Source organism: Salvelinus fontinalis, chromosome 41 (assembly GCF_029448725.1).
Source record: "Salvelinus fontinalis isolate EN_2023a chromosome 41, ASM2944872v1, whole genome shotgun sequence".
NCBI classification, from domain to species: Eukaryota; Metazoa; Chordata; class Actinopteri; order Salmoniformes; family Salmonidae; genus Salvelinus; species Salvelinus fontinalis.
Window position 1 is genome coordinate 18,320,975 of NC_074705.1, and position 142,775 is coordinate 18,463,749.

The window sequence follows — 142,775 nt, forward strand, 5'->3', positions numbered from 1 at the left end:
ACTCCTGAGAGAAAAGGCATGAGAAAAGGCATGTACAGGTTGCTGGCTCGGACTCAGGTCTCACTGTAGAAGTGGTGAAGAACCATACTGATACATTTTCGCCATTGCTTCAGCCGGTTGGGGGATGGGGGGGGCCTGAGGTTCACACTGTTCTTGGTCAAATGATCCCTTCCATGCATCTCGACACCATCTGTGGTGACCTTCACCATAACCTTGAGAGTGGACAGACCAGTTTAGGGCATTTCTAACTCAGGAAATCCAGACAAATGATTTACTGTATGACAAATTATTATTTCTACCGGATTCAAGAAATCCAGACTTCTAAAACAAATGTCAAAGAGAATAACACGCAGTTGAACCCCCCCCCCCCCCCCCCCCCCCCCCCAAATTGTCTTATACTCCCCTATCATCTTGGCGATCTCACTGCAGAGTTACAGGTCAGGGAATCAGAGGGCTACTTCGTTACTTTCACTGGTCTCCATAATCTGCTTCCTTCAACTAGGACTCCCTTCTTCCCAATAGGAAGACCTTCTCAATCTCCTACTTATACAAACGGATCACTCTCAAACAACATTCTGCTTTTCCCCCTATTGCAAGGTTTAAAACAAAATCAAACATGATAACTTTCTCCATATTGGAAGGCAATGTTTTCATTTTAGTATACCTTCAAACAGTTATATTTTTTATTACCAATCTCTGTTGGATATTGTGGTGGATGAATCAGAATTAGTTGTGTAACATAGATAATTAAGATGTCTTATCTGCATAATATGCTTATGTGATATACTTGTTATTAGAATGTATCCCTTTGGACTCTGGTGTTGGCAGTTGCACTTCTTCCCTCAGCTGGGGCTCAGTCACTTGGGGCCCAGAGAGGGGAGAGGTCAGACTTGTCTTTTACATGTCTCTGGTGCTATGCAGAATATCAGAAAGGGAAGAGGACAGGATGGAACATTGTGTTCATATGTGAATGTGTCTTTACCTATTCTTAAACCATGTGAAGGGATGGCGTGATTAATGGGGAACCAATTACTTGTCTCCACAATGTCTGTGTGCAAGTCACTCCCTCCTTTGGCATTGGGGGAGGTGTATGGCAGTGTATGGAACCATTGTATGTCCTCTCTGATGTTGCACTTATCCTGGGATAGTATAAGACCTAGATACTCACTCCCCTCAGTGAGCTTGTCCGGGAGAGGGGTCAAGAAGGGGTTTTACTTGAGATGGGAGTATCTAGAGTTGACAATTGAGTTATGCCATTGGATGGGCTAATGTTTCTGTTCTATACCGTACCAGGGTGAGACGGTTCCAGTTTGGAGTAGGAGGGCCAGGCACTGGTCTGTCTGTACAATGAAAACTGTTGACATAGCAGATGCTGTCTGCTATGTATTATAGATATCTTTCACACAAATCTTAACCTTGTGACCATTCTATGTATCTGTTGTTTGTCATGTAGGTTGAGAGGGGTGTATCTTGGCTATAAAAGATCTTTGTACTTTTGTGTTGTCGCTCTCAAAGGTTCATTCGAAATAGGGAATCGTTGAAAGTCATTGCTATTGCAAAGCTCTTATTATTAAATATGTAGTTTAAGTATAACTCTGACTGGTGTGTGAAGTTGGTTTCTCCTCATTTGGTAATATAGAAATTAACCACCACAATATTCACTTTCTGCTTCAATATTTATTAAATGTAATGCTTTGGAGGGATCAATATGTATTAACTGGGTTGGCACTGTCTACCAGTCCCCAGTAGATGTCGCACTCCGTCCATAATAAGTCTGGCACCTGAGACAGCAGAGAAACAGATGCCGTCTCCGTTTTGCCTACTCACGAATTGGTTGAGAACTTCATAATTTGGGATATCAACAAAAACTCCATCGGGAGTACAATAAATGGTAGCTTTTTAAGCTTAGTTAAAAGAAAATAATGTTTAACATTCATTAGTTATATTCAACAGGGTATGGCGTTTATTTCAAAATGCATTACCAGGGTGGAGGAAATCTTCTAAGCATTTATAGTTTTATTGGTTAGAGGTAAGTCAAGTCTCGTACAATGCTTTAACCTTATCATACCTCAAATAATCCATAAAGGAACCACTCTGAACATTTCTCAGAATTACTTTTTACACCACTTATGTACGTCTACGTTTGGGTGTGCAAGTTGTATATTATTATTCTTTTTCCATTCTTACTTCATAAGATCATCATAACAACCCATTATCCTCAATATTATGTTACTTTAACTCTAGTAACGCATTATACATTAGTGTTACATCACAAATTCCTCCTTTAGACTAGTGTTCTATTCATACAGGGGTTTAGACATTTACACTAGTTGTTCTATTTAACAGCATGTTCTGAAATAGTTCTCTGTTCTTTCATATCTCCATACATAATAATATGTACAGTTGAAGTCGGAAGTTAACATACACCTTAGCCAAGTACATTTCAACTCAGTTTTTCACAGTTCCTGACATTTAATCAGAGTAAAAATTCCCTGACTTAGGTCAGTTAGGATCACCACTTTATTTTAAGAATTTGAAATGTCAGAATAATTGTAGAGAGAATGATTTATTTCAGCTTTTATTTCTTTCATCACATTCCCAGTGGGTCAGAAGTTTACATACACACAATTAGTATTTGGTAGCATTGCCTTTAAATTGTTTAACTTGGGTCAAATGTTTCAGGTAGCCTTCCACAAGCTTCCCACAATAAGTTGGGTGAATTTTGGTCCATACCTCCTGACAGAGCTGGTGTAACTGAGTCAGGTTTGTAGGCCTCCTTGCTCGCACACACTTTTTCAGTTCTGCCCACACATTTTCTATAAGATTGAGGTCAGGGCTTTGTGATGGCCACTCCAATACCTTGACTTTGCTGTCCTTAAGCCCTTTTGCCACAACTTTGGAAGTATGCTTGGGGTCATTGTCCATTTGGAAGACCCATTTGTGACCAAGCTTTAACTTCCTGACTGATGTCTTGAGATGTTGCTTCAATATATCCACATTATTTTCCTGCCTCATGATGCCATCTATTTTGTGAAGTGCACCAGTCCCTCCTGCAGCAAAGCACCCCCACAACATGATGCTGCAACCGCCGTGCTTCACGGTTGGGATGGTGTTCTTCGGCTTGCAAGCCTCACCCTTTTTCCTCCAAACATAACAATGGTCATCATGGCCAAACAGTTCTATTTTTGTTTCATCAGAACAGAAGACATTTCTCCAAAAAGTATGTCTGGCTTTTTTTATGGCGGTTGTGGAGCAGTGGCTTCTTGCTGAGCGGCCTTTTAGGTTATGTCGATATAGGACTCGTTTTACTGTGGATATGGATACTTGTGTACCTGTTTCCTCCAGCATCTTCACAAGGTCCTTTGCTGTTGTTCTAGGATTGATTTTCACTTTTTGCACCAAATTACGTTAATCTCTCGGAGACAGAACGCGTCTCCTTCCTAAGTGGTATGACGGCTGCATGGTCCCATGGTGTTCTGCTCTACCCCCGCAAGCGTCACAGCACTCGTCTGAAGTTGGTACTGCCGACCTGCCAACTTCTGTCTGTAGCCTCCGAACATTTTGGGCCACACACGTATGACCTCTCTTTGGAAGGGTGAGACTCTCATGAACATGTCGGTAGAGATGCCCACAATCCTCACAAGACTCGTCGGAAGGTAGCCCGGGTACCAGTAAAAACATTTTGGGGAAGTACTGTACTTTCGGAAAGTATTCAGACCCTTTTACTTTTTCAACATTTGGTTACGTTACAGCCTTATGCAACAAAAAAATATCTTCATCAATTGACACACAATACCCCATAATGACAAAACACCGTTTATTAGACATTTTTGCAAATGTATAAAAAAATAAAAAATAACTCCCATTCTTCTCTGCAGATCCTCTCAAGCTCTGCCAAGTCGGAAGGGGAGCGTCGCTGCACAGCTATTTCCAGGTCTCTCCAGAGATGGGTTCAAGTCTGGGCTCTGGCTGGGCCACTCAAGGACATTCACAGACAAAGACAGTTCTGCGCTGTCTTGGCTGTGCTTACGGTTGTTGTCCTGTTGAAAGGGTAACATTCGCTCCAGTCTGAGGTCTTGATCGCTCTGGAGCAGGTTTTCATCAAGGATCTCTCTGTACTTTGCTCTGTTCATCTTTCCCTCAATCCTGACAAGTCTCCAGCCCCTGGAAAATCCCCACAGCATGATGCTACCACCACCTCCCCACTGAAGGGATGGTGCCTGGTTTCCTACAGACTTGACACTTGGCATTCAGGCCAAAGAGTTCAATTTTGGTTTCATCAGATGAAAGAATCTTGTTTCTCATGGTTTGAGAGTCCTTTAGGTGCCTTTTGGCAAACTCCAAGCGGGCTGTCATGTGCCTTTTACTGAGGAGTGGCTTCCGACTGGTCACTCTACCATAAAGACCTGATTGGTGGAGTGCTGCAGAGATGATTGTCCTTCTGGAAGGTTCTCCCATCTCCACAGAGGAACTCTGGAGCTCTGTCAGAGTGACCATCAGGATCTTGGTCACCTCCCTGACCAAGGCCCTTCTCCCCCGATTTCTCAGTTTGGCCGGGCGGCCGGCTCTAAGAAGAGTCTTGGTGGTTCCAAACTTCTTCCATTTAAGAATGATGGAGGCCACTGTTTCATTGCAACAGAAATGTTTTGGTACCCTTCCCCAGATCTGTGCCTCGACACAATCCTGTCTTGGAGCTCTACGGACAATTCCTTCAACCTCGTTGCTTGAGTTTTGCTCTGACATGCACTGTCAACTGTGGGACCTTATATAGACAAGTGTGTGCCTTGTCAAATCATGTCCAATCAATTGAATTTACCACAGGTGGACCCCCTTTTGCCCTCAGAACAGCCTCAATTCGTCAGGGCATGGACTTTACAAGGTGTTGAATGCGTTCCACAGAAATGCTGGTGCATGTTGACTCTAATGATTACCACATTTGTGGATGTCCTTTGGGTGGTGGACCATTTTTGATACACATGGGAAACTGTTGAGCGTTAAAAAAAACAGCAGCGTTGCAGTTCTTGACACAAACTGGGGCGCCTGCTACCATACCATGTTCAAATGCACATACATCTTTTGTCTTGCGCATTCAGCCTCTGAATGGCACACATCCACAATCCATGTCTCAATTGTCTAAAGGTTTAAAAGTCCTTATTTAACCTGTCTCCTCCCCTTCATATACACTGATTTGAAGTGGATTTAACAAGTGACATCAGTAAGGGATCAAAACTTTCTCCTTGTCAGTCTATGTCATGGAAAGAACAGATGTTTGTGATCTTTTGTATACTCAGTATATGACAGGCACTAATTTGCAATATAGCCTGTGTCGTTAGCTTCGCTTTTATAACATATAAGGCTTAAGCAGACAGACAAGAAGAAGCACAGTGTGACCGCAGAGAAGATGCTGAGACAGACAGCACAAGAGGGAGGCAAATGAAATGACTAGAGCAGAGACACAGTTATAGTGATGAGTTAGTTGTATCTCCAGTGGTGTTCTTACATATTGTATTTGTTTTAAACATGAGCTGGTTAAAATAGGAGGGACATGTCGTGCCAGTCACTGGAATAGAAATGGTTGATAAATGCTGAACTGTACTGCCAATGTTATTTGTCAACACCTCTGCCTGTGACTATGTAAGGTGTGTGGGTATGGGGTGTGTGTATGGCTTGTGGCCCACCTGGGGATGGAGATTGTGAGTTGGCTGGTGTGGATAAAATGCCAGGGCAGAATTCTTGTCCCAGTCCGCTCCTGTGTGTGTGTGTGTTCGTGCTGGGAGAAGCTCTGCGTTTGGTGTTCATGTAGGCACTCTGGGAAGACTCCACTCTCTTTAGTCTCAGTTGGTAGAGCATGATGCTTGCAACCCCAGGACTGTGGGTTCTATTCCCGTTGGGGCCACCCACACCAAAAATGTATGTGTGTGTGTGTGTGTGTGTGTGTGTGTGTATAGCTGTAGTGTGCAGGAGATCAGTAAATCTCTCCGCTCCCCTCAAAACAAACTATAGCACACTACATTTCCAATGAAGATACTTGTATGATATGAAGTGTCTCTGGAAAATTCTTGCACAGAAAAATCATGACAAACAGGAAATGTTGGCCTACACAGTGACCACAACGAGATGTATGGTGATACGATTCGATGTAATACTCCCCTGTCTCTGTGATCATACCAGAGTTTTCCTGACTGTCTGTCACAGGAGACAGTCACATAGCAACAGAGAAACCTGGGTGGGTCCCTGCGAGTTCTACCAGAAGCAGTGAAATATGATATGGAGAAAATCAAACATGAGTAATGCGATACGAGGTTCCAACCCCAAAAAAGGTCACACACCGGTAGAGCGCGGAAACTTCTGATGAAGTTCAGAGTGCACTGCCACAGAGTGCGGATATTTTTTACTCAAGAGTCTGTGCAGTCAGTCACCCAGCTAGATGTGCAGCAGAGAGAGTTGCTTACAGTCGACAAGGGCCAGATTGTTGTTCACAGTGAAGTGACAGGGAAGGATGTTATGAGACGCACGCTGTCATCGTGTGACAAGCATGTGTTGAATGTTTAGGTAGAGCAGAGCAGTCACTGTCTCGTTCGGTTTGGCATACAGTGTATCATTACATTTACCCTGATTGTTGTGCACTGCAAAGGGATATCAGGGGAGCTTCAGTTTCACGACAAAACTGAGAACTTTCAAGATGAACGTTTACTGTATACCCACGATCCTCCTCTCCCTCTGCCTCTCCAGTGCTGCAAACATGATAAGCTCCCACAACTGTAACGGTAAGATCTGAGCCTGTTTAGTAGGGTGCAATGTTATAGAATGTTCATAGAGTATTGTGTAGAACAGATGTAAATGTCAGTCAGGTAGAATAAGAAATCGTTTCAGCTCTAATTACATTTCTGTCTGAATGTTTCACCATTGGACTTTGTCATTAACGTTCATCTATATTCTCAGTATCAACAAATGTCACATCAGGCATGATCCATAGCACTACCAGAACATTCTGATAACTAGAACAAAAGCCAAAGGTTGCCCAATCAAAGGGTTGCAGATTATTCAAGATTGCAATGTTCACCAAGCTGCATGGTTTTATCAGGTGGGGATGCTAGTTGGTGGTTTGGATCTCTCCAACACATTACTCAAACTACTGTAGTTAAACCCCAATTACAGATGTGGATATGCTTTAACATCTAGACTACAGCTATATTATGAATAGAATAAGCAGGTCTATGTACAGTTGAAGTCGGAAGTTAGGTGCTTAGGAAAGTTAAGTGCTTAGGAAAGAGACGCGTTCTGTCTCCTAGAGGTAAACGTACCGTGGTGCGAAAAGTGCAAATCAATCCCAAAACAGCACAGGACCTTGTGAAGATGCTGGAGGAAACCAGTACAAAAGTATCTATATCCACAGTAAAACGAGTCTTGGTCGACATAACTTGAAAGGACGCTCAGCAAGGAAGAAGCCACTGCTCCAAAACCGCCATAAAAAAGCCAGACTACGGTTTGCAACTGCACATAGGGACAAAGATTGTACTTTTTGGAGAAATGTCCTCTGGTCTGATGAAACAAAAATAGAACTGTTTGGCCATAATGACCATCGTTATCTTTGGAGGAAAAAGGGGGAGGATTGCTAATATTATTCTGACATTTCACATTCTTAAAATAAAGAGGTGATCCTAACTGACCTAAGACAGGGAATTTTTACTAAGATTAAATGTCAGGAAATGTGAAAAACTGAGTTTAAATGTATTTGGCTAAGGTGTATGTAAACTTCTGAATCAACTGTAAGTAATGCATTGAATTGGCTGTTTCCTAATTTTGATAGGACTTTGCAGAAATGAATAGGCAGGGGTGACAGGGATGAAACTAAGTGACTCACGTTTTCTATTCCACACAGTTCTGAGACTGCCTCTCTCCACCACTTTATGAAAGCTCTCTCGCGGAACATGTTCAATGTGTGGGTTAAAATACAAGGAAATTACAAATAATGAAATATGAATAATCCAGATTTGGGGCTAGGTACAATATGAGTAAGTGAAAGCAATCTGAATTGTTTGAATCCCCTTGAGATTGCTGCTTGTCACTTCATTGTTTGCTAGAGATGTCAGGTTTTCAGTTGTGATATTAACTTGTAGTTGGGATTTACATTTGGTTGTGAATTCAACATGAAATCGCCCCCCCCAAAAAAGATAGGTTGAAAAAAAATACTCTTATGCTCAGCAACACATTCAACGTCAACACATAGATTATATATAATCGAATCATTTTTTTTTTACCTTTTATTAAGCTAGGCAAGTCAGTTAAGAACAAATTCCTATTTACAGTGACGGCCTACCAGAAGGCAAAAGGCCTCCTGGGGGATGGGGGCTGGGATTAAAAATATATATTTTTATTTAAGTATAGGACGAAACACACATCACGACAAGAGAGACACCACAACGCTACATAACGAGAGACCTAAGAAAACAACACAGCATGGCAGCAACACATGAAACACATCATGGTAGCAACACAACAACATGGGAACAATACAACATAGCAGCAGAACAACATGGTAGCAGCACAACAACATGGTACAGTACAAAAATTATTGGTCACAGACAACAGCACAAAGGGCAAGAAGGTAGAGACAACAATACATCACCCGAAGCAGACACAACTGTCAGTAAGAGTGTCCATGATTGAGTCTTTGAATGAAGAGATGGAGATAAAATGGTCCAGTTTGACTGTTTGTTGCAGCTCGATCCAGTTGATAGCTGCAGCGAACTGAAAAGACGAGCGACCCAGGGATGTGTGTGCTTTGGGGACCTTTAACAGAATGTGACTGGCAGAACGGGTGTTGTATGTGGAGGATGAGGGCTGCAGTAGATATCCCAGGTAGGGGGGAGTGAGGCCTAAGAGGGTTTTATAAATAAGCATCAACCAGTGGGTCTTGCGACAGGTATACAGAGATAACCAGTTTACAGAGGAGTATAGAGATGTGTCCTATAAGAAGCATTGGTGGCAAATCTGATGGCCGAATGGTAAAGAACATCTAGCTGCTCGAGAGCACCCTCAACTGCCGATCGATCTATAAATTACGTCTCCGTAATCTAGCATGGGTAGGATAGTCATCTGAATCAGGGTTAGCTTGACAGCTGTAGTGAAAGAGGAGTGATTACGATAGAGGAAACCAAGTCTAGATTTAACCTTAGCCTGCAGCCTTGATATCTGCTGAGAGAAGGACAGTGTACCATCTAGCCATACTCCCAAGTACTTGTATGAGTTGACTACCTCAAGCTCTTAACCCTCAGAGATAGTAATCACACCGGTGGGGAGAGGGGCATTCTTCTTACCAAACCACATGACCTTTGTTTTGTTCAGAACAAGGTTAAGGGCAGAGAAAGCTTGTTGGACACTAAGAAAGCTTTGTTGAAGAGCGTTTAACACAAAATCCAAGGAGGGGCCAGCTGAGTATAAGACTGTATCATCTGCATATAAATGGATGAGAGAGCCTCCTACTACTTGAGCTATGTTGTTGATGTAAATTGAGAAGAGCGTGGGGCCTAGGATCGAGCCTCGGGGTGCTCCCTTGGTGACAGGCAGTGGCTAAGACACTTTATACACTGCACTCTTTGAGAGAGGTAGTTAGCAAACCAGGCCAAAGACCAATACTCCTTAGCCGGCCCACAAGAATGGAATGGTCTTTGGCCAAGTCAATAAAAATAGCAGCACAATATTGCTTAAAATCAAGGGCAATTGTGACATGATTTAGGACCTTTAAGGTTGCAGTGACACATCCATAACCTGTGCGGAAACCAGATTGCATACCCGCGAGAATATTATAGACATCAAGAAAGCCAGTTAATTGATTATTGACAAGTTTCCAACACTTTTGATAAACAGGGCAAAATAGAAATTGGCCTATAACAGTTAGGATCAGCTTGATCTCACCCTTTAAATAAAGGACGCACCGTGGCTGCCTTTCAAGCAATGGGAACCTCCCCAGAGAGGAGAGAGAGGTTAAAAGGTCGGAGATAGGCTTGGCGATGATGGGGGCAGCAACCTTAAAGAATAAAGGATCTAAACCATCTGAACCAGATGTTTTTTTAGGGTCAAGTTTAAGGATCTCCTTTAGCACCTCAGACTCAGTGACCGCCTGCAGGGAGAAACTTTGTAGCGGGGCAGGGGAAAAAGATGGAGGAGCTTCGGGGATAGTCACATTAGAAGGGGTGGGAGATGAGGAAGTGTTGGATGAGCAAGGGGGCATGGCAGAGTCAAATAGGAATCCTGACTTAATGAAGTGGTGATTAAAGAGCTCATCCATGTGCTCCTTTTCAGTAACAACCACACCATCAACATTATGGAACATTATTTAACCGTTTTCCCAAACTTCTTGGGGTTAGACCCACAGAGAGAGAACTGCTCCTTAAAGTAACTAACGTTGGCCTTCCGGATAGCCTGAGCGCGCTTATTTCTCATTTGTCTGAACGAGAGCCAGTCAGCCTGAGTATGCGTGCGCCGAACGATTTGCCAAAGAGAATTCTTGAGGTGGAGTACCTCAGATCACAGTCGAACCAGGGGCGGAACCTGTTTTTAATTCTCATTTTCTTTATGGGTGCGTATTTGTTAACGATACCACTGAAAATATCAAAAAAGAAGGTCCAATTGTCTTCGAGCTGATTCTATACCATTTTACAGAGGCAAGATCATGAAGGAAGGCTTGCTCATTAAAGTTTTTTAGCAAGCGTCTATGACAAGTCAGGACAGGTCGTTTCACTGAACAGCCATTACGAACACAGGCTGTAAAACAGTGATCTCTAAGGTCATTACAGAAAACACCAGACTGATACCTATCAGGATTATTTGTGAGGATAACATCAAGGGGAGTAGCCTTTTCTGGATGTTTGGAGTCATACCTTGTGGGATTGGTAATAATCTGAGAGATTTAGGGAGTACCATTGCTTTAGGACTTGGTCAGGTGGTTTAAGCATGTCCCAGTTTAGATCACCTAGCAGGACAAATTCAGACTTGGTGTAAGGGGCCAGGAGAGAGTTTAGGGCAGTTAGGGTACAGGCCGGTGCTGATGGAGGACGATAGCATCCAGCAACAAGTCAACAAAGAGTTATTTTAAAGTTTAATACTTAAAACCAGCAAATCAAATTGTTTGGGGACAGACTTGGTGGAGACAATCAAGCACCGTAGTTGTTCCTTGGTAAAGATTGCCACTCCACCACCTTTGGAAGATCTGTCTTATAGAAGATTTGTCTTCTAGAAAGGTTAACATCAGTGTTCCAAACACTCTTAACGACGTCTCAGTAATGACCAACACATCTGGATTGGAGCTGTGAACCCACACTTTCAATTGATACATTTTAGGTAATAAGCTTCTAGTGTTAACGTGCAGAAAACCCAGGCTTTTACGAGAGCAGAAATCAGTGAAGCAGATAGAGCACAAATCAGAATTGAGGCTATCAACAGTAGATGGGCCAGGATGTGCATGCACATCTACAGATATAATCAGCAGTAATACAATCAGGTCACGGCAGAGGACAGGGAGAGCTCTGCAGTGTTGATTTATAACAGTTGAATGTGCATTAGATGGCAACAAGATCATATTGTATAGCAATTTCCTTAGGTAACATAAATACAAAGCCGGCGAGAGGTGATTAGAATAGGATGGGAGGCCAAGAGTCCGTGTAACCAATAGAGAGTCAGAGTCCCGAGTGTGGGAACAAACAGGACACGCACAACTGACTGCCTCTATTTGACTTTTGACCTTCCCTCACCAGACAAGCTCAGAACGTTCAATGTGGTCCGTGTGTCTGTCAACGGCACTGCATCCGTCAGATGCCCCAACCTGACAGGCAAGGACAAGGAGGAGATGAGATTCCACCTTTACCTGGGCTTGGTCGAGGTTGGCAACCACACTCACGACAATGCTCACAACCACAACTCCACAGAGACCGTGAGTCCTGTTGGGAAGGGTCTGGGGCTGAGGGTGAACAATCAGGACCATACGGTCAGTTTTGTCCTCTCTGGAATGACCACAGAGCACGCTGGAGTCTACACCTGTGAGGGGCACCCCATGTACCCACCTCCCATTGAGAAAGTACCAGACGAGCCTCAGACCTTGGTCCTGGTTGAAGGTATGTTTACTTCAAAAGGAACTGATCTATACAAGCACACACAAATACACACGGGTGCGCACAGGCATGCACAAAATTCTATATATTGATTTACAGAAATAGATACACTTGAGTGTACAAAACATTAGGAACACCTGCTATTCCATGACATAGACTGACCAGGTGAATGGTATGATCCCATATTAATGTCACTTGTTAAATCCACTTCAATCAGTGTAGACGAAGGGGAGGAGACAGGTTAAAGAAGGATATTTGTGCTTTGAGACATTTAAAACATGGATTGTGTATTTGTGCCATTCAGAGGGTAAATGGGCAAGGCAAAAGATTTAAGTGCCTTTGAACGGAGTATGGTAGTAGGTTCCAGGTGCACCGGTTTGAGTGTGTCAAGAACTTCAACGCTGCTGGGTTTTTCACGCTCAACAGTTTTCTATGTGTATCAAGAATGGTCCACCACCCAAAGGACATCCAGCCAACTTGATTCAACTGTGGGAAACATTGGAATCATCATGGACCAGCATCCCTGTAGCACGTTTGACACCTTGTAGAGTACATACGGTGACGAATTGAGGCTGTTCTGCGGGGAAAAGCGCGTGTAACTCAACATTAGGAAGGTGCTCCTAATGTTTTGTACACACACAGTATATTCTAATGATCTATTTACACTTAAAAAGCCAAACTGGCCAGTTTGCTGAACCTATACAAGCCTACTTCTGGACTGAAATGTATTTTCAATGTAAAAACGAAGTTACTCCAGGAGTAGGCTTAATCTGGATCCGGAAAACTGCCCCATAAAGCTTAAAACTCACATATCTATCTCTCTCTTTCATTGGTTGGTCAGCTCTCCAGTGCCAGGCAAGGAATACTGTAGGATGTGTCGGCTCTGGAGATGATGGTGTCCCTGCTTGGGCATGGGTGCTGGGGTTCTGGGTCACCACCATCTATGGCCTGGTTGTCACGGTCATCGCCTTTGCCATCCGGGTGAGTGACATCTTGCTTCCTTTCCTCAGAGAGGGTAACTTGTCTTACATCCATGAGATGCTGCCTCCTGTGATGAAAACATTTAAGCAAGCCTTGGCATAATTTCAATGCACAATTAACTATTTAGTCCATTGAGAGGTATATACCTGTCTATTTAAGGAAAGATGACCTTGATTAACTCCTTAGTCATAGCTGCCTACTCCTGATGGCTTGTTTTTCAAATCATACTGTATGAGCAAAAAATATGTAGCTTCATCTGGAATGCTAAACCGGACAAGATAAAACGTGCTTATCTATATAATGAATATGAACTGGGTGGGCTGAGATGATTAAATATAAAAGCACTTAATTAACCTCTTAAAGCTTTACCTATACAAAAGTTTTACTTAGACCCAAAATGGTTCTCAAGTAGAATAAAGTAAAGCACATCCGTGGTTTAAAAATGGCCTTAATTAATTAATTGAAACCTTGTTCAAAGTATCTCTTTTTCAAATAAGCAATGCAGAGCTGTTTACAATTTCGATTTCATCCCCCAGAAAAGATAGAACAAATATTACAACACATTGTTGAACTCGAATGTACTGGTTGATAAAAATACCTGTATTTTGAGGACCAGGATGTTGACAACTGTGCCATACACATTGCAAAATAGCTGGGAAAAGAATTTTGATGTACCAATTCCATGGCACAGGGTATATATATATATATATATATATATATATATATATATATATATATATATATATATATATATATTAGTACCAGTCAAAAGTTTGGACCTACCTACTCATTCCAGGGTTTTTTTTCTTAGTAAAAAGTATGGTCTACATTGTAGAATAATAGTGAAGACATCAAAACTATGAAATAACACATGGAATCATGTAGTAACCCAAAAAATAGTGTTAAATATATTTTATATTTGCCTTGATGACAGCTTTACACACACTTTGCATTCTCTGAACCAGCTTCACATGAGGTAGTCACCTGGAATGCATTTCAATTAACAGTTGTGCCTGAATTTCTTTCTTTTTTAATGCGTTTGAGGCAATCAGTTGTGTTGTGACAAGGTAGGGGTGGTATACAGCAAATAGCCTTATTTGGTAGAAGACCAAGTCCATATTACGGCAAGAACAGCTCAAATAAGCAAAGAGAAACGACAGTCCTTCATTACTTTAAGACATGAAGGTCAGTCAATCCAGAAAATGTCAAGAACTTTGAAAGTTTCTTCAAGTGCGTGCAGTCGCAAAAACCATCAAGCGCTTATGATGAAACTGTCTCTCATGAGGACCACCACAGAAAAGGAAGACCCAGGAAGACCCAAGACCCCAAGTAACAGACACATCTCAACATTAACTGTTCAGAGGAGACTGCGTGAATCAGGCCTTCATGGTCGAATTGCTGCAAAGAAAAAACTACTAAAGGGCACCAATAAGAAGAAGAGACTTGCTTGGGCCAAGAAACACCATCAATGGACATTAGACTGGTGGAAATCTGTCCTTTGGTCTGATGAGTCCAAATTTTTAATTTTTGGTTTCAACCGCCGTGTCTTTGTGAGACGCAGAGTAGGTGAACGGATGATCTCCGCATGTATGGTTCCCACCATGAAGCATGGAGGAGGTGTGAGGGTGCTTTGTTGGTGACACTGTCTGATTTATTTACAATTCAAGGCACACTTAACCTGCATGTCTACCACAGCATTCTGCAGCTATACACCATCCCAGCTGGTTTGTGCTTAGTGACAATGACACCTCCAGGCTGTGTAAGGGCTATTTGACCAAGAAGGAGAGTGATGGAGTGCTGCATCAGTTGACCTGGCTTCCACAAATCACCCGACCTCAAACCAATTGAGATGGTTTGGGATGAGTTGGACCGCAGAGTTAAGGAAAAGCAGCAAACAAGTACTCAGCATATGTGGGAACTCCTTCAAGACTGTTGGAAAAGCATTCCTCATGAAGCTGTTTGAGAGAATGTCAAGAGAATGCAAAGCTGTCATAAAGTCAAAGGGTAGCTACTTTGAAGAATATAAAATATATTATGATTTGTTGAATTTTTTGAGGTTATGTGTTATTTCATAGTTTTGATGTCTTCACTATTATTGTACAATGTAGAAAATGGTATAACTGAAGAAAAACCCTTCAATGAATAGGTGTCCAAACTTTTGACTGGTACTGTATATAAAACGACGAGTTGATAAATAAAATGATGCAAGATTCAACATTTCATGCATTTCGTGCATTTCAGACCTCTTAAGGATCGGACCCTTTTTTTCAATTTTCGCCCAAAATGACATAGCCAAATCTAACCACCTGTATGTAGCTCAGGAACTGAAGCAAGGATATGCATATTCTTGATACCATTTGAAAGGAAACACTTTGAAGTTTGTGGAAATGTGAAGTTTGTGGAAATGTGAAACTAATGTAAGAGAATATAACACATTAGATCTGGTCAAAGATAATACATCATCTTTGAAATGCAAGAGAAAGGCCATTATCTGACTTTGGACTCTTAGCACAATTTAAATTTTGGCCACTAGATGGCAGCATTGTATGCGCAAAGTTTCAGACTGATTCAATGAACCATTGCATTTCTGTTCAAAATGTTGTATCAAGTCTGCCCAAGTGTGCCTAATCGGTCAGTATATACACATTTTCAAGTACATAACTGTGCACTCTCCTCCAACAATAGCATGGTATGTTTTCATTGTAATAGCTTCTGTAAATTGGACAGTGCAGTTAACTGAACAATAATCTAAGATTTCGGCCCATATAAGATATGTCTATGTCCTGGGAAATGTTCTTGTTACTTACAACGTCATGCTAATCACATTAGCGGACGTTAGCTCAACCGTCCCGAGGGTGGGACACCGATCCTGTAGATCGTTAAGAGGTTTTAAAATGATTGTACAGAATTCTTGCCAACAACAAAATGTTGAATATTTGGGGCATACAACCATCGCAGCTCTGCAGATTTTGATGTGAGGATACAGAATCAATAGATAATTTGTGCTGGTATTTCCCTCAAGTAGACGGTTTCATAACAATCTAAAATTGACCCTAGAAATAGCATTGTCGGGAGATTGAGAGACCTGGTCAGTCATTTACTAATACTCTTAGTAAAAGTATTTATCTTCAACTTGCAATCTATGGATTCTATTCGATAGATTCAAAATTGCATGTTAAACATCATAGCATAGTTGAAAGATATCTTGCGAAGAAATACGACGAGGGTGGCAAGCTGAGATAGGTGGGATGAGCTGAGGGAAATTGAGGGTTGGGATGTGGAACTGGAGACAAGTGGGAGTGAAGTTGCTGGGATGACGGTCAAAGATAAAAGTAAAAAATAAAGTCAAAATAAGCAAATAATACAAGTTTAAATGACACAAAAAGTCAAATAAAGTCAAATAATGCAATATAGTATATGTATTTAAAACATAAATGATGCATGGAGACAGTTGTATACAACTACAGCTGCATACATATACACAGCTCACCCTACTCACTCTCCACCTCTTTCTGTGAATTTGATCCTCAGCTCAGACTGAGGAGAGTGGAGTGTTCCCAGAGCGACTACATGAGTACCAAACCCAGAGCTCCACTCGGGTGGCCCAGGAAGAAGCAGGGGGTCCAGCATCCAATCCGAATGGGACGATACTGATCACGGTCAACCTCAGATCAGTCATTCTCAGACAAAAGCTACACGAGAGTTGAGCCTTTATTGGCCCTTGAGAGCTGACTTCGGAAACCCACCAAGTTCTTTATGTAAACCAGTTCTTCAAGTCACATGGTGTACATCTAAATTGTACAACTGATTGTGTGTAAATAAAGATTGAGTTATCTTATAAGTGTTGATCAAATAATTATAGTCTGATGTAATATGATCTTCTGGGAAACTATTGAGAATGGAGTCTTGAAGTTGTGGGCAGCATACCCCCAACAACAACAAATAATACAAAATTAATGTTCATCACTCATATCCCCATGCATACTGTAGTCAACGCGCACACACAAACACACACACAGACAGGTTAAGCTTACAGACACAGGGACACCCTCAGTGATGTGTAGTGCGCGTGTGGCGTAGCTAGAGGAAGACCCTAGTGAATGGGTCTTACATGAAACAGTGGTTTCCAAATACGAGGAGACTAAAACCACATACTCTTTCTCTGAGAGCCACTGTGATTGTCATGTATGGGTCAAAATAAGGGACTGTCCTAGATTGAAACTGACACACTGAATTACAAATCCCTGCTTGTGTTTTCGGACATGACCTTGATGTAAGGTACATCGCTCTATTTTCACTAAGGAGCACGCTTAACTTGTGTAACTCGGCGGATAAGGAAACAATAGGAAAGAAACTGCTGCAATGACTAAAAAAACAAAAACACCCAGCATCATTTCCTGTTTAAGGTTCCCTTGGAGGTTGTTTTTTTGTGCCATTGTGCACTTTAGTATGCACAAGAGGCACCGCTCCTTGATGTTGCACACCTTGCAGTTTCTATGTAGTTAGGGTAAACACACTGCAGTAGACTACGAGGGCTGTACAGGTTTCATGTCACAATGTAATAGTGACTATGTTCCAAATGGAAACCTTTTCTCTTTATAGTGCACTACTTTTGCCCAGGGTGTGCACTATAGGGAATAGGGTGCCATTTGGAACGTATGCCGCATAAAGGTCTGATGTTAACACAAGCGTAGGAGATTTGTATATGTTTTGTTCTATGAGATCATATTAGTCAGTTATCATGAACTTCATGAATTATAAAGCCTTGTGTGCTGTATGTGTTTTTTTAAATAACATAAATGCTTCAAAATGACCAAGATTATCATAGAACAAAACGTATAAGATCTCCTAAGCCTGTGTTTACCACAGACCTTATTTTTCAGCATTTACCCAAAAACTCAGTACATTTTCCCATAGGCTTTGTCCAACGAACCATGAATGAGTTTGTGCCTACAAAAAAAAATACAAAAAAAACCTGACAATAATATTGCTTTCAATGCCGGACGCCCAATTGCTAAAGTGTTGCAGGACCGTTACGATGATCATGAAAGGATCACCCACAGGGCTTCAGCCATGATATGACTGACAGTCACGTGTGAGTGTGTGTTTGCTCTGGGGGGGAAATTCTGGGTTTGGTGTTCATGTAGTCACTCTGGGAAGACTCCCCTCTTTAGTCTGAGTTGACTATCATTTACAGACAAATGTAATAATGAATCATGTCCTGTGGGGCCCAGTCGGTAGAGCATGATGTTTTGTATGTATGCATGACTGTAAGTCTCTTTGAATAAAAGGGTCTGCTAAATGGCACATATTTGATTATTATTTTATAAAGATGTAAATGTAGAGAGTGGCTAGGGTGAGCTACAGGAGGTGTGTGTGTGGGGGTAAAGTCTACACCTGTCGTATTCGGCGCATGTGACAAATCAAATTTGATTTGACTTGTGTATGTTTGCCTATAGCTGCAGTGAGATTTAAAGTAGACCAGTAAATCTCTCTCTTCCCCCCAAACAAACTATAGGCCTCTCAATTTCTAATTAAGCTATCTGTATGATGTGAAGTGACTCTGGATAATGATGCTCACTGGAAAGTTTACTCAAAAATATCATGAAAAACAGGAAATGTTGGCCTACACATTCGCCACAACGTGGTGAATGGTTATACGATTTGGCGCATTACACGTCTGTGATAATATAAGTGCAACATTATGTTAGTTTACCTGACTGACTGTTGCAGGAGACAGTCACATAACCACAGACCAAGTGCGATGGTCGTCACTGACAGGTGCTAGGTAGACCTATGTAGCAACCGCGTGAGGAGTAACTCTGCCTGAGACTCAAACACTTGCATTATGCTCTAGCTTAGCAGGCTAACACAGTCTTGTGGGCAAGACGCAGGTTCGAACCCCGGTCACTCACATTGGTGCCGTGGCCCAGGTGGGTCTCTGCGAGTTCTACCAGAAGCAGTGAAATATGATATGGAGCGAGTCCATATAACAGTCCCGAGATAAGAGGGGGAAATCAAACATATGACTAATGCGATACGAGGTTCCAAGCCCTAACACACAGAGAAATATCCCATTTGAAGGGCATCTAAAGTCACACACCGGTTGAGGGCAGAAACTTTGTGAAGTTCAGAGTGCACTGCCAACAGAGTGAGGATGTTTTTTACTCAAGAGTCTGTGCAGTCAGTCACCCTGCTAGATGTGCAGCAGAGAGAGTTGCTTACAGTCGACGAGGGCCAGATTGTTGTTCACAGTGAAGTGACAGGGAAGGATGTTATGAGACGCACGCTACCATCGTGTGACGAGCATGTGTTGTTTATTTAGGTAGAGCAGAGCAGTCACTGTCTCGTTCGGTTTGGCATACAGTGTATCATTACATTTACCCTGATTGTTGTGCACTGCAAAGGGATAGCAGGGGAGCTTCAGTTTCACGACAAAACTGAGAACTTTCAAGATGAACGTTTACTGGATACCCACGATCCTCCTCTCCCTCTCCAGTGCTGCCAACGTGATAAGCTCCCACTACTGTAACGGTAAGATCTGAGCCTGTTTAAAAGCTCACGCTCTATAATAGTTATGACTGAAAACACGATGCATAATGTACTATCTATCCAGGTGTAATGTATAACAAATTACTTTATTATTGCTGTGTAACTACTGTGAAAAAAGTGGCATGTATGTAAAATGTACATGTAACAACAAAATAAAAAGCTGGGGGGGATATGGGCCAAAAATGTAAACCTATAACAGATCTGGGTCAGTCCAGGATGGCGCAACGTTTGTAGAAAAGGGAATCGTTTCAGCTCTAAACTATTACATTTCTGTCTGAATGTTTCACCATTGGACTTTGTCATTAACGTTCATCTATATTCTCAGTTTCAACAAATGTCACCTCAGGCATGATCCATAGCACTACCAGAACATTCTGATAACAAGAACAAAAGGTTGCCCAATCAAAGGGTTGCAGATCATTCAAGATTTCAATGCTCACCAAGCTGCATGGTTTTATCAGGTGGGGATGCTAGTTGCAGTGGTTTGGATCTCTCCAACACATTACTCAAACTACTGCAGTTAAACCCCAATTACAGATGTGTATATGCTTTAACATCTAGACTGCAGCTATATTATGAATAGAATAAGCAGGTTTATATAATGCATTGAAGTTGTTGTTTCCTCATTCTGATAGGACTTGCAGAAAGGAAACGGCAGGGGTGGGGGTGATAACGATTCAACTAAGTGACTCACATGTTCTAGTCCACACAGTTACGGGACTGCGTCTCTTTTTGAAATCTCAGGCCACAACAGTTGTTTTGGAGCATGTTCAATGTGTGGGTTAAAATACTGTGAAACGATGCATACGAATAGTCCAAATTTGAGAGGGTAAAAAGGCTAGGTAAGCCTCAGAAGCCATTTCCTGTGTGTGTGCGTGTGTGTGTGTGTGTGTGTGTGTGTGTGTGTGTGTGTGTGTGTGTGTGTGTGTGTGTGTGTGTGTGTGTGTGTGTGTGTGTGTGAAAGAGTGCACTGCACATGTGATGGAAGAATGCGCAGTGTATGCAGAGGGTTGCAATTCCACTGAATTGGGGATAGTTTAACCAAAATATGCCACAAGACCTAGAATTGCCTTATGTGTATCCCACACAAAAAGTTTCACTGTTATAAGCTAACTTTTTGGAAGAATTTAAGCAAAATGCCAGGGCTTAACTTCCCATGGACAATTTCCAGAAAAATACCAGAAATATACCGGAAAGTTTCCGACCCTCTGCAACCCTAGTGTGTGCACACACGTTTTACTATACTTGTGAGTACCAAAAGTCCTCAAAAATTCAGATAATTCCTCACTTGTATAAAAGCTATTTTAGGCTTAGGGGTTAGGTTCAGGGTTTGGGTTAGAATTAAGATTAGGTTTAGAATTAGGGTTAGGGTTTGGAGTCAGGAGTTAAGGTTATGGAAAATAGGATTTTGAATGGGAATCAATTGTTAGTCCCCCAAAAGTCCTCACAAGTATAGAAATACAGTGGCTTGCATAAGTATTCACCCCCTTGGCATTTTTCCTATTTTGTTGCCTTACAACCTGGAATTATTATATTTTTTTTTTGGGGGGGGGGGGGGGTTGTATCATTCGATTTACACAACATGCAACACACTTTGAAGATGCAAAATATGTTTTATTGTGAAGCAAACAAGAAATAAGACAAAAGAACTGAAAACTTGAGCGTGCACTACTCACCCCTCCAAAGTCAATACTTTGTAAAGCCACTTTTTGCAGCAATTACAGCTGCACGTCTCTTGGGGTATGTCTTTATAGGCTTTGCACATCTAGCCACTGGGATTTTTGCCCATTCTTCAAGGCAAAACTGCTCCAGCTCCTTGAAGTTGGATGGCTTCCACTGGTGTACAGCGATCTTTAAGTCATACCACAGATTCTCAATTGGATTGAGGTCTGGGCTTTGACTAGGCCATTCCAAGACATTTAAATGCTTCCCCTTAAACCACTTGAGTGTTGCTTTAGCAGTATGCTCAGGGTCATTGTCCTGCTGGAAGGTGAACCTCAGTCCCAGTCTCAAATCTCTGGATGACTGAAACAGGTTTCCCTCAAGAATTTCCCTGTATTTTGCACCATCAATCATTCCTTCAATTCTGATCAGTTTCCCAGTCCCTGCCGATGAAAAACATCCCCACAGCATGATGCTGCCACCACCATGCTTCACTGTGGGGATGGTGTTCTCGGGGTGATGAGAGGTGTTGGGTTTGCGGCAGACATAGCGTTTTCCTTGATGGCCAAAAAGATAGTGTCAGTCTCATCTGACCAGAGTACCTTATACCATATGTTTGGAGAGTCTCCCACATGCCTTTTGGCAAACACCATACGTGTTTGCTTATTTTGTCTATAAGCAATGGCTTTTTTCTGGCCACTCTACTATAAAGCCCAGCTCTGTGGAGTGTACGGCTTAAAGTGATCCTATGGACAGATACTCCAGTCTCCGCTGTGGAGCTTTGTAGCTCCTTCAGGGTTATCTTTGGTCTCTTTGTTGCCTCTCTGATTAATGCCCTCCTTGCCTGGTCCGTGAGTTTTGGTGGGCGGCCCTCTCTTGGCAGGTTTGTTGTGGTGCCATGTTCTTTCAATTTTTAATAATTTATTTAATGTTGCTCCGTGGGATGTTCAAAGTTTCAGATATTTTTCTATAACCCAACCCTGATCTGTACTTCCCCGAGCTCCTTGGTCTTCATGGTGCCGCTTGCTTGGTGGTGCCCCTTGCTTAGTGGTGTTGCAGACACTGGGTCCTTTCAGAGCAGGTGTATATATACTCAGATCATGTGACACAGATCATGTGACAGATTGCAAACAGGTGGACTTCATTTAACGAATTATGTGACTTTTGAAGGTAATTGGTTGCAGCAGATCTTATTTAGGAGCTTCATAGCAAAGGGGGTGAATACATATGCACGCACCACTTTTCTGTTTTGAATTTTTTGAATTTGTTGAAACAAGTAATTTTTGTTCATTTCACTTCACCAATTTGGACTATTTTGTGTATGTCCATTACATGAAATCCAAGTAAAAATCAATTTAAATTACAAATTGTAATGCAACAAAATAGGAAAAACGCCAAGGGGGATGAATACTTTTGCAAGGTACTGTACATAGCTGTTTATGTGTGTGTGTTCAAGATCAAAGAGACAAAAAAATTGGCAAAGGACAGGAGTGGAACGTTAGCTAAAAAGACTTGTAACCAGAGTAGGTTTCTACTAGCCTGGTCCCAGATCTGTTGACAATGACTCAAATGCTGTCATTGTCAAGCTGAAAAGTCTGGTCTCACAGTAATCTGTTTGGCATGACAATTCCATAAGGACTTGGCAAGAGAGCTGAAACAGACTGGCACCAAGGCTAGGTTTACACCTCATTGCACTCACCAAATCTTGCTGTGTCAGATCATTGATTTCTTCAAGGAAAGAAAGAGGGAAGTATTAAAACAGGGCCCTTGTCTACTTCCCTTTGATATAATGCGCACAACTGACTGCCTCTGTTTGACTTTTGACCTTCCCTCACCAGACAAGCTCAGAACGTTCTATGTGGTCCATGTGTCTGTCAACGGCATTGCATCGGTCAGATGCCCCAACCTGACAGGCAAGGACAAGGAGGAGATGAGATTCCACCTTTACCTGGGCTTGGTCGAGGTTGGCAACCACACTCACGACAGTGCTCACAACCACAACTCCACAGAGACCGTGAGTCCTGTTGGGAAGGGTCTGGGGCTGAGGGTGAACAATCAGGACCATACGGTCAGTTTTGTCCTCTCTGGAATGACCACGGAGCGCGCTGGAGTCTATACCTGTGAGGGGCACCCCATGTACCCACCTCCCATTGAGAAAGTACCAGACGAGCCTCAGACCTTGGTCCTGGTTGAAGGTATGTTTACTTCAAAATAAACTGATCTATACAAGCACACACAAATACACACGGGTGCGCACATGCAAGCACAGTGGTTCAAAATGCTATATCTTGATTTACAGGAATATACACTGAGTGTACAAAACATTAGGAACACCTGCTCTTTCCATGACAAAGACTGATCAGATAAATCCAGGTGAAAGCTATGATCCCTTATTGATGTCACCTGTGAAATCCACATCAATCAGTGTAGATAAAGGGGAGGAGATAGGTTAAAGAAGGACTTGAGATATTGATTGTGTATATTTGCCATTCAGAGGGTGAATGGGCAAGACAAAGATGCAAGTGCCTTTGAATGGAGTATGGTAGCAGGTGCAAGGCACACCGGTTTGAGTGTGTCAAGAACTGCAACGCTGCTGCGTTTTTCATGCTCAACAGTTTCCTGCGTGTATGAAGAATGGTCCACCATCCAAATGTCATTCAATTAACTTGACACAACTGTGAGAAGGCTGTTCTGAGGGCAAAAGGGTTTGCAACTCACTATTAGGAAGTAGGAGGGTGTTCCTAATGTTTTGTGTACTCAGTGTATATTCCGATGTACTTGTGCTTAAAGGCCAAACGGGCCAGTTTACTGGACCTAGATATGTCTATTTCTTTTACTTAAAATGCACTTTCAGTGGTAAAACTAAAGTACCCCAGGAGTAGGCTTAATCTGGATCTGTAAAACTATTCCTTGAAGTTTAAAACTCACATCTCTCGCTCTCTGATTGGTTGGTCAGCATACCAGTGCCAGGCAGGAAAGACTGTGGGATGTGTAGAACCTAGAGTGCATGGTGTCCCTGTTTGGGCATGGGTGCTGGGGTTCTGGGTCACCACCATCTATGGCCTGGTTGTCACGGTCATCGCCTTTGTCATCTGGGTGAGCGACATCTTGCTTCCTTTCATCAAAGAGAGGGTAACTTGTCTTACATCCATGAGTTGCTGTGATGAAAACATATAAGTAATCTCTCAAGCCTTGGCATAAATTCAATGCACAATTAACTATTTAGTCTAACAATGCAATATAGTATTCAGTACCAGTCAAAAGTTGAGACACATCCACTAATCAAAGTTTTTTAAAACTATTTTCAACATTGTAGAATAATAGTGAAAACATTAAAACTATGAAATAACACATATGGAATCATGTAGTAACCAAAATAAGTGTTAAACAAATCAAAATATGTTATATTTGAGATTCTTCAAAGTAGCCACCCTTTGCCTTGATGACAGCTTTACACACTCTTGGCATTCTCTCAACCAGCTTCACCTGGAATGTTTTTACAAAAGTCTTGAAGGAGTTTCCACATAGGCTGAGCACTTGTTAGCTGCTTTTCCTTCACTCTACGGTCCAACTCATCCCAAACCATCTCAATTGGGATAAGGTTGGGTGATTGTGGAGGCCAGGTCATCTGATGCAGCCCTCCATCACTCTCCTCGGTCAAATAGCCCTTACACAGCCTGGAGGTGTTTTGGGTCATTGTCCTGTTGAAAAACAAATGATAGTGGGACTAAGTGCAAACCAGATGGGATGGCGTATCGCTGCACAATCCTGTGGTAGCCATGCTGGTTAAGTGTGCCTCGAATTCTAAATAAATCATTGACAGTGTCACCAACAAAGGACCCTCACACCACCTCCTCCATGCTTCACAATGGGAACCACACATGCGGAGATCATCCGTTCACCTACTCTATATCTCACAAAGACACCGCGGTTGGGTGTCTAATGTCCATTGCTCGTGTTTCTTGGCCCAAACAAGTCCCTTCTTATTATTGGTGTCCTTTAGTAGTGGTTTCTTTGCAGCAATTCAACCATGAAGGCCTGATTCACACAGTCTCCTCTGAACAGATGTTGAGATGTGTCTGTTACTTGAACTCTGTGAAGCATTTTTTTGGGCTGCAATCTGAAGTGCAGTTAACTCTAATGAACTTACCCGCTGCAGCAGAGGTAACTCTGGGTCTTCCTTTTCTGTGGTGGTCCTCATGAGAGCCAGTTTCATCATAGCGCTTGATGGTTTTTGCGACTACACTTGAAGAAACTTTCAAAGTTCTTGACATTTTCCGTATTGACTGACCTTCATGTCTTAAAGTAATGATGGACTGTCATTTTGCTTTGCTTTTTTGAGCTGTTCTTGCCATAATATGGACTTGGTCTTTTAACAAATAGGGCTATCTTCTGTATACCACCCCTACCTTGTCACAACACAACTGAGTGGCTCAAATGCATTAAGGAAAGAAATTCCACAAAATAACTTTTAACAAGGCACACCTGTTAATTGAAATGCATTCCAGGTGACTACTGCATGAAGCTGGTTGAGAGAATGCCAAGCATGTGCAAAGCTGTCATCAAGTCAAAGGGTGGCTACTTGAAGAATCTTCAATATAAATATATAATAAGATTTATTTAACACTTTTTTGTTTAGTACATGATTCCATATGTGTTATTTCATAGTTTGTACAATAATAGTGAAGACATAAATGTAGAAAATAAAGAAAAACAATTGAACGAGTAGGTGTGTCCAAACTTTTGACTGGTACTTTATGTATTTAAAACATAAATGATGCATGGAGACAGTTGTATACAACTACAGCTGCATACATATACACAGCTCACCCTACTCACTCTCCACCTCTTTCTGTGAATTTGATCCTCAGCTCAGACTGAGGAGAGTGGAGTGTTCCCAGAGCGACTACATGAACACCAAACCCAAAGCTCCACTCAGGGGACCCAGGAAGAAGCACGGGGTCCAGCATCCAATCCGAATGGGACGATACTGATCAGTCATCCTCAGATCAGTCATTCTCAGACAAAAGCTACACGAGAGTTGAGCCTTTATTGGCCATTGAGAGCTGACTGGAGAAACAGACCAAGTTCTTGATGTAAATACGAAAGCTAGCTCTTCAAATGACGAGGTGTACATCTAAATTGTACATCTGATTGCGTGCAAATAAAGATTTGAGTTATCTTATAAATGTTGATCAAATAATTATAGTCTGATTTAATATGATCTTCTGGGAAACTATTGAGAATGGAGTCTTAGTTGTGGGCATTATACTATATAAAACAATATCGCCTTGCATACTGATCGAACGCCCACGCCCACACACACGAATGGGTTAAGCGTACAGACACAGGGATATCATATCTGATTTGTAGTGGGTAAGTAGTGAAGAGGAAGACCCTAGCTCTGTGGTGAATGGGTCTCACAGGAAACAGCGGTTTCCGAATATGAGGGGACTGAACCACATTTTCACTCTCTGAGAGGCACTGATTGTCATGTACAGTTTATGTATCAAAATAAGGGACTGCCTTACATTGAAACTGGCACACGGAATTACAAATCCCTACTTGTCCTTTTAATGGACTAATTCTTTGTTACTGTACTTAAGTAGTTTTCTTTTTATCTAATCAAGCTGGTGCTTCAAATCGAGCATTCCCAAGCTACAGGCCTCTCTCAACTGTTTCAGTGTATTGCAATATTTTAGTTTTAACCATTGTTTACAGATTTTTATAGAACAACTTACAACTCGTCATTTAACTCAGCCACAAGGAAATGTTGAAATACAAAAAAACTGCTGTAATGACTAAAACAAAAAAAACCACACCTAGCATAATTTCCTGTCTGCTGTTTCCTTGGAGGCTTGTGTTTTGTGCCATTGTGCACGAGAGTATGCATAAGAGGGACTGCACCTTGATGTTGTGCACCTTGCAGTTTCTATGTAGTTAGGGCAAACGCATTAAACCAGCAGACTATGAGGGCTGTACAGGTTTCATGTCACAATGAAACAGTAGCTACATCCCAAATGGAAACCTTTTCTCTTTATAGTGCACTACTTTTACATTATACATTACCTATACTGTATGTATTCCTGCATTCGTGAAGGATTCAGACCCCTTGACTTTTTCCAAATGTTGGTACATTACAGCCTTATTCTAAAATTGATTAAATTGTTTTTTTCTCCTCATCAATCTACACCACAATACCTTGTACCTGAGTTTAGACATTTTTGCAAATGTATAAAAAAATAAACTGAAAATCAAATCAAATCCAATTGTATTTGACACATACACGTGTTTTGCAGATGTTATTGCGAGTGTAGCGAAATGCTTGTGTTTCTAGCTAACAGTGCAGTAATATCTATCAATTTCACAACAATACAAACAAATCTAAAGTAAAGGAATGGAATTAAGAATATATAAATATTTGGGTGAGCAATGTCAGAGCAGAATAGACTAAGATACAGTATAATAGGATAGAATACAGTATATACATATGAGATGAGTAATGCAAAATATGTAAACATTATTAAAGAGATTAGTGTTCTATTATTAAAGTGGCCAGTGATTCCATGTCTATGATGGCTAACAGTATTCTTTTTTTTATTTTTATTTTTTATTTTTTATCCCCTTTTCTCCCCAATTTTCGTGGTATCCAATCGCTAGTAATTACTATCTTGTCTCATCGCTACAACTCCCGTACGGGCTCGGGAGAGACGAAGGTCGAAAGTCATGCGTCCTCCGAAGCACAACCCAACCAAGCCGCACTGCTTCTTTAACACAGCGCGCCTCCAACCCGGAAGCCAGCCGCACCAATGTGTCGGAGGAAACACCGTGCACCTGGCCCCCTTGGTTAGCACGCACTGCGCCCAGCCCGCCACAGGAGTCGCTGGAGCGCGATGAGACAAGGAAATCCCTACCGGCCAAACCCTCCCTTACCCAGACGACGCTAGCCCAATTGTGCGTCGCCCCACGGACCTCCCGGTCGCGGCCGGCTGCGACAGAGCCTGGGGGCGAACCCAGAGACTCTGGTGGCGCAGTTAGCACTGCGATGCAGTGCTCTAGACCACTGCGCCACCCGGGAGGCCCCCGCTAACAGTATTCTAACAATATTTAACTCTCTGATGGTGTCACGTTCCTGACCGGTTTTCTGTTATTTTGTATGTGTTTGACGGTCAGGGCGTGAGTTTGGGTGGGTAGTCTATGTTGTGTGTTTCTATGTTTGTTAAGGGTGACCTGATATGGCTCTCAATTAGAGGCAGGTGGTTTTCATTTCCTCTGATTGAGAGCCATATTAAGGTAGGTGTTTTCACACTGTTTGTTTGTGGGTGGTTGTCTCCTGTGTCTGTGTCTATGTAAGTTGCGCCACACGGGACTGTTTTCGGTTTGTTTGTTCGGTTTATGTAGTCTGTTCCTGTTTCATGCGTTCTTCGTGTCATAAGTTCTTATGTTCAGGTGCGTCTACGTCGTTTGTTGTTTTGTAGTTTGTTAAAGTGTTTTCGTGTTTTTTCGTCTTGAATTTAATAAATCATGTCATCTCAAGAAGCTGCATTTTGGTTCAAGCCTTGCTCCTCCTCAAATCCGTTACAGATGGCCTTGAGATAGAAGCTGTTTTTCAGTCTCTCGGTCCCACATGGCACTGACATCCCATGCTGGATGATAGCGGTGTGCCCGGTGATGCGTTGGGCAGACCCTACCACCCTCTCGAGAGCCCTGCGGTTGCGGGTGGTGCAGTTGCCGTACCAGGGGGTGATACAGCTCGACAAGATGCTCTCAATTGTGCATCTGTAAAAGTTTGTGAGGGTTTTAGGTGCCAAGTCAAATTTCTTCAGCCTTCTGAGGTTGAAGAGGGGCTGTTGCGCCTTCTTCACCACACTGTCTGTGTGGGTGGACCATTTCAGTTTGTCAGTGATGTGTACGACGAGAACTTGAAGCTTTCCACCTTCTCCACTGCAGTCCTGTTGATGTGGATAGGGGGGTGCTCCCTCTGCTGTTTCCTGAAGTCCACAATCAGCTCCTTTCTTTTGTTGACGTTGGGTGTGAGATCATTTTCCTGGCACCACACTCCCAAGACCTCACCTCCTCCCTGTTAAGCTGTCTCGTCATTGTTGGATATCAGGCCTACTACCGTTTGTGTCGTTTGCAAACTTGATGATTGAGTAGGAGATGTGCGTGGCCACGCAGTCATGGGTGAACAGGGAATACAGGAGGGGGCTGAGCACACATCCTTGTGAGACCCCAGTGTTGAGAATCAACAAAGTGGTGTTTTTTCCTGCCTTCACAGCCTGGGGGGGGGGGGGGGGGGGGGGCTCATCATGCAGTCCAGGACCCAGTTGCACAGGGCAGGGTTCAGACCCAGGGCCTCAAGCTTAATGATGATCTTGGAGGGTACTATGGTGTTGAATGCTGAGCTTCAGTCAATGAACAGCATTCTTACATAGGTATTCTTGTTGTCCAGATGGGATAGGGCAGTGTGCAGTGCGATGGCATCGTCTGTGGATCTATTGGGGCGGTAAGCAAATTGAAGTGGGTCTAGTGTGTCAGGTAAGGTAGAGGTGATATGATCCTTGACTAGTCTCTCAAATCACTTCATGATGGCAGAAGTGAGTGCTACGGGGTGATCGTCATTTAGTTCAGTTACCTTTGTTTTCTTGGGGAAGGAACAATGGTGAACATCTTAAAGCATGTGGGGACAGTAGACTGGGATAGGGAGAGATTGAATATGTCCGTAAACACTCTAGCCAGCTTGTCTGCACATGCTCTGAGGAAGCGGCTAGGGATGCCATCAGTTTGGGCCGGCAGCCTTGCGAGGGTTAACACACTGTTGTGGAAATTCTTACACAGGGACACTAAGTCAATTTTAAATTAATCATTGTTTATTGTCAGTGCACTGAAGAGGTTCCAACCAGCTCACTGCACCATACTAAACATGTTAACCAGGAGCTCTTCCTGGGCATACCCAGCAGTTGTCTTATATTCGGCTATACATAGACAAGTTATATTTGCATGATTTAGCAGAATTAATTAATCATTACCGTTTTGTTTCATAACATGTGACAGACCAATACCTCACGAGGCTTCTCCTCTCTAAGCTGAGACCTTGAAACAAAATGGAGTCATGATCAGATTTGCGGAAAGGAGGGGAGGGTGGGTCTTGAAGGCATCCCAGAAGTTGGAGTAGCAGTGGTTGAGTGTTTTAGCAGCGCGAGTACTAAAGTCAAGTCAATGTGCTGATAGAACTTCTGTAGCATTTTCTCAAATTTGCTTTATTAAAATCCCCAGCTACAATAAATGCGGCCTCAGGATATGTGGTTTCCAGTTTGCATAAAGTCCAGTGACGTTCTTTGAAGGACATTGCGGTATCGGCTTGAGGGGGGATATATACACAGCTGTGACTTTAACCAAAGAGAATTCTCTTGGGAGATAATACTGTCGGCATTTGATTGTGAGGTATTCTAGGTCGGGTGAACAAAAGGACTTGAGTTCTTGTATGTTATCACAATCACACCATGAGTCGTTAATAATGAAATATACACCCCCGCCCTTCTTCTTCCCGGAGAGATATTTATTCCCTGCGTGATGAACTGAGAACCCAACTGGCTGGACGGACTCAGACAGTATATCCCGAGAGAGCTATGTTTCCGTGAAACAGAGTATGTTACAATCCTTGATGTCTCCCTGGAAAGAAATCCTCACCCTGAGCTCGTCAACTTTATTATCCAGAGACTGAATTTCAGAAAGTAATATACTTGAAAGTTGGTCTAGAAGACCACGCCGAGTACCTCTCCTCCACCGGCTGTGTTTTGGATCAGCCTCTGGAATCAGTTCAATTGCCCTGGGGGATACGAACAAAGCATCCAATTCAGGAAAGTTGTAATGCTGGTGGTTCTGGTGAGTTACCGCCACTCTGATATCCAATAGTTCTTCCCGGCTGTGTGTAATAACACAACAAAAAATCTGGGCTAATTGTGTAAGAAATAACACAAAACACTAAATACTGAAAAGTCTCTTAAGAGCTAGAAGCACAGCAGCCCTCTGTCAGTGCCATTTTCATCAGTATTTTTACATAAGTATTCAGACCCTTTACTCAGTACTTTGTTAAAGCACCTTAGGCAGCGATTACAGCCTCGTGTCTTCTTGGGTATGATGCTTCAAGGTTGGCACACCTGCATTTGGAGAGTTTCTCCCATTCTTCTCTGCAGATCCTCTCAAGCACTGTCAGATTTGATGGGGAGCGTTGCTGCACAGCTATTTTCAGGTCTCTCCAGAGATGTTCGATCAAGTCCGGGATCTTGCTGGGCCACTCAAGGAGTCAGAGACTTGTCCCGAAGCCACTCCTGCATTGTCTTGGCTGTGTGCTTAGGGTCGTTGTCCTGTTGGAAGGTGAAGCTTCACCCCAGTCTGAGGTCCTGAGTGCTCTGGAGTAGGTTTTCATCAAGGATCTCTCTGTACTGTGCTCCGTTCATTCTCCCCTCTACTCTCCCAGTCCCTGCCGCTGAAAAACATCCCCACAGCATGATGCTGCCACCATGCTTCACCGTAGGGATGGTGGCAGGTTTCCTCCAGACGTGACACCTGACATTCAGGTCAAAGAGTTCAAACTTGGTTTCATCAGACCAGAAACAATTGTTTCTCATGGTCAGAGTTCTTTAGGTGCCTTTTGGCAAACTCAGAGTAGGCTATCATGTGCCTTTTACTGAGGTGTGGCTTCCATCTGGGCAAACTACCATAAAGGTCTGACTGGTGAAGCTCTGCAGAGATGGTTGTAATTCTGGAAGGTTCTCCCATCTCCACAGAGGAACTCTGGAGCTCTGTCAGAGTACAGAGTAACCATTGGATTCTTGGTCACCTACCTGACCAAGGCCCTTCTTCCCGATTGCTCAGTTTGGCCGGGCGGCCAGCTCTAGGAAGTCTTGGTGGTTCCAAACTTCTTCCATTTAAGAATGATGGAGGCCACTGTGTTCTTGGCGACCTTAAATGCTGCAGACATTTTTTGGTACCCTTCCCCAGATCTGTGCCTCGACACAATCCGGTCTCTGAGCTCTAATTTCGAAAAACCCATTTTCTCTGTCATTATGGGGTATTGTGTGTAGATTAATGAGGAAAATGTTTTATTTAATCCATTTTAGAGTAAGGCTGTAACGTAATTTCGGGGGGAAAAGTCAAGGGGTCTGAACACTTTCCCAATGCACTGTAGAGAATAGGGTATGATTTGGGACGCATTCTATACATCTCATCCATTTTTGTCAGCAAGTCTACATATGCACAATAGCAAATTAATAAAGGAAAATAGTAACCAGTTATGTGACAAACATTGTGAAAACCTTTGACAGTTTCTCCAATAAATTACACGCATTTTTAAAAACAGAAATTTTAGTAGATTCCTGTTTTTATTACATTTTATTTTAGTTACAGGCATGAATATAGACCACTTAGTTATCACATCATTTCCCAACTCTACTAAATGACATGCCAATAATTTGAACAGTTTCACTCTTGGTAAGGCCACCAATTCATCACATCAGTATTGTTCTCAAGTGCAAACATATTCTATATGACTAGTGCCCTGGTTTGTTTATCATGTCACATGACCTGGATTTTGACCGTTATTTTAAGCCTTTTTCAAAAATGAGAATTAGACCAAAAATGTATTTTAGAATAACGTAAAAAAACGTGGAAAAGGTTAAGGGGTCTGAATACACTGTACGTATATATGCACAGCACCAGTCAAAAGTTTGGGCACACCTACTCATTCATAAAAATAAAATAAATAAATAAATAAAAACAATTTTCTACATTGTACAATAATAGTGAATATTTCAAAACTATGAAATAACACATATGGAATCATGTACTAACCCCAATGTTAAATAAATAATTTTAGTTTCGTCAAAGTAACCACCCTTCGCCTTGATGACAGCTGTGCACACTATTGGCATTCTTTCAACAATCTTTATGACATAGTCACCTGGAATGCATTTCAATTAACAGGTGTGCCTTGTTAAAAGTTATTTTGTGGAATTTCTTTCCTTCTTAATGCATTTGAGCCAATCAGTTGTGTTGTGACAAGGTAAGGGTGGTATACAGAAGATAGCCCTATTTGGTACATACCACCCTGCATACCACTGCTGGCTTGCTTCTGAAGCTAAGCAGGGTTGGTCCTGGTCAGTCCCTGGATGGGAGACCAGATGCTGCTGGAAGTGGTGTTGGAGGGCCAGTAGGAGGCACTCTTTCCTCTGGTCTAAACAATATCCCAATGCCCCAGGGCAGTGATTGGGGACACTGTCCTGTATAGGGTGCCGTCTTTCGGATTGGACGTTAAACGGGTGTCCTGACTCTCTGAGGTCATTAAAGATCCCATGGCACTTATCGCAAGAGTAGGGGTGTTAACCCCGGTGTCCTGGCTAAATTCCCAATCTGGCCCTCAAACCATCATGGTCACCTAATAATCCCCAGTTTACAATTGGCTCATTCATCCCCCTCCTCTCCCCTGTAACTATTCCCCAGGTCGTTGCTGCAAATGAGAACGTGTTCTCAGTCAACTTACCTGGTAAAATAACGGTAAAATAAATAAAATAAAATTGGTAGAAGACCAAATCCATATTACGGCAAGAACAGCTCAAATAAGCAAAGAGAAACGACAGTCCTTCATTACTTTAAGACATGAAGGTCAGTCAATACGGAAAATGTCAAGTACTTTGAAAGTTTCTTCAAGTGTAGTCGCAAAAACCATCAAGTGCTATGATGAAACTGGCTCTCATGAGGACCGCCACAGGAAAGAAAGACCCAGAGTTACCTCTGCTGCAGAGTTCATTGGAGTTAACTGCACTTCACATTGCAGCCCAACTAAATGCTTCACAGAGTTCAAGCAACAGACACATCTCAACATTAACTATTCCAAGGAGACTGAGTGAATCAGGCCTTCATGGTTGAATTGTTACAAAGAATCCACTACTAAAAGACACCAATTAGAAGAGACTTGGTTGGGCCAAGAAACACAAGCAATGAACATTAGACTGGTGGAAATCTGTCCTTTTGTCTGATGAGTTCAAATTTGAGATTTTTGGGTTGCAACTGCCGTGTCTTTGTGAGACGCAGAGTAGGTGAACGGATGATCTCTGCATGTATGGTTCCCACCATGAAGATTGGAGACGGTGTGATGGTGCTTTGCTGGTGACAAGGTCTGTGATTTATTTAGAATTCAAGGCATACTTAACCTGCATGGCTACCACAGCATTCTGCAGCGATACACCATCCCATCTGGTTTTCCATTGGAAAAACAAATGATAGTTCCTCTAACAGGACAATGACCCAAAACACACCTCCAGGATGTTTAAGGGCCATTTGACCAAGAAGGAAAGTGACCGAGTGCTGCATAAGATGATCTGGCCTCCACAATCCAATTGAGATTGCTTGGGATGAGTTGAGCCGCATAGTGAAGGAAAAACAGCCAACAATTACTCAGCATATGTGGGAACTCCTTCAAGACTGTTGGAAAAGCATTCCTCATGAAGCTGGTTGAGAGAATGCCAAGAGTGTTCAAAGCTGTCATCAAGCCTAAGGGTGACTACTTTGAAGAATCTAAAATATATTTTGATTTGTTTAACACTTTTTTTGGTTACTACATGATTCCATGTGTTATTTCATAGTTTATGACTTCACTATTATTCTACAATGTAGAAAACAGTAAAAATAAAGAAAAACCCTTGAATTAGTAGGCGTGTCCCACTCAAAACACAGGGGGATGTGTGTTTCTGATATACACACAGACATGAAAACAACTTACACACACACACCCTCTGTGTTAGCATCGGTTTTTGATACTATCACTCAGCGTGATATCTGCCCAGCAATTATGCGTGTCAGTTAACACTGTGACGCTGTAATGGAGGTGACATGTAGGTTTGAACAGCTGTATGCGGTGCAGTAGCATTTTTTTTGGTTACTACATGATTCCATATGTGTTATTTCATAGTTTTGATGTCTTCGCTAATATTCCACAATGTAAAAAAGAAGGCTGAAATGAGTAGGTGTCCAAACTTTTGACTGGTACTGTGTATAGTGGATGACTGTTTCTATCATTTTATTTTCAGCATAAGTGACAGTCATGATTATAAACCCTTTCTTTGTTATAACATCAGTTCCCATAACCACCTCTCCTCAACACATTTCAATGACATGGCATCAATCTGAACAATTTCAGGCCCAATCCCAAATCAACCACTAGACACTCACCCTATGCACGTGAGATGTAAGAGGATTTAACGGGTATAAGCAATTCATTCCAACTGGCCCTCTGGTAGGCTAGGTTGAAGTTTCACCATATTGCTTAAACCCATCAAATCATATCCGATCTCCACAAGTGCACAGGGTGTAGGGTCCATTTAGGATTGGGCCTCACTTTGGGCAAGGCCACAGAGTCATCTCAAGTGACGTATTCTAAATGAGACACACAAACCCAGAAGAAACATGGCTCTGTCTCAATAGTCGACAGTAGCTTCTTCTCCTCGTCTCCTTTCCTTCCTCTGGTCAGGCTGGTCAGTTCCCTCAGTGCAGATGAAGGAGAGGAGGCGTAGACTATTTAGGAATAACCCATGAGAGGTAATAAGATGCTTAAAGTTATGTTACTTAACTTTAAGTTACTTCAACAGGATTGAACTTACTTAAACATAAACATTGACGCTCCGACACAGATTCCTTCAAAAATATGAGGAGCAATGACACAGATGGGAGTTTGTTCCCATTTACTTTCTAGTTAAATAGTGAGACATCACGCAGAGAACTGTATAGTCCAGACACTCAGAGATATTTTCGATAACAGTCTTCATGTAGTCAATTCAGTATACCAGCAGTTCCTGTGCAACGAATGACAGGACCAGACCGTGACCAGACTGACCACAGAACCAGGTCGGGGTTCTCTTGACTGAATGTCCCCGCTCTCTCCATGTCCGTCAGTCTGTCATCTGTTCGACGTTAGCAGGTCTCTCCTGTTCTGGAAAGATCCGTGTTTTGAGGAGCTCTGTTCTCTCCTCTTCGGACAGATTGTCCAGCTCGTGCTCCAACACCTAGGAATGGAGAGGAGGGACGGGAAATAACGTACTTAGAAATGAGGGATGGGTAAAAGTGGGGATACCTAGTAGGGGGTCTTGAAGTCGAGTCAAGTTCAAGATGGGCTCTGCAACATTTGTCTTATTTTAGTGTATTACAATGTCTCTCAAATACACAAAGTTAAGACTCATAAATAACAATGCTAAACATGGCTCACATTTCACCTTATCAAAATAGGATGGTACAGAGTTCAAGTTCATCATCTCAGAAGGAAATGTGTTTGTTAACAAAGAGAGACAGTTAAGACACAATCACATTAGCGAGAGCTTAAAACAAGAGCCTAGGCTACGACATTGGGGTGCAAGACTCACCACGACTGGGGTGTATCCTAGGACCGTCAAATGACGCATCTTGATAGCCAGGTTGCCACGGGGATGGGAGGTACCATAACAGAAAGAGGACGGGGGTGCGCAGAACACTGCAATTCTACATCAGGAGGAGAGAATACAAGACTAGTTTGATCCTAATTTGGATAACATTGATGTGACTGAAACAGTAATTGAATGAGTCTGAATGGGAGAGACCACACCCTAAGCTCTAATTCAGATGAACTGAATCATATAATCCTGTAAATTTAACAGATAGTAATTGTTTTTCCACCACATTAGTTAGTAACCTTTGACTGTGCTCAGGTGGAGGAGACTCGCCCTCAGATGGTGCCCTCCATCCTGTGGCTTCTTGTAGAGGTTTGGGTTGGGTTATCACACCATCTGTAATACAACCCAGACACAACTCGTAATATGACATCCTTTTATCAACAGAGACAAGAACTCGCTAAAATAAAGCACAAGCACTATTGAGCATTGGTGAAGAAATAATTGGGACACACATCTTATGCTGACAAGTTCAAATACATTACCTAACTCAACACATACGTAAAAGCTGCACGACTGTCTTGTCCCACATAATAAATACACAACATAATGACCCCAAACAGTGAGGTAGCCAGGTCCCAGATCTGTTTGTGCTGTACAGCCAACTTCTATGGTCATTGTAATGCCAAACAACCATACGAGTTAGCTATCCAGCGTTTCCCAAACCCGGTCCTGACCCACACCCCCAGGTGCACGTTTTAGTTTATGCCCTAGCACTACACAGCTGATTCCAATAATCAAAGTGTGATGAGTTTATTTGAATCAGCTGTGTAGTGCTAGGGAAAAAACCAAAGCATGCACCCAGGGGGGGTCCCAGGACCAAGTTTGGGAAACCATGAGCTATACAACACAAACAGATCTGGGACCAGGCAATGTTCCGCCTAAGCTCTAAGCTCGGACAGAAGAAATAGCAGCCCACGCAGAAAAGCACGAGATTTACATTTCTTTCCCCTTAATGAACACTATCAACGTTTCGCTCTACTGTAGGAATTGTGCTCGAATCAACATAATATTTTCTAATCAAATCTAATTGAATTTGTCACATGCGCCAAATACAACAGATGTAGACCTTACTGTGAAATGCTTACTTACAAGCCCTTAACCAACAATGCAGTTCAAGAAATAGAGTTAAGAAAATATTTACAAAATAAAATGTAGTCAAAAATAAAATAAAAAGTAACACAAAATAACAATAACGAGGCTATATACGGGGGTACCGAGTCAATGTGCAGGGGTACAGTTTAGTTGAGGTAATTTGTACATGTAGGTTGGGTAAAATGACTATTCATAGATAATAAACGGGGGGCAATGTAAGTAGTCCAGGTGGCCATTTGATTAATTGTTCAGCAGTCTTATGGCTTGGGGGGGGGGGGGGGGGGTAGAAGCAATATTAGCCACTTCAATGTAACATACCGAAACAAAATGAACTATGCAAGACTTAGTTTTGCTTCGAACTGTGCAAGAGATTTTCTTGTAGGCAAAGCACATTGGAGTAGGATTCTATTTCATTGACAGCCACGACTCAGGCCCGTACTCTACACAGACTGGTGCGCCATAACCAATCAGAGCTGCAGTCGGCCTATATGCAAATAGCCATTGTCATATATGGATCTGTGCCATTCACTTTGAACTGGACTGTGTTTACAGCATGAGCGTTAGCGAGTAGATGCGCTTGTTTTGAGATCAAAGCGAGAGTTGCATGTAGCCACCTGTGCACATTTGTTCATATTCTTTGCTAGTTAGTGAGTTATTAGCCCAGTTATAGCTAATTTCTCGGCAACAAATGGGGAAGTTGTTGCTTCCTACAAGAGCACAAAATGTGTGCATTTCTAGCCATCTTTGAAAAGCGAGTTAGGTAAAGAGTTTTTTTTGTCTTAAAGGGACAGTGTTGTAGCCAATAGGCAAAGGGTAGCATCATTGTCTGTAATAATGGTATAGGAATAATAATGCATTTTATTTTAAAAAGTGGTTTCTTGCACCAAACAACAACATTCAGTCACCTTGTCTGAAGGACAAGTGGATAAACAGGTTAATGTCAAGCCCTGCATGTTTTTTCCCCAAAAGGCTCATGGAATGTAGGCCTACATTGAACACCACACATTGGCTGCTACTGTAGGCTGAATGATAGAACAGCTATTTCCATATTAAAACGTTTTGGGATGCATTTTTCTCCATTGTTTTTGGCCACTCTGATAGGCCTACATTACGATCAAATAGCCATAGTAGTCTACTTGGCCACTTAAAAAACTAACTTAAAGCAGGTACAGCCTCAGTAAAGGCGTGCCGAAGGTTACACAGAATTTTCACAACGTTCAAGTTTGCACTCAGCAGAACTGAAATTTGCTCACTGCCTAAAATTTTTTGAGGGAACATTGGGACCAAGCTAGTGAGGTCCTATTTACCTATGAAGTATAGGTCTTCAACCATCACACCCTCCTGTAGCAGCCCTTCCTGGGCGATGCTCTGCAGGGTCATAGACAGCCCTGGGTTAATGGACAGGTCGTTAGGGGCTGGAGAGCCCAGAGCCTCGGGAGGGACGGTCAGGGGCTTAGGGAGAGAAGGTCGGTCCAGCCTGAGACACAGGTCCACCATCTGCAGCTTTTTTTCCATCACCTTCTGCAGCCGACCACCTGTATGGACATGGAGGACAAGGGGTCAGCTGGTTGGATAGGTTTAAGTAAGATGGTAATCGCATCCTCTTGCCTTCTTATTGGCTGGGTAGAAATATTGCTTGCACCCATTTCACTTCCTACAGGAGCATCTAATGGGTAGGGGCTAGCAGTTCGATTTGGAATTCAGCATATCTGTATTATAATAATGATGTATAAGTGTTTTATTCCAAAATCAAATGATTTGAAAAATCGAATCAGTATCTTTATTTAGGCTGACAGTGTCTGACCTCTGGCACTGATCTCCTTCAGTGTCTCCTGCTGCAGCAGCTGTTCCAGTGGGGCGGCGGGAAAGTGGCCCAGCAGACACAGGCAGTAGACCACCTTCAGCAGCTCGGAGGCAGCCATCTTGGGAAGGTAGGACACCACCACGTGGGTCATGCCCTCCAGGAACCTATGGCCAGGGAGAAACCAGTTAGGTAAAGAGAAACATATAGAGTTAGGTTGCATTCAGCGGGATATGGTGGTAATCTGTATTATGTGACTCTTCTGTGGCTGCTTTGAATATTGATTGACAACCCATCTCCATTTACAAATACAGCTGTAGCTGTGCACACTGCAAAAGTGCTATATAGCAGGGAGCAGAGATTACTGTAGGTTCCTTCAAAATGTAATGCGGTAACTACTGATCTGTAAGTAAATGAATAAGTGAGAGACCCTACTGCTTCAACTTGCACCAACCTCGACGAATCAGTAAATACTGTAACTTAAGGTTTGGGAGAATGGAAGCATGCATTTAAGGTATTCAAACAGGGTCTAGGCCTCTAAGTTCAGTTAGCCATTCTTTAACTTCGCATATTAAGGTAATGCAATGCAGAGAAGGGGGGGAGGGGGAGAGGGTATGGCAAGTTAGAGACCATAGAAATAAAAATGTCAACAATGTCATTCTATTTCTATGGTACATTATATTTCTATGGTGGAGACTCACGGCTCTCTGTAGCCCTGTAGGTTGTGGTTTAGGGACGAGTAGGTCTTCAGAACACTGAGGACGTCATTGAGCCCCAGGGCGTCCGGGTTCTTAGTCACTCTCTCTGCGAAGGCGTCCAACATGGCCGTGGGGCAGAACGCTAGATCCGCAAACGCAGACAGGAAGAGAATCAACTGGAACCGACAGAACACGTTAGAGGAGAGGAGTAAAGTTCCGATTTCAAACACAGGCTCTTATGGATCAATATCACCACTGAACAGTATGCTAGGTGCTAGATCAAAGGCCGGTTTATCAGAAACAGTGCACCCATGCTGCATAAATCTATGTGACTGTATTAGGGTTGGGCGATGTCAATCTATTCCCCATCGTGATTATGCACTCATAAAACATTGTGCTATACGATGGTATCACCCCCTACTGGCCAACCACCTGCATAATTATAAACTGATTCGCATTTTTCCTATTCCATATTAGACCTAGGCTACTATGCGTTTAAGGTAGGTTGCACATAGCTAGAATAATATGAAAATAGGCCTATGCCACTTAGGCTACACATTGTTCTCTTTCACAAGCTTTCCTCAGCTTTCTTTAGATTTCTAACTACATTTTCCAATCTTGGTATTTTTGGCACAATTTCACTTCTTGTGGCCCGAAATATAATTTGGCATTCAAAATAAAGTTGTGATTGAGAATAGCACAGACTACGACTTAAATAATTGTTCACATTTAAAAAGAAGAAACTTTAGGACAAACACGTTATTAGAATATTTGGGAAAAACTTTTCATAACTTTAATTGGTCTTAGTGCTTTTATGATATTTCATTTAGTAGGATTGGACTTGACAGTTTGGTTCACAATGGGAAGAAGGGATTTTTTCTCTCCTAACGTTGCATGTATGCATTATTTCTGTTATATAATGCTTTGATCAACTAGGTTTTGTTCAAATTTCTCATTAAATGTTTACATCTTGCTATTGTTTGTTCGCTCTCATTATTACCGTAGGCCTACCATATTTGTAGGTTATTCAAAAACAACTAACAACTTTCTGAGATGATCTAACAGAGTTGAAGGCTAATTTTTTTGATCATGAAATAGAGCAGCTGGAGAATTCATTGTCGAGAGAAAAAAATGTGAACATATTTTCTGAAAGAACATTTTGCGCCGCTTTGGTGAAACTTAGCAATATCCATCGTCCTCGTGCATTCGGTAAATATAACATGAATTGAAATAGGCTACAGCAAATAAGAATATAGGCAATATTACTCTAAATAATGTGGCTAAGGGGGTAAGCAGTATAGTATTAGTATATATAGTGTAGTATGGTAAATTATAGTATACATTAGTATGGTAAATTATAGCATAGTATACAGTAGTATGGTATATTATAGTGTACAGTAGTATGGTATAGTATAGGTCACCTGTTTGTTGTTCCACATGGCGATGCTGGAGGCCACGTAGTCAGAGATGGCGGTGAACAGGGCCACGTCTCTGGAGTGCAGCTCCTTATAGGCCCTCAGCACATTCACCAGGCGGTGGAAGGGGACGCCGTGGACGTGCTCTGTGATGCAGGAGGGAGGAAGGAAAGAGTACAGTAATCTATCACATATAAAACAGTTGCACCATTAGTTGAGAATGATGAGCCGACACTGATAAAATAACTGATCCTGTGAAACAAACACATGAAGCAGAGTACAGTGGCTTACGTCCACTGGTTTCCGGTCAGTCAAGTCTGGCATATAGGATGTGTCTCACCTGCAATCTTTTTGCTGCAGACGGCCAACAGTGGCTTGGAACAGAAGCCCATAGAGGCCAGAGTAGTGATCATATACTGGGAGTTCGGAAGAGTGAACTGGTTTGCCAATGACAGGGCCTTTCTCTGGATGGAGGGACGGCAAGAGAAACATTGTTATTACTGGTCAGGGACCATATTCACAATCTCAGAGTAAGGCTGCTGATCTAGGAGTTTTAGGGCTGAACCCATTTCGTCGACCTACTATTTTTTTTTAGTCGGGCAGTTGCACAATTTATAAAATAAATGCTGCAGTAGCTGTTTTCAAAGTATTTCCGCCATTTTGTTTAATAGCTGGTAAATGAATCGCACCAAGTCTAAGAACTACGAATCCTATATAGCCTATTTCACCTCTCGCTGCAACACTGCCTGGCTGGGCTGTGCGCACTTGAAGAGCTGAGCGAAAGATTCATTTTTAGAAGAGCTGCGCACAGGCATAAAAGTCTACTGAAGTGAGACTTTGTCCTTGTGTTTCTTGGCTAGTTACATTGTTTTATTCACATGCTAGGTTGTTTTTCCAATGTTTGAGTTTCAACTGCTGAGGAAGAGAAGACAATTCTTCTACTATTCATGCACAATCTCACAGCAGGCACAAACATGTCTGGAGTCGCACCACCGACGTAACACCGTGAAAATGTTTGTCTCAGCTGTGATATCTTGGTTAAAAGAATCAGATCACAAAATGTTTAATTAATAATTAATTTAATACAACATTACGTCTTACTAGTAATACGTGCATTGTTTTAGAAACATTACAAAGCACGCTCATCCATTTTTTGTGTTTTGTTGGTGTAATTTTAGCAGAAAAAATATATTTTGTCTGGTAAAAAAAGTCAGTGCTTGATATTTTTTTAAATATCTACCCGCCACAGTGGCTTGTCTCCTGGTAGCGCCTCCATGCTCTGGACACTACGCTGACAGACACAGCGAACCTTGCCACAGCTCACATTGATGTGCCATCCTGGATGAGCTGCACTACCTGAGCCACTTGTGTGGGTTGTAGACTCCGTCTCATGCTACCACTAGAGTGAAAGCACCGCCAGCATTCAAAAGTGACCAAAACATCAGCCAGGAAGCATAGGAACTGAGAAGTGGTCTGTGGTCACCACCTGCAGAAACACTCCTTCATTGGGGGTGTCTTGCTAATTGCCTATAATTTCCACCTTTTGTCTATTCCATTTGCACAACAGCATGTGAAATTTATTGTCAATCAGTGTTGCTTCCTAAGTGGACAGTTTGATTTCACAGAAGTGTGATTGACTTGGAGTTACATTGTGTTGTTTAAGTGTTCCCTTTATTTTTTTGAGCAGTGCATATAGTTTGCCACAAGGTACCACAGGGTACAAGGCTCGCTAAACTGTGATTTAACTCAATGGCTCAACGGATGAGCCCTAACACACCTCCAGTTTTTTCTTGATGTCCACCGGGGTATCCCGGCCCATGTGGCGCATCAAGGTCTGCAGGGACATGACGTTCTGGATGCTCGGCAGTAGAGCCTCGATCATTAGCCTAGAAAACAATACACACACGGTCATACACTGTACTGTACTAGAGAAATACACTGGACCTGGGGGAGTTAAATAGGAAAAGGCACTAGTCATTTTTGAAGAATTACTGCCGCTGTTAAAACAGATGTCACTGGAACCCACCTGACTCCCTCCTTCAGTGCGTCCCCATTGGGGCTGCTCTCCAGGTGCTCCAGACAGGAAGCCAGCACTGACAGGGACTTCTCATCAAACTCATTGAGGTTCTCCTGTGGGGACAAAGCATGGCATTACACCATCATATAGGAAAGCTGCCCAGTGTGCATTTTTAAATATTGAGAGAGAGTTACAGCGCTACTCTTGGTGGGTGCCAGTCTGTGACTGACAGGCTGGCAACCGGGCTAAGTCAGGACTCCAAAATAAATATAAAAATGTAAAAAATGAATTCCGCCAGACAGATGATAAACACTTGCATGCTGAACAGCGCTAACATGACTCAAGTATCTGATTGGTGGCCTGGCTTGTAACACACTAACAACCTGTCTCCGATTGGTTACCTGGCAGACTCGGAGGAGGGTCTGGACCACGCGGCTGCGCTGCGACACGCCCAGCTTGACTGTGGCCAGCAGGCTGTAGGCTAGGTCCTCGCTGCGCATGTGCCGCGCGTCCTGCATGGTCCTCTGGAGGAGCTCCTCGAAGCCAGCGTGCTCGAACATAATGCGCAGTTCGTAGCGTCGCTGCTCCTCCGACATCTTCTTGGTGGACTCCCAGCAGCGCGTCAGGCAGTTGCTCACCCGCCGGTGTGTGGCTGTGTACTGGCCGGCCAAGTCGAGCACATCCGAGGGGGAACCGCACTCCCTCAGCTGGTCATAAAACGGCACCCTTTTGGCTGGCTGGTCAGGGGATGTCCGACTTTGTGAAGGCCAGGTTTCAGAGCTCTGAGTCTGTATGGAGTTGCCTTGCTTTCTTTCCACCACGTCCTGCCCATATGTTTTACCCTGAGAGTAATACCTCACGTTGTATATAGTTAGTCCAGCCAACGGTCTATGACTTGGTCCTGTGCTCCAGATAGGAGACAGTCCTCTGTCAAAGCTCTCTATCATCATCTGAGGGCCACGGTGTTGCCATGGACGTCGGTGGTTGCATATCCGCAGGGCCCACCTGAGCAGCACCTCTGCTGTAAGGGCTGTCATTGTGTTGTTTTGTTGCACAGATACCAGTCCACTGGGTAGTGGTTTAAAAATGCAATATGGAAGATATCTGAAATTATATAACACGATACATACAGTCAATGAGTGTTTCGTACAGCAACACCTTTGAGTCATCAAAGTATCCTCTTGAACAGCTAACGTTAACGTTACTAGAACAAAAGGGAAAGCCAAATAACACAGCGTGGAATTGCACATGTGACATTACTAAGTCATTCACCTTAGATAAGTTTAACACTGTGCTTAGTCTTTCCTTAGCTAAATAGACTGATACTCGAGTCAACTCTGCATCTAAACGCGTGTCTCCACTATCTGAAAACAATAAAATGTTGTTTGTAAGACAATCATTACTTCCCATTGTGAAAATTGCAATGTGATGTAAATTGGTCACAAGGCCAACAAGCGCATGATGCTAGGGGACACTAGCTAGCTAACGTCGCGTCAAACATTAGCCAGCTAACTATAGTATCGTCAGCCAACTCGCTAAATGACAAGTTGCGCTAGCTAACTCACTCACGTTAGAATTTCCATACATTAAACATACATAACGACATGTCATCATATTTGAATATAAACGAATTTACCCTGACCTTATCTATGTTGTCCAATCCATTTCACATGCCAGTTGTCTGTGTGTGCAGCCATAATGGGTCCTTCGTCATCCATTACAAAACGACGTTACATCATGTTAAGTTTTAGTTCTTTGATATTTTAAATATTTTTATCCATAATTTGTTTGGAATATTATAGTGAATATGTATTGAATTTTCATATCATATTTAATTACACAATTCAAAAAATATTCAGCTAAACGTAGCGACTTTCGTATAAATCTGTTTCCTAACGGACACAGTTATAATACACCCCTGGTTTCCTAGCAACAACTGACATCCGGCAAACAAACATGGCAAAATTTGTACTTGCTGGTAAGACTTGTTTAAGTTAGGTTGTATTAGCTATGTAGACATAAATGTCTGACTTACCTAAATGGGAAGAGCTTATGACCTGCTGGTAATGACATTCCATACATGACAACTTGTTTTTCTCTCAGGCAAGGCAAATTGCCCGTACTTTGCCAAAGCTGAACTTCTTGCAGATTTACTGCAAAGATCTCTGCCAAAGTTCAGCATCCACACGCTCTGCATGCACCCCGATGAGTGGCAGGTAGATGCATTTATTACATTCAGTCAATTCTATTTTCATATGGTCTCTTTACTTTGTCAGTGTGTAGCCTAAACTAGAGATATTCTGTCCAGACAATCTGTGTCACCCTCTCTTTCCACCTCCCAGCAATGGCTGGAAACCACTTGCAAGGAAAATGGCTGGCAGCATGAGCATTCCCCCATGATATGGAGGGAACTGATCAACCGTGGGGGTAAAGGAATGCTTCTAGGGGGCTTCAGCGACTTCCTAGAACATGTACAGGTAATGTTACTACATCACCCTTATTCAAAGATAACAATCAGTATTATTTAAAGTATTACTTTGTTGATAATTCTACAATCAGTTGATTCAGCAAGAATAGAAACATCCTGATCAAATCATGTCATAGTGCTGCTTGTTTTCCAGGCTTACTATGGCATCACCTCAGATATGACGACGGAACTGATGATGAAGATTGCAACAGAGAACCTGCTGACACGGGAGCTGTGCATGAAGGAGGAGGTGTACCATCAGAGCCTCATCAAGCCAATGCACATATGGATCAGCAGGTACGTAGGGTAGCTAGCTGCGTCTCAATGTGAGGCAGGGCTGTGATCAATTCCCTTTCAATTGAGTCAATTCAGGAAGGAAAATGACATTTCTATTGCAATTGAAAATATGAAGTAAAAATATTGAAAATGTTTACGCTCAAATATGTTTCTTGTACAGAAGTTATAGGCAGCGAAGCATCCTAATCTACCAGACCAGTTTGTGCTGTCTTGCCAACTCCTATGGCTTTAGGCCTACATCACAAACAGATTTAACCCACTGTTCCCCTCCTTTGCTACCCTGCAGTGCTCTTAACCCGACCTGCTACATCCTGATCCCCCAGCTGTTTGCCCCTGGGGTATTCCGGGACGCCCCAACCATCAGCCTCCACCTGTTGGATGTGGGGGCCATCGAGGAGGACCTGCAGGGGGTCAGGATGGAGACAGAGGACCTGGCTCTCCCACAGCTCCATAAAGTCACTGTCTACACAGAGCTGGACCAGGCCTTCCAACAAGCACACTTCATCATCCTCCTGGATGACAGTTGGCCTGAGTGTGGAGGGGAGGACGAGGAAGAAATCAAGGTGTGTAGTTCGAATGGCTCGGTGGGTTAGTTAGAGCACGGTGCAAGCAACCACAGGGTTGTGGGTTGGATTATTGTATCATCCACTCCACGTACGCTGAACATGTGTCAGTGTTGACAATTCTGTAAGTTGCTCTGGATAAAAACATCTAAATGACCATATTATTATTTTTAAGGTGAGGAATGTGGCGGAGCGTTACCAACAGTATGGGCGCCTTATCAACAAAAGGGCGCACAAGAACGTGGCGGTGATTGTGGCTGGGAACTCCTTGGTCAACCTGAAGTGCTCCCTTCTGCTAGAGAACGCTCCCTCGGTTGACAGCGGACGCTTTGTCGGCGTGGCAACTCAACTGGAGTACGAAGCCAGAGCCCACATTGCACAGAAGCTATCTGTGAAGACTGCAGGTAACAAATGAAAATTGTACATTTACATTCATTTTGCTCTTATACAGAGCGACTGAATCAGTGCATTCAACTAAAGTAGACAACAACATATCCCAGTCATTCTAAGTGAAACTTTCCTCAAATCAACTTTTAGCGCAATCATTTTTTACCATTATATACCATTATATATGTATCTATAAAATGGATAAACATTTTCACCTTAAATTGGAAAAAACCCTCAAACCTTCAAGTGATTCTTCTTTATTGTCTCCGTCAGATGTGACAGATGTCATCGTTTGGGGCAACATCAGCGGCAGTTCCCATGTTGACCTGCAGAGGGCGAAGGTTTTCCAATACGAAGGGGCCATCTGGGGACCATCAGATTTTTCTCAGCCAGTCCTAAAGATGATATATGACAGGTAACTTCACTGTTTGCTAAGACATTATTGCCAAATGATGTTTATCAATGAATCTGTACCGTTCCTGCAGTCCAGATCTGTTTGTGCTGTGTAGCCGACTCCTATGGTCATTGTCATGCCAAAATGTCCTTCGGATTTGGCAAGACAGCACAGTCAGATCTGGGACGAAGCTACTGTTCCTGTGCTATTTCATACCTAAATTCAACTACCATAAAATACCAAAATACCACTGTTTTGATAATATACCTCCCTGTCATCAGTGCTCTAGTTCTAACACACACATAGTACACCCAAACTTTGAATACTTTTTTTTTTCTCAAAGGAAATGGCTACAGACTGACTTCCTGAATTTGGTCAGTTCCCAACGTGCCACTGTAGCCTCCAAGTCCCAGAGGACCACAGCCATATCAGCCACTAATGGGATCATTGCAGTTCTAAAGGCCTGGAACTGCAACTCTTCTGCTAAGGAGGTCCTCTCCTTAGGCATACTCAGCACAGGTTGGGTCAAAAGTCAATATAGTAACAGTTGCAGATAGGAGGGAATAATACTAGTCTGGTCCCAGATCTGTTTGTGCAGACTTGCCAACTCCTAGAGTCATTGACATGACTTGGCTATAGAAAGACTTTATCATTAAGCCTGATCCCAGATCTGTTTGTGCTGTAACATTAGCATTGACAACAGCCATAGGATTTGGCTATTAAAGCATCTAAAGATCTGGGACCAGGCTATGTAGTCATTTTTATATATTGTATCAGCATTTTATATAATGTGTTCCAGCATAAGTTTCAATGTCACATGCACAAGTAGAGTGAAATGCCTTTCTTGCAAGCTCTAACCCCAACAATGCAGTAATCAATAACAATGTAATACTAAAAATAGCATAAGGTATAACAAAAACAAACAATAAATAAAAATAACACAAAGAAGTAAGCATACTAAATAAGTGCTGCCTATGAAGCCTATATTCATAAAGTGTCTCAGAGTATGAGTGTCTAAAAGGTCAAACTGATCCTAGATCGGCACTCCTTCTCTAAGACACTTTATGAATAAAGGCCCTGATATCTGCCTTCTCTTGGCCTCTCTGCAGGACAGTACAACCTCCCAGCTGGTGTAGTCTTCTCAATGCCAGTGAGCTTCCAGGATGGTAGATGGTCCGTGTTGTCTGATGTCATCATTGGTGATGAGATGAGGGCCAAACTGCAGATTGCTGCAGACCAACTCAGGGAGGTGAGTATAGTAACTAGGACACGGGTACAGCAATCACATCTCATAGCTTAGTATTCTTCTGTGCCAGTGTTTTTAGATTATTTTCCAGGACCTCTAAGATTTCAATTGAAAACAATTGTGGGGGGACCTGATCTGTACCTCATTCCTTTGGATTCATTGATTTTTCATTAACCTTTTATTGCAAAGTAATGTTCCATTTGTGTTTCTATTTTGTTTACACTATCCATAGGAGAAAGAGCTTGCATCAAGGACAAGAAAAGACACTGCATGAATTTACACTACTTTCTGAAGAGCTTTCTGTCAGTTGTTATATGTTTGTTCAAAATAAACAAAAATGGTCTTTATACTTTTTGATAAAGACATCTGACATTCAGTTGCATATTAAAGGTTGAATGTATTTGGTGACTAAACAAATAGTGATGACCTCAATGAATATCATCATCACTGGACTTCTGGTTGCCCCTCTCCCCACTGCATCCTTCCCCTTCAACTTATTGTTTGAGCTATGAAGTTATTTTTACGTAGTTCATGCCATTATCAGATTCCATGTCTGTAAGCCTTATGTAACTGGTGGGGTGTGAATCCAAAAATCAAAGGCTGGAACTCCAAGGTTTTAGTGAGGAATGTTTGCAGAGTTGCATGTCTCGTTTTCAAGAGGCTCTTGTCTTCATTCATACCAGCCAAGTGTTCATGTCAGTACTGTAACAGCACTGGGCTGGCTAGCTCACCATTTGTTCACACTGACACCCTCCTAGTGCTTTTGACTTTTGAGTCAAATATGCAAATGCCTGTGGTGAGTTGCAGGTCTAACATATGGCGTGCATTTCCTCTGCGGCAGGCTGTCTGTCTGACAAGGGTCCAAGTGTCCATGGGTTAGAGCAACGGTGTGTATAAAACCTGGATCACTGACGGTGTGCTATATTGAAGCCACCGCGCAGCCATCTAGCTACTCCTCCCATATAAAAAAATATTTGGAAGCTATATAAATGCATTTATAAATGACTGCATTTGGTTTTTTTTTTACAATTATTATATTAGGCACCTTAATGCTTTTAAATGATATATGTGCTAAACATAACAAAAAATGACAGCTTTTGAGGAGGGGGGGGGGGTCCTAATGTTACTGTCCCCACTACAACAAAAAATAATAGGTGGTAAATAAAAGTAATTTTGTCCTTAACATTTAATTGAAATACTGTATAATTCCATTCATTTCTATGGAAGACTGCCTACTGGGGAGGGCCTATTTGGCTGACCTGTGGCTTCAAAGCCTCTCAATTGCCAATATATAGCATCAGCAATAAAGGATATGTACTCTGACAGATGCTCAGTGGGCTATTCTTTAATTCCCAAACATCAAAACACATAAGAGGCTATAGGCAGCAAAGTGTCATCCACAGAGCAGTGCCCCTTAAGCAGTGGGATAGTGCCTTGCACAAGGGCCCAACACCAGGTTTGGGCTGTTTTCTGGTGAAGCAGCAGTTTCACATTGGGGTCAAAAAGGAATGGCTTCACACATATGTTGTGTGTAGGCTACATGCAATTCTATTTATATCATGATCCATAGGTAAACACTGCATGTAATAACATATTTTTAAATAGAACATATTGTATATATCTATCCATCCACCGCTATCAACTGGCTGCATGTAAAAAAAAAAAAAATTTCGTTGACTGGCTGGCGGCCGTCTGTCTTTGACTGTGCTAGGGTTATAAGGACCATGAAAAAAACAAAAAAAATGATATATATATATATATACATACACACACACACACACACACACACACACCCAAGCATTTATTGCTTTGTATGATAATGATGTAATTTTGATTTAGCCAATGGAATGCATGCAAAGACAAATTCCTCACGTGAGCTGAAGCTATCTTTTCCCTCTCTTTCAACGGCTCGCTCGACTATAGACGCTTAGAAAAAGGCGCGTAGTAAAGATTACAGTTATTGTCAGCTGTTTAAAAGTGATCTTTATTAATTTTCACGTCAACTCGATTTTAACATGAGGGAGATTGTTCATCTGCAGGCCGGTCAATGTGGAAATCAGATCGGTGCCAAGGTAAGGCCACTTTTTTATTCAAAAGTATTGCAAACGCAGTTGCATTTTTCAAAGTAACTAACGTTAACGTTCGTGTCGCTAGCCTGCTCATAAGTTAAGTCCAAACTAAAGTATTTGCAATGTGTTAGTTATCTAGCTAACGCTAGCTTTGGTTATCTGAAATGTGTGGTTGATATGAAGAGTAAAATTTGGTCAATTGTCGATGGCTGCTCGGCGCCTAACTTTAGCTTGCTAGCTATAATGCTATGAGTAACTTTTACCCGCCAACGTGCCACTAACCACTCCATCATACTTTTGCAGTTTTGGGAGGTTATCAGTGACGAGCATGGAATAGACCCAACTGGCACTTACCATGGAGATAGCGATCTGCAGCTTGAGAGAATCAATGTGTACTACAATGAGGCAACAGGTAACTAAATGGAAAGGATCCTCTATATACATAGGTAGCTAACTAAATTGTGACATTTTGAATAAATATAAAACATTAAAGCTGCGAGTTGAAGTGATTTTAAAGTGTATTTGCGCTGGTAGTAGTGTCAAGTATTCAAAAAATTATGCTGTGTTCTCTTTAACTAACACATTGTCACACTGTGTGATGTTTACAAATTAAAATATTGATATCAACCTGTCCAGATTGTAGGATATGCTTCTGTAGTCACATTCTGCAATTGGCTTGCAATCCACTGCAGCAGTTTATTTTATATTTTGATCTGGGCATGTTCCAGCAGCTCGAGCCTCTGTTTATGCTCCAGTGAAGTGAGTTAAGAAAAACTAAGTTTGCATCTTAGAAATAGTTTTCACATAAACCTTATGTCCAAACTCAGATTAAGCTGAATTCAGAATAAAATGGGCTTGATTTCAGACCTTTCATGTAAAAAAGGTTAGGGAAATCGTTCTTGCACAGCATGTAGGCTGAATGTTTAAATTGAACTATTATATTAATCTAACTATTCACAATAATTGTATTATTGTGTGCATACTCAGTGCCAACCGTGTTCCTGTTAGTCAGTCACCAGGATCGGCTCATAACACCAGCCACACACACACTACATGATAAAGACCCCAAAATTCAGACACTGCTAGAACTTTGTCAGACCGCGTGAAGCGGTACTTAAAATCGTCAGACCTAGACCCTGTCACACTGAATGAGCCAAGACATCCGACAATCGTTTATGACCTAAGAATTTGCCCACGATGTGGACGTTTTCTCTAGGATGTAAAGATAGTGGCATAAGACTGCTAAAATCGTTGTCTGCAAAGTTCTTAACCAGATTCCCAGATTTAACATAACCATAATATCGAAGTAAACTTGGAGTCACGCAACATGGTGTGTGGTCTCCGACTCAGAGAAACAATGCCGTTTTAGGCTACAGATGAGATCTTGATGCTCCTTTCCAATAAAGAGGGTCTAATTCTGGTGACCTGATGACTGCTGTTTGACAAATACAAATATTCTCACTCTTATCCATAAATCTCATCATGTAGACTAGCCTACCCGCACTGTATTCGCAAGCTGTTGCTGTTGGCTAGAGTGCATGTACCAAGACCAGAGTAGGAACATTTGCTATTTAATGCAACAGTTTGACAAAACTATCGGTAGAGTTGAAAATGCGATGGAAACACATTGAACTATTAAAAAAAAAAAAAAAAAACTTGGTATATGAAAACTTAAGTGAAAAAGTACATGTTTTTGTGCACTGTTATCACAGTTTTTATCCTCAACAAGTCAGTTGTGGAAACTTACCACTGGTGGGAAAATGCGCATATTTTCTTAATGCAGATTTGACAATATTCGCATGAAAATCTGTCACAATAATGTGCTGACCCATAATGTGCATGTTAATTTATTTCAGGTGGCAAGTATGTTCCTCGTGCCATTCTAGTTGATCTGGAGCCTGGCACGATGGACTCTGTCCGCTCTGGACCATTTGGCCAAATTTTCAGACCGGACAACTTTGTCTTTGGTGAGCAAATGCTTTGAAATTGCAAATTCATTTCACCTTACCATAGTAATATGTCTAGCCTACATCTCATTGCTTACTTTTTGTTGTTTTAAGGACAGAGTGGTGCAGGTAACAACTGGGCAAAGGGCCATTACACTGAGGGAGCAGAGCTGGTCGACTCTGTCCTGGATGTGGTGAGAAAGGAAGCAGAGAGCTGCGACTGTCTTCAGGGTTTCCAGCTCACCCACTCCCTTGGAGGCGGCACGGGCTCTGGCATGGGCACCCTGTTGATTAGCAAGATCCGTGAGGAGTACCCTGACCGCATCATGAACACCTTCAGTGTGGTGCCCTCCCCCAAAGTGTCAGACACCGTGGTGGAGCCCTACAACGCCACCCTGTCTGTGCATCAGCTAGTAGAGAACACTGACGAGACTTACTGCATCGACAACGAGGCCTTGTATGACATCTGCTTTCGCACCCTGAAGCTGACGACTCCCACTTACGGGGACCTCAACCACCTGGTGTCAGCCACCATGAGTGGTGTCACCACCTGCCTGCGCTTCCCCGGCCAGCTCAACGCCGACCTACGTAAGCTAGCTGTCAACATGGTCCCATTCCCCCGCCTGCATTTCTTCATGCCAGGCTTTGCCCCCCTCACCAGCAGAGGTAGCCAGCAGTACAGAGCGCTGACGGTGCCCGAACTCACCCAGCAGATGTTCGATGCCAAGAACATGATGGCCGCCTGCGACCCCCGCCACGGCCGTTACCTCACCGTGGCCGCCATCTTCCGTGGCCGCATGTCCATGAAGGAGGTGGACGAGCAGATGCTGAACGTGCAGAACAAGAACAGCAGCTACTTCGTCGAATGGATCCCCAACAATGTCAAGACCGCAGTCTGCGACATCCCACCCCGCGGCCTCAAGATGGCCGCTACCTTCATCGGGAACAGCACGGCCATCCAGGAGCTGTTTAAGCGCATCTCTGAGCAGTTCACAGCCATGTTCCGCCGCAAGGCCTTCCTGCACTGGTACACCGGAGAGGGCATGGACGAGATGGAGTTCACCGAGGCCGAGAGTAACATGAACGACCTGGTGTCTGAGTACCAGCAGTACCAGGATGCCACCGCCGAGGAGGAGGGCGAGTTTGAAGAGGAGGGAGAGGAGGATATGGGTTAGATGGATAAAAGCGATTCAAATCAATTTCAACTGCATTCCATCCCTTGTTTCAGTTCGTTCTTTTATTCTCTTTCACTGCACAAAGAGCTGCTGTCAGTGTTTAACCTCTTGAAATTGCAATAAATGTTATCAGAATTTTCAAAACTGGTTTGTGTTCCTTTGTAGATGTAAAAGATCAAATTGATGAGTAGTTTCTGAAAAACAGGAGACATTTCTTTACAATAGTACATTTCTTGTTAAGTGCCTTTATAGATCAAGAAGCAGTAAAAGCATAAGCAAACATTTCTATAACACATTTGTTAATATCTTTTTATAGTTCGTTACAGTGGGATTATAGTAAAACAAATGACCTTTTAAATGAAATCACACTAAATTGCCAATGAGTGTTATAGAAATTCTATTTAAGCTGCAACATACCAATTGCATGCTTGCTACAAGTCCAAGGTCTTGCTCCCTCCAAGTTGCATTGTTAATGCTTGGTTTTCACATGCAATGTTAAATTGCTCTCATTTTGAGGGAAACTTTTTACAGAAGTGCTTGGAAGGCATTGGCCAGGAAAAAGGTTGGTCTATATTACAATACAGTGCACAGGGACAACTTGGGTTGGGGAACTTTAGGCTAGACATTGGTGGACACCATTTTCTACCTCACATTAATTTGCATCTACGTGCAACAGTATCTTCCATTGCACAAACTAAAGTACATCCCACTCCTGAGATTCAGATCAGATAGGCACACTCGCAATAAAGCTGTCCCTAGTTAAGTTGGGGGTTGAGCTGAATTCCCACTAGTAACCAATTTATGAAATGGAAGAATTCCCATCATTGTTACATAGGACCTAGGTAACATACCTTTTTGACAGATAACGCAATGCATGTATTCCTATTACTTTCAATCGTTTGTCATAGCGAATGGCAGTTGTATGTGGGATTGCCATGACAAAACCTGCATTATGAACCTTCTTTAGACGTTAGGTACCTAGTCTCTAGACAGACTGGTTGCCTCCCACAGTGTTACAAATGTTTTGCCCTAGGTCTGGGATTTTCAAGAGTATTAAGTACCCAGAACATTTAAGTTGTACACATATTACACAATTGGTGGTGGTGAAGTAGCACGTGCATTCATTTACAAACATTACAGAATACAACTAACAAAATATAGACCGTTGAGATGTTGACGATGAGCAATTGAAAAGGTTGTCAGCATACCACAGTAAGTATGTTTTGTATGGGTAAAGAAATATTTTTTACCATCACCTGGTTTGAGGATTTAAAAAAATACACACTAAAATTCAAAGATCTATTGTAAATTATTGTTTGTGAGATTTCACAATTTCGCTGAGTGTTGAACTTACTTGAGGGGCTTGCTGGTCATTAAATTGCCTTCAATAAAACTCCCAAACATACGTATTTGTGCCTACAATGTCCAATACACCCTAAATTTCAAAGACCTATTATTGTGAATCTGAAATGTCATTTTAATAGATGGTTAAAATAGATGGCATAAATCCTTTGTGTATGGCTAATAACTACAGTACTAAGTTTTGTTTGGGAGACTTCACAATTGAGTGCTGAACTTACTTGAGGGGTTGCTGGTTAATAAACTGCCTTCAATAAAACTCCCAAATGTACGTATTTGTGCCTACATGACGAAAACGTGTGATTTGCTAAAGATCTAAATCCATTGCAGATTGTAGAATCGACTTGGGTTACTGACCATAGAGAATCTTTATTACTTTCAAATTCCCATATGACGACAATAGATTTCCATTAAACTGACCATTAAATAAAATAATTTATCATATATATTAATATAATCAAAAACAAAAACCTTATCTTTCTCTCAAAGAATCCATCTACATATAATCTGTTAATCATTTCCTTCAAGGGTGGGTGTAGAACCCTATAGGCTGGTCCCATTGCAGATTGTGCTGTAATATACCCAACTCCATTTGGCATTACAACATACAGCACAAACATATCTGGGACGAAGCTCCACCAAACCTTTCTCCTGCCACCCAAACATATTACTAGTAGCTCCCAAAACTCAGATGGCTTGTTCCCTTGGTTAAACGCAATAAAAGCCTGTCAAACACAGGTGCCATCAAGCCCAAGCAACAAGTTTGATCCCAAATGGCACCCTATTCCAGCTATAGTGCACTACTTTTGACCAGAGCCCTATGGGCCCTGGTAAAAAAGTAGGGCACTATAAAGGGAATAGGGTGCTATTTGGACTTATCCACAGTGATCGTGTGAAGGCAGAATCAACCACAGTGATCTCAATCACTAACCAACTGCCACTAACCACAGACACTTTGATAAGTGTACATATATATCTGTATAATGTATATCTACATAAAACAAAAACAGTAGGGTATGAGCGGTGATGAGGACGCTAGAAGGATTCCGGTTGGTGCGTCGGAGATGGGGGTGTGTCTGCGGGAGTGGCCACTCCCACTACCCCCTGTCCATCAGGACTGAGAAGACCCTCGTCCATCTGCTCCAGTTCACTTTGGTCCAGAAGCTCAAAGTCCTCGTCCTCGGTCGGTACAAACATGTCGTCCGGCATCTCCTCGGCACTCCTCTCAGACTCCGCAGCGACCACATCCTGGTCCTTTTCTGCCTCCTCTGTCTCGGCGACAGGGGCGGGGGGGCTTTCCAGGGCGCTGGGTGGCATGTCGGTGGGCAGGAAATCTGCGATGGATGGGCCCTTGCTTGCCTCGGTGCGTTGCAGGGCCGACAGAGTGTTCTGCACCACGGTGGAGATTGCCGTGTTCACGATCTCCTCACTCAGGGCCTCCAGTGACTGCCTCGGGGCCTGAGATTCCCCTTCCCCCCCATGCACCACCACCTCCGCTCTCCCAGCACCCAGCAGTGGTCCCTGGTCCCCACCTGGCGGCCGTCCATGTCCGTTGAAGTGTGTGTTGACAAAGTGGAGCGGGGAGGCCAGGTGCTGGACGAGGAGGCTGGCGGGGCTCATGGGCTCCCCCTCTGAGGGCTCTCTTCCCCCAGCCGCGGCCCCATCCCCTTGGCCCTGACCGGGGCCACGCAATGGGAAGTGGAGGAGGCTGTGCTCGATGGGGAACTCGTCAATCGAGGGGAATTCAGGTAGGTCCCTTAGGAAGGCCTCCTCTGGGTCACTGTGCACACTCTGCTGGTCCAGGTCTAAACAGTCACAGGAGAGAGAGAGGATGGGGTTAAAGGTAGTCAGCAATGCGTGAAGTAAATCGCAATATTGGGTTGACTTCGAAGAATGTGAATCGCAAGGCTGAACTTCTCTGCCGTTCTGGTCCAGCAGCTGTCACATTGCAGCAGCTTAAAGCTCGCCTGCACATGGCAAGATATTTTTTGCGTGTGAATATCTACAATATCCTGAGTAGCCGTTTAATATCCAGTGAAAATGTAATTCTGATATATAGTGAATGAGGAAGGAGTCAACAGCATACAGTTGAAGTCGGAAGTTAACATGCACTTTAGCCAAGTACATTTAAACTCAGTTTCACAATTCCTGACATTTAATCCTAGTAAAAAATCCCTGTCTTAGGTCAGTTAGAATCACCACTTCATTTTAAGAATGTGAAACGTCAGAATAATAGTAGAGAAAATTATTTACATTCAATTAGTATTTGGTAGCATTGCCTTTAAATTGTTTAACTTGGGTCAAACGTTTTGGGTAGCCTTCCACAAGCTTCCCACAATAAGTTGGGTGAATTTTGGCCCATTCCTCCTGACAGAGCTGGTGTAACTGAGTCAGGTTTGTAGGCCTCCTTGCTCGCACACACTTTTTTAGTAATGCCCACAAATTTCCTATGGGATTGAGGTCAGGGCTTTGTGATGGCCACTCCAATACATTGACTTTGTTGTCCTTAAGACATTTTTACACAATTTTGGAAGTATGCTTGGGGTCATTGTCCATTTGGAAGACCCATTTGCAACCAAGCTTTAACTTCCTGACTGATTTCTTGAGATGTTGCTTCAATATATCCAGATAATTTTCCTACCTCATGATGCCATCTATTTTGTGAAGTGCACCAGTCCCTCCTGCAGCAAAGCACCCCCACAACATGATGCTGCCACCCCAGTGCTTAGAGGCACTGAGTTTGAAGATAGGCCATGAAATTAATCCACAGGTACACCTCCAATTGACTCAAATTATGTCAATCAGCCTATCAGAAGCTTCTAAAGCCATGACATAATCCAAGCTGTTTAAAGGCACAGTCAATTTAGCACATGTAAACTTCTGACCCACTGGAATTGTGATATATAATATATCATATATAATATATATAATAATTATTAGTGAAATAATCTGTCTGTAAACAATTGTTGGATAAATTACTTGTGTCATGCACAAAGTAGATGTCCTAACCGACTTGCCAAAACTATAGTTTGTTAACAAGAAATGTGTGGAGTGGTTAAAAAACGAGTTTTAATGACTCCAACCTAAGTGTATGTAAACTTCCGACTTCAACTGTACGTCTAACATCGGGTTATATGCTAGGGACGGGCATTTGAAATGATTTCACGATTAGAATAATATTTTTTTTCTTCAGATAGTCTAAATACATGTTTTAAAGAGCATTATTTTTTAAACTTCAAATGGAGACCTGCTTGCGTAACTTGAGAGCCGGTGCACTGCGCTCTGCTTGGAAGGGTGGGGGAGGGGCGATAGGGGAGCAGGGTGTGTGTGACAGTCTGTGTGGGGCACGGAGGAGGGAGAGAAAGTTGGCAAACCGACACACGCTTAGTTAGTCAAACTTGTTGCTGCCATAGGTTATCTATCATACCATCTGCTAGTGTCCGTCTTGACTGCATCTAATCTTTGTAAAGAAACTAGCTACAGTAGCCAGCTAAATTAGCCAGCTAACTAGCTAAAATAGCAAGGCTAATTGAGGCATCCTTGTGTACAACACCTCCATTCATATGAAACAACAGCCTACCAGTTGGTTGATCATTGTAACCCAATTCAATTTTGCATTGAATAGAAATCTCCCACTTCATTTGCTACACATGGGGCCTCTGACTGTGGTGCCGCTTTGATTGACCGACAATAACACGCTAGGCGAGTATTTTTTAATGAGGCAAAACATTTTTGCTTCGGTTTACACTAATGAATACACACCATTCCTTTTCTTTTGAATCCAAGTTGCACAGGACAGATACTTTGGAGGAAGGGCCTGCTGTGCTTTGGTACCTACCTTCACAGACGTCTGTGAGCTGTGGGGTGGTAGCTCTGGATACGGAAAAACCCCCACTCTCCAAAATGGATGCTTCCTCGTCAGACAGTTCCGAGTCAGTGATGGCCATTGCCAGGGCTGTGGTCTTTGCATCCACCTGACCAATGACATGGTACAATTGAATGACAACACCATTGTTCTTTAGTGAAAGGCTCTCGACAGAACCCATTCTAGAGCCCAATTAGGTCATTACAAAGTCAAGCCATAATATTTTCTTATCCTCTCAATTGTGAGGATATGTCAACAATCAAACATGAATTAAACCACATTTTGTAAAAAACTAAAACAAATATTTAGCCTTTCATTGAGGGGAATATCTTGGTTGAGTACAAATAATCTCTCATTCCTCCTGAAGTGTGCGCTTGTTCTATTCCAGACATATGTAAAAGCATTGGATTTAAAGGTATGGGCTAGAGGGAGTTTCCATTAACGTTCATTTCCTTTCAAATCCATAAGGGGAAGTGAACATTTGCATATTGCTGGGGAGAAAGGAAAGATTATCGGCATGCAACACTTGTCTAATTTAGAATCAGCCAAACCATTGAATCAGCAAAATGATTTGACAAGTCTCATGGAATCTAGGCTGAATGATAGAACAGCTATTTCCATGTTAAAATGTCATTTTCTCCATTGCTTTTGATGGTAGGCCACTCTGGTAAGACTATATTATGATAAAATAGCCATAGTAATGTACTTGGCCAACTGTTAAAAAACTAATTTAAAGCGGGTACAGCCTCAGTGTTCACAGTAAATGCGCACTGGAAGTTGCACAGAATTTTCACAACATTCAAGTTTGCGCTCAGTAGACCAGAAATTTGCTCAGTGACAACATTTTTTGAGGGAACATTGCCCCCAACCCTAATTCTAACCTTAATAGCCTTTTTCCCCTTGTGGGGGCTGACAAAATGTCCCCAGTTGGTCCAATTTTTGTTCTGGTCCCCACAAGTATAGGTAAATATGTCCACACAAACAACACACGGTTCTAGTGCCCTGGTGCAAGATGGCAGACAATGTGGTGCTTACCAGGGGGGCAAAGCAGGACAGCTCCTCCTCGCTCTCGCTCTCTGTCTCAGCCCTGGGCTCATCCCCTTCCTCCACCTCCTTCTTCACCTCTGCAACACACGCACACGCACTTGAATTTAAGACATTTAAAAATGTCACTTGGCGTACAATTTAATACAAATCGAGGTCTGCGCGCGCCACACCAGCTAATTTACTTCTCCAGAAATAAGCCCATGTCAGCAACAGTCGTATTTTTAGGACTGTCTCTTTCAAAGGTGGCTCATTATCAGGCAGGTGTGCCATTTCAACAACGAGCCTGACGAATGTAGTAGTTTAGTGGCTACTGGCTAGACTAGGTGACTGAAGCATGGGGTTGCCCATCTGCATTTGTTAGGCTATCCCAATGGACTAATCATCAACTAAGTTTCCAGAATTTTGGCTTCGATTTCAATACCAGCTTAGTACATTGATACTCAAACCCATAACGATGAAAAAAAATGCCTTAAAAAGGATCAAATTTACAGCACTGTTACTATATAAAAACATGGTAAACCAGAGCTAGGCCACGGGGCGTGCAGGCTTTTGATCCAGCACTGCTCAAACACACCCGAGTCAGCTTAACAAGGTCGATTTGTAGAATCTGGTTTGTTAGAGTGGGGCTGGAACAAATGTCTACACACACAGTAGCTCTTCTGGGGGTATTATGCTATAACAGACTACAACCAAAAAGGTGAAGAAAATAACTCCCTCATTAAATGAATCAGGTATCCAATGGTTATACTTGGTTATGTGCAATTTTTCAAAATAGGATCCAGAATTATTTGATATTTTTGTCTCTTTAGAGGTGAATTTTCCTGTATATTTGTTGTGCATATTGGCCTAGGTGATAGACTATGCTACATCATTTACCAACTGAGGAAGTGGGAACTCAAAACACATTAGCGAGATTGCTAAATCTAAATATGATATTGTTTCTTTAGCCACGCAATTTATCTAACAGTAAATGTAATGTCCTACAAAAACCGTTTCATTGGTAGCCTACTTGATGCAGTCATCGCAAATGGTGCGCTCCGCTCCGTTGGTGAATCATCTCAATTACAACCTGCGTTTGTAAAGTGTTTTTTTCCCCCTTTATATTGACAGTTCCAAAATAAGTGTTACTCAAATAAAGCTGAGACTCTTTTAACAACAGTAACAGTAGTTGTTTGAAAAACTGTCTTTCACGCAATTATATTTCTAAATGTTGCTCAACTTTCAGTATGCTTGCGCTTTTCAGAATACATCTCTCCCTTCCCCTTGTGTGCAAAGAGGGGAGTGAGAGCCAGCAGCGAAACAGGGACAGAACAGATACTTTCATTGCAGGAAGCAGGTTAATCAAATGATGGTTTTAGACCCCCCCCCAAATAAAATAAAATAAATATATATTTAAATCAGCAGGCCATTTGTGTAGCCTAATCACCGAAACATAAGCAAAAGCTTCGGTAAGAGGAGGGCGTCTAATTTTCGGTTTATCGTCCCAGCTCTAGTTAGTGTCGTCTATCAAATGGCATAGGCTACCTTGCTCTCTCTGGCAACGACGCGACTCAGAGGATCACGTATGAATAGGTCTTGAAAGAGTATTACTTGACGCTCAATTGTGTTTGTTTTTCCCGCGGTGGCAACAATTAAGCAGCTGCACAATATAACGGAAACACTGTAGTCATCTCTGTTGCATTTAAGACCTTTGAAAGCACAATTTAAGACCGTTAAGGATCCGTGGAAACCCCAATCCTTACATGTCTGAAAATAAATTTGCTCCAGCTGCCACACTAGTGGCACAAACCGGGAGGAGAACGATTTCCCAGTGTTGGGTTCTGAGAATAGGAAATATACTTATTCATTCCACTGATGGAGTGCTGAGGTTTAAAGGGTCTACACCAGAAGTTAATGGTTATAGGAGGAAGGTATATAGTGTGTGCAATTAAGCTTGGAATGTGTTGAGTGCAGGGATCAATTACATGTGGCAAGCATTGATAAGGGGAGAGAGGCATGGATTGGTGAATGGTGTTAGAGGTCCGGTCACCTTAAAGGGAGAAATAAAAGTTCATGGCCTGTATCACTAGTGTCATGCCTAGCAGTAAAGAGTTGTTTGTACAGATGTGTAGGAGGAGACTCCGCCTATGGGGAACGGTTAAATATCAGTGCTTGTGTGAAAATGTTTTTGTCTGAATGCAGCTATATTGACCCTCTGGGCAGAATAAACTAGGTTAAGCTTTCATCATGTCTGTTGAGTGTTTTACTCTGAGAATTAGAACCTAACACCAGGCAACCCTGACGTTCAGTGTTCACAGCCAAAGACGTGACCTGGTGACGTGAATGGCGGCAGGGCAAACACACATGCACCATCAAACACACACACAAACAGTGTAAACTCACTCCTCTTATCGTGCTTGTGGTGCTGCGTGTCTCCCTTCATGCTGTAGTCCAGTTTCATCAGGATGGGCTCCAGGCCCGTGTACATCCGCTGGATCAGCTCGTGGTACACCACCAGAGGCCACACCAACACACTCAGCGCTGGGCACAGGACAAAAAACAACCCCAACATGGCACTTAAATGGCTTTTGACTCACCATGGCAAGTGCAGCATCCGAAATGGCACCCTTTTGCCTACATAGTGCACTACGTTTGATCAGAGCCCATAGAGTTCTGGTCAAAAGTAGTGCACTATATAGGGAATAGGGTGCCATTTGGAATGCAGACAATCTTTAGTTTAACCAGAGAAAGGGATATACTTCAGGGTCGTATTCATTAGTGAACACCGTAGCAAAACATTTCGCAACGGAAACCATTTACTCCAAACGCTACAACGTTGCAATTTCTGGCTACTGTGTGCAGTATTGACTACGACCCTGGAATAGTGAGCGTCACAAATGGCCAAATCACAATACATTTCTAGGTTGGGGAATGGCAACACTATAAATGGTGATATGATGGTTGCATTTAGAAGTTATTGGCAATAACTTTGGTTGGCAGTTGTTGTGCAGTAGCACTGCTTTTCTTACAGACAATCACACCCATTGGCATACTGGTTGGTTGGTTGCCTTTGTGAAAAACAAGGGAAAAGGATTGAAAATGCAAGGCAGCTCACCGATGATATAGGATATCATGATTCCTGGTACGTAGTGTCCCACCACGGCGAGCACAGAACAACCAGAGCACATCATGGCACAGAACTGGAGGGAGAAAAGAGGCACTTAACAGTATGGTAATTTAGCAGCTGCTTTAATACACTTCAACCTACAGATACCAGCTGACATAATCAGTATATGTGGCCAACGTGGAAAACGAACCCACAACCCTGATGTTGAAGGCAATGAGCTCTAACCCACTGAGCCGCCATCAAACCCAACATACCTTTCCGTGGTTCTGCCTTTTGTACTGCATCATCTCCTGGACGTAGAGGCAGCAGTAGAGGTAGCTCTCCACCAGGTGGAAACTGAGCTCTGGAATGCTGAGAAGCCGGGGTTGCATATTCATGGTCTCTCTGCAGTCAGAGAAAGAGTCCGTGGGATGAACAAATGAACACAAGCAGTACTAAGCCAGACCTAAAAAGCTTCAAGTGTCTCAGAGTAGGACTGCTTATAATAATAGATAGGGTGAGCCTGATCCTAGATCAGCTCTTCTACTACTCTTTATAAATATGTGCCCTGGTGCTATTGACAGGTACAGAGCACCAAACAAGTAGGGAAAACGCCTGAATAATCACATGAGTCACTAGAACAGTAAAGTGCTTGAAGGTGTTATAGGAGCAGGGTGGAGTAGGATGTGTTTAAAGGCCCGGTACAGTCAAAAATCGTGATTTTCCTCTGTTTTATATACACATTTCCACACTATGAGGTTGGAATAATATTGTGAAATTGTGCAAATGATGATAATGCCCTTTTAGTGTAAGAGCCATTTGAAAAGACTGGCTGAAATTTCAGCCTGTTTTGGTGGGATGGAGTTTCGGCCTTCAATGGTGACATCTCCATGCAGTAACTGAATGAATAAACCAATAAGAAAAAGTTCCAAACCTCTCTGCCAACAACAACTAATGTTACATTTCCCCTCCCCACTCAGACCACTCCCAGACAGTCCTAGCTAAATTCTTGTTGATGAATTGCTCTTTGCTAAGAAGCTATTTGTTTATTTTTGTACTATTTCAATTGAAAAACAATCACATTAAGGTACTTAATTGTTACCCAGAAATGATTTGACACAAATTAAAAACAGCTGCATTGGACCTTTAATTGAGTCAAGATGTGTACCTTTCCATTGGGTTAGCCTCAGGATACTGAACTGTAGTGGAGAGAGTAGACAGGAGAGATTTTTTTTCTTCATCTAAGTCCAACATCATCAACAATACATTTTAGACCTCATAGAATAGGCTTGGTAATCAAAGTCATCAGAACAATGACATGTAAAAATCAAATCCAAATCCACAAAATTCAACAATCTTATTAAAGTGTGACCTATACTAGCATTTCAGACTTCACACTGACCCCCGGGGTCAGGGGTGGGTGTGGCATGAGTAATGCATGTATGCACCTACTATGAACTTACTTACCGGTTGTAAGAGGTATTTTATGCTTCCATCTCTCCAGCTGCATGAGCCCTAGAATGGAAAGGCTCAGGAGGAAGAGAGGACGCAGGGACGTCGAAGACAGAAGCCTGTAAAACACACATGAAAACAACCCATGCCATTTTAAAATGTTCCTAGCTATTTACTAACGTTAAGTAGCTAGCCACTAGAGTGAATAGGCTGTCAGCTACCCCCCCGTCCTGGTTCAGGACATTACATGAAACAGAACGGTCAACTTGGCCATGTTCAGTTGTCAAAACGTTGCAGATATACATGCCATGAATACAGCCATCATGATTCCTTGGTCTACATGTCGGAGAGGCATGTTTGTTCTACATTTTCACAATTCTATCTGAACGCTCCAAAAAGTATTGTTAGCAAGGTAGGTAGATTTGACGGCTGTCAACTAGGTACTGTTATTTCAAAGACAGCTAACTTGTAGCTAATGTATGGTATTTGGCTAAACGTTATTAATTTAATTGATACTAGTAGGGTACATTTTGGCATACCAAACTACCAATTGACGGCGTTAAATAGCCACCTAGCTAGCGTCACTATCGTCCAAGGGATTATCGATGTCTCGCTGTCATTCAATCTAGCTGCACTACAGCAAGTATCTAGCTAGCGTTACTACTACCAAGCTAAAACAACAGTAGCTACAGTGCATCTTCCTATTCAGTGCAACATAACTGATTACATGAGTGATTCTTACTAAGGATTTAGCATTACCAGAACAAGGTGTTCAGCGTGAGCGCAACAAAGATGCTGTAGAGCGGCCTTTCCCAAACGAGCAGCCTCTGCACCCATAACAGCAAAGGCTCATATTGCGATAGCCAGCCCTGGAGACGCTCTCGCAGTTGCACAAGCTCAGGGTTCCCATCCCCGCATACTGGCTCTGATCCTCCGGCAGGGAACAGGTCCTCGAGGACGGAAGAGGAAGAAACAGAGGGGCGTCTAGCCTCCTCTCCGCTCGCCATTTTTTCCCCCACTTTGTTATGTTGTTTTGGTGATCACGGGGTATGGATAGGCGCATAGATCCACGCAGGCCCGTCATAGATAACAAAAAAAAAAAGTAGGAACCGATGTTACTGGTCGTCACTAGTTACCACAGCCACAAAGTCATAAACCCCGCCCATTTCTACAATTGCTCTTCTTAAAATTAGATTTTAACCCCAACTCCAACCACACTGATAATCTTATGCCTAACCTTAAATTAAGACCAACATGAAAAATGTGGTTTTCATCAATCCTTACTATACAGCCATTTTTGACTTTGTAGCTGTGCTGTCTAGTGGAAACACAGTTTACTGGCTCAGCATGTCACGTGCTTCCTTGTTTACTGCCCTCTTGGTCTTGCGAAAACAATAGCTGTTTACTGACATCTGCTGGATAAATTGGATACTACTATCCATTGTTACGTAAAATGCAATTTATATTTCTATCTCCACTTGTTACCCTGAAAAGCTTACATAAAACAGTGAAATCCATTGTGCAAGTCCATTATAAAAAAACAAGTAAAATTGATTTGAACATGTTTAATAAAGCACAAATTCAGTGCAACACAAAGTAACACAAACTTACATCATCAATTTGATAAAATGCAACTAAGGACAATTGTGTTTTATTGAACTCAACTGATACAGTTGATTGTTGCGGATCTCTCTACAGCAGTACGATGACATTTTGAAAACGGTCTCCCTTTTCATCCACTTCACATTGTTCTCTAGTGATCTCAGTTTGATTTGCTTGAAATCTCTGGAAAATAATAAACAACAGTGGAGATGCAATATGATCAAAGATTGGAATGATTATAACCAAAGCATATGATTTAAAAAAGGCTGTGCGCATTATATCAGCATAAATGTAGATAATAAGCTCCATACAGATCCTTGCCATTGACACGAACCAATCTGAGAGATGCAAATGTACAACAACATGGTTGCATCCCAAATGGCACCCTATTACCTATATATAGTGCACTACTGACCTGAGATAGACTAGTGTCCTGTCCAGGGGCTGTACTTGTCCATCAAGCTGCCTCATGCTACGCTACAGAAACAGGAGATAGGCTCATGCTCCTATGAGCCGTTCCGGCTTGCACAAGCCAAGATATTTTTTTACTTTTCACCTGAGCCCTATGGACAATGGTCAAAGTAGTACACTACACTATACGGAATAGGGTGCCATGTGGCACGCAGATCAAATTGGATATCATCAAATCTTTATGCAGATATATCACCACATTCCTCGAGTGCCATACTGTAACTTAGCCTTTTAGCTGCAGCTAGTCCATAGAATGTCAACCACAAAGGCTTGGAATCTTCAAGATTCCAGTCCTTCTGAAAATCATTGGATTTATCCGGCGCCCCATGCATCAGGGAACGATAGGCCAGCGGTCGTCATCATCACCCTTTGTGTGTGAGTGAGTGCATGTGAGTGGTGTGCACACTTGCATGTTGGTGCTTCGGGGTTGATATGTGGCAGAAGCTCAGAGAAACAGGGGGCAACGTATAGCAGCAGCAGCTGTTGTAGGGGGGTCAAAGAAGCGTGTCTGACAGCCAGTCAGTGAGCTGGGGGGATCGGGGAGAGGAGAGAAAAAAGAGTGTACCTACCTGGGCCAGGGAGGTGGGGCAAGAAGCGGTGGAAGATGTAGGTAGGGCAAGGGGGCCTGACTCCCACAGGTGCTAAGAGGCTAAAAGGGCGTCATTACCTGCCGGGGTTAACACCATGGCCTGGAGCAGGTCGGAGAGAGAGATGATCCCCCTGCACACATCCTCTTTGTCCACCAGGACCAGCCGATGGACCTGAGGGGAAAGGATTGGGACAGGATGAGGAGTGGAAGGGGAGAGGAGAGGATGGAGAGAGCAATGGGGCAGGATGGGGACAGGATGAGGAGTGGAAGGGGAGAGGAGAGGATGGAGAGAGGATGGAGGGCACGATTGGGAGAGGATGGGAACAGGATGAGGACAGTAATGGGGAGAGGATGAAGAGTGGATGGGGTAGAATGGGGAGAAAATTGGTGCAGAATGGGGAGAGGATGGTGCAGGGTGGGAGTGTGTGGTGGGAAATGGTTGACCGTGGTTACACAACAAGAGCGTACCGGTAATTAAGTAGAGTAGAGCAGAGCAGCAACAGAGGGCTAATACCTATACAGTCTACAGCTAATACATTGAAATACATACAAATACTAGTGGCCTAATGTCACAAACCTTCATAACTCTATTTATATTTCATTGTGTGGGCTAATAGAGCGAAATGTCACAGCATGTCATAGCCCATTACTTTTATGTATTTTTAAAACAAACTCATAGGTGGAGTGGAGAGGCAGGGCCACTGTGACAGAGGACATGACCTGGGTCATATTTAGTAGAGCACACCGTAGCAAAAATAACAAGTGTTTCTAATTGGACCCGTTCAGGTAGTCCCTCCCTGTTGCAGCCTGTTTTCTTCCATTTGGTGCCTTATGGACACAACCCTGGGGGGAGCAGAGTGGGACACTAACCTCAGCCTTAATGATGCGATCGATGATGGCCTCCAGGGTCTCGTCGGGGAGGCACTTGATGACGCCCTCGACGAAACAGCAGCGCCGTCGGATGGCCTCCTCCATGGACATGTTCAGGTTGTTGTATGTCTTCTGGGCGGCCAGGTTCTGTCTCCGAGAAGAAGAGACGAGGAGAGGAGCGGCGAGAACAATTCAAAATGTACACAATGCACCAACAAAGACACAAAGGACTTTATTTTGTATAGTTTTCAGGCGAATTAAACTGTAAAGGGCAGTTTTGGGGTACTTACAATCACATCGAATCTGGAGTAGAGAGCCACCACCTTGCCTTGGTGTAGAAAGGACAGTGAGATACATAGCCTACCTACATCTTACAAGTCAAACTTTATTTTGAAGGGCACCTACATAAGGACATACACATATACTGTACGAGACAGTGTTCGACTTTGAACTAGAGATGAGGTTAACCCACCTTGCTCGTTTACTACGGGCAGTGCGGAGACCCTCCTCTCTACAAACACAGACAGGGCATCGTAGACTGAGGCCGTCTGCTGGACCGTGGCAATGTTCCGGAATGTCCCGATCCCAACGTCCTGGATCGTCTTCTGCATGAAGCAGGGTTTTGGGACTGTCTCTTTCTGTGTGGAGTACTTTAAAAAAAAGAAAAAGGAACACAAGGAATGTAAAAGCAACACATACAGTTCACAACACCACTGTTTGAAGTGGATGCCCAAATGATATGAGCAAAAACACACAGACATCTCCAAGCCATGTTGTCTTACAAATATATGGAGAAACTTGAGGATTCGCTTGTGTGTGAGAATGTGTAAGACATTTCCGGACACGGGATCGATAACCGGCAATCTGTGGATCTTATACCTCAGTAGGGAATAGATGGCGTCGAAGAGGCTGCAAAGGAGAGGAGGGGAGACTGAGTAGGCCAATAGTCACTGTGTCTAACCCTGGAGAGCACCACCAACATCCACACCTGGGTCATGTTGCAAAAACGTTTTGCTACAGTGTGCCCTAATGAACACAACCTAGAACACTGCCTGTAATTGACTGAATCCCAGCCTCAATTTCCTTAGTCTGTCACTCGTTAAAAAAGTTATCAGCAACAGTAACAACTCAGACAAAGCCAGGTCACAGGAGTTGGTTTGACTGAGAGCTGCGTAGCTTCACCTGGCGTCTGGAGTGATGCTGTGAAGACAGTGGTTGGAGTATTGCAGGTACACATCTGCAGACAGAGAGAAATAAACGGAAGGGAAAGTTACAGGAAGACATGTACGTATATACCATAGACAAAGAACACTGTATCATTTGCCTTCTCTAGTTTTTGACTTGAATGAATCACCTCGCCATGTTCCAATTTGATGCCTCTCCAGCTCATTCATTTGAACCTGTGGGAGGGGGGAAACACATTAGACAACTTATATTATGAATGATGTCTGTGTCATTCACACAATCATGATCTTGTCTCCGTTGAACATGCTTTTTAGTCCAGGACAAGGCTTAAAGGGATAGTCCACCCATATTACAAAAAGGGTTTCCTTACCCTGTAAGCAATTTATGGACAAGGTAAGACAGCAATCCATGCTTTGGTTTTGTTTACCTGGCCACTGTCACCGAAGGCTAACATTTAAGAATTTTTGTCAAAAAATCAATGCAGGTCAATATCCCCGTTATTAGCATTTTGCATGTTTCATGTCCAAATCATCTTAAAGTGCGTTTATTGATCTACACAATCCATTTCAGACACATTGGGATGATTTGGACATGAAATGTGAAACATGCTTATGTCTGGGACATTGACTTGCATTTGGTTAACATACACACCAATGGGGACCTGTAGTAATGATGGAGAATGTTGATGAAATCTGTTATAGTCAGCATACCTGTGAGGACAATAGAGAGAGAGAGAGCTCTTATCACTGTTGGCATGGATACGCGCTAGTGTTTTGTCTTCATATCACACTGTCCCCAAAAGCAGTCCAAGCTTGCAATCATTCAGGGAATTGCGTTGCCATAAGCAAGTAGCAAGAGAGCACCCCCTAATCTCTTCTCTTACCCACAAACCTCTGTGTCTTGCTATCCCAGAGAGGTGCAGCTCCCAAGCCGTTTGCTACAAGAGCGAAAAAGGCTTTCGACACCTGCAAACATATGATTTTTTTTAACACAACCAGTTAACACCGGCCTTAGTAGTGAGTATGTCTTATGAAAGCAGGAATGAGGGATCCGCACATGAAATATTGCTGCAGGGAAAAGGGAAAACTGCTATAATTGTAGCTGTAATTACAGGAAAGAGGATTTGAAATGTCATACCAAAAGGGACCATGACCTTTCCCTTGGGAAGTGGAGGGAGATCAAATATCTGGGTTGAGTTCAGCAGGAAGAATATGTTCTAAAACAGGGAGGCACTACGTGAATTTGTCAAATAAGCTCCTGTAACCTGTTGTAAAACGTTTTGCTACGATGTGCCCTACTGAACACGACCCTGGACTCTTTTTTTTTCTTCTTCCCCCTTATTTTGTATTGTTTAGTTTCAACATACAAGTGAGTTACAGGACATTGGACTCTTACTTGTAGTGTTGTGTCAAATATGACCAGTTTACAGCTGGTTGGAATGGCCTCATAGCAGCAATGCTTTTTCATGAACTTCATGTACATCTCAGCATCGGCCTCTGAAGTTATGGGGAGGTGAAGTGGGGACAAAGTTACACACACACACACAGACAGTTATAGATCCCCTATACACCTCATTCCACAAAACAGACACACAAGTGTACATGCACACACAAACACTGAAGGTTACCTGAATTACCTGCATTCGTCAATTGTTCACGCTTCTCTTGAAACGAGATCTAGACCAACAGAAAGAGAACACCAACAACCTGAATCACTCCATAACACTTTGATATTAGTGCTCTAAAATCTGCTGGAATGAACCTCGAAGGAAAAATACTCAGGATCAAGGTGAACTAAGCTCTAAACCAAAAACACTGTTCATTCATTGTAGTCCAACATGTTTCAGTCCTACACACACTTCTCAAACACAAATCCGGCCAACTGTTCCATGACCTACCTGCCTTATAAGTATTTTCTCCATGAAAGAGTTGGCCACTACGCACCCAACAACAAACGCTAGGTTCTGCTACATGCAGGCTCCTCTCCCCCTGCCTATCCCACAAACCAGTTTGGTCTATATTAGGAGCAGGAGTCTCAAGTGGTATGCAGAGGGCCAAGGCGATGGGGGGCGGGGGTGAGGCGCAGGCAGAAGAGGGGTGGGTTCATTACTCTCTGACATATTCTGCATAGTTTCTGTGTGGATTTTAGGACCATTACAGCGTGTCGTTGATGTGGTTCCTGAGTTGTGAAAACATTTTGCTAGGCATTGTAACTGATCTGATATTTTTTGCACAGAAGCACAGTGTCAGAAATGCTCACGCAGACTTGGCATACTAGGACTACATGAGGAACAGCAGGTAAAATTACATGTTGTGTTGTGAAATGGATATGTGCTGAAGTAGAACGCAATAGAGGTGCTGCAGTGTTTGGAAAGGCGTGCTATGACTCTGGTGATGGGTGTAACTATGTTGACTATTTTGCTTCAGCTGCAATGGCTTCCTGTTCCCATTGGCATTATCTTGTTCATTGTTATTTGCACAAGCTTGAGGACAGCAGTAATAAAAGGAAATGAGGTGAAGTACACTTATGTTGTGCAAAGTTGTTGTTGGGAAAATTGCATTTTAATTGTGTTTCCTTGATTCCTCGCATCCTCTCTCCTTCTCAAAAACACATTGGAGAAGATTGGGGCTCACATTCACAAAGAGTCTCAGAGTAGGAGTGCTGATCTAGGATAAAGTTATTAGCCTTTTAAAATCAAACCAAATCCTATGTCACATGCACTGAATACAAATGGTGTAGACCTTACAGTGAATTGGTTACTTACAAGCCCTTAACCAACAATGCTATAAGAAGTTTAAGAAAAATAAGTGTTAGGTAAAAAATGGATAAGTAAAAAAATAGAAAATAAAAGTAACAAATAATTAAACAGCAGCAGTAAAATAACAATATCGAGGGTATATACAGGGGGTACCGGAACAGTCAATGTGCAGGGGCACCGGTTAGTTGATGTAATATGTATGAGTTAAAGTGACCATGCATAGATAATAAACAGAGAGTAGCAGCAGCGTAAGAGGGGTCTGGGTAGCCATTTGATTAGCTGTTCAGGAGTCTTATGGCTTGGGGGTAGAAGCTGTTAAGAAGCCTTTTGGACGTAGACTTGGCGCTCCGGTAACGCTTTCCGTGCGGTAGCAGAGAGAACAGTCTATGACTAGGGTGGCTGGAGACTTTGACAATTTTTAGGCCTTCCTCTGACACCGCCTGGTATACAGGTCCTGGATGGCAGGAATCTTGGCCCCAGTGGTGTACTAGGCTGTACGCACTACCCTCTGTAGTGCCTTGCGGTCAGCGGCAGAGCAGTTACTATATCTGTCAGTGATGCAACCAGTCAGGATGCTCTCGATGGTGCCGCTGTAGAACCGTTTGAGGATCTGAGGACCCATGCCAAATCTTTTCAGTCTCCTGAGGGGGCTTTATCGTGCCCTCACAACTGTCTTGGTGTGTTTGGACCATGACAGTTTGTTGGTGATGTGGACGCCAAGGAACTTGAAGCTCTCAATCTGCTCCAATACAGCCCCATCGATGAGAATGGGGGCGTGTTCGGTCCATGCAGTCGTGAGTGAACAGGGAGTACAGGAGGGGATTGAGCACGCACCCAAGGGGCCCCCGGGTTGAGGATCAGCGTGACGGATGTGTTGTTACCTACCCTTACCACCTGGGGGCGGCCCGTCAGGAAGTCCAGGATCCAGTTGCAGAGGGAGGTGTTTAGTCCCAGGGTCCTTAGCTTTTAGATGACAATAAGAGGTGAAACCTGATCCTTGATTAGCAGTCCTTCTCTGAAACGCTTTGTGAATACAGCCCACAGGCCAGGAACCATATATATTCTGCTCCAATGCATTTTTGAGGAGAAGAAGATGTGAGGAATGAAAGAAATACAATTGAGAATCCAAAGATGATGGCTTAGGTGACAGTGCCTTAGCCTGGTCCCAGATCTGTTTGTGCAGTTTTGACAAAGACCATGTGAATTGGTAAGACTGCCCAAACACATCTGTGACCAGGTTAATGTCGCCTTGCTTGACACCACACATGTAGATCAGCGCCTTTGCAGTTCCTAGATGTCAGCTCAAATGGCATATTGTTTTCTAGGGTGTGTGTGTGTGTGTGTGTGTGTGCGTGACAAGATTGAGCTATTCATCTCACAATGTTGACAACTCACATTACATACTGTCTGTCAAAGTGGACCACGTGGACAGCGATACAGACATAGATGACAAATGAAAACCAAACCTTAAGGGTCAAACATTTTATTACATTTTTTTATTTAACAGATTTCTACACATTGAATGTTTTGTACATTGTTTACAAAATGTAAGGATTTCGTGCTTCAAAATCTCAGTCTGATTTGAAAAGGTTTCATTTAGATGCTTCCAGAAATTCAACGAAAGCCAAAGTTCATGTCCGAGGGACCACAGTGCCTCGTAAGAAACGTGTCAACGTAAAACCAAGTCAAATGTACAAATAATCACAAATTCTCTAGCAAGAAACTATCTTGAGTAGAAAAATATGAGAAGAGCTAAATGTTTTTCCGGGGTGAGAGACATAGAAACAGTATTACTTAGAATTTACATCCCCATTCAAGAATGGATATCCCCATTCGAGGAATTCTATTTCTATGGAGAAAGAAGACATTTTCCATTTTTGAGCAGGTAGAGAAGACAAATGGTGTTTGAGTGATTGAGTGGCTGTTACTGTTGGTCAGGTCTCCCCAACCAAATGGGTATGTTAGAGGGATACTAATTAATTGCACAAATTGAGAAACAGAGCTCAAAAAAAAAAAAAAATGTGTTTCGCACAATACAACTCACCCATATGAGGATGTTTAGGTTCCCATGAAAAGGTTATCGGATGAAAATCGCAATCATTAGATACATTTCCAAAACAATCATGTTTGATGTTAGGCACCATCATATTCAAAACGATAAAAAAAAACAGCAAACAGTAGACTGGTTATGACCTATTTCAGTTGTGTGGCGTTCTGTTGGACAAACATGAAATCAGAGATAGCCACTGCATTCTGTCATGGTAAAATAAATAGTTACTTGAAAAAAAAAACCTAAAAGGCCGCACTCAGAGCTGCATCTCACCCAGTACTATCCAAGTTCAGGGTCACGTTCAGAAACAAATGTACTTGTTGAACTATCTCCGTTTACTGTTGCAAAGCGGTTTAAAGCATTTCACTACGATGTGCCCTAATGAACACGACTTGAGAGGGGCAGCCATACTGAGATATGAATTTAATGTTTTTTTTCTCACTGGAATAAAAAAATCATTTAAATCTCTACTGTTGTTCAGTGCAGGGACCAGTAGCCATCTGTGGGCTTTGCTGGTCTAGTTGTCATTAACAAACCAAAAAAAGCATAAATGTTAACATTTTTAAAATAACAACTGCAATAAATGAGAAAATAATGACCCAAAGACTCCATGGCAAATCAAATGTAGGCTAGATAGTTGTCTCTAGCTTGAGTGCAAGTCTGTTTGTGCCATCATTCCAACCTCTTGTCATTCACTCATTGTCATGCAATGTTTGACTTGACAAGGAGAGCAATAGAGTTGGCAAGAGCACAAAAAGATCTGGGACCAGGCTAAATTGACTCCCTTCTTAAAGCACTACAGTACTGACTTAGAAAGCAGCCTCGCTTTTGCGGAGACAACTTACTTTCTCAACACATTCTCAAATAGCTATGATGTCGCATCAAAACTTAACTCTTCCATCTAAAAACCATGACTTAGCCCAGCTCCCACAATCCCCCATTTTCAAACATAGGTAAAGAGTAGGTAGCCTGGGCACCAGTCTGTTTGTTCCATCATTCCACAAACAAATCTGGTACCCAGGCTAAAGATCAGGTAGTAACAAACGCTGTGTGAGTATGGTAGCCATGCTTAAACATATTTTGGTGTATTTTTAAACCAAACGTGAAATATTAGTTTGCCATGTACACACCTTCTAGAAACACCCATTGAAAACTGTGTGATCCAACCTTTGAAAAATAAAAGTTATAAAAGATAAGTGCCTGAACACAGAACTCAGATCTCACGCTGTTATGAGTTCATCTTACTTATTTACACCAATTCAGCTGGCAAACCACTGTACAAAATGTGCTACTCGCCTTATCTCAAATTTAGACAGTATATGCACACAAAAAAAGCACATAAAACAAAATTTCGCTTTCCTTTCACTGCAACGAATGCATTCTGAAAAACCAGCTGGTTTCATTTGGAGTCCGGTGTCATCGTCATTGAAGGGTAACGATAGTGGCTTGTTTTGTCCGTCTGTGTCTAGCTGGGCATGAGGAGAGATGGGGCTTTCTCGATGGGCAGCATGAACTGTGGGCAGCAGGGTCCGACACGGAGGGGTGCCATGCCAGTCAGACGGGAGTCCAGGAGCATCGGGGCGGCTCCGTAGAGGAGGGGGGCAGGGGCCAGCCACAGTGTTGCGCGGTGACCAGGGGGTCCAGGCTCAAGTAGTGGAGCAGAGGTGTTCCTTGGGCTGCACTGGATGGAGCCAGGAGGGAGGCTCCCCACTGTAACTGGGCAGCCGGGGCAGTGCAGAGAGGAGGCGGACAAGGCTGGTTCAGTGTCGGGCTGGGGGTGTCGGTCAGTGTGGCTTAGCGAAGTGAGGATAGAGCCCCATAGACACAGTATAGAGGTCTGGGAGGAGGTTGGCGAGCCGTGGTCGTCGTGGGTGTGGAGAGTGCCAGGCCGGCGGTTGTGACTGTCGTTGCCCAAGACGCAGCAGCGAGGGAGGTCGGATGCTGGACTGGGGTTCTCTGGGACTGGGAGCAGGCCTAGTGGTGGTGGAGAGAGGTTGGAGCTAGGCAGGTGGACTTGGCGGACTGGGGCCAGGGGCTGGCTGCTCCTGGGGAGGCTGGTGGCGATAAGGCCCGCGACACTGGTCAGATACACCAGCCCCAGCATGCAGGTCACCTGGAGAGAGGTGAGGATGTGGATTTAGTGGATTTCTTTAATTATGTTTTTCCTTTACCCCCCAAACTGACTACTTTCAAAAGTGTTGCTTCTTTCAATCAACACAGTTTACGTGGGTTTCTGCAGTTTTCGGAAATTGATGCGATGGAAATGTTATACTTGTGCTTTTCTGATAACTAATTTCTGTGTTCTATTCATGTGCTATTCTAATAACCAATTTCTGTGTTCATGTAAATGACTGATTTAACGAATCCTCACTTATCAGTATCTACAATTTGGCAGTACGCCCAGACCTTGTTTTGAGAACTAAAGATATTTCAGTTTCAAGGTCCCAGCTTAGAGAGAAGAAGCCTTGTGAGATATTGGTCTGTCACATGTTATGAACCAGTATTGGTCGGTCACATGAATGAAACAAAACGGTAACGATGAATTACTTATGCAAATATAACTTGTCTGTGTATAGCCCTATATAAGACAACTGCTGGGACTGCCCCAGCAGAGCTTCTGACAGATGTTCACTATGGTGCATTAAGTTTGATGGAACCTCTCCAGCACGCTGACAATAAACAATGATTCATTTAAGATTGACTTTGAGTGTCCCTGTGAAAGAATTTCCATGACATTGTCATGTTACTTTCAGGTGTGTTTTTGAGACCAGCGTTGTGTCCATTCGGCACAAAACATACTACCTGAACGTGTCAAATAAGATATGCTATTTTCTATTCAAAAATGTTCTGCTACAGCGTGCCCATACAGAGCATGACCCACAACTCAGTCCTTCAGTGCACTGTGGACCCCACTGCCCCTGCCCTCTGCCCCTTCCTCACCTTGGCAAAGTGCAGGTAAATGGCCGTCAGTGCCTGTCGCCATGCCGCCTGCTCCAGCAGCACACAGAGGTCAGTGTAGGTGAACCAGCCTCGCTTCATCCCCTGCTTCTCTGCAATACTGGAGTCACAACAGGCCTGAGTTAATATACACACACTCTATGCAAACACAGAGAGAGAGAGATGGACGTAGAACAGAGTCTGGCAAACAAATGACCACGCTCATGTGACACACACAACCAACCCTTTGTTTGAACGAGCAGCTCTGTGTCAGATCTACAGTCCCTATGCCAGGCAAATTACCACAAGAACTTGACACTACTAATTTAGTTCTTCCCTGAAAAATCATGGGGCCTACAAAAATACAAGTCTCTATGACATTCCCAACCCTTCATAGCCTCTTGTGTTTCTAATGCATTAGGAGTCACACACACACCCACCCAGACAATTATTATTTATTTTTTTACAGGAAGCCCAAACAGATATAATATTTGACTAAAACAATCACTTCAAATCTGGCATACATTTGTATACGATCACATATACTGTATCTCTATTATGCATAGGAATACTTTGGAACAGAGTTACAGAATTAAAAACACATGGAAATAATTTGCGGGTGTTTTTACATTATTTTATGTCCAACAACAAACGTAGGTGGCCAAATAAAATTACCCATGGGCCCGCAGGGCGACAGTTGGGGAAACCTGCACTAGCATGAAAAACTATCCATGTGAAAACATGAACCACAAACCTGGTTTCTAGTTGATTCAGTATGCCAAAGTAGTCCACGGGCTCAGTGAAGAGGCTCCACTCCTGAAACACAGAAGAGAGATTGCAAATTCTGGCCATACAAATACAGTACAATGGGATTTAAATACTAGTGATGCGTGGGTTGACAAACTACAGACCATGTGGTTATAACTGCGGGCGGGTGGGTCATGAAATATTGTGTGGATGACCGGGGGGGGGGTTTACCTGTTAGTTAACACTATTATTGTTTCCATTTACTGTGGGAATTGTGATCGAATCAACGCAATATTAGCCACTTTCAATGCAACAAACTGAAACAGAACTAACTATGCAAGAGATTTTGTTGTAGACAGAAAGCATCAGAGTAGGATACTATTGCATTGACAGGCACGACTCAGGCCCGAACACTACACAGACCGGTGCGCCATAACCAAATCAGAGCTTCAGCAGGCCTCGCCATAACCAAACAGAGCTGCAGTAGCCCTATATGCAAATAGACCATTGCCATGGATTGGTGCCATTTACTTTGAACTGGACTGTGTTCACAGCATGATCGGTCGTGAGTATATGACGTGTGCACATTTGATCAGATCCTTTGCTAGTTAGTGAGTTATTATCCCAGTTATAATTTCAAAATCACCAATGATTGCTTCCTACAAGAACACAAAACGTACAGAGCATTTTTTTTGTCTTAAAGGGACAGTGTTGTATGTTGAGACCAGCTTGAATAAGCTAAGTAGCCAATAGGCAGAGGGTAGTATAATCTGTCTGATTCTCTGTAATAATGGTATGGGAATAAGGACGTATTTTATTTTGTAAAGTGGTTTCTCGCGTCAAACAACATTTTCAGTCACATCCTTGTCTGAAGGACAAGTGGAAAAACAGGTTCATGCCAAGCCCTGTGTGTTTTCTTCTAAAGTATCATGGAATATACAGTACGATTGAAAAGTTTGGACACGCCTACTCATTCAAAGTTTTTGTTTATTTGTACTATTTTCAACATTGTAGAATAATAGCAAAGACATCAAAACAACTAATGTGGAATCATGTAGAAACCAAAAAGTGTTAAACAAATCAAAATATAGTTTATATGAGATTCTTCAAAGTCGCCACCCTTTGCCTTGATGACAGCTTTGCGCACTCTTGGCATTCTCTCAACCAGCTTCATGAGGAATGCTTTTCCAACAGTCTTGAAGGAGTTCCCACATACTGTATGCTGAATACTTGTCTGCTTTTCCTTCACTCTGCGGTCCAACTCATCCGAAACCATCTCAATTGGGTTGAGGTCAGGGGATTGTGGAGGCCAGGTCATCTGATGCAGCACTCCATCACTCTCCTTCTTGGTCAAATAGCCCTTACACAGCCTGGAGGTGTGTTGGGTCATTGTCCTGTTGAAAAACAAATGATAGTCCCACTAAGCCCAAACCAGATGGGATGGCGTATCGATGCAGAATGCTGTAGCCGCCATTCTGGTTAAGTGTGCCTTGAATTCTAAATAAATCACTGACAGTGTCACCAGCAAAGCATCCCCACACCATCACACCTCCTAAATGCTTCACGGTAGGAACCACACACGCAGAGATCATCCGTTCATCTACTCACAAAGACACGGTTTGAACTCATCAGACCAAAGGACAGATTTCCACTAGTCTAATGTCAATTGCTCGTGTTTCTTGCCCCAAGAAGTCTCTTCTTATTATTATTGGTGTCCTTTAGTAGTGGTTTCTTTGTAGCAATTCGACCATGAAGGCCTGATTCACGCAGTCTCCTCTGAACAGATGATGTTGAGATGTGTCTGTTACTTGAACTCTGAAGCATTTATTTGGGCTGCAATTTCTGAGGCTGGTAACTCTAATGAATTTATCCTTTGCAGCAGAGGTAACTCTGGGTCTTCCTTTCCTGTGGCGGTCCTCATGAGAGCCAGTTTCATCATAGCGCTTGAAGGGTTTTGCGACTGCACTTGAAGAAACTTTCAAAGTTACCCCCCGGACACACCCCAATCATAAAACACTTTTGGGAAGGGGCCAGGCAGAAAAAGTGACAATGTCGAGTTCAATTCAGTAAGAGAAAAGTTACAAAATGGAGAGTTGAAAATAAAGAAAAGTAATGTTTGGGAAAGATTTGGTGAAGTGGTTAAAGAGGATGATAACATCACGATGTTATGTGTGATGATTGTGAGGAGCTATACTTTAAATAGGCATATGACACTTCAGGGAACTGTAGCCTACTGTTCAGATGGGTTAAATGGAAACTGAAATCTGGACACTGACTTTAGGTCTATAACCTCTCACATAGCCTTAATATTAACTCCTGCAGAATTGAGCATTTCTTGCAATAAAACGATACACCAAATGTAGGAAATATTTTGACATGAAAAGGAGTTGAGAAATATGATTTAATTCTTTCGGCATCTTGAGAGAAAGTGAATGCGCAGTTAGATATCGTCTGTAAAGGTGCTACCTTTATCAGCATCATAAAAGCTGATAGTATTTCCACCACATTAAATATGCATCCAAGCCGAACTGACATTTTTTTCAGAAACCCGTTGGGTCGTTTTCACAGATTTCTATTTCCTTACAACCAGTCAAACTGATGCCACTTGGAAATTTACACAGAAAATATTTCCTTTGTTTTTGATATTGCATTTTCTCCCGGTTCTAGAACGTCTTTGCTCCGCGGTTCTAGAACGTCTTTGCTCCGCGGTTCTAGAACGTCTTTGCTCCGCGGTTCTAGAACGTCTTTGCTCCGTTAAAGAAGCAGACGACAGAAAATTGGACCAATGTCAACTAGATTGAAACGTTCATTCTATTGATTTATGACATTAATCTGGCGAGCAAGGGTTTATTTAGTTTTCTAGGGCAACAATGACAGAAGAGAAGCTGCATGTATCGGCGTACACATCACGGACAAACTGAATTGGTCCACCCACACAGACAGCGTGGTGAAGAAGGCGCAGCAGCGCCTCTTCAACCTCAGGAGGCTGAAGAAATTCGGCTTGTCACCAAAAGCACTCACAAACTTTTACAGATGCACAATCGAGAGCATCCTGTCGGGCTGTATCACCGCCTGGTACGGCAACTGCTCCGCCCACGACCGTAAGGCTCTCCAGAGGGTAGTGAGGTCTGCACAACGCATCACCGGGGGCAAACTACCTGCCCTCCAGGACACCTACACCACCCGATGTCATAGGAAGGCCATAAAGATCATTAAGGACAACAACCGCCCGAGCCACTGCCTGTTTACCCCGCTATCATCCAGAAGGCGAGGTCAGTACAGGTGCATCAAAGCAGGGACCGAGAGACTGAAAAACAGCTTCTATCTCAAAGCCATCAGACTGTTAACCAGCCACCACTAACATTGAGTGGCTGCTGTCAACATACTGACTCAACTCCAGCCACTTTAATAATGGAAAAATTGATGTAAAACATGTATCACTAGCCACTTTAAACAATTCCACTTAATATAATGTTTACATACCCTTCTTTACTCATCTCATATGTATATACTGTACTCTATACCATCTACTGGATCTTGCCATCTTTATGTAATACATGTATCACTAGCCACTTTAAACAATTCCACTTAATATAATGATTACATACCCTACATCACTCATCTTATATGTATATACTGTACTCTATACCATCTACTGCATCTTGCCATCTTTATGTAATACATGTATCACTAGCCACTTTAAACAATGCCACTTTTATATGTTTACATACCCTACATTACTCATCTCATATGTATATACTGTACTCGATACCATCTACTGCATCTTGCCTATGCCGTTCCGTACCATCACTCATTCATATATTTTTATGTACATATTCTTCATCCCTTTACACTTGTGCGTAGAAGGTAGTTGTTGTGAAATCGTTAGGTTAGATTACTCGTTGGTTATTACCGCATTGTCGGAACTAAAAGCACAAGCATTTCACTACACTCGCATTAACATCTGCTAAACATGTGTATGTGAGAAATAAAATTGGATTTGATCTAATTATAGACAAGATGACTAAAAAAGCCTAGCAAAATGTCAGAAATGATAAGCAGACACATATCTAAATCAGGCAACAACAAAAAAATCCTGCCCCTTCTGTCAAAAAATTGTTCTGCCATCTCTGACTTTATCCTACAGCGCATTTTCTATATTAGTGGGTTAGGGTCAGGCCTCAGATTTTCATTGCGGGCGGATGGGGGTACACTAAAGGTTGACCCACGCACCACTATTAAATATATGGCTCTGAGTAGGACCACACATTTCTGGGCCTGTGGTATAGTATGTAATACTACATATAACTTACAATGGCATCGAGGAAATTCATTTCCAGGGTGTTGACAGTCTGCACGTCCAGTTTCCCAGCAGCCCCCCACTCGTCGTTGAACACCTCCTCGTCCTCCCCTTCGTCGTACAAATACTTGCTGGCAACCATCTAAGGGAAAGGCGACACAGGATTAGGAGGTTAAGATCAGTCCATATGTCATAGAAAGCAAGTTGTGTTTTGCATCCATCTCCTCACACATACTACACAGGAGATTCCATCTTATTAATTCTACTACTTGTTATTTTTGACTTGACTACTGTATTACTGTTATTGACTGATGTACCTCATTGTTGAAGAAGCTATTACATAAGCATTTTGCTGCATCTTTTATACCTGCTGTAAACTGCGCGGGACAAATAAAATGTGATTTGATAACATGACAGAATGCTTTCCCAGACACCCTTATTCCTACCCCTGGTCTAAAATGCACAATGCGGCGGCTGCGGGAAATTCTAAATTGAACAAGAATTGGGTGTAGTATATGGGTCTGGGCCCTACATGCCCAGCAATTAGAGAGAACCATGTTCATAACAAGCAATACTGTGCCCATCACATACATAGCCGTGGCCTAATTCTGGTGAGAGGACCTAATACTTATCACATGCCTAATTATGGCGAGACAACCAGTGAGTCCCAAATGGCACCCTATTCCAACCAATCAAAAACATATTGACACATGCTTCGTAAACAACAGGTGTAGACTAACAGTGAAATGCAGATCTTGGGTCTGGTCATAAGCAGTACACTACAAAGGGAATAGGGTGCCATTTCAGACGCATGCAACCTTTAGCCCACATACCATGGAGATAAGGAAGAGGTCCGAGGAGGAGATCTTTTGCAGGTATTCGGGGTTCCTGTGTCGTAGCCTTTCGATGTAGACCAGGGCCAGCATCATGGCACACGGAGAGATGCACGCCTCCCTGAAAAACAGACCAACTACATTAAGTTTTGGAGACCATTACATGCCCAGAAAGGATAACAAGTGTCAACATTCCCTGACAACATACCTCGCGACATGAGCAGCATATTTCTTGTGCAGTTTTCGAATTGGGCTAGGGGCAGATTTCTGAAAGAGTTCCACAGCGATATCTAGAAATCATATTCAGAAGATAAGAACGAATCATTCAAATTCACAACATAATAATCAACACAGTCACACATGGACAGGACATAACCTAACAGACAGAATAGCTAACCTGTAACAGGACAAGAAAGAGAATCTAGAGAGCCGTCTTGGTCCAGGCCATAGTACAATCGCTTCCGCACTCTCTCTGACAGTTTCTGATGTCCAGGAAGAAACTGTGAAGGCAGATCAGAGAGCAAAGTGAATCATTGAGCGAAGGGCCTACATAACAAAAACGAACCTGAAATAACGTTAGCTAGCCAACTTTACACAAGCAAGTCATGTCAACACGGTTGGAATAGAATAAGTTAGCTGGCTAACCGTTAGTAATCCCACAAATGGCCTCTTATAGTCGGTTATCCTACTGTGTTTGCTGGCTACCGTTCTACGAGGTTAACGTTAGCTTCAACTCCACGACTTGCCACCTAAATCCAGAACAGCCACAATCACATGTAGCTAACGTTAGCAGGCTGGTTAGCTTCATTAACGCGTGAGCTAGTACAATACAGCGTTAACCTTGCCGTGTTTTGATGTTCAATTATACGGCATACAACACGTTTTGTTTAACCTGGTATGCATATTTAAAATGCGATTATTACCAAATAGGTCCAAAACTCACATCAACCCGTTTGCGGTCATATTTAACTACGTAACTAGCCAACTAAGCTAGCGTCACTCGCCTTGATAGGCTAACTTACCGTAAACTCCTGAAAGTCAGAAAATTGAAATGTTCGTTCACTAAACAATTCGTTGAAATCCATGCTGTCTATCCAACATTAGCCAAATAGTAGAAATAGAAAACTCTTGTTGAAAAAATATATACAAAACGGCGCCTGGTCTTACTCAGGCTAGCTATCTAGCACAGCAGTAACCCCCGTTGTGATGGCTGACAAGCCCGCTTATAAAACCAATCAGCAACTGAGATGGAGGGAGGGAACAGTTTTCAGAACAGTTATGCAATGTACTGTGTGGATACAAAATGTATAATAATATAAAGCTAGCAATAGGATAAATTAGCAAAAACAGAGCCCACTTTGTCATTATACATCTTTAATTGTACCATTTATTAACATGTATACAAAGAAAAAACAAACCATTCATGTATTTGACTTCCAGGCATGGACTGATGCCACACACACATTGGAAGAGTGACCAAGGCAGAGATCACACTACAAACTATGCCCACAAATCACATACAAAAAAGTTTGAAGTTATCTTTACAAAAACGTTGCATTTCTGGAAGGCACAAATAGAATGGCATCAAACACATGGAAACCAATAGTTTGATGTATTTGATACCATTTCCACCTATCCGCTCCAGCCATTGCCACAAGCCCGTTCTCCCCAATGAAGGGGCCACCAACCTCCTGTGGTGTCAATGTCACTCATGTCACAGATAACATTTCAAACTCATGGTGCATTAGTGTAAATAATTTGACTGCACCAGTTTGCGCACATTGTACACAGATTGACTACTGTAGTGGTGCAGCAATTATTTTGTAGCATAACAACTTTAGCTCTTTGCTTTTACTTCTGCAGTCACAAATGTTCAAATGCACAGTCTGCATTTCACAGTCTGCAATAACGTTTCATGATGTAAAGTCTGCTGTGCACTCTATGGTAACTATGTCCGTTTTCACTTCCCCTTGATTAATGCAGACAGTTTCCAATTCCCGATTCAACCGCAAACCCGTAACCCTAGGGACTTCACTTAGATTTAAAGTCCCCATTCTCTCTCAAATAAACTAAAGTTCAGCTAAATGGCTAGATCTTCCCTTATGGCCATTTAAAAAAAAATCTTAAACAGAATTAGACAATAAATAAATGGAGTGTGATTATTATCAACAGAAATTGACAAACACCACACTGCCTTGGGAATGCAAGGCATAGATATTTACAAATTCAAACACAGACTAATTTTTTACATAAAAATAAAGATACACTTGACAGTAGTTCTGTACTCAAAACAGGTAGCAGCAAAGACAGGCTTGAGGATTGAGTTCATTCATAGATAAAGGTTTGCTTTTCCGCTACTAATTTTGTAAATTCTATCGATTCTGTTCTCAGTAGTTCTTATTGATCACCATTGATGACAAATAAAAGTTTTGCATGTATCAGTCAACACCTAGACTGTACTGTACATGACAATGCCCAAGTCTGATCGAGGTAAAATTGATGTAGCTCTAAAAATCTAATTTACAATGAACCTGTTCAATAAGATCTCTAGATGCTGTAAATAAAACAAATACATTTCTCAACCCCTAAACATTAGTCAACAATTTAAAGTGTTGTGAGACACTGTGCCAAACTGCCTATACCTGCGCTTAAGGGTAGGTATTCGTCTACTTTGGACTTGCTGCCGCTTCTCTGGACGGCTGCAATCAAACGACTATAAAACAGCAAGAAGACGGATTATACTGACTCCTGGGTCGTGTTCATTAGGCACCAATCTCTCATGGACAGACGCACGTAACATAACTGGTATAGTAGTGTTTTTCAACAGACTGGGATGCGACAACAGCCACTGATCATTTGGAAAAAAATCATGATTTCGCAGGTGTTTGCATCATTCAAATTTTGGAAGGGGGAGGAACATTTGGCTTCTAAACTTGCCCATAACTTGCAGAAAGTGTGGGTGTGTGTGGGGGGCTACAGCCCTGCTTCCGCTACTCATTCTAGTGTCTTTTCCGACACGTCTCTCCCCAGAACTTTATCGAGCATCTGACTCAATTTAAATGTAGATGTTTTTTGCATTGGATATTAATTACGCACGAAACAGATCAAAACAGACTGCAATAAGGAGGGACTACCTGGACCTGTCCAATTAGAAACGAAACGTTTTAAAACATTTTCTGTTAATTAACCTAATGAACACGATCCTGAATACACTTAAAAACAACTGGCCTGAGGCATTCACGGCACAAACATTTTGATTGAATGATCAAACTTAAAATACCCAATAAATATGTGCTTAAAACTTCACTCATAACAGAATTAACCTCGATGGACGGATACGCTAAAAAAGACTAAACAGCCTTTTGAGGTATCTAATCCTCTCCCTGTGTCCCTCTTTGTCCTCCTCTGTCTCCATATTCTTGACCTCTCACTCTAGCCTCAGTGGCTCTTGTGGCCTGCAGTGACTGACGGGGGCTGTAGTTTCTCAGACTTCCTGTCTTTGGCTTCTGTGTCAGAGGCTGAGTCTGAGTCCTGTGCCTGTTGCTGCTTCATCCACATGTCACAGTACAACCCTTCCTTAGCCAGCAGCTCATCATGCCTGGGAGGGAGAAAGTGGAGAATATGTAGTTACAATGGCGACACACAATCACCATTACCATCATCAAGTACAATGTCAAGATGTTCCCACATGGGCACCAAATGGTGTTGAGAATAGGACTATAGTGTGAGAAGCATCCAACATTGGCCTGTCCCATTCTTGGTATGTACATACATTCTTTAGATGTTTGTTTCTTGAAGAGCATAAAACAATATTTTGATTGGAATAGGCTTGTGGAGTGTGCAGCAATAGAACAAACACTCTTTCAACCATTCACTCACCGTCCTCGCTCTGCTATCTGACCGTCACTTAGAACAAGAATCTGGTCGGCACCGATGATGGTCGACAACCTGAAGACAGACAATTCACAATCCGACCGGACAAATCCAAACCATACAAACTCAGCATTAGAGGGGAGAAATGTGTGTGTCCTAACCACAGGATGTTGTTGGCACCTTAATTGAAGAGGACAGGCTCATGGTAATGGCTAGAGTGGAACGGTATCCAATACATCATGATGCCATTCCATTCGCTCCGTTCTAGCCATTATTGTGAGCCGCCCTCCCCCAGCAGCCTCCACTGATCACACTGTATGGGTTCCCTCTATACATGCATTTTGTTCCAACGGAGACTCGTCCCTTACCTGTGAGCCACGACGATGGTGGTCCGATTGGAGCACACTTTGGTGAGCGAAGCCTGAATGTTGCGCTCCGTCTGTGTGTCTAGAGCAGATGTGGCCTGTGCAGGGGGAAAACTTTATGAGATAAGTAGCATATTCAAGTTCAGTGAACTTGTATTAATCCATTGTAACACAATACGAAAGGGTGTGGGGGCAAACATTGTCCCTCTTCAAATATGTTCAGAATGCATGTTTGCTTCTTCTCGTTCTTGAAGAAATATCTGATCTGACATGACTGGACTGGTGAAAGCTAAGTGATAGAGCCAATGCGTTCACCTAGGGTTGCACATTTTGGGGAATATTCAGAGGTGGAAACTTTCCGTGGGAAAATATGGGAATTAACACAAATATATGCAAAGTAATATTAATACTATTTAAATGTAGATGTTTTTTGAATTGGATATATTTACCATAATATATGGAGACAGAAACATAAACCTTTTACCTTGTCATAAGTAGACATAATTGCAAATGATTAAATCACTCCAATAGAAATAAAAAATACAATTTAGTTAAGAATTGAACTTTAATTAAATGGGTTCTCTTCACATGGGATGATTTCACTGAATAATAAAAGAAAGGGAATACTGAATGATCCCCAATTATCCATTGCATCTCCCAAAAACGTTTTCAACATACTGTTGAAGCCGGAAGTTTACATACACCTTAGCCAAGTACATTTAAACTCAGTTTTTCACAATTCCTGACATTTAATCCAAGTAAAAATTCCCTGTCTTAGGTCAGCTAGGATCACCACTTTATTTTAAGAATTTGAAATGTCAGAATAATTGTAGAGAGAATGATTTTTCAGCTTTTATTTATTTCATCACATTCCCAGTGGGTCAGAAGTTTACATACACTCAATTAGTATTTGGTAGCATTGCCTTTAAATTGTTTAACTTGGGTCAAATGTTTGGGGTAGCCTTCCACAAGCTGGGTGAATTCCTCCTGACAGAGCTGGTGTAACTGAGTCAGGTTTGTAGACCTCTTTGCTCGCACACACTTTTTCAGTTCTGCCCACAAATGTTCTATAGGATTGAGGTCAGGGCTTTGTGATGGCCACTCCAATACCTTGACATTGTTGTCCTTAAGCCACCTTGCCACAACTTTGGAAGTATACTTGGGGTCACTGTCCATTTGGAAGACCCATTCGCGACCAAGCTTTAACTTCCTGACTGATGTCTTGAGATGTTGCTTCAATATATCCACATAAGTTTCCTGCCTCATGATGCCATCTATTTTGTGAAGTGCACCAGTCCCTCCGGCAGCAAAGCACTGTCACAACAATATGATGCCACCCCAGTGCTTCATGGTTGTGATGGTGTTCTTTGGCTTGCAAGCATCCCCCATTTTCCTCCAAACATAACGATGGTCATTATGGCCAAACAGTTCTATTTTTGTTTCATCAGACCAGAGGACATTTCTCCAAAAAGTACAATCTTTGTCCCCATGTAAAGTTGCAAACCATAGTCTGGCTTCTTTATGGCTGTTTAGGAGCAGTGGCTTCTTCCTTGCTGAGCGGACTTTCAGGTTATGTCGATATAGGACTCGTTTTACTGTGGATATAGATAATTTTGTACCTGTTTCCTCCAGCATCTTCACAAGGTCCTGCTGTTGTTCTGGGATTGATTTGCACTTTTCGCACCAAAGTACATTCATCTCTAGGAGACTGAACGCGTCTCCTTCCTCAGCGGTATGATGGCTGCGTGGTCCTATGATGTTTATACTTGTGTACTATTGTTTGTACAGATGAACGTGGTACCTTCAGGCGTGTGGAAATTTCTCCCAAGGATGAACCAGACTTGTGGAGGTCCACATTTTTTTCTGAGGTCTTGGCAGATTTCTTTTTATTTTCCCATGATGTCAAGCAAAAAGGCACTGAGTTTGAAGGTAGGCATTGAAATACATCCACAGGTACACCTCAAATTGACTCAAATTATGTCAATAAGCCTATCAGAAGCTTGATGACCCTTTACATACCTAACCATTTCCTTGGCTCTCTTGTAGAGTGTATCCATTGTTTTCAGTGCCATGATGTCCTTGAGGAGCAAATCCAATACATGACCAGCACAGCCAATGGGTGTGATGTGAGGGTAGGACTCCTCCACTTTAGACCAAGCAGCCTTCATGTTTCGCAGCATTGTCTGTCACCAGTGCAAATACCTTCTGTGGTCCAAGGTCATTGATGACTGCCTTCAGCTCATCTGCAATGTAGAGACCGGTGTGTCTGTTGTCCCTTGTTTCTGTTGTCTTGTAGACTACTGGTTAAGGGGTGGAGATGATGTAGTTAATTATTCCTTGCCCATGAACATTCGACCAACCATCAGAGATGATTGCAATACAGTCTGCTTTCTCTATGATTTGCTTGACCTTCACTTGAACTCTGTTGAACTCTGCATCCAGAAAATGAGTAGATAAAGCATGTCTGGTTGGAGGGGTGTACGCTGGGCGAAGGATATTCAGAAATCTCTTCCAATGCACATTGCCTGTAAGCATCAGAGGTGAACCAGTTGCATACACAGCTCGAGCAAGACATTCATCAGCATTTCTCTGACTACGTAAACCTCTGATTCCAGGAGGACCACGAGTTGTTGCTATCGATAAGGTGTCTGATTCATAATTTTCAACTCGAATATAAGTCGAGGAACTTTTGTCAGAGGTTGTTTGTTGTGAGAGCTGAGGGAACTTTATGCACTTGGCCAGATGATTCTGCATCTTTGTTGCATTCTTCACATATGATTTGGCACAGTATTTGCAAATGTACACAGCTTTTCCTTCTACATTAGCTGCAGTGAAATGTCTCCACACATCAGATAGTGCCCATGGCATTTTCCTGTAAAGACTAGAAAAAATATGACTAAAAAAAATAAAAAATAAAATTCCATGTACAGATAAATAGTTAAGCAGTTAGATTAAACAACTCCTGTGTAAGATAAATGTTTTAAAATAAAACATGTTTGGGAACAGGCGAATTAACACTCCTCAGATAGCAGGCTCAAGCAAGCTAAAATCCACATGGTAGCAAAAACTAACTAGCAGAAATTGTTAAGTTAGAAATTATTTAAACACACTTTGCTGTAGGCTACTATTTACTAGTTAACAAAAAATCATGTATGTCATATAAAATATATTCACCCCACCCAGTATTGTAATCAAAACATACCAGAAAGCATGTAGTCCTTGATTTGGACAGTGTAGTAGTGTGGACTGAATAGCATCTCATTAGTGTGCAAGATCTTGAGAATCAGCTGTACATGTGATGGAAGAGTGCACTGTACATGTGATGGAAGAATGCACTGTACATGCAAAGGGTTGCAATTCCATTGAATTGGGGATAATTTAACCAAAATATGCCACAAGACCTAGAATTGCCTTATGTGTATCCCACAAAAAAGGTTCACTGTTATAAGCTACCTTTTTTTAATGAATTTAAGCAAAATTCCCATGGAAAATATGGGAAAATGCCAGAAATTTACCAGAAAGTTTATTACCCTTTGCAACCCTATGTTCACCTATGAATTTGTGTAAGCTCAGCGATAACTTCAAGGAGAGAGAAAGTGTGTGTTTTTTAAGTATTTGAACGCTCCCGGGTGAAGTTTCACCTAGGTAAAGATCTAGGACCAGCTTCCCCTCCCCAATCCTAAACTTAACCAAAAAAAGAAGAATAAAATGCAACTGACCCAAGATCATTGTCTCGGGCATCTTCACCCTATACCTATTTGAACAAGGTCATTGAGCCTCCTGTTGGACCTTCCTGAAAGTTTACCTCATCCAGCAGGATGATCTGAGGGGCCTTGAGGATGGTGCGGGCGATAGCCACCCTCTGCTTCTCCCCCCCGCTCAGCTTCAGACCCCTCTCGCCCACCTGGGTGTCGTATCCTGGGTAGGGGGACAGACAGAGACAACACAGACACAAACGTCACTCACCTCATACAGTAACAATGCACCTGGCAGCTACTGTGTGAACTCCGCAAATCTCCCCACTTGTTTGAGGAGATTTAGATGTTAAAATGCTTCGGCAAATGTGGTTGGTAAATACAAAACACCTATACAAACCCTTAAAACAACAATATTGAAACCCATAAGCCACTTTCAGGTTAACTACAAACATAAATATAATGACAACATACAGCTCTGGTTTCCAGGCACAGATTAAGCCTAGTCCTGGACTCAATAGAGAATCTCCATTGAAATCGTTTTTTTAGTCTTGGACAAGGCTTAAATCGGTGTCCGGGAAACCATCAAAAGAGACCGTGGTATTTCCGTACCTTCTGGGAACGTCTGGATCTTCTCGTGAATGTCCGCGGCGACAGCCGCCTCCTCCACTTCGTGGTCGCTGGCAGAGATGCGTCCGTAGCGGATATTGTTGCGGATGTTGTCGTTGAAGAGGACCGTGTCCTGTGGCACCACGCCAATGTGGGCACGCAGAGACACCTGCTTCACCTGCACCCAGATACCAAGAGGCTCAGAATACACTATATTAATACAAGGTCAAGTTCATTAGGTCACGCAATGAAAAAACATTTTCAAACATCCAGATAATAATAGTTTTTTCTTAATTTGGTGCCTAATGAACACGACCCAGGTGAATCATATTAACAATACTGTATAACTGAAATAGTACACCACCAATTTGTAACAAACCTAATGTTATATACAGCATGTGCTAACAAGGCAGTTTATCTGGGAACTATTTTCTTGCAACTGGGCAAATTACTCACCTTAGAGATGTCCTGGCCATCGATGCGGATGCATCCTCCCTGGACGTCATAGAAACGGAAGAGCAGGCGAAGGATGGTGCTCTTACCACACCCTGACTGGCCAACCTAGGGATGTCAACAAACACACAAACTGTTGAGAAGCAAGAAACATCTGTACTACACATGGTCCAGACACAAACCATCACATGACTGATAGAGAGAAATCAAACAGTGCTCAAGTGTGCGTAATATCTGGGTAATGCTCGGAAGCTTGGAATCTAATCTTACCAATGCAACAGTCTGACCTGGCTGCACAGTAAATGATACATCCTTAAGGATCTCCTTCCTTTAAAAAACACACAGAAGCACAAAGTATATATTTAATCAAATGTTATTTGTCACATGCTTACTTACAAGCCCTTAACACTTATTAAAACTGCACTGTTGGTTAAGTAAAAAAATAGATAAGTAAAAAATTAAAGTAAAAAATAATTAAACAGCAGCAGTAAAATAACAATAGCAAGGCTATATAAAAGGGGTACTGGTACAGAGTCAATGTGCGGGGACACCGGTTATTTGAGGTAATATGTACATGTAGGTAGAATTAAATAGATGGCTGGAGTCTGACAATTCTTAGGGCCTTCCTCTGACACCGCTTGGTATAGAGGTCCGATATGTACTGGGTCGCGTGCACTACCTTCTGTAGTGCCTTGCAGTCGGAGGCTGAGCAGTTGCCATACCAGGCGGTGATGCAACCAGTCAGGATGCTCTCCATGGTGCAGCTGTAGAACTTTGAGGATCTGAGGACCCATGCCAAATCTTTTTAGTCTCCTGAGGGGGAATAGGCTTTGTCGTGCCCTCTTCACAACTGTCTTGGTGTGTTTGGACCATGATAGTTTGTTGGTGATGTGAACATCAAGGAACTTGAAGCTCTCAACCTGCTTCACTACAGCCCCGTTGATGAGAATGGGGGCGTGCTCGGTCCTCCTTTTCCTGTAGTCCACAATCATCTCCTTTTGTCTTGAACACATTGAGGGAGAGGTTGTTGTCCTGACACCACACAGCCAGGTCTCTGACCTCCTCCCTATAGGCTGTCTCATCGTTGTCGGTGATCAAGTCTACCACTGTTGTGTCATTAGCAAACTTAATGACGGTGTTGAAGTCGTGCCTGGCCATGCAGTCATGAGTGAACAGGGAGTACAGGAGGAGACTAAGCACGCACCCTTAAGGGGACCCCGTATTGAGGATCCGTGTGGCGGATGTGTTGTTACCTACCCTTACCACCTGGGGCAGCCCGCCAGGAAGTCCAGGATCCAGTTGCAGAGGGAGGTGTTTAGTCCCAGGGTCCTTAGCTTAGTGATGAGCTTTGAGGGCACTATGGTGTTGAACGCTGAGCTGTAGTCAATGAATAGCATTCTCACATAGGTGTTCCTTTTGTCCAGGTGGGAAGTGTGGAGTGCAATAGAGATTGCATCATCTGTGGATCTGTTTGGGAGGTATGCAAATTGAGTGGGTCTAGAGTTTCTGGGATAATGGTGTTGATGTGAGCCATTACCAACCTTTCAAAGCACTTCATGGCTATGGACGTGAGTGCTACGGGTTGGTAGTCATTTAGGCAGGTTACCTTAGTGTTCTTGGGCACAGGCACTATGGTGGTCTGCTTGAAACATGTTGGTATTACAGACTAAGTCAGGGACAGGTTGAAAATGTCAGTGAAGACACTAGCCAGTTGGTTAGCGCATGCGTGGAGTACACGTCCTGGTAATCTGTTTAAGACCTCTTTAAAGGTCTTACTCACATTGGCTATGGAGAGCGTGATCACAGTCGTCCGGAACAGCTGATTCGCTCATGCTTGTTTCAGTGTTACTTGCCTCGAAACGAGCATATAAGTTATTTAGCTCGTCTGGTAGGCTTGTGTCACTGGGCAGCTCGTGGCTGTGCTCCCCTTTGTAGTCTGTAATAGTTTGCAAGCCCTGCCACATCCAACGAGCGTCGTAACCAGCGTACGATTCAATCTTAGTCCTGTATTGACGCTTTGCCTGTTTGATGGTTCGGATTTCTTATTAGGCAACAATAGCTTCCGGGTTAGAGTCCCGCTCCTTGAAAGCGGCAGCTCTACCCATTAGATGTAATCCATGGCTTCTGGTTGAGGTATGTACGTACAGTCACTGTGGGGACGACATCATCATTGCACTTATTGATGAAGCCAGTGACTGATGTGGAGTATTACTCAATGCCATCGGAAGAATCCCGAAACATATTCCAGTCTGTGCTAGCAAAACAGTCCTGTAGCTCAGCATCTGCTTCATCTGACCACTTTTTTATTGACCGAGTCACTGGTGCTTTAGTTTTTGCTTGTCAGCAGGAATCAGGAGGATATAATTATAGTCAGATTTGCCAAATGGAGGGCGAGGGAGAGCTTTGTACGCGTGTCTGTGTGTGGAGTAAAGGTGGTCAGAGGGAAAACCCCTCTGGTTGCACATTTAACATGCTGGTAGAAATGAGGTAAAATGGATTTAAGTAAGTCCCCGGCCACTAGGAGCGCCACCTCTGGATGAGTATTTTCCTGTTTGCTTATGGCCAACTCATTGAGTGCGGTCTTGGTGCCAGCATCGGTTTGTGGTGGTAAATAGACATTAAGAAAAATATAGATAAATTCTCTTGGTAAATAATGTGGTCAACAGCTTATCATGAGATACTCTACCTCAGGAGAGCCAAACCTTGAGACTTCCTTAGATTTCGTGCACCAGCTGTTGTTTAAAAATATACATAGACCGCCACCCCTTGTCTTACCAGAGGCGGCTGATCTATTCTGCCGAAAAAGCGTAAAACCCGCCAGCTGTATGTTATTCATGTCATCGTTCAGCCACGACTTGGTGAAACATAAGATATTACAGTAAAAAAAAAAATGTAATCCCCTTTTTCTCCCCAATTTCGTTGTATGCAATTGTTACTGTCTTGTCTCATCGCTACAACTCCAGTACGGACTCGGGAGAGACGAAGGTCGAGAGCCATGCATCCTCCTAAACACAACCCAACCAAGCCGCACTGCTTCTTAACACAGTGCGCATCCAACCCGGAAGCCAGCCGCACCAATGTGTCGGATGATACACCGTACACCTAGCAACCTGGTCAAGGCGCGCTGCGCCCGGCCCGCCACATGTGTCACTAGTGCGCGATGAGACAAGGATATCCCTACCGGCCAAACCCTCCCTAACCCGGGCGACGCTAGGCCAATTGGGGGTCGCCCAATGGACCTCCCGGTCGCGGCCGGCTGCGACAGAGCCCGGGCTCGAACCCAGAGTCTCTGGTGGCACAGCTAGCACTGCGATGCAGTGCCTTAGACCACTGCGCCACCCGGGAGGCCAATATTACAGTTTTTAATATCCCATTGGTACGATATACGTGCTCATAGTTTGTCTATTTTATTATCCAATGATTGATTGTTGGCTAATAGGACCGATTGTAAAGGTAGATTACCCACTCGCCGTCGGATCCTTACAAGGCACCCAGACCTACGTCCCCGTTCAAAGGAGAACGCCGGTACTACCACAACTATGATTATTCATCAAACTGTTTCTGAATCAGTCTCTGTGTATAGACTACACATCAGTCCAAACGAGACCTGAATATACATTTTTTAAATCTTAGGACTTACCCGTCAGTGTAGTTAAAGTACACATTCTCAAACTCCACTTTTCCCAGTTTATAGAGAAGGTTCCCTGCGTTCACCGCATCCTTCACCTGAAGAGAAATCAAGATAAAGCACATAAAAATGACAAAAAATACATTTCCCAAAAAGAAATGCAAAGATCAGATTCTGACATAGGGAGAATCTCGATTGGTTTTTCTTGCCTCCTGCTTCCTCTCTTCTATCCTCGCCTCATTTGAAAAACGTTGAAAGAGGTGGCGAGGAGAAGGAACATGGAAACAAATAAGCTTTCATGAAATGAGACTCTCTTTCTCCACTCACGCATCATCAGGAAAAAGATGCGTACAGAAAAATAAATGTGTAAAGTGATAAAAAACGAAATATTATAGTGGTGCAAGACATTTTATAGATAAAAGGATAAGTAATGTATTGTTTTTAAATGTGTACATGCTTTTCTCCTCCGAGAAAACAAAATCTGATTCAAAGGGATTTTAAAACACTTCCTTGCTACCTGCCACGAGGACACTATTGTACATTCTCTGTCGAAGTAGGTAATCGAGGATGGGAGAAGACTACCTACTTACGAATTGGCACTTCTCGATCACTTATCGGTTTCCGGTCACAGAGGAGTGGAGGAGAGGACAGGCTTTTCCAATTGAGAATCTCCCATATACACCAAAAAGCTGGTCATTGATAACCAATTTCAAAATTACCTCCTCTTCCTCTGTAAAGAGCTTAAACATGCTCTCCATGTCGATAAAGGAGCTCTGGATCATTCTGTGGAGGATGAGGACGTATGTATTATAAAGATCACCTGTTGTGCATTATGGGTACTGTAGTACATGCTGCTATAAACAATGCCTTTCATAGATCTGTGTCAATAGTATAGCTTCATTTGTTTCTTTCTTGATCTAGTAAGACATGTGGAAGCAATATGGTGGAAACCTATCCAGTCCTTTTAGCTGTAGGTGATAGACATAAAAGAAACTAGGGAAGGATGACACGAAGTAGAATTGAAACCCAGCCCATAACACCTCTCACCTGTAGTAGGTTCCAAACCAGTTGAGAGGGGTGTAGAGCTGGATGATGTAGGTGCCGAAGAGGACAAAGTCTCCAACCTGGAGATAGAGTGCATTAGCCTGGTTAAACCAGACTGAACACTTGGCTCACTATTATTTCACTTCGTTCAGTTTGGTTTAACCAGGCTAAAGTTCACAGCAGCTGACTTGAATGTATACTTCATACGCCACATGTATTACTGAGAAAAACACGTAATACCGCAACACTGTGTCAAAGGGAAGTTTTTTAGCACATGTTAAAACATGCATGAAAACATACATACAGTAGTCTGTTGTGCATTTGTATTGACAGCTTTTGTCGGCTAGGCAAGTTACAAATAATTTCCTAATTAGAGTACAATAACGCTTTCTAATCTAATGCAGGACAGAGTCGAAAACAACATAGCCCTAGCATAGAGGAGAGAAAAGTGGATGAGTGGAGAGAGTTTGAGGTGGGTCAAGAGGGCTTTTCACACTTCTGAGCCAAACCAAGCTGCCCTGGTCAGGTTATACATCCAGACATTTACCATAGTTGCTGGAACCGTGCCGATAAGGACAATGTGAAAAGAGCCAGGGCAGTTTGTTTTCGGTCGGCTCGATAGTGTGAAAAGGGTAGTAGAATGAGTATCTAGGCCTTTAACGGGGAACTCCAATATTTCACAACTTCATGTTCAATTGTTTCTCACCCTGAAAGCGGTTATTTTACAAAAACCAAACATGGATTATAGATTACAGTCCTGGCTCATAGATTATTGTCAAGCTGAGGAACCATCTAACATTAATTTATAAAATACTCAACTTTCCCTTTAAGCTAGTAAGGGCTCCGAGCTCAGTACCTTAAACTTGCCCTCCTGGACAAAGTAGGCACAGAGCAGTGATCCGGCCAGTAGGCCTGAACCGATGATCAGGTTCTGTGTCTGGTTCAGAAAGGCCAGAGAGGCTTGTGTCTTCCATTCTGAGATCTAGGACGGGAGGGAACAGACAGACAAAGGCCATAAATGCAATATTGCAATCAAAAGAGTTATAGTCTGGTCCCAGATCTGTTTGCACTGCTGAAGACTCTCAGCTGTAATCACTGCCAAAAGTGCTCCTACAAAGTATTGACTCCTGAGTGTAAATATTTACATAAATGTTATATTTCTGTACTTCATTTTAAATACATTTGCAAAAATGTCTCAAGACACATTTTCACTCATTATGGGGTATTGTGTGTAGATGGGTGAAAAAAAAGAAGATTTAATCCATTTTGAATTCAGACTGTTAAAACAAGATGTGGAATAAGTCAAGGGGTATGAATACTTTCTGAAGGCACCCCCCTGTCACACCTACTGACACTCTTGCACACACACCCACATGCTTCTGCCATCCTGTTTACTATTATTATTATTTATCCTGCTACCAGTCACTTTCTCCTAATCCCTGCCTACATGTGAATATCTACCTCATATACTCCAGTATCCCTGAATACTGTAAATGTACTCTGTATACAGATTCCGCTCTTATTTCTTGTGTAATTATAAAACATTTTCTTACAAGTTATACTTTTTTGATATTGAATACTGCACTGCTGGGTTAACACAATGAGCACCACCGTAATGAAGGTGTGATTTCGGACTTTAATTTCTAATTCATTTTATAGATTGTGTGTTTGCGCTACAGACTTCTGGGTTGTAACATTGGATTTGTCTATTTCTTCTGCATCCATAGTCTGTGATTAACGGGGGTTGAGGTAGAGCGGTATTTGTGAGACGAGGGTGGATCTCGAAGGGGACAGGGCAGGGTTTTTTAAACATCTGTAGAGTCCGAATGGTTTGAGCTACAAACTATTAAAAGCTATACAGTATAGGAAAAGCTGAGACTCCCACGAACACTCACAGGCCACACAAGTCGTTAGAAGGTAAGGGGTTCTTCTACATAGAAGATCATAGGAAATCCCAGGACAAAGTGTCTACAATACTGTAATAAGCGTACATAGTTGCTGTCACAAACTCCACACAGTTGTCACTGACTAGTTGGATATTCATTTCCCAATTAACAACTTATGTAACTTACAGCATTCATATAAATTCATTTTTATCATGTTTTTGCTTCGGCTGACCTTATTTTTTTATTATTGACATTTGTCAATAAAACTCATATAAAGTCTTATAAATGAAAAAAATAACCAAAGCAAACACTCTGGTGTAACTTTACACATATCTATATTTTCAACTCTTCAGAGTTTTACATCTATAGCCTGGATTACCTGATACTTCACAATAGCGTCCTCAAACCGGTTCACCTCGTAATTCTCTGCGTTGTAGTACTTCACCTGTTAGAAAAGCATTACAAATCGCAGCCATGAAGCAAATCTGAAGCTGCAAAAATGCAATATGTTTGAGGGAATCTTCATGTGCCACCATGGCAGGTGGGGGTTCTGGATTGTGTCCATTTGGCATCAAACAGACAAACTGGGTGGGACTACCTGGACTTTTTCCGTTTTCCGTTCAATAATGTTTTTAAAAATGTTCTGTTACGTGCCCTAATGAACACAATCCAACTATTGAGGTCAAAGGCATCTCGGTACCGTCTCAAAGTTGAGCAGGGAGTCCACCGCCCTGGTCTTTGCGTTGTTGTCCTGGGTGTTCATGTCTCGCCTGTACTTGGTCCTCCATTCCGTGATGATGATGGTAAGGGCTGAAGAGATATATTGATGGACCATTACGAAATATTACATTGGCATTACCAGACCTCAGTCGAATGCATATGTAAAATAATTTAAAGTAGGCATGATTGATTTAGCTTGGAGTTGATTTAATTTACACTTTTGGGACTATTCCATTGGTGCAGGTCAAGTCATTTGAAAGTATTTCACATATTTGACTCAGATCGGATGATTGTTACTTTATCAAAATAACTAAATTAGCACTGGAAAAGAGGCCTTGTACTCACTGAGGTAGAGGAACATACAGACGAATACGATGAGTCCGAACCAGGCGTTGAAGTAGGTGATGAAGTAGATGATGGAGATAACAATATCTGCGATGGTGGGGAAGATGCTGAATACAATATAGCTGTGGAGAGAAAGAGAGGGAGGCCAGGTTTACCCCTGAATTAACACACAGACCGTCCAGAGGTTAGGATGACACTAAAAAACTGAGACATACTACAGGGGGATCAAAGTTGGGTCACATCACATTGGTTGGTAGTGATGGAAGAAATGGAATGTTGACTCAATTTTAAGGTGGATAGGAGAACAGATTAATCGTTCTTTTTGACAATTGAGTAAACCCCTGAGGAAGCAGTCTCTCTAAGCTTTGAGGATAAAGTAATCACACCAAGATCAAACCAAGATCATGTATGTCCAGTGTTTCCCCTATATTCATGTAGCAGCAGTGAGCCGCCACTGCTAAATTGTTGCCGCGGCTCCAAAAAATATGTAAATTTTTTAATAAAAAATTATAGATATAAATAACAGTGGATTCATAAAGTATTCATACCCCTTGACTTATTCCACATTTTGATGCGTTACAGCTTGAATTCAAAATGGGTTAAATATGTTTTTTGTTCTCACCCATCTAAAAATGCACACAAAATACCCCATAATGACAAAGTGCCAACGTTTTTTTGCAAATTTACAGAAAATTAAATACAGAAATCTTATTTACATAAGTATTCACACCCTGAGTCAATACATGTACATGTTAGAATCCCCTGTGGCAGCAATTACATCTGTGAGTCTTTCTGGGTAAGTCTCTAAGAGCTTTGTTCACCTGGATTGTACAATCATTTGCGCATTATTCTTCAAGCCCGATTGATGACAAAACCTATAAATAGGCCACTCAGAAACATTCAATGTCGTCTTGGTAAGCAACTCCAGTTTAGATTTTGGCTTTGTGTTTTAGGTTATTGTCCTGCTGAAAGGGGAATTCATCTCCCAGTGTCTGGTGGAAAGCAGAAAGAACCATGTTTTCCTCTGGGATTTTGCCTGTGCTTAGCGCCATTCCATTAAAAACAAAATTGTACTCCCTAGTCTTTGCCGATTACAAGCATACCCATAACATGATGCAGTGGCACTAGGTGATGTGTTGTCTTGGATTTTCCTCAAACATAACGCTTTGTATTCACGGCATTAAGTACATTTCTTGCATATTTTGTTGTTGTTGCAGTTTTACTTTAGTGCTTTACTGCAAACATGCATGTTTTAGAATATTTTTACAATGTACAGGCTTCCTTCATTTCACTCTGTCAATTAGGTTAGTATTGTGCAGTAACTACAATGTTGATCCATCCTCAGTTTTCTCCTATCATAGCCATTAAACTCTGTAACTGTTTTAAAGTCACCATTGGCTTCATGGTGAAATCCCTGAGCGGTTTCCTTCCTCTCCGGCAACTGGGTTAGGACACCTGTATCTTTGTAGTGACTTGGAGTATTAATACAACATCCAAAGTATAATTACTAACTTCACCATGCTCAAAGGGATATTCAATGTCAGCTTTTTTAAATGTTTTTGTTAAGAGAATTTTTTCTCCTGAACTTATTTAGGTTTGCCATAACAAAGTCGTTGAATACTTATTGACTCAAGACATTTCAGCTTTTCATTTTTAATTAATTTGTTTTAAAAAAAGTCAACGAGTGTCAATACTTTCTGAAGGCACTGTACAGTATATACACTGAACAAAAATATAAAAACGCAACATGCAACAATTTAAAAGATTTTACTGAGTTACAGTTCATAAGCCTAATAAGTCACTTGAAATAAATTCAATAGGCCAAGACTGGGAATAGAGATATGCATCTGTTGGTGACAGGTACCTTTAAAAAAAATGTAGACTCCTGGATCAGAAAGCCACGCACACACACAATTTATTATTAGGAAACCCACCTGAGCAGGCTGTTGATGGAGGAGGTGCCGCGGTCAATGCTACGCAGGACGTCCCCGGTGCGTCGGCCCAGGTGCCAGCGCAGAGACAGTGAGTGTAAGTGGCCGAACAGACGCACCTGCACCACCCGGTTGGTGTACTGCTGCACGCGGATCCACAGGAAGGAGCGCAGGTTACTGATGAAGCCGGACGCACCTAGGGAGAGAGTGAGGTACAGGAAAGAAGAGAGAAAGAGAGAGGGCGGGGGGGGGGTAAGAGTGGGGTTGGGGAGAAGGAGAGAGGAGATAGAGAGCGAGGGAACAAAAGACAGAATTAAAATAACAGTACTCAAGGAGTCCAAGGAATGAATGGGTGTAGCAGAGAAAGACAATATGGAGGTGAAATTCACACTCACCCAGGGCTCTAAATTAATATATATATATATATATATATATATATATTATATTATTTATATACACACACACTCACATATATATACATATACAGTGGGGCAAAAAAGTATTTAGTCAGCCACCAATTGTGCAAGTTCTCCCACTTAAAAAGATGAGGCCTGTAATTTTCATCATAGGTACACTTCAACTATGACAGGCAGAATGAGAAAAACAATCCAGAAAATCACATTGTAGGATTTTTTATGAATTTATTTGCAAATTATGGTGGAAAATAAGTATTTGGTCAATAACAAAAGTTTCTCAATACTTTGTTATATACCCTTTGTTGGCAATGACAGAGGTCAAACGTTTTCTGTAAGTGCTTCCTGATATCAAGGAATGACCACATCAGGAAACGCCCCGAATTAAGGTCTGCAATTACACTATATTGTTTGAGATGCATAAGATACAACATTTTACACTCTCTTTAAAAAGTCAGGTTTGTGATAATGACATGCAACATCTCTCATTCATTGCTATATTAATTGATCTCCTGAAGAAGAGATCCCTTTTCCTTTCTTTCTGTGCCCCCAAATGTTTGGATATACTGGTCAAGTTACCAGGTTGTTAGCTAGCTAGCCAATGCAGTAACATGACTGAACAAAGTGTCAACAAATGGTTTGCGAGTAGTTTTAGAACGGCCCACAACATGGTTTATGAATGTAAAATGTGGTCCCAGCTATCCGCTATAGGAAGGTAAAATATTGCAGCGGTAATATGGGTCAGATCTTTTGACCTGGTTGGGCTAGAAGCAAGCCGATTTTGCTGTAGTAATGGTGCAACAATGGCGCTAACGAATCCGCTCTCGCTTGTTTCTCTAAGGCACTCGGAAACAACTAAGTCTTATCATTACAACAATTATCTGGGAGATTTTTTCATGCTCGTACAGAGCTCCCAAAACAAAACCTAGTGACAAAGCAAAATATTATTGACCAAATTGGTCGCACTTTAAAGCCCCGCACTCACCTGCCCCTCCACCTTGCAGGAACTTGAGCAAGACGTAGACACACACAGTGGTGGCCAAGGTCTTCCAGCTGCTTCCATCAGTCAGCTCATTCACTGTGACAGAAAGAGGGTTGACAATCCCAGGTCATCTTTTCTGCAGTTTTTCTGGGTAGATTATCATGTCAGCCTCAATGATATCACAAAATACTTCTGAGAATGTGCAGCGCAGCACCAATAAAGACAACCTGCAACGCAACCAATAAGGCCGTGACAGCAACAAGTAGGAATTTAAAAATGGCATCCAGATAAAAGCTGGATCTAGGGGAGATGTTACGAAACGAGGGATGCTCTCTCACCAATGTTCTTGTAGTAGATGGGCACAAAGACATTGATGACCCTCTCCAGACCCAGCAGGCACAGGCAGAGGAACACCAGGCCCTGTAACAGCATGCTGCCTCTGGGCCACATGTAGAGCACCAGCAGACGCACCTTCTGCCCAAAGTCCTGCCAGGTAGACTGGGATTCCTCTGCCCCATCCAACAGGAGCTGGGGTACAGATAGAGATATTAGGGGGTTATTATGAACTTAATAAATACAGACAGAGACAATAAACAACAACAAAAAGGGTTGTGGCCGGGGACTATAATGCAGGCAAACTTAAATCGGTTTGACCTAATTTTTACCAGCATGTCACCTGTGCAACCAGCAGACTCCTGCTTACAAGCAAAAACTAAAGCAGGAAGTACCAGTGACTCGCTCAATACTGAAGTGGTTAGACGAAGCGGATGCTAAGCTACAGGACTGTTTTGCTAGCACAGACTGGAATATGTTCCGGGATTCATCCAATGGCATTGAGGAATGTACCACCTCAGTCATCGGCTTCATCAATAAGTACAAAGATGACGTCCCCACAGTGACCGTACGTACATATCCCAACCAGAAGCCATGGAGCTGCTATTTTCAAGGAGCGGGACACTAATTCAGACGCTTATATAAGAAATCCTGATATGCACTCAGACAAACTATCAAAAAGGCAAAGCGTCAATACAGGATTAAGATAGAATCCTACTACACCGGCTTCTTACGCTCATCGGATGTGGCAGGGCTTGCAACCTACTATGGATTACAAAAGGGAAACCCAGCCGTGAGCTGCCCAATGACGCAAGCCTACCATACAGGCTAAATGCCGTTTATGCTCGGTTCGAGGCAAGCAACACTAAAGCATGCATGAGAGCACCAGCTGTTCCGGATGACTGCGTGATCACGCTCTCCGTAGCCGATGTGAGCAAGACCTTTAAACAGGTCAACATTCTCAAGGCCGCGGCCCCAGACAGATTACCAGGAAGTATACTCAGAGCATGTGTGAACTAACTGGCAAGTGTCTTTGTGGCCAAGCATGACTCCAACACCATCATTAAGTTTGATGTCGACACAACGGTGGTAGGCCTGATTACTGACGAGACAGCCTATAGGGAGGAGGTCAGAGACCTGGCAGTGTGGTGCCAGGACAAGGTCAGGGATTTGTGATGGCCACCTTGACTTTGTTGTCCTTAAGCCACAACTTTGGAAGTATGCTTGGGGTCATTGTCCATTTGGAAGACCCATTTGTGACCAAGCTTTAATTTCCTGACTGATGCCTTGAGATGTTGCTTCAATATATCCACATAATTTTCCTGCCTCATGATGCCATCTATTTTGTGAAGTGCACCAGTCCCTCCTGCAGCAAAGTACTTTTGTACCTGTTTCCTCCAGCATCTTCACAAGGTCTTTTGCTGTTGTTCTGGGATTGATTTGCACTTTTCGCACCAAAGTACGTTCATCTCTAGGAGACAGAACGCGTCTCCTTCCTGAGTGGTATGATGGCTGCGTGGTCCCATGGTGTTTATACTTGTGTACTATTGTTTATACAGATGAACATGGTACCTTCAGTCGTTTGTAAAAACTGCATTGTTGGTTAAGGGCTTGTAAGTAAGCATTTCACGGTAAGGTCTATCTATACCTGTTGTATTCGGCGCATGTGACAAATAACATTTGATTTGATTACTAGATTACCTGGCCAGTGCCGCCCTCCACGTCACGTTCGTCCTCGTTGATCAGGAGCATGTATGGTCTCCGTGGTAATCCCGGGGCCTTCAGGCCCAGGAAGAAGAGTGTGCCCGTGCCGACGTAGCGCATCAACCACAGAGAAAATTCCACCTGAGGTAATGAATGAAAAATGCTAAGTCATGACTGAACCTTTAAAGGGGCAATCTGCAGCTTTGACCTGGAGAAATGGAACCACTCAAATACATAGACAGAGCTACGGATGCAAGGACTGACCATCCATGGTATCAAAATGACAGTTTTAACCATCTTTTAAGGTTATACACTGTTTACATTTACAATGTTTCGAAACATTAAAAGTAAAACAAGCTCATATGTTGTGTTCTCATGGGGTGTGGCGGTTGAACTAAGCTCATGAGGCATATATAACTTATAATCTTCAAGACTCAATGGGTATATATCATTAGTCCAAAAATGGATGTAGCAATTGTAGATTGACTCTTTAAAGGAATCTTGCACTCATAAACTATATTTTAGTATGTTGTCCATTGATAATTCAATCCCAATGGGACTGTTAATACAATCCCAAATGGTGCATGTCAGCCATCAAAATTAAAAAAAAAATGGGAGTGTAGTATTTCTTTAAGTGCTGACTGACAAGCTGCATAAAACACAGAAAAAAACATATTTCAATACTCCATTCAACACATACCATTTACATTTTAGTCATTTAGCAGACACTCTTATCCAGAGCGATTTACAGGAACAATTATGGTTAAGTGCCTTGCTCAAAGGCACATCGGCAGATTTGTCACCTAGTCTGCTCTGGGATTCAAACCAGCGACCTTTCGGTTACTGGCCCAACGCTGTTAAACGTTAGGCTACCTGCTGCCCCAACTTCAATGTGAGGCCGAGGTTATCATTCAAAAGTAATTTACTCAGGAGTTGTTGGATTACATTCAGGATTAGAGAAGAGGTGAGTCAGTGGTTACAGTCAGACTGACTATACAAAGTAAACTACTGTACACATTATGACACAAAGTAAACAGTGGACTGTGTCATATACTTTGTGGTATAACAACCCATTGGAAGAACTAAGATGGTGAAAGCTTGGTAAAAAGCTAAGGAAGATGTGTTCAACTAATGCATTCTGAATGCAACTGGGAGACATATCAGTAGCTGAGTGGGACAACCAATGACAGACACAGGGAGGGACTAAGAAAAGGCATGATCTGATAGGTTACAAAATGTATATTTGGGGGCGTGGCCAGAGAGAGAGGGACCTAGAATGGAAAGATGGGGCAATGACTCAGCACTTCTAGAGTTCCTCATAGCTGACTAATCATAATGGTTCCACCCCCTTCCACTGCTGTGTCATAGTTAGAATGCCAGTTTCTATTTTAGCAGTCTTCTTGTGAGAAAATGCTTTGTAATATATATATATATATTTGTTTTTTTACAATCACAACAGTCATTACGAAATGGGATTCACGAAACATAAGAAACATTAAACCTAGCCTATGTGTCTCATTTACGCAGATACAGTATCACACCCTATGGGTAGACTAACTTACTTTTTAGAAAGCCCACTATTACACTTGTGTAATGGAGTGTTAAAACTCAATGTTAAGTTTAATACTAATAGCCAGTAACATTATATGCCAACGTTTTAACAACCTCTATGAAACTAGGGAGTGAGATGGCAGTTTATCCTCACTGAGGGTTGAGCTGTGGGGTTAATTCAAAGAGGTGAAACGATTGAACGATGCAGACAGAAATGCAAGGAACAGATCTAACACCATTTCCAACTTAACCTGACAGTTAAACATGTTCATTCTACACAAATACATTTCTATCGGAAGGTCCTCTAACGCTACACCCGCCTGAACAGACCCCAGTGCTACGTTCAGTAGGCAAGGTTTTGAAACATTCAGATAGAAATACATTATGTAGAACAGACGTGTCTCTGAGTGATATGTAGAGGGAGGAGTCACGTCAGCTCTATTGGGGACATTCTATAATGTTAAACCCTCAACAATACCACTGGTCCTCTCACACCTGCTGCTGTGTGTTCTCCAGGCCCCACCACCAGTAGGGGCTGGCCCAGGAGACGAAGGCCAGGTTCTCCGCTGAAAATGCCACAGCCCAGAAGAGCAGCAGCACCGTGCTGTGGCCACGAGTCCGGTCCCTCACCAGCACCCTCTTCCTCTCCAGCCTTAGCAGGGCCACGGCCCAGGCCCAGCCCAGCATGGACAGGAGGCCATACAGCACCACGTAGCCAGGGAGCTCCCCTCCTCCGGCCGCCCTCCAAACCAGCCCCCCCAGGAACTGCAGCAGGAGGAGCAGGGAGACTGCCAGTTGGAGGCCATAGAGGCGCGAGCGCGGAACGAACTTGGGCTCCATCTCGGTGCCGTAGCGGCGGTAGCAGACGCAGTGGAAGGTGCCAAAGAAGGAGGAGAGGGTAAGCAGGACGGTGGGCACCAGGGTGAAGTAGAAGCAGGGAGAGATGCCGCCCTCCAGCCAGGCTTCAGAGATGGAAGCGCTGGCTTCACAGTAGCTTTGCACTACAACCATGGTGGCTGGGAGCTGGGGAGACAGGGAAGGGTAAGAGAGTATTCACTATAACAGACATATTACCACCACATTAAGCCTACACATAGGGCTCAAGATCATCAACCTGGCCCGCATGGATGTTAAGAGACTTTAAAAAAGCAGGACAGGCAAAGGAAATCATACAGTTGACTGCATGAAATTAGTTTTCAAAAAGACATTCTCTGCAGTATTTTCACCGGATCCTATTTGTTTCCTACTCTAAACTGCTATTCATGATGAAATTGAACTAGTCTAACTTCTTCCATTCATGACTTCAGATCGCTGCTGGTGGAGTTAAGTTAGTCAACACAATGAACACCTGTTCATTATTTTGCAGAACAAACATGCTATACCCTACTTAATGTATCAGGGTTAAGAGCAGATTGAATCTCCTTGAAGCGTGTGTGTTGTACTTTGAAGTAAAACACAGCAAGCATCTCTTCCTAGTGTATAATCATTCCACAGACCTAATAGGCCTAAGAGATCCAGGCCAACCCTGCTATATCGGGCTGTGAACTTTACAATAAGGTTAGTGCTTCAGTCATGGCTCCTAAAAGCGGTGGACTAATTCTGATTCAGTCAAGGCACTTAACACATCACATTTCCTCAACTGATATTCATTCAAAATATCATAATAGAATTAGGTTACAGTGGTATGCCGACAGATGGCTAATGTACAATGGAGTAGTTTGTTATGTCGGGAACGAAGCCCTCACAAGCTCCAGTTCAGAAAGGTCAGAGTGCACATTGTAATTTCAGCTAATGAAATGATTCATTTGGATGTATATAACGTATCTTAATGAAAGAACTGTACCTTATCATAACCTGCCCAAAACTATTAACCCCTATTACTCCATTGTTTATGTTTTTGTTGTCATATGATATTGAACTTTCTAAACAAATGCTTCAGGTGTTGTTGATCTCCTGGAATCATTTCTTGAGCACTACGGATATTATCATGGACATCAAGATGCATTTGCTCCAGTGGCATTGTTTAGCGTGTTTTTCTTGGTGGCTCGCTCTTTGACAGACAGAGCATATTTAAACAATGTGACAACAAAAACAGAGCGTCAGAATAACCTTAGTAGTAGAGTTTTTCTCTAACTACCATGTGAGACTTGCCTAGTTAAATAAAAATATATATATTTTTTTTTTTGTGGCGTTATCTGTCTGACCTATCAAGATAGGTAGCTATCTACATTAGCAAGCTTAGATCTGTTGCTTTTAATACAACACTCACGTTCTCAAGACAAGCTGGTGCTGGAAAGCAATTTAGTGAATTGAAGCTCCCAACAAATAACCGGTTTAACGCAAAGAGATTTTACAAGTCAAAAATAACAATAATGCTCATCTTGTTGTATCCACTTGTAAATTGTCCTTATTCTTCTTGCGGCATGCGTGGAACGACGTATTCCATGACTCGGCAATCGACATTTTCTTACAAAACACTACTGCCTGAACCGGGTCCTGGCGCCCCCTGGCTCACACGCATGTTCAAATATAATGTTACGCAATCTCATATATGGCCAGTAGATGACAGTATATACAAAGACATCATACCTCACCCAAAAATGCCATCAACGCTGGGTCTCGTCATAGCCTACAGACAGGAATAGGCCAACAGTATGCAGTCAGTCAATATACGAATATCTTAGCTACAGAAAAATAAGATGGATAAGAAAATACATTTGATAATTCCTATCAACAGGAGTAGAATTTTCAATGCATTACAAATCATATTGTATTTGTCACATGCATTGTAAACAACAGGTGCAGAAAAACAGTGAAATGTTTACTTATGCCCCTCCCAACAATTAATTGAGAAAGAAATAGAGAAATAATAGAAAAGTAATAGCATGTAATAATAAAATTAATAAATATAAATGTTTCTGTTGCTGCTGCTGCTGCTAAGTCTGCTGCCTCAGTTTGTATGATGGCAATTTGCATATACTTCAGAATGTTATAAAGAGTGATCGGATGAATTTCAATTAATTGCAAAGTCCCTCTTTGTCTTGCAAATTAACTGAATCCCCCCAAAAACATTTCCACTGCATTTCAGCTCTGTCACAAAAGGACCAGCTGACGTCATGTCAGTGATTCTCTCATTAACACAGGTGTGAGTGTTGACGAGGACAAGGCTGGAGATCACTCTGTCATGCTGATTGAGTTCGAATAACAGACTGGAAGCTTCGAGAGGAGGGTGGTGCTTGGAATCATTGTTCTTCCTCTGTCAAACATGGTTACCTGCAAGGAAACACGTGCCGTCATCATTGCTTTGCACAAAAAGGGCTTCACAGGCAAGTATATTGCTGCCAGTAAAATTACACCTAAATCAACCATTTATCGGATCATCAAGAACTTCAAGGAGAGCGGTTCAATTGTTGTGAAGAAGGCCTCAGGGCGACCAAGAAAGTCCAGCAAGCGCCAGGACCGTCTCCTAAAGTTGATTCCGCTGCGGGATCGGGGCACCACCAGTACAGAGCTTGCTCAGGAATGGCAGCTGGCAGGTGTGAGTGCATCTGCATGCACAGTGAGGCAAAGACTTTTGGAGGATGTCCTGGTGTCAAGAAGGGCAGCAAAGAAGCCACTTCTCTCCAGGAAAAACATCAGGAACAGACTGATATTCTGCAAAAGGTACAGGGATTGGACTGCTGAGGACTGGGGTAAAGTACTATTCTCTGAATAATCCCCTTTCCGATTGTTTGGAGCATCTAGAAAAAAGCTTGTCTGGAGAAGACAAGGTGAGCGCTACCATCAGTCTTGTGTCATGCCAACAGTAGAGCATCCTGAGACCATTCATGTGTGGGGTTGCTTCTCAGTCAAGGGAGTGGGCTCACTCACAACTTTGCCTAAGAACACAGCCATGACTAAAGAATGGTATCAACACATCCTTTGAGAGCAACTTCTCCAAACCATCCAGGAACAGTTTAGTGACGAACAATGCCTTCTCCAGCATGATGGAGCACCTTACCATAAGGAAAAAGTGATAACTAAGTGGCTCTGGGAACAAAACATCGATATTTTGGGTCCATGGCCAGGAAACTCCCCAGACCTTAATCCCATTGAGAACTTGTTGTCAATCCTCAAGAGGCGAGTTTACAAACAAAACCCCACAAATTCTGACAAACTCCAAGTATTGATTATGCAAGAATGGGCTGACATCAGTTAGGATTTGGCCCAGAAGTTAATTGACAGCATGCCAGGGCGGATTGCAGAGGTCTTGAAAAAGAAGGGTCAACACTGCAAATATTGACTCTTTGCATAAACTTCATGTAATTGTCAATAAAAGCCTTTGACACTTATGAAATGCTTGTAATTATACTTCAGTATTCCATGACAAAAATATCTAAAGACACTGAAGCAGCAAACTTTGTGGAAATTAATATTTGTGTCATTCTCAAAACTTTTGGCCACGACTGTTGTATGTACTGTGAGACGCCTAAGACAGCGCCACAGGGAGACAGGACGGACAGCTGATCGTACTCGCAGTGGCAGACCACGTGTAACAACACCTGCACAGGATTGGTACATCCGAACATCACACCTGCGGGACAGGTACAGGATGGCAACAACAACTGCCCGAGTTGCACCAGGAACGCACGATCCCTCCATCAGTGCTCAGACTGTCCGCAATAGGCTGAGAGAGGCTGGACTGAGGGCTTGTAGGCCTGTTGTAAGGTAGGTCCTCACCAGACATCACCGGCCACAACATCGCCTATGGGCAGGACTGATCACCGTCGCTGGACCAGACAGGACTGGCAAAAAGTGCTCTTCACTGACAAGTCACGGTTTTGTCTCACCAGGGGTGATGGTCGGATTCGTGTTTATCGTCAAAGGAATGAGCATTACACTGAGGCTTGTACTCTGGAGCGGGATCGATATGGAGGTGGAGGGTCCGTCATGGTCTGGGGCGGTGTGTCACAGCATCATCCGCCTGAGCTTGTTGTCATTGCAGGCAATCTCAATGCTTTGCTTTACAGGGAGACATCCTCCTCTCTCATGTGGTACCCTTCCTGCAGGCCCATCCTGACATGACCCTCCAGCATGACAATGCCACCAGCCATACTGCTCGTTCTGTGTGTGATTTCCTGCAAGACAAGAATGTCAGTGTTCTGCCATGGACAGCGAAGAGCCCGGATCTCAATCCCATTGAGCACGTCTGGGACCTGTTGAGGGTGAGGGCTCGGGGGTGAGGAGGGTGAGGGCTCGGGCCATTCCCCCCAGAAATGTCTGGGAACTTGCAGGTACCTTGGTGGAAGAGTGGGGTAACAAATCTGTTGCAGTCTATGAGGAGTCCACAAGGTCCTAAACGATATCATAACCGCCATCGATAAAAGACAGTACTGTGCAGCCATCTTCGTCGACCTGGCCAAGGCTTTCGACTCTGTAAATCACTGTATTCTTATTGGCAGACTCAACAGCCTTGGTTTCTCTAATGACTGCCTCGCCTGGTTCACCAACTACTTCTCAGATAGAGTTCAGTGTGTCAGATCGGAGGGCCTGTTGTCCGGACCTCTGGCAGTCTCTATGGGGGTGCCACAGGGTTCAATTCTCGGGCCGACTCTTTTCTCTGTATATATCAATGATGTCGCTCTTGCTGCGGGTGATTCTTTGATCCACCTCTACGCAGACGACACCATTCTGTATACATCTGGCCCTTCTTTGGACACTGTGTTAACAAACCTCCAAACGAGCTTCAATGCCATACAACACTCCTTCCGTGGCCTCCAACTGCTCTTAAATGCTAGTTAAACGAAATACATGCTCTTCAATCGATTGCTGCAAGCATCCACCCGCCCGACTAGCATTACTACTCTGGACGGGTCTGACTTAGAATATGTGGACAACTATAAATACCTAGGTGTCTGGCTAGACTGTAAACTCTCCTTCAGGAAATCACAGAAATCATCTGTGATTTCCACCTTCGCCGTCCGGACCGGCCAGCTCCTCGGCGCCATCCCTCTGGCCAGCTCTGTCCTGCGGTTGGTACCTCGCGTCGGGGGGGGGGGGGGGGGGGGGGGGGGGGGGGTACTGTCATGTGTTCTCCCGCTCCTCCCCTCCGGCGTTTGACTCGCCGGTATACTAACCATTGGTCCTGGGTAAAACGGCAGTTATCCATTGCAGCGCCATTCTTTCAATCACATGTCCATAATACAGCTGTGGTATATATGTAAAAGAAATCTACATCTGTAACAGCGGTTTCAATTAAATACATAGGTTAATATGTTGGAGAGGTCGGAATATCTTTCAAACCAATTCAACTAGTATCCACACGATACCCGAAGCACGCAACCTTGCAAGCAATAAAATCTGATCAGATTTAGCTAATAATCTGAATGAAACTCTGATTGGGAAACATAGGCCAACATTTCATATCTTTCATGTCTCTGCTGTTGTATTGCGATGCTGCTGGCGGCAGAGAAGTCAGGCGCAGGAGAGCAGAAACTGATTTACAACGGTGGTGTTTAATATCCATAAACCACCGTCAACAGAATAATACAATAAATGGATCAAACAAAACCCGGTAAATACCAGCATATCGTGCACAAGCACTACAACAAACAATTACGGACAAGGACATGGGGGAAACAGAGGGTTAAATACACAACATGTAATTGATGGAATTGGAACCAGGTGTGATGGAAGACAAGACAAAACCAATGGACAATGAACAGTGGATCGGCGATTGCTTGAAGGTCGGTGACGTCGACCGCCGAACGCCGGCCGAACGAGAGGGACCAACTTCGGCGGAAGTCGTGACAGCTGTGCAAAAATGAACATTGTTGTTGTTCAGAGACACCTCACTCTAAACATTAGAAATGAATTATTTACATACATTATTGACTGTCACATTAGTTGGCTCTGAGAGCAAGGCATGAAGTGGCACAAACTGTGCGGTGTTCTGCGCCAGCTAATATCATGCAGCGGAGAAGCTGGATGTTCCATTGGGACCAGAATATAAACAAATGCATAGAGGGGGCCCGGAGCTCCGTCAATCAGCTGGTGTACGCATTTCTCGGTGACAGGGTACACAATCCGCCACCCTGCCATTAAGCAGTGTGTTCCTGGGTGTAACGTAGAAAGAAAAAAAGGATGGTATTACAAAAAGAAGAATCTCAATGACATGTATTGCTAAAATAAAGGTTTAAGGAAATACAGGCAAGCACCACATTACTACAAGACAAAACAGCTCACTTAAACAGACCTGATGGTCTACTTTCATGTAATAATTTTTTTGGGGAAAATGTAGTGGAATTGGATAATTTCTTAGTGTGGTGTGTGAAGAATCCATTTGTATGAGGTACAAGTCACATTATTGTGAATTAGGCCGTTTTTTGTATTTAATAACCTTATAGTTTGGGTTATGATGATGGGCTAAGAAAGTTGTACTAAGCTCATGAGGCATTATATTCAATTAGCTGGGTATATATCATTAATTGAAATGACAAATCAAATGAAGTGCAGGACATCTTCTAGATTGTGACTTTAGCAAAATTCCTTAAAATAAACTTAACATATAGGTATAAACAAAATCCTTGAAAGCATTTTGACATATAAGTAACAAACTATTAACGAGAATCATTAAAAGCAATTTGATATGGAAGTAACACGTTATTTAAGTAAAGTAACATTTTCTAAGAAACGTTCAAATCCTTTTTCTCAAGTGGAGCTATTTTTAACGAGTGGACCTATCAAAACTTACTCAATATCAATGCTTTATGTCTAAAAAACAAACGGTGTACATTCATATGGGCAAACTCCTAAGACAAAGTCCCTGTTCAGGTTGTTTTGGAAATACTTAAAAGGATTAGTATATGTATTTTTTGTTTAAGGTATAGCTGCCCTACACAATTACATTAGCTTTGTTACATGCAGAAAAATACTAGCCAGAAGCTACTGAAAGTAAAAAGCAAAAAACAAATGTTGACCTTAAACCTACAGTATTTGGATAATTTGAGGAAGTGAAAAAACGGATTAAAATGTTAGTCTTCTCTTTATTCTTCACTATCCTCTCTCTCTTCCCTTTATTCACTCTCCTCTTCCACTCTGCTGTTCTGCTGGCAAGCGTCTTGGCTGCAGACCTCATGTTCTGCAGGGAAGCCTGGTAACCCCTCCTGCTCTTCAGGGAAGCCTGGTCTCTCCTCCTGGTCTTAAGGTTCACAGTGATCACAGCAAAGTCCATCCCCAGCAGAGCACAGGCCAGCAGTGAAGAGTACACAGCATAGCTCGTGGAGTCGATACCAAACGGGGTATCTCTACCCTTCAATCAAGAGGGTTGTAGTTATTGATAAACAGACCATGTTCTTCTGGTCAGAGATGAGAGCACACCATTATCCTCACTGTCCTCCGGTGAGGATTAAGTATATGGATTAAGTATATTCTTAATCCATATCTTACTTAGATGTACGTGTATTTTGGGTATGAAATACATTCATTCTGCCCTCCAAATCTTCAGGGAATTGTTTATACTTATCCATACATCTTGTTTCCAGAATAACATTGCCCACCTTTGTAGTCTTTCTCTACCACTCCACCCTGTTCTATTCTGGGACATCAGCTGCATGTAAGGGCAACCTCGCCTCAAAACTCTTTGAGGGGCTCAGACTTAGGGTACACCATTAGACCATATGGTATGATGACTCTTGATGGCGGCTTCTTCTGGCAATCATAAAACCCTGAGTGGTTGAGCGTCAGTGATGGGATGACCAGGGAGTCATTTCCTGACAATTGTCCATCAGTATGATGTCTGCTTCCCTTGATGACTGAGGATTCTCCCCCCACCATGTCTTTGTCCCATTGGGGTCAGGGTTGAAACAGGGAAGCACAGCCTTCTCTCCCATATTATGCTGACTTAACACTGACTCATACAGTAGATCGCTAAGATGGTCTGACTGTAAACACAACGCTGTCCCTCCACTACCAGGCATTAAATGTGAAGTTGGTCATATGGAGAGAGGATCCGTTGTCAGCCAGCAGCACCCGGCCCCTTACTTCCTCCATGAAGGGCTTTGCGGATTCGTTCACGTCCCAAAAGTGCTTGCGGACCCATCTGACTGTAAAGTTACCATCTCCCCCAAGAGTCCCCACACTGCAGGTCTACTTTCCCTCTCAAATGAGCATACATATAAACTGATGACACAGCTACAGTACTGCAGACACTGAGGTTGATGCTTTGCTGGAGTTTCACCTTGCCAGCTGTCCAGCACTATGCACTGTATAGTCCAGTGTCTGACGAGAGGTTCTGAATCAAGACAGTTGAAATGTTATGAATCAATTTCAGTTTCAGTCGATCCCTTAATTCGGCATTCAGTGTGGAATTTTCAGGTGAAGTTTCAGAAGAGTTCCATAAAAGCAGGCTCTCTTCAGATTCGGATTTAAAGATCAAACAGTAGTCCATTCCCACATTGAGATGATGGCGCCGACGGAGATGGCAGCATCGCAACTAGCTCTTAAGCAATTCTGCAGTATGTTGTTTGTTTATGTACTATTTTTCTTACGTTATTATCTCAGGAATTGTTTTGTGTCATTACATACAGTCAGGAAGAACTATTGGATATTAGAGCGATGGAAACTCACCAGAACTTCCAGCATTACGACCAGGATTACGACTTCCCTGGACCGGATCCTTTGTTTGCTCTCCGCAGAGCAATTTAACTTATTCCAGATGCTGACCCAAAACAACGCCGGCGGAGGAGAGGTACTCGAGGCGGTCTTCTAGTCCTACTTAGGAAGCGTGCACACCACCCACCGCTCCCAAGTACTTTACTCGCTAATGTCCAATCTCTGGATAATAAAATTGATGAGCTCAAGTCAAGAGTTGCTTTCCAGGGATTGTAACATACTCTGCTGCACGGAAACATGGCTCTCTCGAGATATACTGTCTGAATCTGTAAAGTTAGTTGGGTTTTCAGTACATCGCGCCGACATGAACAAACATCTCTCCGGGAAGCAGAAGGGTGGAGGGATATGTTTTATGATCAACGACTTATGGTGTAACTGTGATAACATACAGGAATTCAAGTCCTTCTGTTCACCCGACCTAGAATATCTCACAATCAAATGCCGACCGTACTATCTCCCAGAGATCATTTTTGTCAATAATAGCCACAGCGTTCTACAGTATATTCTTAATCCATACCTTACTTAGATGTATGTGTATTTTGGGTATATGTTGTGAAGCTGTTAGATGTTACGTGTTAGATATTACTGCACTGTCGGAGATAGAAGCACAAGCATTTCACTAGACCCGCAAAAACATCTGCCAAACACGTGTATGTGACCAATAACATCTGCCAAACACGTGTATGTGACCAATAACATCTGCCAAACACGTGTGTGCGACCAATAACATCTGATTTGATTTGACATGGTTGTAAAAAGCATCATTTTCTCCTCCTGCTTTAATCGAATAGATTTCTTAGACAGCATGGATGGTTCCCATCTGAGCAGCCAGAAGAATGCTAAGCTTTGTGACAGAATCCATTGAACACACTCTGTCTCTGCTAATGTGTTGTGACAAACCACTAGCGATATATCTGCTTTGGCTCAGTTATCTTGTGGGTCCCTGTGATTTCGAGCATAATATCTACGCAACTCTTTCTCTGAGGGCCTGACATGTCAGAGAGGAGAGAGCAGAGTGCAGTGATAAAGGTCACCGATAGGTTAAAAGAACACAGATTGAAAATGGTGATGTGAATCATGATTTCATCATGTGTCACGACTTCGACCGAGGCAGGCTCTCCTTCCCGTTCGGGTGGCGTTCGGCGGTCGTCGTCACCGGCCTATTAGCTGCCACTGATCCTTTTCTCCCCCTCCCTATGTGTTTATTGGGCGCACCTGTTTTGTATGAGGGTTAATTAGTTGGGCTTATTTAATCAGCCGGCATACAGGTTTCTTTGTGCGGGATTGTTTGTTTGTAAGTGGTGGTGTTTGTTCCGTGCATCGTGTTTGCTGTACTGTTTTGTATTCCCCGTGTCTGGGGTTGTTTAAGTGGTCACCCAGTGTGTTAGTTGGGTGGCCTAGTTTTCTGCATGTTCATTAAAGAACATTTGGTTATTGCACCTGCTGTTGCCTGCGCTTGACTTCCACTCCGACACCCAGGCCTTACATCATGGGCCTGTTTCTTGCTTCAGTAGCATGTTTCATTTACATATCTTAAACAACCAGTAGCACTTTTCATATCTTCTTTTGGGCTGTTTCACAAACAGAGTGCCTTTTGTGTCCCTTTGTTATTTCAAGTAGAACTTTTTTAAAAAGCCTGTCATATTAAATTAAGTTCCCTTTAATAAAGACCACATGGAAAATATAATACATCAGATTCCTTATGTTAACAAAGACTTGCTAAAGTACCAAAAATCATGTACCTCGTGTTTTTCTGATTTCTAGGAAGATTTTAACCCAAAAATGTATCCAAGTTTTCCCCGTCATTGTAAAGCCCTGCTAGTTACTCTGTTGCTTTGACAAAGTAATTTCTGAAGATTATTATTTATTTTAGGTGATTAGTGATTAAATTAAAGATCAACCCTGTTACGTGAATTGAACTCTTCTTTTAATATAGCAAAAACATTGATATTCTTTTTTAAAAATATATATCTTATGCAATACTTGTGACCCTGTGATGTTGAGGCCAAAATCTACTAATTTCTTCCTGTGAAAAGCTGAGTGCCTGAGATGTCGGTGAAGAGAGAGCAGAGTGCAGGGGTAAAGGTCACTGATGGGTCAAAACATAACAGATTGAAAATACTGATGTGAACCCTGATTACATTATGGGCCTGTTTCTTGCTTCTTGACAACTGAAGGTTTCCACATCCATTTTTAGTGTCCTCATCTGAAAATGCTCTTTCTTACTTCTAACCTGACTAGGTGCTTCTTTATCCACTCCATCCCTGTCACAGAGACATCGTACAAATACGTGTTTTCGTGCATTCCCATTACCTAAGAGCATAATTTAGCAGATGCTCTCATCCAGACCGATTTACAATACGTAGGTGTGCAGGCTTATGTTCATGCCCATCACTAACACACCTGATTCAGGAATTGAACAGGAAATTAACTAAGCTAAGTCTTCTCTCTGGACCATAAAACAAAAGCAGGTGTGTTACTGCAGGTCTGGACCTAAAGCCTGCACACCCAGTAGCCCAGGAGTGAAATACTAAAATTTTATAGAATAATTGTAAGAATTTACAATAGAAAAGAGTAACCTTATATTTTGGGTTATGATAGGATGAGACAGATGTAATAGATTCATGAGGCATTTAGTAGTAGTTATATTCTCCAAGAATCAATGGGTACTGTTGCAGAGCACGAGGTTAGGTCCATAAGGTGTCAACAATTTACTGTTAGTGGTGTTGGATATTGGGGGGAAAAAGTAAATGCAATGTGGTATAGAACAACACATGATATTACATTTATTGGCAGTTTATTTATTTATTTATTGGCAGTTTTACGCTTTTTAAGAAGATACCTGCAATTAGATATTTCTGTTGTGTAAGTATGCTTTATATTCTACAGAATGCAGCAGGCCTAATCCTGGATATCGCAGTATATCGACTTTTTCATGATGAGAGCCACTCTTTAAGCCCTATAGCCTATCACCAGTATCCTGCTTTCAATTCAGCCCGAGGGACAAAGGAGACCAGAGATGGAATGAAAAGGCAGCTGTCACATCTGAGCTGCTTAAAAAGAAGGGGAATAAAAGAACCTTTAAAAAAACGGAGACTATAGTCCTGTGTCCATCGCCGTGCAGCATGCGCACATAAGTAGGAATCGAAAAGGGAAATCTTATCATTTGGCCCCGCTCACATAAGGTCTAGAGAGTGGCTTATCTGCTTCATCTCTCCGGTCTTTTGTGTGAGTGGAAATGGGCCCTCTGTCAGTCAGCTACCGCTCACACGTCTCCTTTGTCCCCAGTGAATTCGATGGCTGCCATGGCCTGTCTGTCACAATGTGCGTCCAAAATGTCAACTTCTGGGCTCTGGTCAAAAGTAGTGCACTACATAGGCAATAAGGTGCCATTTGGGACACAGGCTCACGGGCGCTCATATCTCCCGTTCATTGTGGGGCTTGGCTCAACCTCCACTATGCAGCACAGCAGGACCGTAAGGCCCCTTTTAGGTACATATTTTATTTTTTTCATTCTTCTCCCTTTTCTTTTTCCTTCTCCATGTCTTTGTTTTCCATCTGAACTGAAGTGGGTTAACTGACTGACACAGTTTGATGGGTAGAGTGAGAGAAGGATAGGGGGCGTATTAATCTAAAGCTTTGGCACAGAGATAAAATGGTAGGCCTATATTCTTGCACTTTGGAGCATGGAAAAATGTTCCATTCAGATCTTAACAGAGACCAAGGGGATACCGGTTCATAAACCCATTCAGCTTCGTGGTATATCTTTCATAGGAGGGGTTTTGTTTTGTTTTCAGCTCATATCCTCAGTTGAATCACACAATGAGATTGTGATATTAACACCTTTTGGTTGTCCTAATTGTACACAGTTTGTGTCGATGTTCCATCCTCATGACATATGTTATGTTCTGTTAATTACTGATGTCCCCTTTAAGAATGGAGCACCCTTGGGCATGCGCAGTGTTGTTCGATGTTATTCTGGCTCTAACTGATTCCAGTAAAATGTGAAGCTCCAGTTCCATTTATTGTATTCAGAGTCTTTCTTATTATATAAATAAGTAATAAGAGCTAAGACACTACAATGGCGACGAGGATGATTACCTGCAGTGTGCATCACGAATGCAGATGGAGCTCGTAGGAAGAGAGGAAGATTTTGACCCTGTAGCACAACAGCTAGCAAGCAGTGACGACGAGGGGAGAGCTAACGAGAACGAGGCGGCAGATCAAAGACCCGTGGAGCCTGAGGTAAAGAGAATGGCTAGCATCGGGAAAATAGATGTGTTTGAGGACACGCAAGAAAACTGGGCAACTTACATTGAACGACTGGAACAGTACTTCATTGCAAACGACATTGCTGATAACAAGAGAGTACCAGCGTTGTTGAGTTTAATTGGCCCAAAAACGTACAGTTTGCTAAGAGATCTGACTGCCCCTCTGAAGCCCTCAAATAAAACATTCACAGAGATTGTGGAGATATTGCAAAATCACCTATCACCTAAACCACTCCTCATCGCGGAACGTTTTCGTTTCCACAAGAGAGATCAGAATGAGGGTGAGGGTGTTAGTACATATGTAGCAGAGTTGAAGAAACTGTCTGAACATTGCCAGTTTGGAGAGAACCTAAATGACACATTAAGGGATAGATTTGTTTGTGGATTGAAACATGAACACATTCAAAAACGTTTGCTCACAGAATCAGATCTCACGTTTGCAAAGGCTGTTGAAATTGCTGTGACTATGGAAATTGCGACGAAAGATGCATTTGAGTTGCAAAGTAAAAGAAATACTGACCTATCACAAACTTCCCTGCACAAGTTTTCGCGCAGCCGACAGCGCCCCCGTGTGGCCGATAAATGCAACAGGTGTGACAGAGATGGTCACAGAGCAGAGGACTGCCGTTTCAAAGACGAAATTTGTCACAAATGCAGTAGAAGGGGGCACATTCAAAGAGCATGCAGAGCAAAATTCTGTCACAACAGGAAAACTGAGAAAATGAAAGGGTCTGTGAATGCACTAGCAGAGAACAGTGGCAGTGATTCAGATGAACGAGTAATTGGTACAATGGAGTTAAACACAGTGACTTCTCCCAGCAGTAGCATAATATGGGTGACACCAGATATCGAAGGCAAACCCCTCAAAATGGAGCTGGACACAGGATCTGCAGTGTCTATAATTTCCACTACTGTCTACAATGAGCACTTCAAGGCTATCAAGCTGAAAAACACAAATGTGTTGCTGAAGACCTACTCAGGAGAGAGATTGAGCCCAATGGGGGTGTTGCAGGTCAGAGTGAGGTATGGGGAGCAAACACAGCAGTTACAGCTGTATGTGGTGCCTGGAACTGGCCCCCCATTATTTGGCAGGGAATGGCTTTCAAAAATAAAGCTGAACTGGTGTGATTTGAAAATGCTCCACACGTTCCAGTCCAAAGAGAAGGACACAGACCAAACACTGGAACACTTGCAGAAGAAATACAACACAGTGTTCAGCGATGAGATGGGAACAGTAAAAGGCTTCACAGCTAAACTTGTACTGAGAGATGACGCAACCCCAAAATTCTGCAAAGCCAGATCTGTTCCATACTCCCTGAGACCAAAGGTGGAAGCGGAAATCGATCGCTTGCAGGATACAGGGATCCTGACGAAAGTGGACAGAAGCGAATGGGCCACACCCATAGTTCCTATTGTAAAGAAAGACGGGTCTGTTAGAATGTGTGGGGACTTCAAGGTAACTGTGAATTCAATGTTGCATGTGGACCAATACCCCTTGCCACGTCTGGAGGACATCTTTGCTGCACTAGCTGGTGGGAAACACTTCAGTAAAATCGATCTGAAACAGGCTTACCTGCAGCTACCGGTTGAAGAGAGCTCCAAACAGTACCTGACAATAAACACACACAAAGGTCTATACAGGTATAACCGCCTGGTTTTTGGCATTGCATCGGCCCCAGCCATTTGGCAACGAACTATTGACCAGATTTTGCAAGGAATCCCAGGAACCCAGTGTATCCTGGATGACATGATCATAACAGGACGCACCGACAAAGAACACCTGGCTAACCTGGAAGAGGTCCTGAAAAGACTGAAAGAATATGGTCTACAGGCAAACTTACAGAAATGTGAGTTCTTCAAAGACAAGATTGTCTTCTGTGGACATGAAATTGACCGCAATGGATTGCACAAAACACAGGACAAAATCGAGGCAGTGGTACAGGCACCACGACCACAAAATATCACAGAAGTGAGATCTTTTGCGGGACTGATCAATTACTACAGAAGATTCCTCCCAAACCTTTCAGCAGTACTCCAGCCTCTAAATCAGCTCCTGGAAAAGAATAGGACATGGCGGTGGACAGAACAGTGTGAAAATGCATTTCTGGAGGCAAAACGGCTCATCACATCTGAACAGGTCCTGATGCATTACGACCCTGAACTGCCAGTGAAGTTGGCTTGTGATGCGTCCCCTTATGGCTTAGGGGCCGTCCTTTCACACACACTGAAAGATGGGTCAGAGAGGCCAATTGCATTTGCATCACGAACATTGAATGATGCAGAGAAAAACTACTCACAAATCGACAAAGAAGCACTGGCGCTAGTGTGGGGCGTCAAGAAATTCCATGCATACCTATATGGCAAGCGTTTCACACTGGTTACGGATCACCAGCCGTTGCTTTCCATTTTCAGTCCAAAGAAAGGCATTCCGGCAATGACAGCAGCCAGGTTACAGCGATACGCCTTGTTCCTCGCCAGTCATATGTATGACATTGAGTTTAAGCCGTCGTCCCTCCACACAAATGCAGATGGATTATCCAGACTGCCGTGTAGAAGAGAAAGACAAAGGAGTGTGGATGCAGTGGACATTTTCCATACCGCTCAGCTCGAGGCACTACCGGTCACAAGCACAGTGATCAAACAGGAGACAAGGAAAGATGTGACCTTGTCAAAAGTGTACACCTACACCATGTCAGGATGGCCAGCGACTGGCAGAAAGGAGCTGACTCCGTATTTCCAGCGGAGAAACGAAATTACAACGTACCAAGGATGTTTGATGTGGGGAATGAGAGTCATGATACCCCAGAAATGCCAACATCAGGTTTTGCAGCAACTACATGAAGGTCATGTTGGAATTGTCAAAATGAAGCTGCTCGCAAGGAGCCACTTCTGGTGGCCAGGTCTGGATCAACAGATAGAAAATATGGCAAAGAACTGTAGCGGATGTTTGGAAACCCTTCACATGCCTGCTCCTGTTCCAGTCCACCCTTGGGAATGGCCCACAGAGCCATGGCAGAGAATTCATGTGGACTACGCTGGTCCCTTTGAAAAGCACATGTTTCTGGTTATAGTTGATGCCCATTCCAAATGGCCAGAGGTGTTTTGCACTGACTCCTCCACCTCAGCTCAGACGATAGAGTGTCTCAGAACAACGTTTGCACGCTTCGGATTGCCGCTGCAGCTAGTAAGTGACAACGCGCAAGCTTTTGTAAGTGACGAGTTTACAAGATTCATGTCAGTAAATGGAATCAAACACTCAACCTCAGCTCCGTACCACCCTGCCACCAATGGGCTGGCAGAACGCTTTGTGCAAACCCTAAAGCAAGGACTCCGGGCAGCAAAACGAGATGAAGGGACTTTGCAAACAAAGCTGGCCAAGTTCCTGCTCTCCTACCGAAACACCCCACATGCCACGACAAATGAAAGCCCAGCCGCACTGATGTTCGGGAGGCCTCTCCGCACACGGCTGGACCTCATGAAGCCTAACAGGCGTAATGAAGTGCTGAACAAACAAGCCAAGATGCTCTCCGGTGGCCGGGAGCGCCATCTCCAAACAGGACAGGAAGTGATGGTGCGAGACTACAGAAGAGGAGGGAAATGGACAAGAGGGACCGTACATACACAAACGGGACCCAGAACTTACCAGGTTCAAGTGAGCCCAGACATAATGTGGCGGCGTCACATTAACCAAATGCATTCCACGGAAAACAGCACAACAATCGAGAAAGAACAGGCACAGAGAGTTCCTGAGAATGACACACAGGGAACTGTAGAGGACGGTGGAGCAGTAAAGAGACCCCAGGCTGAAAGAAGGGAACGTGTTGATGAAGGTGATGCTATAGCAGAAGCTATAAGGGAGCAAGCACACACTGAGGATGTTCAGGAGCCTCCAGACAATCCTAGGCGCTACCCAGAACGAAGGCACCGGCCACCAGACAGACTGGACTTATAAACAAACAAACAAAAACTAACTGTTCAAGTTCAAATTAAAAGATGCAAAATAACTACAACAAGTTCTGGGAAGTGTTTCAGTTGGGGGTTGGTAAAAGTAACTCTGATTGTATAAAAGAAGGAATGTTATGTTCTGTTAATTACTGATGTCCCCTTTAAGAATGGAGCACCCTTGGGCATGCGCAGTGTTGTTCGATGTTATTCTGGCTCTAACTGATTCCAGTAAAATGTGAAGCTCCAGTTCCATTTATTGTATTCAGAGTCTTTCTTATTATATAAATAAGTAATAAGAGCTAAGACACTACAACATAAAAAAATGCGGATGTCAAATTTCAGAATCCCAGAACGAGCAGGACATCATGTTTAGCACCACAAAGGCCGCAGGCTTTTATAAATCTACCCAGAAAATATGGGGAAATCATTTTCTACTTCTACTGTATCTTTGAATAAGTAGGAGAGCACGCCAAAGGTTGTCATTCTTCATATTTTCTGGAACTCCCCCGAAGAGACAAGCCAGCCTGCCAATATCAACTCTCTGTAAGATCATAATAAACAACACTGCCTTGACAAACCAACTTTGATAATGTCGGTTTCCACCGTGAGGGTAATCTTTTATCTCGTTTTAAACACAATATCCTGCCTAAAATTCTTAAAGTATTAGTTAATATTTCTTTTGGACAGGAGAGAAAGGGAATAATAGGAATAGTGTTTCACAGGAAGTGGGTGGGAACGTGAATCGTAGACACGGGTACATGAGGGCTGTAGGTATGCCACTATCCACTATATCACAGCCTTTAGGTAGTCAATACACTTTACACACCGGTGAAGTGGTTTAGAAGGACATGTTGTTGGTCCCTGTAAGCACTGTCCTCTTAATGAGGAGTGGGAGAGGAAGGGAAAGGAGGAGAGAGGAGAGGAAGAAAGAGGAGGGGTGAAAATAGGAGACGGAAGAGGAGGAGAAGAGGAAAGGATGGGGTGAAGAGGGGAGAAGATCTCTCTCGCTCAGTCAGGCTGTCGCTGACAAACACAAATAGACATTTTCTGCAAACACTGGACCTTTACCACACTCCTCAAGAGAGAGTGGGAGACAGCGAGAGAGAGGAAGAGGAAGAGAGAGATAGAAGGGGGAGTTGGAGAGAGAGATTTGAATACACAAAGAGCCAGAAAGGGAGATATGAAGAGAGAGTGGAAGGGGAGAGAGAGATAGTGCCAAAGTTAAGATAAGCTTAATGAACACGTCAGTGAGCGTGGCTGTGAGAGAGACAAAAAAAGAGAGGTAGCTTGAACGAGTGATCCATTAACTCCACTGTAAATGAGATGGTGGGTAGCACAGTAAGGTAGTATGCCATGGACTTCTTCTTGACAAGCAGCAGCTTTCGTACATCTTTACTCATTTGATTACCATGACTACCATGCTATAGTGCGTTTTGGTCACTAGGGGCAGTCTCGTATCATAGCTAGAGTGACTCCGAGGCTATCAGTAACCAAGGGTCTGAAAGCATTGGCAACTGGTAAAGGAAAGAACATGTTATTTTACTGTAGAAAACAGAAGCCAGTTCGCAGGACTCCTCTGTCAGAATAAAAGCCTGTCTGTCTGCCTGCCAATGACCTGCTATGCGCCTACAGTTTTTAATACTTTCTGAAGGCACTGTATTCTGTTGGTAGTAATTCTGGTGGGATGTCCCTTTTAATAATAATACAGTGATACTCCTACACTGGAACTAATTGAACATAAACGTTTTGAATACAATGTTATATGACAAGCAGCAGTGGTCACTATACTGTATTGTTGACGGTCATCTTGGGTGTTCCTGTTAGTCAGCATTTCTCCTTTGCCAAGATAATCCATCCACCTGACAGGTGTGGCATATCAAGAAGCTGATTAAACAGCATGATCATTACACAGTTGCACCTTGTGCTGAGGACAATAAAAGGCCAAATGTGCAGTTTTTTCACACAACACAATGCCACAGATGCCTCACATTTTGAGGGAGCGTGCAATTGGCATGCTGACTGCAGGAATTCCCACCAGAGCTGTTGCCAGAAAACTGAATGTTAGTTTTTCTACCATAATCCAACTCTGGTTTTAGAGAATTTGGCAGTACGTCCAACCGGCCTCACACCTGCAGACCACGTGTAACCACGCCAGCCCAGGACCTCCACATCCGGCTTCTTCACCTACGGGATGGTTTGAGACCAGCCACCCCGACAGCTGATGAAACTGTGGGTTGGCACCACCGAAGAATTCAGGCACAAACTGTCAGAAACCATCTCAGAGAAGCTCATCTAGGTTCTCGTCGTCCTCACCAGGGTCTTGACCTTACTGCAGTTCGGCGTCGTAACCGACTTCAGTGGGCAAATGCTCACCTTCGATGGACACTGGCACGCTGGAGAAGTGCTCTTCACGGATGAATCCAGGATTAAACTGTACTAGGCAGATGGCAGAGAGCATGTATGGTGTTGTGTGCACGAGCGGTTTGCTGATGTCAACGTTGTGAACAGAGTGCCCCATGGTGGCGTTATGGTATGGTCAGGCATAAGCTAGGGACAACGAACACAGTTGCATTTTATCGATGGCAATTTGAATGCACAGAGATACCGTGACAAAATCCTGAGGCCCATTGTTGTGTCATTCATCTGCCATCACCTCATGTTTCAGCATGAGGTAATGCAAGGCCCCATGTCGAAAGGATCTGTACATAATTCCTGGAAGCTGAAAAGGTCCCAGTTATTCCATGACCTGCATACTCACCAGACATGTCACCCATTGAGCATGTTTGGGATGCTCTGGATCGACGTGTACGACAGCATGTTCCAGTTCCCCGCCAATATCCAGCAACTTCGCATTGCCCTTGAAGAGAAATCGGACAACATTCCACAGGCCACAATCAACAGCCTGATCAACTTTATTCGAAGGAGATGTGTCGCACTGCATGAGACAAAGGTCGGTCAGACCAGATACTGACCGGGTTTTTGATCCTCATCCCTACATTTTTTAAGGTTTCTGTGACCAACCGATGCATATCTATATTCCCAGTCACGTGAAATCCATCGATTAGGGACTAATACATGTATTTCAATTGACTGATTGACTTATAAGAGCTGTAATTGTAAAATCTTTGAAATGGTTGCTTGTTGAGTTTATATTTTTGTTCAGTGTATATGTATAGGCTGCAGCGTCTTGATGATCACATTAGTGGCCTCTCCCATCCCTCTGTCAAGAAGGCTAACATGTGAGCTAGCATAGCACATTGCTACAGAGTCTGACTGCGCCTTGACGTACTGGGTCACCTTTGGACATTACTTTAATTTCTATCATCATGCACTTTTACAGACACAGCCTACGTCTGGTAACAGTTCAGAATATAATAATATATGCCATTTAGTGGATGCTTTTATCCAAAGAAATTGACAGTGGCGCCTGCGTACATTTTCACGTGAGGGAATTTAACGCACAATCCTGACATTGAAGAGTCATGCTCTACCAACTGAGCCACGCAGTTCAGGGTCCCCAAAGTGAACAGCGGGTCTCCTACGGGTTCTATGCATTTATAGTCCCAATCATAGCAACTACAGTATGAATAATGATCTATAAGAAGTATAGGATTTGTTAAATTAAGTGTAAGAGTTGTGATCTGGCACTCGGAAGAGGGGTATCTTCGTTCCGCAAGAGTGGGTCCTACTCCCGGTCTGACAGGTGGCTGGAGAAACTGCCTGAGAGTACAGTTGAAGTCAGAAGTTTACATACACTTGGAGTCATTAAAACTCGTTTTTCAACCACTCCACAAATTTCTTGTTAACAAACTATAGTTTTGGCAAGTCGGTTAGGACATCTACTTTGTGCATGACACAAGTAATCTTTCCAACAATTGTTTACAGACAGATTATTTCACTTATAATTCACTGTATCACAATTCCAGTGGGTCAGAAGTTTACATACGCTAAGTTGACTGTGCCTTTAAACAGCTTGGAAAATTCCAGAAAATTGTGTCATGGCTTTAGAAGCTTCTGATAGGGTAATTGACATCATTTGAGTCAATTGGAGGTGTACCTGTGGATGTATTTCAAGGTCTACCTTCAAACTCAGTGCCTCGTTGCTTAACATCATGGGAAAATCAAAAGAAATCACCCAAGACCTCAGAAAAAAAATGGTAGTCTGGTTCATCCTTGGGAGAAATGTCCAAACACCTGAAGGTACCATGATCATCTGTACAAACAATAGTACACAAGTATAAACACCATGGGACCACGCAGCCTTCATACCACTCAGGAAGGGTAGCATTCTGTCTTCTAGAGAAGAATGTACTTTGGTGCGAAAAGTGCAAATCCATCCCAGAACAACAGCAAAAGACCTTGTGACAATGATGGAGGAAACAGGTACAAAAGTATCTACGTATATCCACAGTAAAACGAGTCCTATTTCGAAATAACCTGAAAGGCCGCTCAGCAAGGAAGAAGCCACTGCTCCAAAACTGCCATAAAAAAGCCAGACCACGGTTTGCAACTGCACAAGGGGACAAAGATTGTGCTTTTTGGAGAAATGTCCTCTGGTCTGATGAAACAAAAATAGAACTGTTTGGCCATACTGACCATCGTTATGTTAGGAGGAAAAAGGAAGAAGCTTGCAAGCCGAAGAACACCATCCCAACCGTGAAGCACGGGGGTGGCAGCATCATGTTGTGGGGGTACTTTGCTGCAGGAAGGACTGGTGCACTTCACAAAATAGATGGCATCATGAGGCAGGAAAATTATGTGGATATATTGAAGCAACATCTCAAGACATAAGTTTTGGCTTAATTACAACAAAGTCAAGGTGGCCATCACAAATCCCTGACCTCAATCCCATAGAACATTTGTGGGCAGAACTGAAAAAGTGTGTGCGAGCAAGGACGCCTACAAACCTGACTCAGTTACACCAGCTCTGTCAGGAGGAATGGGTCAAAATTCACCCAACTTATTGTGGGATGCTTGTGGAAGGCTACCCAAAACGTTTGACCCAAGTTTAAATTATTTAAGGCAATGCTACCAAATACTAATTCAGTGTATGTAAACTTCTGACCCACTGGGAATGTGATGAAAGAAATAAAAGCTGAAATAAATGATTCTCTCTAATATTATTCTGACATTTCACATTCTTAAAATGAAGTGGTGATCCTAACTGACATAAGAGTGAATTTGTACTGGGATTAAGTGTCAGGAATTGTGAAAAGCTGAGTTTAAATGTATTTGGCTAAGGTGTATGCAAACTTCCGACTTCAACTGTAAGTATAAAACATTTAGTTACATATATTGTTTGTTTTTGTATGTTTTTTGGGATAAAGACAGAGGTGAAAGAGAGATAGAGAGATTGCTGAAAGAGCAGTGGGCTGGATTTAAACCCATGCTGGCAGACCGCTAGGCCACCTCAGGCCACCTAAGCGTCAAAAAAGAGCTACTCCCTCTGCCTCGGGGCAGGCCGTGACAGATAATGCATTTATGCATTACCGAGAGGGGATAGCCATCCATCATGTTGGTGTGTGATCGTTTGCAGGCAATGCGATCCTCCTCTGGGTGTCTGTCTGTGGGGTTGGTGGGGATGGGGAGGCCTTGGGTAGTGCAGATGGATAGAAGACAGACAGGCAGGCGTATGTGTGTCAGTGTGTGTAGGCAGACACGCCAGGTCAGAGCATCTGGAGACAAGGGGCTCTCACTCTGTCAAACAGGGCCGGTTATTTATTTGGTTTGGGGTATGGGAATTCAGGAAACATCTACTTTTTTATGAATAACGATGTGTCCGGCCGGCATGTTCCCCTGCCAATATGTTTCATGTTATGGTACCACACAAACATACATTGAACCACGCAAGTACATGTACACATACACACAATCACGCAGTACATACATGATGTCACACGCACAGGCATGCACACACACTCTTATCTGCCCATACTCTTTCTTACAAACATTGAATGCAGCAGATTTCATATTCGTAGGGCAATTTTTTTTATGGTACATCTTTTATGGAGTTTTCGACAACGTCGCCCAGACTCAGCCCAGCAGGGAGCCAGTGTCTTGAGTAGAGTGAAGCTGAGTTTCTTTCCTAGTCTGGCGTACAGTGGGGAATGATCTGTTGTTTCCACTACTATGTGAAAATCACCTTGAATAGCTCAAAGAGCCATTGATGTTTTACACAAATATGCACGTATTTAACTCAGCCGTTACAATTTGTGTATTCAAAGAGTAGGAACATCTGGAAAAAATATCACTCCGTAGCTGAATTTTTTGTGTGCTAATGTTGAATGCCAGATGGGCCATTTCTGGGCACACATTTCTTCTTTAAACGTGATACTGAATGTTACGCTTGACTCACCACTGACCTCTGTTCTTATGTTCTTTTGTTCATAGTAAATCACGTTGTGTCCCTTTTTGCCTGCCGTACAACTGCATTCATTTTAACAGCCATTGTTGTTTCTACAAGTACAGGTTGGACGGCTCCCATTCAAAATACAGAGCTCAGGATAGCACTGAATGTGCACGAATGCATACACGTGTGTGCGCAAATACACGTGCACACACATAAAGCCCCCCCCATACAACTCCCACTCAAACACACACGTGTGAAGTCTGTGTTGCCTCCCCAAGTTTGTTTGCAGGACAGGCCAGGCAGGTGTTGGCGAGCTCCAAGGGTCCCTCCGCTGGGCATTCACACTGTCACGTTCCTGACCTATTTATGTTAGTTTTTGTGTGTTAGTTGGTCAGGACGTGAGGTTGGGTGGGCATTCTATGTTATCTGTTTCTATGTTGGTTTTGGTTTGCCTGGTATGGCTCTTGATTAGAGGCAGGTGGTTTGCGTTTGCCTCTAATTAAGAGTCATATTTAGGTAGGGCATTCTCACTGTTTGTTTGTGGGTGATTGTCTCCTGTGTCAGTATGTTTGTTCGTACCACACTGGACTGTAGCGTTTGTTTGTTTCGTTTTCGTTTCGATGTCGTCTGTTTCCTGTACGTAAGTTTATGTTTAGTTATATAAGTTTATGTTCAGGTTTCGTCAACGTCGTTTTGTTATTTTGTAGTTTGGAAAGTGTTTTTGTTTCGTTTCGTGTGCCATCGTAATTTATAATAAAGATGGCTTATTTCCCTGAGCCTGCGTTTTGGTCTGAAGATCCTTCTCTCCTCACCTCTTCCGAGGATGAGGAGAGCGTCATCCGTTACACACACAAATAAGCCTAGGGGGACGCCTTTATATACAATTTAAAAAATAAAGACTGGATATTGATGCATTACGTGGTATTTGGGGAGATATATTTTGCCCGGCGACTCTGGGGTGTTTGTTGTTTCGTGTAGTGTATTTATGGAAAGTGCAGTGCTGCCTCTCTCGGTCTATTCATGAGAGGAAGGCCTTTTGTGAGGCTTGCTTATCCTACAGAGAACTGTTTACAGCTAGTGTCCCACTGTCCCAGTGCTGTTTTGTCTTTGTCGCAAATGGCACCCTATCCCTACACTCTTAGAAAAAAAAGAGTGTAAGGTTCTTCGGCTGTACCCATGGAAAAACCCTTTTTGGTTCCATGTAGAACCCTCTGTGGAAATGGTTCTACATTGAACCTAAAAGGGTTCTACCTGAAACAGAAAAGGGTTCTTCAAAGGGTTCTCCTATGGGGACAGCCAAAGAGCACTTTTAGGTTCTAGATATCACTTATTTTTTCTTTTTTTGTATATAGTGCACTTTTTACTATGGCCAATGTTGAATAGGGTGCCATTTGGTATTTAGACTGCCTCTGAGGAACTGCAAAAGAAAATCTTGAGAGAGACTGATAACAGCATTGGGCCCTATTCTATTTTACTGTAGGTATGACAAAAATTAAACAAGACCTTATCACAAACAGACCTTTCCTTTGTCTTCTCTCTCCGTTACCTTCATCCCCAGCTAATCTTTTCATCCTTGCACCATCTTCTAGCTATGTTAAACCCCCTCCTCTCTCAGTGTGTGCGTGCGCTTGCACGTACTTGTGTGTGTGTGTGTACGGAGTCTCACCACACTGTGCCTAGAGATTCCTATCTCCTTACTGGGCATTACATCTTCTCGCTAAAACAATACCATGCAGGAACATTCCCGGGATTTGCAAAGATAACTTCTACATTCCATATGTCTTCCACAAATTCCTCATGAACACTTCCATATCATCATAAGTGAGTGATTGAAAGAGGTTCTGATTTGGGTGCACGTGTGCGTATGCTTACCTGTGCGAGTGCACGTGTGTGTGCATGCTTCCATGTGTGTGTGTGTGTGTGTGTGTGTGTGTGTGTGTGTGTGTGTGTGTGTACCTGAGTGTGTTTAAGTTCAGGTATGCGCATGTAGGAGGCAGTGGTTTGAATGATGCTAAACTGAATCTGAGCAGCTGACTGGGGTTGTAAATCTCCCCTGGGTGCTGTTACTTAGAGCAGCACAGAATCAGTCAGAGAGAGAGAGGGGGGGGGGGGGAAGAGCTGAGAGGGGTATCATCACAGTCATTACATAAAGTCCACATGCCGGGCACATGCCCATGTGGACAAATGTGTGTTTGTTTATGTGTGCGCACGCATGCAGGCTCGCAGACACACACTGTCAAGGTCTGGGTACATACCTCCTACAAGGCATGGGAACGTACCGTCCACAAAACACCTGCTCACTCAGTGAAAATGATCAGAACAAACCATCAGGCAACATTAAAAGAGTACATAAAGTAAACATACCCATACCAGCCCCTATATACTGCAAACAAATACTACACATACAGTACATTAGTCACCCAAGCTTCGCACTCTAAAAATGATTAAACAGTTGGAATATGAATAGATTGGCTAAATAATGTAGTTTGGGTAAATCATTTATTGAAGAAGAGTGAATTCAGATGGAGATTATTTATGGGCAAACTTTGTAGGCTCAAAGGCTTTTTTTCGTAACAAAATTGTCAATTATTCCCGAAACAGATTGAAGTGCCTTTGAATGGAGTCTGAAATTAAAGTGAAGTCATTTGAGAAAAAGTATGAGAATGCCACTTGAATTATTATCCGCAAAACAAAAGGCAAACATCTGCCTGACACATAATAAAAACAAAAGAAAGCTCTTGAGAACAATCGGCTGAATGATGGGCCTCAAGTTGCGTTCAGTGCATTCCGTTGTTTAGGGCTGACTCATTTCTATTGAAAGTAAAGGATTTTCATTTTGACATACTGTATTTCATATTGAAAATCAGCAATGAAGTATGTCACTTTGTTTTTCACCCAGATTCATATTGACTCACTCCCTATTGGCTCAGGCCCACAGAATTATACCTACGGAGGAGCGGGTTCTATGAAAGAACTTTGAATGTCTTTGAACTTCAGAGAGTTGGTTTAACATTGGACTACCTAGCTAGCTAGCAAGCTTGTGTGAGCAGACCGGTACCAGAATTAAAATAAAAACACAACATTTAGTTATTTTCCAGTCTTCGGTTCTGTTCGCTGAATCGGTTCCAACCCCTGATTTGAATACAGATCTTAGAAAGTTACTTTTGTATTGGCTGCAGTCAAATAATGACAGGGCTGTATCTAGAACTACATGATGAAGATAGAAGTATAATGAATAGAGTACACACAATCTCCTATATTATTCCAATCTATCTGACAGTCATATTTGATGTCACGACTTCCGCCGAAGTCGGTCCCTCTCCTTGTTCGGGCGGCGTACGGCGGTCGACGTCACCGGCCTTCTAGCCATTGCCGAACCACTTTTCATTTTCCATTTGTTTTGTCTTTGTCATACACACCTGGTTTCAATCCCTCAAACATGTCCGACTGCTAAAACAAAAAGAAAAAAAAAAAGGCTTTTATTGAACCTTTATTTAACTAGGCAAGTCAGTTAAGAACAAATTCTTATTTACAATGACTGCCTACCCAAGCCAAACCCTTCCCTAACCTGGACGACGCTGGGCCAATTGTGCGCCGCCCTATGGGACTCCCGATCAAGACCGGTTGTTATACAGCCCGGTATCGAACCAGGGTCTGTAGTGATGCCTCTAGCACTGAGATGCAGACCACTGTGCCACTCGGGAGCTAAAAACAGTGGGGTGGACGCGGGGATTGAACCGCTGTCTCTAGCGATTTGCTATTCGTTAACATACTGCTTGTTGTGTCTCCTGTTTAATGCCTCTTCAATTGACAGCAACTGGGCTCTATTGTCCTCGGTCCAAGTGTTCTCCTCTCTCATTCTCTCGCCAGACAAATGACTGAGGGTGTTTGAGACTGTTGTAAACAGGCAGCGTTCAGGAGAGCTTAAGCGTTGCAGTGTTTAAGTATTGTGGAGTTTACATTCTCTGCCCTGTGTAATTAGGTAGCAGTTATTGACTCTAAAAGGCTCATCAAATAGATGCAGTCAGAGAGAGAGACAGTGACAGAGAGAGTGAGATTGTGTGAAATAAGCCGTACTGTGTTAGAGGAGGGTTCCACTGTCTTCCACTCATCATGGTCATAAAATCAAACAAACCACAGCACTATGGGTGAAACAGGACTTGGAACGTTGACTTTTAAGTTTCCTTACCAACTCCTTTGGGACATAATGGAAGTTTCAAGGGAGGGTATCAGGGGAGGTTCTTTCTTGTCAGTGTGTTTCATTGGTTATCCAAGAATCTTCAGTTTCTACTGAACTGTAGTGCTGAACTCTTATTCCTGTTTCGGAGCAAGAGTGCTGATCTAGGATCAGTTTTGTATTTTCGATCATGATGAATTAGATTACATGGACATGGGGGGGACCTGATTCTAGATTAGCACTCCTACTCTGAAACGCTTTATGAAAAAGTTGGTTTCTATGTCCCATGCTTACTGTGTGATTGAGAGCATAGCTGATACAATATCAACAACATTGCAGAGGCATTCCACGCCAGACTGCCCAAAATATAATTATGATGTTTTGCGTCTTCCCCAAATTAAATTCATAGAAAGGTCCGGGATTCAATCCGATCAAACTTTGTCAGCAATGTACGTTTTAAAGCCAATGTTCCCGTGTTCGCTGAGACCAAATTTACAGTAAATGCTGCAAATGGCAGATTTGGTCACTGATAAGTGCCTAAATTGGAACGTAGTGGCTGTACAGTAACATTCTATACAATACATGACGTCGGAGCCCAGGGTCTCCACTTTACAGCTCTATATACTATTCAACTGACAGCTGTTCTAAACTTGAGCAGCAAGTGCAACAAGAAGATTCCCCCATTCTCACAGCTAATTGGGCTACTTGGGCAAATGTTTTGTTGTCTGAGTGAGGGGAATGTGCACTTCACATTTCCGTATGTTAACATTCATGTAATTTACAGTATCAATGTTTATGATCACTATGTTTGATGTACAGTTACAAGGACGACATGGCATTATACCCTGTGTTGTTCTGAACAGAATGAGCCTATGTCTGTCGTATTGTGGAGAAAATTTGCCATGGAACATGCACTTGAAATCACTCATGACTCCATTCTGTGGGCACCAAACTTGTTATCTCTGAAGTGCCTTGTGAAAGGCTATCACTATAAGATCGTATTTTATAGCTAGTCATGTCAGCAATAGAATAAGCTTTCAAATGTTGCCCACCTGACCCAGATTGCTGTTTTTGGATTGCGTAAACAACAGTAATTGTGTGAGGGTGGGGATGCAGGGCTGTGTTCCAAACAAAAAACTACAAGAATGCTTGCTTCAGTTCCTCAATGGTACAGATAGGCGAGCAAAAAAAATCACATATTAATGAAATTACTTAAGAATTGTGCACACTTTGGAGAGTTGTGTGGCCACTTGGAGACACCAGTGAGACCTCTAATTCAAACCCTTGGCATTGTTTTGTCTTATGTTGCACCTACCCTAGATTTCCATGAATTCATATTATATTACTGAATGTATACAGAGTATTTTCAGATTTCTTTATTGACAAATGCTGCAAAAAGTACAGTAAATGTAAAATGCACGTTAAACCAACAATGTAATGTGTCATGTCTGGACTATCATTAAATGTGAAGACTTCTTTAAGTCAAATCAGTTCTCTAGGTTTAATTATTAGGTGATTAAACTAATCCTGTAAACTTTAATTAACTAGGAAGTCGGGGCACCACGGGAAAATGTTTAGAGTTACAGAGTTATAATTTCCTGAATATAACTCTAATTAATTACCGTCTTCCATTAATGATTACTAATTGTTACCTTCTATCAGTCTCATCTGAACGTCGTAAAATTCTTTGTTGTCTGCACAAACCCTAGTTTCAATAATGAATCAGCAACATACAAATTGGTTTAATTATGTATTTACTAACTAACTAAATAATCACAGAAATACATCACAAAAAAAGTAGATATTGGTTACTTACAATGATAGAAAAGTCACTAGTGAGCTAAGCCGATATGACAGCTTGGTAGACAAAGGGAAGGGGGTGTGAACTGAGAAAGAGCGGGAAAGACAACATGGATTCACTACACACAGTCTATAATTATATTAATATAAATGCTAATCCTTTGCCCATGAACGGCCGCTCATTCGAAAAGAAATCGCAATTTATATTTACGCCCGTATCTCGTTGTTTTCTCTGTTGGAATCCTCGATCGTCCTGTAGGGTTCATCAGAGTCTCTGGTTAACTTTAATTCACTAAGTATTTTGTGGTTGTAGGCGTTTAGAATGGATACTTCAGATGTTCTCATGGAATAGAAGGCAGTTGTCGGTATTCTCATCCTAGGTTAACGTAATTTCTAGCTGCAGTCTAGTATTTTGTGTCGTCTAGAATTTCTCACTTATTCTGTAGTGAATCGATAGTCTCACAGTTGAACCATTTCCAGCTGTGTAGCCAATACTCCATGTGGGATGGTTTTCTAGTCTTATCGTTTATAGGGGTCTTAACCATTCGCAACCACAGCTCATGCTGGGGTTTTCTTAGTCTGACGTGAATTGGGTCATCCCTCTCCAACCAATGTCTGTTCACTTGGGTGGGGCCACTGAGATAACATCATGATTATCATTTGGCCAAACCGGCATGCATTTGCCCTGCATTATTGATCAAAGAGAATTAAAAATATATATATATATAGAAAGTCAGAGGCTGGAAATATAAAACCAACTAATTAAAAAATGTTGAAGGATTGAAGGCTCTCAGTGTCACTCTCAATGGGCCTTGTCAGTTTCTGTATGAAGTCTATAATCATTGGCTTTGTCAATGTTATATTGCCCTTCATCTCTCTCCATGCAAAACCATGTCATTTAATATTCCCTCGCCCCATTTGTCAGGCGATTCAACCCCCATAGGCCGTGTGGTAGCCTCTGGGAGGCAGGTAGAAAAGCAGAGGTACAGTGCATTCGGAAAGTATTCAGACCCCTTGACTTTTTCTAAATTTTGTTACATTACAGCCTTATTCTAAAATTGATTCAATTGTTTTTCCCCTTCATCAATCTACACACAATACCCCATAATGACAAAGCAAAAACAGGTTGACATTTTTTGCAAATTTATAATAATAAAAAAAAATGAAATATCACATTTACATAATTATTCAGACCCTTTACTCAGTACATTGCTGAAACACCTTTGGCAGCGATTACAGCCTCACGTTTTCTTGGGTATGAAGCTACAAGCTTGGCACACTTGTATTTGGGGAGTTTCTCCCATTCTTCTCTGCAAATCCTCTAAAGCTCAGTCAGGTTGGATGGGGAGCGTCACCGCACAGCTATGTTCAGGTCTCTCCAGAGATGTTCGATCAGGTTCAAGTTTGGGATCTGGCTGGGCCACTCAAGGACATTCAGAGACTTGTCCCGAAGCCACAATTGCATTGTCTTGGCTGTGTGCTTAGGGTCGTTGTCCTGTTGGAAGGTGAACCTTCACCCCAGTCTGAGGTCGTGAGCGCTCTGGAGCAGGTTTTCATCAAGGATCTCTCTGTACTTTGCGCCGTTCATCTTTCCCTCGATCCTGACCAGTCTCCCAGAAACTGCAGCTGAAAAACATCCCCACAGCATGATGCTGCCACCATGCTTCACCGTAGGGATGGTGCCAGGTTTCCTCCAGACATGATGCTTGGCATTCAGGCCGAAGAGTTCAATCATGATTTAATCAAACCAGAGAATCTTGTTTCTCATGATGAGAGTCTTTTGGTGCCTTTTGGCAAACTCCACGGGGGGCTGTCATGTGCCTTTTACTGAGGAGTGGCTTCCGTCTGGCCACTCTACCATAAAGGCCTGATTCTACCATCTCCACAGAGGAACTTTAGAGCACTGTCATTGTGTGACCATTGGGTGATCATTGGGTTCTTAGTCACCTCCCTGACCAAGACCCTTCTCCCCCGATTGCTCAGTTTGGCCGGGCGAACGACTCTATGAAGAGTCTTTGTGGTTCCAAACTTCTTCCATTTAAGAATGATGGAGGCCAATGTGTTCTTGGGGACTTTAAATGCTGCAGACATTTTTCAGTACCCTTCCCCAGATCTGTGCCTCGACACAATCCTGACGTTACACTCTTGGCATTTCTCAACCAATTTCATGAGGTAGTCAACTGGAATGCATTTCAATTAACAGGTGTGCCTTTTAAAAGTTAATTTGTGGAATTTCTTTCTTTTGAGCCAATCAGTTGTGTTGTGACATGGTAGGGGTGGTATACAGAATATAGCCCTATTTGGTAAAAGACCAAGTCCATATTATGGCAAGAAATGCTCAAATAAGCAAAGAGAAACGCTAGTCCATCATTACTTTAAGACATGAAGGTCAGTCAATGCGGAAAATTTCAATAACTTTGAACGTTTCTTCAAGTGGGGCGGCAGGAAGCCTAGTGGTTAGAACGTTGGACTAGTAACTGAAAGGTTGCCAAATCAAATCCCCGAGCTGACAAGGTCAACATCTGTCATTCTGCCCCTGAACAAGGCAGTTAACCCACTGTTCCTAGGCCGTCATTGAAAATAAGAATTCGTGAAATAAATGTTTAAAAAAATAAAATAAAAGTGTAGTCGCGAAACCAAAAGTGTAGTCGCGAAACCACCCAGAGTTACCTCTGCTGCAGAGGATAAGTTCATTAGAGTTAAATGCACCTTAAATTGCAGGCCAAATAAATGCTTCAGAGTTCAAGTAACAGACACATCTCAACATCAACTGTTCAGAGGGGACTGTGTGAATCAGTTCTTCATGGTTGAATTGCTGCAAAGAAACCACTACTATAGGACACCAATAATAAGAATAGACTTGATTGGGCCAAGAAACACGAGCAATGGACATTAGACCGGTGGAAATCTGTCCTTTGGTCTGATGAGTCCAAATTTGAGATTTTTGGTTCCAACCACTGTGTTTTTGTGAGACGCAGAGTAGACGAACGGATGATCTCCACATGTGTGGTTCCTACCGTGAAGCATTTAGGAGGTGTGATGGTGTGTGGGGTTCTTTGCTGGTGACACTGTCTGTTATTTATTTAGAATTCAAGGCACACTTAACCAGCATGGCTACCACAGCATTCTGCAGCGATACGCCATCCCATCTGGTTTGCGCTTAGTGGGACTATCATTCGTTTTTCAACAGGACAATGACCCAACACATCTCCAGGCTGTGTAAGGGCTATTTGACCAAGAAGGAGAGTGATGGAGTGCTGCATCAAATGACCTGGCCTCCACAATCACCTGACTTCAAACCAATTGAGATGGTTTGGGATGAGTTGGATCGGAGAGTGAAGGAAAAGCAGCCAACAAGTGCTCAGTACATGTGGGAACTCCTTCAAGACTGTTGGAAAAGCATTCCTGGTGAAGCTGGTTGAGAGAATGCCAAGAATGTGCAAAGCTGTCATGAAGGCAAAGGGTGGCTACTTTGAAGAATCTGAAATATAAAATATATTTTGATTTGTTTAACACTTTTTTGGTTCCTACATGATTCCATATGTGTTATTTCATAGTTTTGATGTCTTCACTATTATTCTACAATGTAGAAAATAGTAAAAATATAGAAAAACCCTTGAATGAGTAGGTGTGTCTAAGGTTTTGACTGGTGCTGTATATTTGACTACATTGTGTTTTTGAAAAGTTGGTATTTAAAAAAAAAATACAAAACACAACTATTTTCTGTCCAGGTCTGGTTGCCATATTATTACCCAATGATTTAATATAATCCATGTCATAACAACAAGACGCCCAGCGCTTCAAGCCTCCTCCTCCAAACTCCTCTCTCCCCACCCACAAAATGTGCATCGCGCTACACTCGTCTGTCCAATGCATGTAAATAGCTTGCCATAGCAAGCTGCTCTATCCTCACTGATTGGTGAAGTAATTTAATGTCAAACTAAATGTAAAAAATAACTGATTTCAGAGGTTTAAAAAGGAACATAAAGGAACGATATAAACCGTTACTTTCTTCTGGATCTAACCAGTTCAGAACTTTATTTTGTTGGTCGGAACAGTGGAACGGAATGAAACAAATAATGGTTTTGTTCACAACTAAACGATAATAAGATCATTTCGGTTCCAATCCCTGATTCAAGTAGTTTTGAAAACATAGTTACTCTATGAGAGTTTTCAAATAGTAAAAAAAAATATATATATTTTTTTAATCTATATTCAAAGCGTTGTAGTCACCTCGAATGTAACTATTTGTTCTCCTGAAACAATAGTTACTTCCCACAAAGCATAGTTAGAACTACAGTTATCCCAGTTCTGATGGCCCCATTGATGTGGTCTGATGGGCTTGTCTCATGTATTGTCTGTGGTGGCACTGTACACACTCAGTTTGTACAACCGATGAACAACACATTTGACACTGTTTTGATTGAGACACCGCACAATGGGTGTGTGCCAACAGTTTTGTGCAGACAAACTCTCAGTTGAATCACAAAAATATCTATTGTATCACAACTAGGGCATAGCCTACAAACCTACAAACCTACAAGCCACTGATGTAGACCTTTGGAACATATACATTTAAAAAAAGTCTAATAAATCCATTTAATATAGCCTACACAATCACAATAAATTATTTATTTTAGACAGTTCTAAAGAAACATGATATGAAGAAAATGTTTTCTATTTCAGAAGAACAGAATAGTATACTCTGAGTTGTCCTTATGTTAGGCCCTGATCTGGCTATGTCATATGGCTGTGGGCTACACTAGTTCATTAAGACAAGATTTTTTTTATTTTATATTATTTTATAGTATAAAGAATATAGCTGAATAAAATAGAAAGTATATTTCCTCAAAACGATTTGAGGGAGTGCACACAGGGGGCTATTCTGTTGATTCTAAAATGGCGCTGGAAGAAATGGCAGCAGTTTTACGGGCGCCCAACCAATTGTGCTACTATGTGTTTTTTTTCGCGTTATTTGTAACTTATTTTGTACATAATGTTTCTGCAACTGTACGGCAAAAAAGAGCTTCTGGATATCAGGACAGCGATCACTCACCTCGGAATAGACTAAGATTTTTTCCACAACAAAGACGACGCACAGGACATTCTCCAAACACCCCACAGGACCGACATCCCCGTTATTTACAAGTGGAAGCGACGCAGGTACAGAGGACAAAGAGCCGGATGCCTGGTCAGGACCCGGCGAAGGCGACTGGGAAAGCTGCCGTTACCGTCAATACTACTCGCCAACGTGCAATAAATTAGACGAGGTACGATCACGAATATCCTACCAACGGGACATCAAAAACTGTAATATCCTATGTTTCACGGAATCGTGGCTGAATGACGACATAGATATTCAGCTAGCGGGATATACGCTGCACCAGCAAGATAGAACAGCACACTCCGGTAAGGCGAGGGGGGGGCGGTCTGTGCATATTTGTAAACAACAGCTGGTGCACGAAATCTAAGGAAGTCTCTAGATTTTGCTCGTCTGAAGTAGAGTATATTGTAATAAATTGCAGGCCACACTACTTGCCGAGAGTTTT

The 142,775-nt window shown here is 42.7% G+C and overlaps 10 protein-coding genes across 13 annotated transcripts; 5 read left to right on the forward strand and 5 right to left on the reverse strand.

The window, feature by feature from the left end:
* The first annotated feature begins 6,239 nt into the window (after positions 1–6,239).
* Positions 6,240–18,376, forward strand: LOC129840579 (T-cell-specific surface glycoprotein CD28-like). The gene is made up of 4 exons (XM_055908560.1): positions 6,240–6,767; positions 11,757–12,113; positions 12,952–13,091; positions 16,623–18,376. The coding sequence occupies exons 1-4, from the start codon at positions 6,683–6,685 to the stop codon at positions 16,743–16,745; spliced, it is 705 nt and encodes a 234-aa protein (XP_055764535.1). The 5' UTR covers positions 6,240–6,682; the 3' UTR covers positions 16,746–18,376.
* A 784-nt stretch (positions 18,377–19,160) lies between these two features.
* LOC129840533 (T-cell-specific surface glycoprotein CD28-like) lies at positions 19,161–27,574 on the forward strand. The gene is made up of 4 exons (XM_055908465.1): positions 19,161–19,625; positions 23,144–23,500; positions 24,262–24,401; positions 26,177–27,574. Exons 1-4 carry the CDS (start codon positions 19,547–19,549, stop codon positions 26,297–26,299), a joined length of 699 nt encoding a protein of 232 aa, XP_055764440.1. The 5' UTR covers positions 19,161–19,546; the 3' UTR covers positions 26,300–27,574.
* Positions 27,575–35,349: 7,775 nt separating this feature from the next.
* LOC129840599 (FAST kinase domain-containing protein 2, mitochondrial-like) lies at positions 35,350–45,693 on the reverse strand. Its single transcript, XM_055908590.1, has 12 exons — positions 45,450–45,693; positions 44,209–44,911; positions 43,817–43,920; positions 43,568–43,676; positions 42,131–42,254; positions 41,797–41,936; positions 40,379–40,551; positions 39,681–39,844; positions 39,184–39,411; positions 37,024–37,117; positions 36,719–36,833; positions 35,350–36,364 (listed from the first exon to the last, which is right to left on the reverse strand). The coding sequence occupies exons 2-12, from the start codon at positions 44,842–44,844 to the stop codon at positions 36,251–36,253; spliced, it is 2,001 nt and encodes a 666-aa protein (XP_055764565.1). The 5' UTR covers positions 44,845–44,911; positions 45,450–45,693; the 3' UTR covers positions 35,350–36,250.
* Positions 45,694–45,738: 45 nt separating this feature from the next.
* On the forward strand, positions 45,739–50,351 carry mdh1b (malate dehydrogenase 1B, NAD (soluble)). The gene is made up of 10 exons (XM_055908592.1): positions 45,739–45,785; positions 45,911–46,023; positions 46,150–46,284; positions 46,429–46,571; positions 46,858–47,134; positions 47,310–47,538; positions 47,795–47,936; positions 48,259–48,434; positions 49,025–49,164; positions 49,394–50,351. The coding sequence occupies exons 1-10, from the start codon at positions 45,764–45,766 to the stop codon at positions 49,433–49,435; spliced, it is 1,419 nt and encodes a 472-aa protein (XP_055764567.1). The 5' UTR covers positions 45,739–45,763; the 3' UTR covers positions 49,436–50,351.
* Positions 50,352–50,996: 645 nt separating this feature from the next.
* LOC129840602 (tubulin beta-4B chain-like) lies at positions 50,997–54,351 on the forward strand. The gene is made up of 4 exons (XM_055908593.1): positions 50,997–51,233; positions 51,534–51,642; positions 53,087–53,197; positions 53,291–54,351. The coding sequence occupies exons 1-4, from the start codon at positions 51,177–51,179 to the stop codon at positions 54,349–54,351; spliced, it is 1,338 nt and encodes a 445-aa protein (XP_055764568.1). The 5' UTR covers positions 50,997–51,176.
* A 229-nt stretch (positions 54,352–54,580) lies between these two features.
* On the reverse strand, positions 54,581–66,257 carry LOC129840600 (reticulophagy regulator 2-like). Its single transcript, XM_055908591.1, has 9 exons — positions 65,919–66,257; positions 65,175–65,278; positions 64,876–64,906; positions 63,983–64,112; positions 63,717–63,801; positions 63,005–63,142; positions 60,611–60,699; positions 59,549–59,684; positions 54,581–57,515 (listed from the first exon to the last, which is right to left on the reverse strand). Exons 1-9 carry the CDS (start codon positions 66,164–66,166, stop codon positions 56,746–56,748), a joined length of 1,731 nt encoding a protein of 576 aa, XP_055764566.1. The 5' UTR covers positions 66,167–66,257; the 3' UTR covers positions 54,581–56,745.
* A 452-nt stretch (positions 66,258–66,709) lies between these two features.
* On the reverse strand, positions 66,710–71,864 carry LOC129840617 (5'-AMP-activated protein kinase subunit gamma-1-like). 4 transcript variants are annotated; one of them, XM_055908626.1, is made up of 12 exons: positions 71,774–71,864; positions 71,504–71,552; positions 71,272–71,372; positions 70,760–70,841; positions 70,528–70,586; positions 70,046–70,091; positions 69,874–69,928; positions 69,474–69,600; positions 69,164–69,341; positions 68,982–69,019; positions 68,692–68,838; positions 66,710–67,993 (listed from the first exon to the last, which is right to left on the reverse strand). In XM_055908626.1, exons 1-12 carry the CDS (start codon positions 71,795–71,797, stop codon positions 67,874–67,876), a joined length of 1,026 nt encoding a protein of 341 aa, XP_055764601.1. In that variant the 5' UTR covers positions 71,798–71,864; the 3' UTR covers positions 66,710–67,873. The 4 variants fall into 4 exon arrangements, with proteins under 4 accessions (XP_055764601.1, XP_055764599.1, XP_055764600.1 ...); XM_055908624.1 differs by having other exon boundaries at positions 66,710–66,944; positions 67,900–67,993; positions 69,164–69,600; XM_055908625.1 differs by having other exon boundaries at positions 69,164–69,600; positions 71,513–71,552.
* A 2,237-nt stretch (positions 71,865–74,101) lies between these two features.
* On the reverse strand, positions 74,102–84,737 carry LOC129840262 (protein CNPPD1-like). The gene is made up of 8 exons (XM_055907999.1): positions 84,524–84,737; positions 83,899–84,001; positions 83,710–83,791; positions 83,502–83,622; positions 82,682–82,810; positions 78,376–78,437; positions 77,625–77,742; positions 74,102–76,797 (listed from the first exon to the last, which is right to left on the reverse strand). The coding sequence occupies exons 1-8, from the start codon at positions 84,584–84,586 to the stop codon at positions 76,150–76,152; spliced, it is 1,326 nt and encodes a 441-aa protein (XP_055763974.1). The 5' UTR covers positions 84,587–84,737; the 3' UTR covers positions 74,102–76,149.
* A 121-nt stretch (positions 84,738–84,858) lies between these two features.
* Positions 84,859–109,527, reverse strand: LOC129840394 (ATP-binding cassette sub-family B member 6-like). Its single transcript, XM_055908233.1, has 20 exons — positions 109,303–109,527; positions 107,529–108,056; positions 105,480–105,623; positions 103,784–103,973; positions 103,449–103,541; positions 102,054–102,246; positions 100,120–100,241; positions 99,755–99,864; positions 99,434–99,499; positions 98,025–98,150; positions 97,172–97,248; positions 96,844–96,907; positions 96,137–96,222; positions 92,767–92,824; positions 92,500–92,604; positions 92,047–92,221; positions 91,545–91,657; positions 87,743–87,837; positions 87,381–87,449; positions 84,859–87,099 (listed from the first exon to the last, which is right to left on the reverse strand). The coding sequence occupies exons 2-20, from the start codon at positions 108,042–108,044 to the stop codon at positions 86,940–86,942; spliced, it is 2,562 nt and encodes an 853-aa protein (XP_055764208.1). The 5' UTR covers positions 108,045–108,056; positions 109,303–109,527; the 3' UTR covers positions 84,859–86,939.
* An 11,061-nt stretch (positions 109,528–120,588) lies between these two features.
* LOC129840381 (uncharacterized protein K02A2.6-like) lies at positions 120,589–125,152 on the forward strand. The gene has a single exon (XM_055908212.1). The coding sequence runs from the start codon at positions 120,804–120,806 to the stop codon at positions 124,905–124,907; it is 4,104 nt and encodes a 1,367-aa protein (XP_055764187.1). The 5' UTR covers positions 120,589–120,803; the 3' UTR covers positions 124,908–125,152.
* The last annotated feature ends 17,623 nt before the right edge of the window (positions 125,153–142,775 follow it).

Coding starts and splice junctions, on each gene's coding strand:
- LOC129840579 (XM_055908560.1), top strand. CDS start 6,683: ATGAACGTTTACTGTATACCCACGATCCTCCTCTCCCTCTGCCTCTCC. Junction 6,768..11,756: donor AAGCTCCCACAACTGTAACG/GTAAGATCTGAG, acceptor TTCCCTCACCAG/ACAAGCTCAGAACGTTCAAT. Junction 13,092..16,622: donor TCATCGCCTTTGCCATCCGG/GTGAGTGACATC, acceptor TTTGATCCTCAG/CTCAGACTGAGGAGAGTGGA.
- LOC129840533 (XM_055908465.1), top strand. CDS start 19,547: ATGAACGTTTACTGGATACCCACGATCCTCCTCTCCCTCTCCAGTGCT. Junction 19,626..23,143: donor AAGCTCCCACTACTGTAACG/GTAAGATCTGAG, acceptor TTCCCTCACCAG/ACAAGCTCAGAACGTTCTAT. Junction 23,501..24,261: donor GACCTTGGTCCTGGTTGAAG/GTATGTTTACTT, acceptor TTGGTTGGTCAG/CATACCAGTGCCAGGCAGGA.
- LOC129840599 (XM_055908590.1), bottom strand. CDS start 44,844: ATGACAGCCCTTACAGCAGAGGTGCTGCTCAGGTGGGCCCTGCGGATA. Junction 41,937..42,130: donor CTGCAGCAAAAAGATTGCAG/GTGAGACACATC, acceptor CCTGCATCACAG/AGCACGTCCACGGCGTCCCC. Junction 39,412..39,680: donor GAAGGAGATCAGTGCCAGAG/GTCAGACACTGT, acceptor ATGTCCATACAG/GTGGTCGGCTGCAGAAGGTG.
- mdh1b (XM_055908592.1), top strand. CDS start 45,764: ATGGCAAAATTTGTACTTGCTG. Junction 46,024..46,149: donor TGCACCCCGATGAGTGGCAG/GTAGATGCATTT, acceptor TCCACCTCCCAG/CAATGGCTGGAAACCACTTG. Junction 46,285..46,428: donor ACTTCCTAGAACATGTACAG/GTAATGTTACTA, acceptor CTTGTTTTCCAG/GCTTACTATGGCATCACCTC.
- LOC129840602 (XM_055908593.1), top strand. CDS start 51,177: ATGAGGGAGATTGTTCATCTGCAGGCCGGTCAATGTGGAAATCAGATC. Junction 51,643..53,086: donor GTACTACAATGAGGCAACAG/GTAACTAAATGG, acceptor AATTTATTTCAG/GTGGCAAGTATGTTCCTCGT. Junction 53,198..53,290: donor ACCGGACAACTTTGTCTTTG/GTGAGCAAATGC, acceptor TGTTGTTTTAAG/GACAGAGTGGTGCAGGTAAC.
- LOC129840600 (XM_055908591.1), bottom strand. CDS start 66,166: ATGGCGAGCGGAGAGGAGGCTAGACGCCCCTCTGTTTCTTCCTCTTCC. Junction 65,279..65,918: donor ACGCTGAACACCTTGTTCTG/GTAATGCTAAAT, acceptor TGTGTTTTACAG/GCTTCTGTCTTCGACGTCCC. Junction 59,685..60,610: donor TGTCCTGCTTTGCCCCCCTG/GTAAGCACCACA, acceptor GTCATTGGTCAG/GTGGATGCAAAGACCACAGC.
- LOC129840617 (XM_055908623.1), bottom strand. CDS start 71,797: ATGGAGAAAATACTTATAAGGCAG. Junction 70,092..70,527: donor ATTACTACAGGTCCCCATTG/GTGTGTATGTTA, acceptor CCCCTCCCACAG/GTTCAAATGAATGAGCTGGA. Junction 69,929..70,045: donor TCAAATTGGAACATGGCGAG/GTGATTCATTCA, acceptor CTCTGTCTGCAG/ATGTGTACCTGCAATACTCC.
- LOC129840262 (XM_055907999.1), bottom strand. CDS start 84,586: ATGGATTTCAACGAATTGTTTAGTGAACGAACATTTCAATTTTCTGAC. Junction 83,623..83,709: donor TATGCTGCTCATGTCGCGAG/GTATGTTGTCAG, acceptor TCTGTTTTTCAG/GGAGGCGTGCATCTCTCCGT. Junction 76,798..77,624: donor TTTACCTGCACTTTGCCAAG/GTGAGGAAGGGG, acceptor ACCTCTCTCCAG/GTGACCTGCATGCTGGGGCT.
- LOC129840394 (XM_055908233.1), bottom strand. CDS start 108,044: ATGGTTGTAGTGCAAAGCTACTGTGAAGCCAGCGCTTCCATCTCTGAA. Junction 97,249..98,024: donor TCCAGGAGGGCAAGTTTAAG/GTACTGAGCTCG, acceptor CTCTATCTCCAG/GTTGGAGACTTTGTCCTCTT. Junction 87,838..91,544: donor AGATCATCCTGCTGGATGAG/GTAAACTTTCAG, acceptor CCCCCTGCACAG/GCCACATCTGCTCTAGACAC.
- LOC129840381 (XM_055908212.1), top strand. CDS start 120,804: ATGCAGATGGAGCTCGTAGGAAGAGAGGAAGATTTTGACCCTGTAGCA.